The 144,179-nt window shown below is 43.2% G+C and overlaps 4 protein-coding genes and 1 long non-coding RNA gene across 6 annotated transcripts in view; all 5 read left to right on the plus strand.

The window, feature by feature from the left end:
- Nucleotides 1–919, plus strand: part of LOC131190036 (uncharacterized) — an 8,701-nt gene extending 7,782 nt beyond the window's left edge. Inside the window, exon 2 of the mRNA XM_058166878.1 lies at nt 1–919. This exon is cut by the window's left edge and continues 1,945 nt beyond it. The gene's annotated coding sequence lies outside the window, so the exon portion shown is untranslated.
- A 10,360-nt stretch (nt 920–11,279) lies between these two features.
- Nucleotides 11,280–20,380, plus strand: LOC131190034 (uncharacterized). 2 transcript variants are annotated; one of them, XM_058166869.1, is made up of 3 exons: nt 11,300–11,422; nt 11,996–12,049; nt 13,969–20,380. In XM_058166869.1, the coding sequence occupies exons 2-3, from the start codon at nt 12,041–12,043 to the stop codon at nt 16,045–16,047; spliced, it is 2,088 nt and encodes a 695-aa protein (XP_058022852.1). In that variant the 5' UTR covers nt 11,300–11,422; nt 11,996–12,040; the 3' UTR covers nt 16,048–20,380. The 2 variants fall into 2 exon arrangements, with proteins under 2 accessions (XP_058022854.1, XP_058022852.1); XM_058166871.1 differs by lacking the exon at nt 11,996–12,049 and having other exon boundaries at nt 11,280–11,422.
- Nucleotides 20,381–28,327: 7,947 nt separating this feature from the next.
- On the plus strand, nt 28,328–53,074 carry LOC131190395 (zinc finger protein RFP-like). The gene is made up of 7 exons (XM_058167714.1): nt 28,328–28,507; nt 37,247–37,552; nt 38,258–38,280; nt 39,187–39,296; nt 41,760–41,819; nt 44,258–44,816; nt 52,972–53,074. Exons 1-7 carry the CDS (start codon nt 28,328–28,330, stop codon nt 53,072–53,074), a joined length of 1,341 nt encoding a protein of 446 aa, XP_058023697.1.
- Nucleotides 53,075–61,394: 8,320 nt separating this feature from the next.
- LOC131190039 (uncharacterized) lies at nt 61,395–68,914 on the plus strand. The gene is made up of 3 exons (XR_009153203.1): nt 61,395–61,437; nt 63,704–63,792; nt 68,742–68,914. It is a non-coding gene; the product is annotated as an uncharacterized LOC131190039 (long non-coding RNA).
- Nucleotides 68,915–70,495: 1,581 nt separating this feature from the next.
- LOC131190038 (C-type lectin domain family 2 member E-like) lies at nt 70,496–84,138 on the plus strand. The gene is made up of 5 exons (XM_058166881.1): nt 70,496–70,615; nt 73,194–73,298; nt 79,937–80,118; nt 82,211–82,314; nt 83,896–84,138. Exons 3-5 carry the CDS (start codon nt 79,990–79,992, stop codon nt 84,029–84,031), a joined length of 369 nt encoding a protein of 122 aa, XP_058022864.1. The 5' UTR covers nt 70,496–70,615; nt 73,194–73,298; nt 79,937–79,989; the 3' UTR covers nt 84,032–84,138.
- The last annotated feature ends 60,041 nt before the right edge of the window (nt 84,139–144,179 follow it).

A 144,179-nucleotide genomic window follows, 5' to 3' on the forward strand; every position in this document is an offset into this window, starting at 1 on the left:
TTCTCAGTATACATAAATGAAAAGATACATTTGTCAAGAATCATAAGGGACAACACTTATTGGTAGTTATAGGGTACAAATAAGCAGTCAGGAAACAATCTCAATATAAATCGTAAGGATACAAGCAACAAAATTACAATCATACAGTCATAAGTGGGAGGAGATGGGTGATGGGAACGACGAGAAGATTAATAGTAATAGTAATGTAGACTTAGTGAATAATTTGACAGTGTTGAGGGAATTATTTGTTTAGCAAAGGAATGGCGTTCGGGAAAAAACTGTTCTTGTATCTAGTTGTTCTGGTGTGCAGTGCTCTGTAGCGTCGTTTTGAGGGTAGAAGTTGAAACAGTTTATGTCCAGGATGCGAGGGGTCTGTAACTATTTTCACAGCCCTCTTTTTGACTTGTGCAGTCTACAGGTCCTCAATGGAAGGCAGGTTGGTAGCCATTGTTTTTTCTGCAGTTCTAATTATCCTCTAAAGTCTGTGTCTATCTTGTTGGGGTTGCAGACTTAGCAAACTTAGATCAGGTAATATACAGATAGCCATCGTTGTTAAGTGAATCTGGTTTCCCCATTGACTTTGCTTGTCAGAAGGTCACAAAAGGTGATTACATGACCCCGGGACTCTGCAACCGTCATAAATATGAGTCAGTTAACAAACATATGAATGTAAATCACATGACCATGGGGATGCTGCAAGAGTCATAAGTGTGAAAAATAGTCATAAGCCACTTTTTCTGTACTGTAACAACTTTGAATGGTCACTAAGCGAACTGTTGTAAGTCAAGGACTACCTGTAATTGTGTGACTTATATTTCTTGCTTTAAACTTGTATTTTGATTTCAAATATTTTCAATTGCTTTCTCTTTATAAAAACACGACGGTGGGCTATTAATCCAGTAAAGGAAGAAAATCGTTGTTGTAATTAACCTATAAACTCCTAAACTCTCAGAGTTTGTCTGTTTGTAACCTTCAGTTGGGGGAAGTTAAACGTTGGAGGGCAACAGTTTTTGAATCGACATAACTCTCAAATGGGCTAACTTAAAGAATGCATCCAAAATCTGGGATTCATTATTCCCATGGGATTGAAATTTGGGGAAATCTGCTTCAGTATCACTATGCCTTTCCCAGAAAACCATTGTTAGCGTTCCAGAAAAAACCCCAACTCCAAGTAAAACCTCCGAAGATAGCATCTTTCAAAGTTCTATTTACTAGGATCGGTAAACTGGCACATCTGGGAAAACCCGAATCTGAGAGGTCTGGGTTTTCCCTCAGTAAATCAGAAAAACCTCAAACCATCCCCTGACTCCGCAGTCAATCACCTGCTCCAATTGCCAACCGTCCCATCTCGAGACAGCACTCCGACCACTCCTTCTCCAGATGCAGGATCGGCCTGACCTTGACTGACAGGAAGAATGCTTATTATGTCTAATGGCAACCCCTCTACTAAATCGTCCCCCCTCCTACTTTCCCACACATGAGAAAGTGGCAGCACGGAAGCTTCCGGGCTAATATGGCTTCCAAAGCTGACAGCCATAGCTTGTGTGGTGCAAGGCAGGGATGTCGTATCCCCGTCCTCTTTTCCATCATTCTCTGGTCTCTGCACCTAATTGGCTGGTGACAATGCCCAACGGACAAATGGCGATTGGCTATTTATGAACCAAGGCTAAAGTATGAAATCTCTTAATGGAGCTGAGGAGCAAGAGAGTGACTGGGAAGTCTGCTAACAAGGTATGGCTGGTTTGAGGGCGTTGCTGTCGGTGGGTGAACCCTTTTCCTTCCTAGAAGGAATGATCCCTTGGGTACATACCAGGATGGAGAATGGGGGTGCAGTTTTGGGGGTTCATAGCAGTGGTGAAATCCAATTTTTTTTCTACCGGTTCTGTGGGTGTGGCTTGGAGGGAGTGATGTGGCTTGGTGGGCATGGCTTGGTGGGCGTGACAGGAGAAGGATACTGTAAAATCTCCATTCCCACCACACTCCAGGGGAAGGATATTGCAAAATCTCCATTTCCACCCCACTCTGTAACCAGCCAGAGGGGGTGTTTGCTGATTTCGGAACTACAAAAATTTCTGCTACCGGTTCTCCAGAACCTGTCAGAACCTGCTGGATTTCACCCCTGGTTGATAACTCCCTTTAGTTCCCCTGCCTCCTCCCCCCTCCCCCCGCAGCAAAGTAGCAAGCAGTTCCGCAGGTGAACCAAGGAGAAATGATTGCTGGAACCCAGAAGAGAGAACACCATCCTTATCTCTAGATGATGCTGTTCCAAAGAGCAAAGACTGGGACAGAGAAGCACATTTCATTGGTCTCATAAGACAACAACACTCGAAACAGTGGATGGAATTCAAAACTGCCCTATACTGAATTAAGACCAGGCTGCCCTGAAAATCATGCCTCACGTAGTTAAAAATACCGTGTTTCCCCGAAAATATGACCCACCCCAAAGATGCCCTATCATGTTTTTGAGCACATGCATTAAAATTAAGCCCTGACACCTAAAATTAGCCCTAATTAAGACACCGCCCACCCCGGGGTGCAGGGGGTGAAGTAAGGCACACAGGTAGAAATTAAGCTAGGCTGGGGATGGGGGGGTGGAGCTGCCCTTCTTACCAGGCCTCACATACCCCGACACCTGCCTCACCTCGCAGGCCCACTTCTGTGGCCGCTTACTGCCACTCGTACACATCAATCCAGAACCTGTTTCTCAGCTACAGAGAGTTTTCCAGAAGGCTGTCTCTGGAGAGACTCAGACGGAGTCTCTGGAGGCTGGGAACAGCAAAAAACGTCACTTCCTGTCCAACCAGAAGTTGGTAAACAGGCTGTTTCTGGCCTCTGAAGGGCCTCTGGGGGGATGGGAAAGACTGTTTTTGCCCTCCCCAGACTCATAGAGAGGCTCCGAAGCCAAGTGAGAGAGAAAAATGGGCCTACCGGGCCATCGCATGCCAGGACTGGGGGTGGGGAGGTCATGCACACATGCGCAGGGGCGGGGCGCGGCGCAGAGAAGTATTGGTGTGGGCGTGCACATGCGTGACCGCCACCCCCGCCCCGCCTCCTGGCACACGATGGCAAAAAAGTTAGTCATCACTGGTATAGGGTCTCCTTCTTGGGCTGTTGTGTCTTGTCCGCTCTCACAGCAGCCGGGGCCTTCTTACCTGCTCCTGAACACGGAGGAATGTATGCCTCCCGGCCCCAGTCCTGGCTCCATGCCCAGACAAGCTGCAGAGGAGGGAGCATCTCCCGACCCCAGCCCTGGCTCCATGCCCAGGCAAACGGAGCAGCTAGACCCCTCCCCCTCCTCCACAGCATGTGAGCCTGAGGAGGGTTTATTTCCAACAGCTACTGATTGGAGTGACCCTCGCATCAGAAGATTGGATAGGCGGAGGCAACAGAAGGAAGGGAGGGGCAGGCCTTAATGAGTGCTGAGTCATGGAGCCACACCCCATGGCCTATATAAAGGATCTGCTTTCTGGCAGTCTCTGAGTCAGGCAAAGTCGAACTTATCTTGCTGAAGTCACTTTCTGGTCTCCTGCCTGCTCTGAGGACTTTGCTAGGACTTTGGGCAGAGCTGCAGAGGCAAGCCTGATTCGGATTTCCCTGACCCGGCCGTCAGCGGAGGAGTGGGACACGACATGGGCAGTGGGTTGGACTAGAAGACTTCCAAGGTCCCTTCCAACTCATTTATTTTGTATGTTGTTATTCTTTCATTCTCTCAGCAAAAAAGATAACTTGATAAGGCATGTAGTGGTGCCAGCCAGACATGAAGCCTGCTGCCCCCGATATGTTGGATCTCTTTAATGCAGCTGCCAACTGCCAACTAAGGTGGAAAAGCTAAGACAAACCTCAGAAGTTAAGCCCAAACTGATAAGATTCCTCCTTTCTTACACAGGTACAACCCACAAATCTCAAGAGTCTGCTAATTGAAATCATAATTATTAGTGTCCAACACCACAACCTTTACCCTTGAAGATTATCAGTTCCACCAGTTCAGTTTTTCGGGTGTGGCAAATCTGAATGTCTGCTTTTCCGAGAAACCACTTGAGTTCAGTTCTGCGGCTGAAAGAATTTTTTTCTCCATTTATGGAATTGTGATTACTTTAAACCAGAGGTCTCCAACCTTGGTCCCTTTAAGACTTGTGGACTTCAACTCCCAGCAAAGCTGGCTGAGGAACTCTGGGAGTTGAAGTCCACAAGTCTTAAAGGGACTAAGGTCTTAAAGGGACTAAGGTTGGAGACCCCTGCTTTAAACTGTAAATATGAAGAGGCCCAAGGTCACCAAACTGCCTTTGTGCCTAAGGCAGAATTCATGGTCTTGGTGCCTTAATCATTACACCAGACTGGCTCTCGTATACAAACAAACACCCACACAAACAGACACACAGAGAGAAAGAGAGAGAGAAAACGTTTGTTCTTTATTGTCCATGGAGCTTCTCGGTCATCCAGGTGATGGCTGTCCCAAACATGCTTTTTTCAAGAGGCAACTGGACTGCAAAACATCCCTGGCCTGCTCTTGAGTTGCCATAGAGGGGGTGGGGGAGGGAGGGAAAACTGGTAAAACTGCACAGCAACAAAAAACAGATGCACATTCCACGCTTATCTCCCTCAAGGCTGTATCCCAGGGATACCTGCAGCAGTCGAAGGGGAGTGACCTCTACAATCCTTGAAACTGCTCCATTGGCCGAATGAGATTGATGACACACCCTGGGGGGAGGGGAGCAAACAGGGTCATAATTAGAGCATAAATTATGTAGGGTCAGAGCTGGCTTCACTTGGGAACCTGCCGACATGAACCTTCTAATAAATACGTGGATTTCTTTTGAAGCTTGGCTCAAGACTCATGACTTAATTAGGGCATCCGTCAGAACCCTGACATGGACTTTCTGTTTTTTCTTTGAAGACACTTCGCTTCTCATCCAAGAAGCTTCTTCAGCTCTGACTGGATCTTGGGGAATGGAAGGATTTATACTCCTTGCAAACAGCTGGTCACTGGCATTCTTTTAGCCAGTCACTAAGGCCATCTAGAGGTTTATCTGTGTCCTCAGACTCACCTGAGTGGTGCAAATGGCAAAGCCTTCTTGGAACTGGACCGTGTAGCAGATTGGAGATGGATGATGTTGTATCCCTCCCCCTCTGTTGAGAGAGGGCTATGCAGTTTTGACATAGATGGCCTCTTTGACCCCCTTTTGAAACCGGCAGTCCTCTTTGTCCAAAATGTGGACTTTGCTGTCTTCAGAAGAGTGGCCTTTGTCTTTCAAATGCAGATGGATTGCTGAATCTTGTCCTCATAGGTTTGTTTCAGGGGTGAAATTCAGCAGGTTCTGACAGGTTCTGGAGAACTGGTAGCGGAAATTTTGAGCAGTTCGGAGAACCGGCAAATACCACCTCTGGCTGGCCCCAGAGTGGGGTGGGAATGGAGATTTTGTAATATCCTTCCTCTGGAGCGAGGTGGGAATGGAGATTTTGCAGTATCCTTCCCCTGCCACGCCCATCAAGCCACATCCACTGAGGCCACCAAGCCACGCCCACAGAACCGGTAGTAAAAAAAATTGGATTTCACCACTGGTTTGTTTGTTCTACTATTTGTGCCATGCATTTATGAAAAAAGCACCTTTGGTCTTTATTAGTAATTTCCATCAATGGCCTTTCATGGCACCCATACATTTCTTGTCCATGTGTTGAGTATTGCATCAGTTCACTTGTGGACTTTTAAGGAATATGTTCAGTGGCGTTCCAGGGCATGAAAAAGGAAACCCTAATATATAATATAATATAACAACAGAGTTGGAAGGGACCTTGGAGGCCTTCTAGTCCAACCCCCTGCCCAGGCAGGAAACCCTACACCATTTCAGACAAATGGTTATCCAACATCTTCTTAAAAATTTCCAGTGTTGGAGCATTCACAACTTCTGCAGGCAAGTCGTTCCACTTATTAATTGTTCTAACTGTCAGGAAATTTCTCCTTAATTCTAAGTTGCTTCTCTCCTTGATCAGTTTCCATCCATTGCGTCTTGTTCTACCCTCAGGTGCTTTGGAGAACAGCCCGACTCCCTCTTCTTTGTGGCAACCCCTGAGATATTGGAACACTGCTATCATGTCTCCCCTAGTCCTTCTTTTTATTAAACTAGACATACCCAGTTCCTGCAACCGTTCTTCATATGTTTTAGCCTCCAGTCCCCTAAACATCTTTGTTGCTCTTCTCTGCACTCTTTCTAGAGTCTCAGCATCTTTTTTACATCACGGCGGCCAAAACTGAATGCAGTATTCCAAGTGTGGCCTTACCAAGGCATTATAAAGTGGTATTAAAACTTCACGTGTTCTTTATTCTATCCCTCTGTTTATGCAGCCCAGAACTGTGTTGGCTTTTTTAGCAGCTGCTGCACACTGCTGGCTCATATCTAAATGGTTATCCACTAGGACTCCAAAATCCCTCTCACAGGTACTACTATTGAATAGTACCTTTGAGAGGGATCTTGGAATCCTAGTGGAAACTAGATTTTCCTAGAACTAGGAAAATTTTTCCTGACAGTGAGAACAATGAACCAGTGACTTGTAGCATCAGAATACATTAGTAGAAAAATGGAAAGAAGACACAATATATTTATATATTTCATTTCCATGGACACTCTGTCCATTTCTGCACAGTCATATTTTTTTTTATTATAATATAGTCTGGAGGAATATCTGATTCTTTCCAGTTCTGTGCTAGGACAATTCTACTTGCGGTTAATATGTGTATTGTTATATATTGTAGTTTTTTCTCCATATTCCCTTAAAAAATGTTCGCTGGCTCCTCAGGCAGGTCAGCTGGGATTGTCAGAGCCTTTTTTTTACCTTTTAAAAGCATTTTTAAAAAAGAAGCGGCAAGCAGGCAAGCAGGCGATCAGGAGATTGGGTGGACATGGGCGGTGGGGGGGGGCAGGGATTTTTGCTCCCGGTTCTCCGAACCACCCACCGCCATCACTATCGGATCAGCCGATCCGGTCGGAACTGGGAGCATTTCACCCCTGATAATAATACATTTGATTGATTTCTTGATCCTATTTAAGCAAGAGGAAGATTGGAATTCAGTGGGGAAATGTTCAGGGAAAATATAGAAATCAGCCACTTCATAAGCAAATAAACAGCTTCCTCTCATACACTCACATTTGCATTCAGAGGAAGCCCAGAAATCTCCATATCCAGTCAAAACAGGGTGGGCATGAGGTCCAGCCCATTGAACTTTTCACCCTGTGAGATTTCTAGCAATGCCGCAGCTTCCAGGAAAGGGTGTGATTTTAGTTCTGCAACTGCGACAGAGAAAGAGTCAAAAAGAGAGCTGTGAAAATATTTACAGACCCCTCACATCCTGGACATAAACTGTTTCAACTACTACCCTCAAAACGACACTATAGAGAACTGCACACCAGAACAACTAGACACAAGAACAGTTTTTCCCCGAACACCATTACTTTGCTAAACAAATAATCCCCTCAACACTGTCAAACTATTCACTAACACTGCACTACTATTAATCTTCTCATCATTCCTATCACCCATCTCCTCCCACTTATGACTGTAATTTTGTTGTTTGTATCCTTACGATTTATACTGATATTGTTTCCTGATTGCTTTTTTGTACCCTATGACTACCATTAAGTGTTGTACCTTATGATTCTTGATGAATGTATCTTTTCTTTTTATGTACACTGAGAGCATATGCACCAAGACAAACTCCTTGTGTGTCCAATCACACTTGGCCAATAAAAAATTCTATTCTATTCTATTCTATTCTATTCAATCACTGTGGTTGTTCAGCAAATCATGCAGTTGTTAAGCAAATCCTGACCTTGCTTTTCGAAAGCCAGCTCGGAAGGTCACAAATTGGGATCTCATAATCCCGGGATAGTACAACTGACAGTTCCCCCTTTGACCATGAGACTCTGCAACCATCATAAATATGAGTCCGTGGTCAAGCATCTGAATTTTGATCACAAGACCACGGAGATGCTGCAACCGTCATCAGTCACTTTTTTTCAGTGGCAGTTGTAACTTTGAACAACCGCTCAGCGAATGCTTCTAATTTGAGAAATACCTGTAAATTCAACTCCTGAGAAATTAAAGTGGACCCGTTCGTTAATTGTGGATTCTATTTATGTACGCTGATACATCATTGAACATTTCACGTGAAGTATTAGTACCACTTTATAAAACCTTAGTAAGACCACACCTGGAATCCTGCATCCAGTTTTGGTCACCACATTACAAAAAAGAGGCTGAGACTTTGGAAAAAGTACAAAGAAGAGCAACTAGAATAATAAGGGCCTCTGTGGCTCAGACTGGTAAGACAGTCTGTTATTAACAACAGCTGCCTGCAATTACTGCAGGTTCAAGCCCCACCAGGCCCAAGGCTGACTCAGCCTTCCATCCTTTATAAGGTAGGTAAAATGAGGACCCAGATTGTTGGGGGCAATAAGTTGACTTTGTATATATATAAATGGATGAAGACTATTGCTTAACACAGTGTAAGCCGCCCTGAGTCTTCGGAGAAGGGCGGGATATAAATGCAAAAAAAATAAATAAATTAAAGGCCTGGAGACAAAAACATATGAAGAATAGTTACAGGAACTGAGGAACTGGATATGGCTAATTAGAAAAAAGAAGGATTAGGAGTGACATGATTATTCCAGTATTTGAGAGGCTGCCACAAAAGTAGGGGTTCCGTTTATTTTCCAAAGTACCTGAGGGCAGGACAAGAAACAAGGGCCGGAATAACTCAGGCTGTTAGAGCCTGTTATTAGAACACAGTAGCCTGCAATTACTGCAGGTTCAAGCCCGGCCCAAGGTTGACTCAGCCTTCCATCCTTTATAAGGTAGGTAAAATGAGGACCCAGATTGTTGGGGGGGCAATAAGTTGACTTTGTAAAAATATACAAATAGAATGAGACTATTGCCTTATACACTGTAAGCCGCCCTGAGTCTTCGGAGAAGGGCGGGATATAAATGTAAACCAAAAAAAAAAAAAAAAACAACGGATGGAAACTAATCAAGGAGAGAAGCAACCTGGAATTGAGCAGAAACTTCCTAACAGAGCAGGGGGCTGGAGTAGAAGATCTCCAAGGTCCCTTCCAGCTTTTTTCTGATTCTGATTTCCCCTATGGGTCCACAAGCGAATGCAACTCACTTAATAAATTTCTCACTTAACAACATAAATTTTGGGGTCAGTTGTGGTTGCAAATACAGGGACTACCTGTATTATGTAAAAGTGAAGATCAAAGGAAGTCGGAAGTCAATGCCTTTTTTCTTCTTTTTCCCCCTTCCCTCACACTTTCCCTTTCCCTTTTCCCTCCCCTATCTTTCCTACTATTTTCTTTTGTATTTCTTTATCTTGGAGTATTAATACATAAATAAAAACTTTGGTGAAAAAAACAAGAAATGTGCAGTTGATCTCTGGAGGCCACTGAAGGGAACTGCAAACAAAGTTTAAGCAATATCTATATGCACACACACACACACAGAGGCCTTATCATCAATTACAGTTTAAAAAAGCAATTTCTTTGTATAAATATACTTAGGATATATCTAGCTGTGAGAGCAGCCAACTCTGAGCTAAGAATAAAGCTTTCTCTTTCCTTCCCTTTTCTGCAGGGGCAGAACTGAAGTCACACCGTTTCCAAGAAATGCAGACATTCAGAATTGTCAGAGCGTATCTCCCTCCCTTCCTCCCTCCCTCCCTCTGTCTCTCTCTCAATTAAAAACTTTAAAACATTTTAAAACAATAAAAATAGTTAAAAACCATTAAAACAACACAAAACATCAAAGCACTTTTGTGTTCTGCCTTTTCTCCTACTCTCTCAAATTGGTTTTGAAACTGGAATCTGCTTTAGAACTTTACCCATCCAATTGTATATCATCTGCAAACGTACACAGCATGCACCATTTTCCTCCAAGTCATCATTTAAAAAATAAAGTAGGAGACCCAGGACTAGTAGCATCCTTCCTAATCCCTCTTTCCAAGTTGGTGGGGGGGGGGGAATTGCCAATCACTTAGCTAAACTGGAGCAGAAAAATGTGCAGGAAACTGACTCGGTCCTTGCCAGAAATGGATGTGAAAGATTCAGAGGAGAGGGAGGGGGTAGGAGAATAGGAAGAAAAAAGAAAGAAAGAAAGAGCCACTATGCCACCATTGCTTCTATAAGTGTTAATACCACTTTATAATGCCTTCGTAAGGCCACACTTGGAATATTGCATCCAGTTTTGGTCGGCACGATGTAAAAAAGATGCTGAGACTCTAGAAAGAGTGCAGAGAAGAGCAACAAAGATGATTTGGGGACTGGAGGCTAAAACATATGAAGAACGGTTGCAGGAACTGGGTATGTCTAGTTTAATGAAAAGAAGGACTACGGGAGACATAATAGCAGTGTTCCAATATCTCAAGGGGTGCCAGAAAGAAGAGGGAGTCAAGCTATTCTCCAAAGCACCTGAGGGTAGAACAAGAAACAAGGGGTGGAAACTGATAAGGAGAGAAACAACTTAGAACTAAGAGAAATTTCCTGACAGTTAGAACAATCAATAAGTGGAACAACTTGCCTGCAGAAGTTGTGAATGCTCCAACACTGGAAATTTTTAAGAGAATATTGGATAGCCATTTAATAATAATAATAATAATAATAATAATAATAATAATAATAATAATAATAATAATAATAATATCAGAGTTGGAAGGGACCTTGGAGGTCTTCTAGTCCAACCCCCTGCCCAGGCAGGAAACCCTACACCATTTCAGACAAATGGCTAGCCAACATTTTCTTAAAAATTTCCAGTGTTGGAGCATTTGTCTGAAATGGTGTAGAGTTTCCTGCCTGGGCAGGGGGTTGGACTAGAAGACCTCCAAGGTCCCTTCCAACTCTGTTATGTTGTTGGAAAGAAAGAAAGAAAGAAAGAAAGAAAGAAAGAAAGAAAGAAAGAAAGAAAGAAACTGACTCCCCATTTTAGAGGTCCAGAGCTGTATTTATAAAACCAGAAACAGTTTTGATTTGAAAGGAAGAACTGTTTTGTTTTTAAACAGAGAGAGAGAGAGAGAGAGAAGAGAAGAGATCTTGAAATGACTTCCCATTTGGAGGTCCAGAGATGCATTTATAAAACCAGAAACTATTTCGATATGCAATGCCCCATTTTAAGGGAGGATGCAAATGGCCTCACGAGCTAACCGGGGTTCGGTTAGGGTTCTGGGTAAAAAAACAACAACAACAGCCTTTAACTACCCAGGCTGATCTCCGAAAACGCTTGATTTGCAGGAATCGCCGCAAATCAGAAAGTGAAACTAACAAGGCTGCATAAAAAGGAGTCGCGGCTGCTTGAACTTCACAAGCGTCGCAGAGACTCGCAAGAGCGAATAGCCAATTTTGACTCCCGTCCAGTGTGAGCTTCAAAAGCAAACGTTGCCCACGTGAGTCTCTCTTTCGTGGGGGTGGGGGTGGAAGTGTTTTTATGGTGGTGCTCACGGCTTCTTTTAAAAACAGAGGAGCGTCCAGAAGGTTGTGTCCTTAAGGGAGCATAAAATTGCCCTCTCAGGGGTGTGGAAAATGCAGAGTATCGCGGGGCAAAGCCAAGAGATGGGCTGATTTTCTGGTTAGGGACGGTGCACTCAATGAAAGCCCAGTGAGGGGTGGGGGTGGAGACAGATTGTGTAGTGGAGGAGCGGGTGTCCTCACATGAAATGGGGGAGACCCAGGAAACCAGGATTCAGCCGGGAGCTGAAAATTTCATGTCACTTGCTCCACAAGCTGATGTCAAAATTCATATTTTCAGCAGTAGTTCAAAACTAGCTGAAAAGGTCATTGCTGAGCTCCAAAAAAGGTTTGGAAGCAGACTGTGGAAAGAAGATAATCTAAACTTTTTTCTCTCTTCACCTTCCCTGAATTCACAGAATAAGGTGTCTCTAAAAAGGGTATTGCCCCCCCTTAAATCCCACCTGTGGATGTATTTTAACTCTAACTCAGTTGTATTTTAACTCTAACAGATTCCTGGGTGTCAGAGCGATCTCTTGAATCAATATCAGAAAGGAATGGAAGAGGTCAGAATAAACAACACAGCTCCTTTGCTTATCTCCTTTATGCATTCAGTTAATACTTAACTATTTATTTATTAAACGTATAATAAGCCAATAACGTATAATTATCTCGGGGAAGGGGGGGAACTTAGCATTGAAAGAAGTGAATGTGTTTCCAATTAATGTACTGGAAAGCTTTAATTTGTCTGTGAAAATATTTGGATACACAGGTAGCTCTCAACTTACAATCACAATTGAGCCCAAAATTTCCATTGCTGAGTAAGACGGTTATTAAGTGAGGTTTGCCCCATTTTACAATCTTTCTTGCCATGGTTGTTAAATGAATTGTTGCAATTGTTAACTGCAATGTTAGTAACACTGTTGTTAAGTGAATCTGGCTTCCCCGTTGATTTTGCTTGTCGGAAGGTCACAAAAAACGTATGAAATGATGAGATCATGTGCTGGAGAAGGGGGGAATGCTGAAATGTGTGAAAAACGGTCGTATCAGTGGTGGGTTTCAAAAATTTTGCTACCGGTTCTGTGAGTGTGGCTTGGTGGGTGTGGCATGGCATGGCTTGGTGGATGTGGCTTGGTGGGCATGGCAGGGGAAGGATACTGTAAAATCTCCATTCCCACCCCATTCCAGGGGAAGGTTACTGCAAAATCCCCATTTCCTCCCAATCAGCTGGGACTCAGGAGGCAGAGAATAGATGGGGGTGGAGCCAGTCAGAATTTCTACTACCAGTTCTCCAAATTACTCAAAATGTCTGCTACCGGTTCTCCAGAACTGGTCAGAATCTGCTGAAACCCACCTCTGGGTCATATGTCACTTTTTTCAGTGTTATTGTAAGTTTGAATGGTCCTTAAATGAATGGCTGGAACTTGAGGATTATCTGTATTTGTGGTTTTACTGTGGCATTAAAGATTATCATGTATTCTTTGAAGAATGAATATATCTGAGACTTCAAAATTTGGTTAAACAGAATTGGTCAACTCTTAATCTTTGAATAGATTTTGCATTGCCAAATCAGATAATAGGTCTCTGTACAATCTTGGTTTAATTTGTTGTTCAAACATTGACTCTAATGATTTGAATAACTACGGTTTCACTGGGCATACTAGGCAAGTAGAAAATATTACTTGTATATTGGTCTGCATTTATTTTATTTATAGTTTCTTTTTTTCTTCTTTTAGCTTTACTGTTTAATTTTTTTAATCATATAACTATTTTCAGTTATTTAGATTGAAGTATAACAATGTAGTTAGTATTCATTCAAATACTGGTAAAACAACATGTAATAAGCAACATTTAATTAATGTTTATTTAATTAATATTTGATTAAAATTTCCTCTCCAGATGTATTGGATGTTAATTCTGCAAATTTCTAGTGAATGTGGCCATTGGGTTGACTCTGGAGCTATAATCCAACATTTCTGAGAAAAGCAAGCTAGGAACATGTGAACAAAAGTTCAGAAGTGAATTTCTAAATCTAATTCATGAAAATGCAGCAAGTCAGGCCAATTTAGCAATGTAGGAGATAAGCAGGCTGAGCCTGAAGGAGGGGCCAAGCATGTCATCAGCCTCTAGTCCCTTAGTGCCCATAAGAGATCCAAGTCCAGCTATCCTTGAATTCCATTGATCTTTATCTACCACCAATTTGCCTTAAGCATTAGTAATTTAGATTCTTGTGGAGAGCGTTAGCATGCAGTAAAGTTGTAAAATTTCAACCACCTCAGCTCTTGATTTCCTGTGCTTGACATGGATATTTCTGAAAAGGAAATTGGTGTCAATAAAAAAGTTACGAGTGTATTATCCTGGATGTGGCAAAGTCTTCTAGAAACTCTTAAGGTCCCTGGGATCTTTTCCAACCCAGGAATTCCAAAGACTATAATTTTGACCGTTCAACCTTTCCTCTTTTTGTTTTTGTTTTTGATTTATCCAGGCCAAAATGGCTGTCCAGCCGAAAAGTGCACTTGCTACAAAAGCAGTAATGAACATCAGCAAAGCAGAGGAAGTCCGAAAAGAGACAGAATTGATGATGAAGCCCCATGCGAACTGGGAGGAGTATCTGATGCCTGGGCCCATCTCCATCGCCATCTTAGGGGAGCTGGCTTGCATTGCTGCAGCACAAGGAGACTTTGCCATCAATCTTGCCCCACCCCAGGGAGGCTACAAATATATGAGGTATCCGGACTCTTTCCAAGCTTCCCTGATGCAGGTCAGCAACAGTGGTTGGCATGCCTTCAGCATCGCCCACAAAAATATGGATGCCATCCGGCTCCTTTCTATGAGCGTCCCTGAGCAAATCAAGATGGTCATCAAGACCTTATTCCAGGATGACCTAACCTTGATAGATGCCTTGCTCCCTGGACAACTATCCAGCCTGAAATCGATTGCAAACGAATGTTCCTCTTTAGCTAAGGCAGTTGACAATAAGTTCAATGACGTCATCTGCCTGATTGGGGAACTCTTGGAAGTGTGTACGAGTTCCAAATCGCAGTACGAAAAAGGATTGGCAGAAACCAAACGCGCCTTGGAAGACCTGAAACAGAGGAAGGCAGCAGCTGAAGATGCCCAGGTGAAAGCAGAGGAATATTACAAAGAAATAAAGAACAGAGTGACCGAAACATTTGATGATTACAGAAAAGCGGTTGACAGCATTCCTACCGGCTGGAATGCTGTAATTCTGGAATTCACTTCGACTATACGAGAAACCTTGACGTTGCCAGTTGCCAGCCTGATATCCATTCTCAGCTTTAAGGAAAATATATTGCCTGTTCCAATCCACAGCAGAAATGAGGGAGACGATGAAAGTGAGGATGACTTTATAGCCATGAACAACATCTGTGGCCTGTCAGCTCAAATGCTGGCATTGGTGGACGCTCTTCAAACCATGGTGGACGATGAAGGTAACATTGACATGGATGTCCTCTACAATAAAAAACACAACGAAATCAAAACGGTATGGACCAAAAAGAAAGCTCAGCAACTGTTAGCAAAAATAAAAAAAGAAAGAAAGTGCAGCATGAAAAAATTGGCAGTGAAAATATGTAATTATATAATAGATATTTCCAGTATATTAACTGAAGTGGTAGCATCAGGGGACATAAACAAGAAAAAACTGATAAAGAAAATGGGCGTTCTCTCAAATGATATTGTTGTTTTCGATAGCAGAAGCAAATCCTGTAACCGCACATCCCCTTTTGGTCCCATGGCGCCAAATATGGCCAAATCCCAGAAAAACGTTCAAGAGGGGTCGACGTCAGCGGTGAAAAACAGTGTTTTGAAAATAGAGCAAACGAAAGAAATGCTGAAGATGAGCCAAGAAGAATACCAGAAAAGTTTTGACAACTTAAAGCAGCAAAATAAGGATTTGCTGGATGTGCTCAGTGAAATGAGGAAATGTGAAACAAAGGAGATTGATTTTGAAAAAGCCAAACAGATGCTGATCAAAGGCCTGGATGCCATGGGAAGGGTGAAGGAGCAGTGGGAGAAAATGGTGCGCTTCTTCCAGATGATCTCCAACCTCATTGACTCCTGTCTCAATAAACGCCTAACAGAATTTGTGAAATCAGCTGAAGATCTGCCCAAAATTCCAAATTACTCCCACCAAGACTTTGTCATAGATATGATCTACAAACAGGCCTTCAATGCATCCAACATAGCTAACTTGGTGCACATGATATCCGAGACCTACACCGAGGTGTCTTCAAAATACCTAATGGATAAAGTGGGCAGCCTGAGTAGGCTTATTTCCATGGACCCTTCCGATCCCCAATTCCGAATTAAGCTTATCGAACTAAGAGCTGGCTGTGACAGTGCCCAAGAAGCCATAGAGGACCTGGTCATTAAGCAAAAGAAAGAATTCGAAAATAATATCCTTGCCAGAGTGGCAAAAATCAATTCTGAGCTGAAGGCTGTCTTGCCAGAAGTGCCCGAAGCAGAGAGAAAAGCTATTGAATATAATGTGCAAAAAGGGATGAGGGAAATCACTCTGGATGAAGAGGATCAATTTATGTAGAGTTGTCTTTCAACCCGTGAGGGAAATGGAGGCTGCCTAGGCTCTTCGACATTGTATTTCCCTCAGAATAATAGAATGTAAATTGGGCCATTCGGTCATCTTGTACTTGGTAAAACCAGAAAACCAAGAAACAGAGATATTGCGGTCAGGAACCTTTCAAAAATTATCTTGGCCAACTATTTCTTTTCTTTTTTTTAAAGAAATTTTTTATTTTTTTTCACAATACACAAAAAAAACACAATATCACATCAAACAGTTACAATGTGCTGAAGGGGTGTTTACATATCTTTTTGTGCAATCTTAAAATAAACACCTCTTTCATACATATATCTTATATTATCTTTTCTAACATATCTTTCCTTCTAACCAATGATAAAATAAATCCCATATTTTGTAATATTGCTTATCTTCTTGTTCTCTAATTTCAAATGTCAATTTACTCACCTAATTATTTCATCTTGCAAAGGTAATTTCTCATTTTTCCAATTTTTGGCAAACATAATCCTAGCTGCTGTAAAATCAAGCAATCAGATATTTTACATCTCTAGTATATATCTCAGGTATAATTCCCAACAGAAAGACTTCTGGCTTGAAATCTATGTGTTTTTTAATCATTTTCTCCAACCATGTGTGTATTTTAGTCCACTATCTTTTCGCTTCAACACATGTCCACCACATATGGTAATATGATCCAGTTGTCTGATGACATTTCCAGCATTTTTCAGATTTATCCTTAAACATTCTGGCAATTCTTGTCGGGGGTAATTGGCCAACCATTTCTGAGGTGGGGGCTCATGTTAGCTTCTACTAAGTACTTCTATTTTCGTTTCTTCTTGATGCACCAGTTATCTCTTCTCTCATATTCTCTCAATTTTTATGGACCGATACCTCTGCCTGCTGATCTGCTAGCTGGTTTGTCTACCCTACCATTTCTCTCTTTTTTGGGCCATTTCTAATGGAGGAAAAGCTGAAGTGTGTCACGTGTGCTTCTCTTTTTACCATAATTTGTGTGTTTATGATAGAGAAAAGGGTTGGAATATGTACAGTAAGTAGCTTGAGATCTATATTAAAAGCATGATGTCCAATTTCATTCATTGCTATTAATTCTGTTGTCATTGCAGGTTTCCCTCATTTTTGAAGTGATGGTACAATCAAGTATGAATCTCTCTCTCTCTCTCTCTCTCTCACACACACACACACACACACATCCATGTGCATACATTAATGCGGGAATGAATAGAATGTCTACGTTTTTTTTCCGGGGTTGGCAATTTTAGGCCTTTATTTTTTGGGGAGATGCTTATCAATTAACAGAATAATAGAGGGACCTTGGAGGTCTTCTAGTCCAACCCAGGAGGGTCCAACAGCCTGATCTGTCATCTCTTACAGAGATGAGTGCTTGGATTACTATGCCCACTGAAATATAAGTGATAGGTCCTCAGTCTTCCCGGCTTCTTGAGTCCTCCTAACATCTTTTCATATTACTGTTGTCGATACAGCTCGTGAATGGTTAGATTCTAACAACCACTCCTAATTTACTTACTGCAAATGAACAGCAAATATTAAGAACAAGGGATTTTTAAATTTTATTTTATTTTTTAAAGAAGGAATCTCTTCATCAAAACCAAATGGTAAAAATGTACCGAACGAGGAAAAGAGTGCCAGCTTAGAGAGATATTCTTCAAGTACTTTTAGATGGTGAGTTTCCAGGAGATCAAGAGAATGAGGTTGACCGATCATCCAGGATGAACAGAGTAATTAAATACTTAACTTTTGGGCTAAACCAGGGGTGTCAAACTCAAGGCCCATGGCCCGCATCCAGCCTTCAGGGTGCTTAAATCGGGCCCACAGGGCTGGCCTGAAAATATCAAAGGACTGGCTTGCAGTGCCTCTGCCGGCCAAAACAAGCCACATGTGGCCTCCTTATGGCCTGTTTTCGGCCTCCCCAGCCTCCAGCAGCACTCTGCCAGCCAAAAACGGACCACGCAGAGGCCTCGCGGGGCCTCCGCATGGCCCGTTTTGGCTGGCAAAGTGCTGCTGGAGGCTGGGGAGGCCAAAAACAGACTGTTCAGGGGCCTCTGGAGGCCTCCATGCAGCCCGTTTCTGGCCAGCAGGGTGGTGCAAGAGGCTGTTCAGGGCAAAAATGGGGTGGGGGGGCACACACACACATACCCCATGCCCCATTCTGGCTGGCATGGTGCTGCAGAACGCATCTGTCCAACCTCCCCCACCCCATCCCGCCAGCCCCCAGAGGAACTCTACAATGCTGATCCGGCCCTCAAAGAAATCCAGCTTGACATCCCTGGGCTAAACAGTCCCAAATAAGAATTTCTTCTCTTCTCTTCTTTTATGTGGTTAATCATACAATTACTAACTACTAATACTCTGTTTTTTTATATATGTAATCTTAAATCAGCTAAATAAGATTTTTTTACTTTTTCCCTGTCAGTTGTTACTTTTACATTTTACTATTTGTCTCTTTTATTGATTCTTTAGAGTTTTTCTATCACGTAAAAGAACTATGTTAATCATCTGAAGTTATTAAACATTATACTAAACAGCTATCCTACATTACTTGCTTTTATGCTAAAAACAGTCAATAAATGTCTATTCTCTAAAATTGCCCTGGGTTTAATATCTTGTTAAGATGCCCGATCATCCTCAAAAGTTTTCGTAGTATGGATTGTACATCTAAATTACTGAAAAAGTTTCACGATGCTAAATTTTTATGCGCCAGGACAAAATGTGAGGCTATTATTAAATCAGTATTTAAAAATTATTGTGACAAAATACTTACAGAAAACTTGGAAACTGCAGCACTTATAACAGTTTTATCTGATGCATCCAATCATAATGAAACTAAATTGTATCCAACGCAGTGTAAGATATTTTAATGTTACCAAGGGCATTCAAGTAAAAATTTTAAATTTCGAATCCGTTGAGGACGAAACTGCTGAAATTTTGTCAAACCATCTATACAGAGTAATAAATGAAAACAATTTGAAATCCAGAGTTGTTGCACTAACAGCTGATAATACAAACACAAATTTTGGTGGGTCAAGACGCAAAGGAGTGAATAATGTGTATGTAAAATTACAAGATTTACTGCAAAAGAAAATACTAGGAATAGGTTGTAATGCACATATTTTGTCAAATACAGTCAGCATGGTATCATGTGCCATGCCAATTGATGTAGAAATAATAACTACAATTTATTTGTATTTTATTTGTTTTACCATTCGTATGGCTATTTTAAAACAATTTTGTGAAGAAGCGAATGTTCAATACAAAAAACTTTTAGGATATTCAAAAGTTATAAAAGTTATAACACCTGCTATAGAGCATGTTCTACAATTATTTGAACCTCTCCGTTCATATTTTTTTAAGTGTAGACAAATGTCCTAAAATCCTGGAATCGTTTTTCAATAATGAGATAGCTGAGATATTAATATATTTTGTACATAATCAAGCATCTATTTTTCACAAAACGATTCAAAAGATTGAAGGTGAACACATTTCAGCTACAGAATTAGTCTTAATTTGAATGACTTTTTCCTTCAATATAAAATTCGATTTGAAGAAAAATTTCTTGTTTTAGTTATAAAAAGAAAATTGTCATACTTAGAGGAATCAAATCCGGGCATAACGGAAAAGTTTATCAAAGAAGTGCAGAATTTTTACCGAACATGTTTTCAATATATCGAAGAATGGTCTGAAACAATCATCACAGTTTTTAATGGTGTTTTTTGATGTCATCACAAGTATATTGGACAGATATTGAATCTTGTGTTGAGTTTTTATCTAAAGAAATGCCAGACATTAAAATAGATGACAATTGTCTCTTTGAAGAAATTAGAAGACTGAATATATTTTTAAATTCTGAAAAATTAATACAATGGGAAAATAAACACATTGAAATTGATAAAAAAATGGGTGGAAATATTCAGCCATTTCAAAAATGAACATATTCCATGTGAAAATTCATTTATTCTTCAATTTACATTGTGCTGCCCTGAAACTAATGCAGCAGTTGAAAGGATTTTTTTCAATTGCTAATGATTTTTGGAAAAGTGAGAAATCGAGATTGAATGTTGATGCTCTAGCTGCAGCACTTGCCGTAAAATTCAATACGAAGGATATTTCTTGTTCAGCTATTTCCAATGTGTTGTCAGAAGATGATACATTGACAAAAAATATTCATTCAGTGGAAAAGTACTCATTTAAATAATAATTAATAGGCATGTATTGTTACATAATTGTAACAAATGTTCTTTTATTATGCAATTATCATACAGTGTATTCTGTATTGTTGCAATGAATAAAATGTTTCTTTTATTTACGATATTTTTTTCTTCAATTTATTTGTGTCCTCCTCATTGTAAAAAAGTTGGTCACCTTAATCTTGTTGACTTAACATGAGAGATCAGAATATAGCAGAGTTTCTAAATGTCTATGGAGATTCTCAGTCATCCAGGTCCCAAAGGTGCTTTTTCAAGAGGCAACTGGACTTTCTTGTTTTTCTTTGAAGATGTTTTGCTGAAAAAGTTTCTTGGATGAGAAGCAAAATGTCTTCAAAGTAAAACACAGAAAGTCTAGTTGCCCCTTGAAAAAGCACCTTTAGGACAGCAGAATTTCCAGTTGGGACAACGGTGTGAATATTAGGGGCAGCATACATTTCCACCATCCTGTTTACTAGATTTTGAAAACAAAAATATATGTGGGAAGGAAAAAGTGATAAGGATTTTTTCCTTGATGGGATGGAAACTATAGGATGTTTGGTAAGGAATATTTTTAGTGGTAAAAGTTACAAAAAATAACAATTAGCATGCAGAGTTCTGTAGTTCCAGGTAAGGCTCTCTCACCTGGCGCTTTGTAGGAGGCAGTGGTGATTGATGGAAAGACAAAGTACCTTCGTGTCTTCGGTTTGGAAACAAAGCTGTTGTTTTTAAATAATGGTTAATCCAACAGAAATCAATTTTCCAGCTTCCCAATACACAAGGGGAAATCCATCTCAGTCTTGCATGGCTTGTACTCTGTACACGTAGAAGACAAGGAAATCTTGGTGAAAAATTGGAGGATTGAAGTTGAGGAACAAACCTCAGGAAGTTATACGGTGTGCGAAACTATTGCAAAAGTTCTGAAAGCGCTCTATTTTTTGTGAAGCATTGTACTTTCCATCTGTCAATCATCACCCCCTCCCCACTCTTAAATTCAGAAGAGCGGGGTTGCTTGACCTACAGGAAGACATGGAGCCAGTTTGGTCCAGTGGTTAAGGCACTAGGCTAGAAAGCGGGAGACTACTGTGAATTCAAGTCCCACCTTCATCATGATCAATGATCAAACTAGGACATACAAAACCTTCGCTAGACCAATTCTCAGACAGCTCATCTGTCTGGAACCCACACTGCATATCAGACATTAATACAATTGAGCGAGTCCAGAGGTATTTCACACGAAGAGTCCTCCACTCCTCAACAGAATACCTTATGCCGCCAGGCTTGAAATTTTGGCCTTAAGACAACTTAGAACTACGCCACCTTCAGTCTGACTTAAATGTAATACACAAAATTATCTGCTACAACATCCTACCTGTCAGTGACTATTTCAGCTTCAACACAACAATACACGAGCACACAATAGGTACAAACTTAAAGTAAATCGCTCCAAACTTGATTGCAGAAAATACAACTTCAGCAATAGAGTGGTCAATGCTTGGAATGCACTACCTGACTCTGTGGTTTCATCCCCAAATCCCCAAAACTTTAACCTTAGACTGTATACTGTTGACCTCACCCCATTCCTAAGAGATCTGTAAGGGGCGTGCATAAGCGCACCAACGTGCCTACCGTCCCTATCCTAATGTCCCCATTTATTCGTATCCATTTCCTGTATCCATAATCGTGTTTATACTTATATCTGTTATCTTATACGTGCCTGACAAATAAATAAATAAATAAATAAAAATAAAATAAATTAAAATAAAATGAAGCCAGATGCCAGCAATAAATTCTCTTTCTGATCACTTGCAGCTGTTTTGGAGAGACAATAAGCAGCTGTAGTAGGATTGCGGAAGTCTATTATATATGCTGTGGAGTTCAGTGGCAAATTTTGATTTATCTTTCATGTTAGGAAAAGTCTAGAACTTTCTGGCCCATTCTGATCCTGTTTCTTTCTTTTGCTGAACAAAAGAAGAAGAGAGGAATCTTCACACAGCTGCAGAGATCGCGGCCTTATCAGACTTTTGGTCCCATTCCAGAGTTATCTCGCCAAGGGCAGGTCACGCTGTCTTCTGAGTTGGGAATACAAGGCCATGAAATCTTGAGGCCAAATTTTAATAAACCCCTGAAAATTGCTCACTAGGATTGAGCCTCCGCACAGGCTCAGCACTGTGCACCAAGGACCTTGGAGTATCTCCGCTGCTTGAAAACGGGGCTCCCAGCAGCTCAAGGGACAGAATCTTGCTTAATGGGATGCAATGTAGACTGGCTTCCTTCTGATGCACCCCAGGCAGTGTGACTTTGTCATAGTCTACAGCAGTGGAGAAATCAAATTTTTTTTACTACCAGTTCTGTGGGCGTGGCTTGGTGGGCGTGGTGTGGCTTGGTGGGCATGGCAGGGGAAGATTGCTGCAAAATCCCCATTCCCACCCCACTCTGGGGCCAGCCAGAGGTGGTATTTGCTGGTTCTCCGAACTACTCAAAATTTCCACTACCGGTTCTCCAGAATTTGTCAGAATTTGCTGGATTTCACCCCTGGTCTACAGATCCTGGCTGCTGGATCTCACAAGGGTCTTCCAGTAAGAAGAAACAGCATGAGTACTGAAAATAAAACCAGTGGTTAATACGGTATTCTGTTACACTACAGGAAATAAATAAAAACCTTGCTTTGTATGTTGCTTTTTCGTGTGTCTGTTTAATTTACTTGCTGTAGTGTAACACAAAAGCTTAAAATTCTCCTTACCTGCTGGTTTGTTCATGATCTCCAGATCGTAAAAAGAACCATTTCTCTGGCACTTGGCCGCTACCTGACACCTGGCAAAACAGCATTAGCCATTTATTCATGAACCACACATCTTACCAGAGCAGAGGATTTCCCCCACCCCCACCAATTGATTCACAAAATCGCCCAAACTTGCTTCGCTAAGGGGCACACCAACCTTTACCGTGACATTCCCTGGTTTCATTCAATTTTACAGCTACATGCTATACTCATGATCATTCCTTCATTTAAACTTATTGTAAACAAGTTAAGAAGAACAGATCTTGACAGACTTGAACATTGGACGCTGTCTAATGAAATGAAATTCAACGGTGAAAAAAGTAAGGTTCTACATTTAGGCATGAAAAGCAAAATGCACAGGTACCGTGTATGTGGTACCTTGCTCAATAGTAGTAACTGTGAGAGGGATCTTGGAGTCCTAGTGGGCAACCACTTAAATATGAGCCAGCAGTGTGCAGCAGCTGCCAAAAACGCCAACACAGTTCTAGGCTGCATAAACAGAGGGATAGAATCAAGATCACATGAAATGTTAATACCACTTTATAATGCCTTCATAAGGCCACACTTGGAATAATGCATCCAGTTTTGGTAACCACAATATAAAATAGATGTTGAGATTCTAAAAAGAGTGCAGAGAAGAACAACAAAGAAGATAAGGGGACTGGAGGCTAAAACACATAAAGAATGGTTGCAGGAACTGGGTATGTCTAGTCTGATGAACAGAAGGACTAAGGATGACATGATAGCAGTGTTCCAATATCTCAGAGGCTGCCAACAAAGAAGAGGGTGTCAAACTATTCTCCAAAGCACCTGAGGGTAGAACAAGAAGCAATGGGTGGAAACTAATCAAGGAGAGAAGCAACTTAGAACTAAGGAGAAATTTCCTGACAGTTAGAACAATTAGTCAGTAGAACAACTTGCCTCCAGAAGTTGTGAATTCTCTAACACTGGAAGTTTTTAAGAAGAGATTGGACAACCATTTGTCTGAAGTGGCATAGGGTTTCCTGCTTAAGCAGGGCGTCCAACCAAGGTCCCTTCCAATTCTGTTATTCTTATCTGTTCTGTTCTGTTCTGTTCTGTTCTGTTCTGTTCTATAGGAATCCTTGGAAATGAAGTCCACACATCTTAAAGTGGTCAGGTTTGAGAAACATGGATCTAGTAGATGGAATAAACAGAGTTCCAGTTGCATAGTTCTGCAGGAATTGCACAGCTATTGTTGCTTCACCAAGCATACTTTTTAGATGGTCCTCCTTGACTGTTGGCTGATAGTATTTCCTTCCCCAGCCCTGGGGGAAAACACTACTTTAACACTTGTATAGCTCAGGGTGTACTATTAGGGCTGCTCAGGGAAGTTTTGGGCTTTAGAGGAAAACAGAGTCGTGAGAATGCAGCAGCAGAAAAAGAATTCTGGCATTCCTGTGAATGAAATGCAAGGGAAAAAAGACTCAGAGAGTTAGAGGGCTAGAGAGGCCCCTAAGTCACTGGCCAGCGTGGCACAGGAGTATATATCTATATCTATATATATCAGTCTTCCCCAATAGATGGCAGTCCTGACCCACTTAGCACATACAGTGATAGGGAACCATGGCTGGGTACTTTAAACTGCCCTCAGAATATCCCAAAGGTGCTTTTTCAAGAGGCAACTGGACTGTCTGTTTTTTCTTTGAAGATGTTTTGCTTCGCTCCAAGAAGCTTTTTCAGCTCTGAAGATGAGAAGTTTCTTGGATGAGAAGTGAAATGCCTTCAAAGAAAAACCAGAAAGTCCAATTGCCTCTTGAAAAAAGCACCTTTGGGACAACCATGAACCTGGATGACTGAGAATCTCCATAGATATTGCATAGAATAGAATAGAATAGAATAGAATAGAATAGAATAGAATAGAATAGAATAGAATAGAATAGAATAGAATAGACCTTGGAGGTCTTCTAGACCAACCCCCTGCTCAAGCAGGAGAACCTCACAATATTGACCAAGAAGAGAAACAACATAAGGAGTCCTTTGAAGCAAATTGCTCATGTTGTTTTGATAGAGAGAACTATCTCCAGACTGCAATTCTCTTCAATGATGTGACTCTAGGTCTCCTGGTCTGCTCTGGGAAGCTAAGCAATGTTGGCTGGTTGTTATTGGGATAGGAGGCCACTAAGAGATCCGAGGGTGGACAGCTAAACTAGGAAGTTGGAAAAATACCCCCAAAGGAGGAGGTGACAAACCCAGTTAGCTATAGTTGCCAAGAAAGCCAGGCAGATACCTATCTAAGAAGTCACCAGGAGCTGAGTCCAGCTTAGACAAGGTTTGTACTTCAGACTGAAAGAAGAAACATCCCAACATAAATGTCATCTTTTTGGTAGCTTTGAGCAAGTCTTTGTGCTGTCCAGTTTTCTCCTTTTAATACAGGGAAGTTTGGATCCCACACATATAGGATTAAGGGTGTGAGATAAATACACGAGCACCCACACAGTTCATATACATTTCTCATACTAGTAAAATGGTTGGATGAAAAGAATATTACACTCCAACAGCTTAAAGCAGGGGTCTCCAACCTTGGTCCCTTTAAGACTTGTGGACTTCAACTCCCAGAGTTCCTCAGCCAGCTTTGCTGGCTGAGGGACTCTGGGAGTTGAAGTCCACAAGTCTTAAAGGGACCAAGGTTGGAGACCCCTGGCTTAAAGAATCTAATGGTTACTATGCTCTTGATAGATACTTTCCAAAAGTTCCATAAATGTCATGCTTTTCTCTATTTTAGTTTTAGCACCTAAAGCTTTCGGTTTCTTTGTACTTCAACACTCAAGCTATTTGCATCTAGGCCCAGTTTCCTGCAACCGCTTCTGTTAAAAACTTTCTTAGACTAGACTACCCCCTTGCCAAAAATGGAGTTACATTTACTGTTTATTTGTGGCAAAGTTTTTTTTTTGCATTAGCTCCTGCAGCTAATGGGGTGGGATTCTACCGGTTTGGACCGGTTCGGGTGAACCGGTAGCTCCAGCGATCGGCTGGGAGTGAACCAGTTCGCTCCAATGATCAGATGGGCCCGCCCATAGCAGAGTGGATTGCCGCACCTCAGCTGTTTTTACTCCCCAGCAGTAATGCGGAAGGTACGTTTTCCTAAAACTATGCACGCGTGCACAGCGTGTGTCAGGTGTGTGTAGGTGCAGAGTACACACGCAGAGTGCACGCGCACAAAACACGCAATCACTAAACCGGTTGTTAAACTGGCAGGATCCCACCGCTGGAAACTTCTTCTGCAATTCCATCAACAGGCAAAAATAGCTGCCAGTCTTGAGAATCTACAAAGCGAGGCAAGCAAGGACTTTGGAAGATGAAAGTGGTCTTGAAGCCCACCAACTCTTTGAGTCTTCTTTCTTTCTTTCTTTCTTTCTTTCTTTCTTTCTTTCTTTCTTTCTTTCTTTCTTTCTTTCTCTCTTTCTTTAATCGCATTTTTATACCGCCCTATCTCCCGGGGGACTCAGGGCGGTTTACAGCCTAATAAAAACATACATATAAATACAAAATAAAACACCAATTAAAAAACTTATTAAATAAGGCCGAATATTAAAAAATTGCGATAAAATAATAAAACCCCGTTAAAACCAAATTTAAAATTTAAAATTCTAGTCCAGTCCTGCGCAAATAAATAGATGTGTCTTAAGCTCGCGGCGAAAGGTTCGAAGGTCAGGAAGTTGGCGAAGTCCTGGGGGAAGTTCGTTCCAGAGGGTGGGAGCCCCCACAGAAAAGGTCCTTCCCCTGGGCGTCGCCAGTCGGCACTGCCTGGCTGACGGCACCCTGAGGAGTCCCTCCCTGTGAGAGCGCACGGGTCGGTGGGAGGCAATCGGTGGCAGCAGACGGTCCCGTAGGTAACCCGGCCCTATGCCATGGAGCGCTTTGAAGATAGTTACCAAAACCTTGAAGCGTACCCGAAAGGCCACAGGTAGCCAGTGCAGTCTGCACAGCAGTGGTGTCACATGGGAGCCACGAGGGGCTCCCTCTATACAATAAGCCAAACTTGGGAGTGCACGTAACACTACCACCTGGAGATATCTTCCAATATTTATTTAAAGTCTTTACAGTCTTCCAATATTTGAGGGGCTGTCAACTGGACTTTCTGGTTTTTCTTTGAAGACGTTTCGCTTCTCATCCAAGAAGCTTCTTCAGCTCTGACTGGATGGTGGGGAATGAAAGGATTTATATTCTATCCCAGTGGTAGTCAACCTGGTCCCTACCGCCCACTAATGGGTGTTCCAGCTTTCATGGTGGGCGGTAGGGTTTTTGTCCGATACTGAAGCACTTTCCTTTTTTAAAATTTAATTGACTTTTTAAAAAAAAATCATAGCATTATTTAAAAACATTTTCATTAGGTTTTCATAAAATTCCCTGTGACAATTTAAATTTCTGAAAATATACTATTTGTATCGCCCGCACATAAGTTTAGTTCACGTTACGCAAGTGAAACTAAATGGTGCTATAGTACGACCGCAAACAAAAGAGCCGCATCCCAGAATAGCTCGAGCATCTCCCCCCACACCACCTAGCTGTAAAAGACAACCAGAGCTGGTAGCCGGTGCCCCCCCAACCCAATCCACGATGCGCGGGAGGCATGTGCAGACGAGGATACACGGCACATTACTGTGGAACCGGTGGGTGGTTAGAAAATTTTACTACTAACAGAGATACAAAAGTGGGCAGTAGGTATAAAAAGGTTGACTACCCCTGTTCTATCCAGCCAGAGTTGAAGAAGTTTCTTGGATGAGAAGCGAAACATCTTCAAAGAAAAACCAGAAAGTTCAGTTGCCTCTTGAAAAAAGCACCTTTGAGCCAACCAAGATCTGGATGACGGAGTATCTCCATAGTCTTTCAGAGCCTGTTAACTTCTAACACTTCACTATATTCTGAGACAAGACAATGAAAGGGCTTTCAACAGCATGACTGTACACATAAGAATGATTTGAGTTCCCATGATGTGCTAACTTCACTTAATTTGGGAACCCTCCTAGCATGAACTGGCTTCTGAAGCACTCATTCCAGTTGCAGGCAGTGTGAGAAGTTAGGAAAATGGATTAAACTCCATACAGCCATCTTAAAGTCACATGGATAAAGCCCTTCACTAGAGGCGGGGTGTGTGTGTGGAAGCACCACCTTTGTGTGATACAGCTGGAGGCGTGTAACATGGCTTTGCCAGTGAAGAACACACTGAGGGCACAGTGGGAGGAAACCTTCTTGGCCAAAAGGAAGTTGCGTGGGGGAAGATTTTTCTTCTTCTTCTCCTTCTTTCCACAAGAGAGGAGCCATGGCTACTGCTGGAGCTGCTGCTAACTTACTGCCCTCAACTCTCTGTGAGGTCCACAACAAACCTCTGGAGTTCTTTTGCCAAAATGAGTTGGCTTTGATCTGCACCCAGTGCGCCAAAAGCAAGAGGCATCAAACTCACACCGTTCTCCCCATAGAAGAAGCAGCCCAAAAAAAGAAGGTGAGTGAGCGATTGGCTTTTCTAGACGATTTTGGGATCTCCTTGGCATCTCATTCCAGGTACATTCATAAAAGAGGCGAGATTCTTCAAGGATTGCAAGCTTGGAATTCTGGCTAGGAAGCTTGGAAGCCGAAGCTACCTGTCCAGCAGGCAGCGAATTGAGAAAAGTAACTCTTTGTAAAGCATCCGGAATAAACTTTTGAGCATCCTAACTTGATTGTAGATCTTAGCAATTGCTCTGGGGTTTATTTAGAAAAAGAGGCGGGAGGTACAGGATATATACAATATAAACTTCAAATGTGCCTCTAAACTTTGGCAAAAGGACCAGGGAAACAGAACAAATGAAATATTTTGCTTTGAATCCCTTCATCCCACCTGGTCTGGTAATAAATGTAAGAACTGGAAGAAAATATCTACTTGGTATCTCCAAGTAAAGCTATAAATTACTCTTCCAGAATTTCTTAACATGTTATCCATCTAGTTCCACTATGGGTTATAAAAGTCAGAAATTCTAACTACCGTTAGAAAATCACCAAGAATCACCGAAGAGCACATTTCTTTTTCTCTCTGTGTGAATTTTTTAAAATAAAATTTTATAAATAGGTAATTAAAAATTAGTAGAAACTAATACAGAATAAGAAAAAGAAAAAGAGGAAAAAAAGCTGGGAAGAAAGGGAGGGAGGGAGGAAAAGAGACAGATAAAGGAAGGAAGGAAGGAAGGAAGGAAGGAAGGAAGGAAGGAAAAGGAAGAGAGAGAGAGAGAGAGAGAGATAATAATTATAGCATTTATAAATAAAATTATAAATTTTGCTCTACGGTTATTGCATAATCTATGCCAACTATCAAAACTGTAAATTATAAGTTCATTTCCCCCCCTGTTTCATACAAAAATGTCTATCGGGGTTTTCAGTCAGCATGTCATCTATCATTTTCCAAAGAGCATTAATAGGTACTAATTTTCCTAATAAGAGGAAGAAGAGAACTGCAACTGCTATGGCTTTATCCAGCACCCGCTTGGGGACTTGGGTTAGAGTTCTGCCACGACCACCTCCTCCTCCTCCTTCTCCTCAGTTCCCCCCCCCCCATTCAGGCGAGTAAATCTCCCTTCCTTCAACCCGAGCAAGAGGCATCCAGAAGCTTCAGAGGAAAAGAAACTCTGAGATTTCCTCTTTCTTTGTTATTCTGTTGGGCTGCAAGGGTGGGAGAGAATTACAGGAGCAAAGCATTCCTTCCCATAAGGTCCCACTGATACAAAAACAGCTGCTCTGCAGAGGGCTGGAGATGGGTCGGGGAAAACCAGTTCTTAGATGAGTGGAATCAATTAAATCAAATTGATATATAGAAATATAAGGCCAAAGTTCGTTATCTTTTTGGAACAATCCCATAGATTTGCAATGCGGAATGTTTGTTTTTTTTCTTTTTCCCTGTCTGGCATTCCCAAACTGCCCCCCCTCTTGATTTATGGTAGATGTTTTCCTCCCTGTTTTAGAATAGAATAGAATAGAATAGAATAGAATAGAATAGAATAGAATAGAATAGAATAGAATAGAATAGAATAGAGCAGAGCAGAGCAAAGCAGAACAGAACAGAACAGAACAGAACAGAACAGAATAGAATTTTTTATTGGCCAAGCGTCATTGGACACACAAGAAATTTGTCTTGGTGCATATGCTCTCAACGTACATAAAAGAAAAGATACCTTCATCAAGAATCATAAGGCACAACACTTAATGATAGTCATAGGGTACAAATAAGCAATCAGGAAACAATCAATATCAATATAAATTGTAAGGATACAAGCAACAAAGTTATACAGTCATACAGTGATAAGTGGAAGGAGATGGGTGATGTTTTATTTATTCTTTTAATGCCTTTATCCCTTCTTTTTGGTTTCTGAAAAAAAAACCTGAGTTCCCTTACCTATAGCAATTTGAAATCCTTTGTTTATGAACATGTATGCTTCCATCATCTGTTGTTTGTGCGTTAGTCTCTCCCCCGCTTCTCCAAGACTTTTCTTTGTTGGTTTGTCTGTTTCCTGCCTTCATTATTTTTACAAATAACTCATATCCCACACACCTTCCTCATCCTATCATCCCCAGAACAACAACCCTGTGAGGTGGGCTGGATTGAGAGTGTGTGACTGGCCCAAAGTGTCAGCTGCCTCCTTATACTTATTTGTGCTTTGTTGCTAGATGGTGAAAGATTGCCACGAACTGTGGGGAGGGTGGAAGGCTTGGGGGAAAACGAAAGTAAGGGCAGTATCTCCTCCAGATGCTGCCTCAAGGTCACCGAAATGGAAAAAGGAGGGGGCCGCATACCAAACTATGCTTGGACTGGCCGTTAGGAAAACATCTTGCCTTGAAATTATTCGAAAAATAATGGAATGTGCAGAAATGAGCAGATTGACATTTGAAATCAGAGAAAAAGGAAGATAAACGAGACTATAAGATATGGGATTTGTTTTATCAATGGTTAGAAGGGAAGGTACAATAAAAAAGATTTAAGAAAGGTTATTATAAGGGAAAATTTTGAATTAAATTTGATTTAAGATGATGGGATGAATGATGTAATAAGATAAGGTTGGCATAAAGTAAGATTATTTAAATTTATGACATGCATATGTTGAAATTGCGCAATGGATTTGTAATCCCCCCCATCGACACACTGCATTTGGATTGAAGATGTTTTTATGTTTGTTTGTTGTAAAAAAATATAAAGAAAACTCCCCCCCCCAAAGGAAAACATCTTGCCTGAACCAGATTGGTTACACTGGGGTGGGCAATGAGAGACAGAAGGGAGGGAAAAGTAGAATTTAGGGATTTTGGAGTGTGATTTTCAGTTCTGGATTTAATACTGCAATGCATTTGATTTCTAATAAAACTACACCTTTCTCAATAAATGGAGGCAAGGATCATTTCTATTTAGGGGTTTAAGTCATGGCAGGTCTGACAAAGTCACTTCACTGGCTTTCATGGCTAAGATACGACCTGAACTCATGGTCTCTAGCTTTCTAACCTGGTGTCTTAACCACTAGACCAAACTGGCTCCTAATGTATCTTCTTGTTGTTTGAGGGGCCATCACTCAATATTTTAAGGAGGGACTGCTGTCTAATAAATATAGGTAGTTCTCGATTTACAACAGTTTATTTATGTCTATGGAGATTCCCAGTTATCCAGGTTGTCCCAAAGGTGCTTTTTCAAGAGGCAACTGGACTTTGTAACTCAGTTTTATGGCATGACTATTTTTTTTTTTTTTTACATTTATATCCCGCCCTTCTCCGAAGACTCAGGGCGGCTTACATTGTGTAAGGCAATAGTCTCATTCTATTTGTATATTTATATACAAAGTCAACTTATTGCCCCACCAACAATCTGGGTCCTCATTTTACCTACCTTATAAAGGATGGAAGGCTGAGTCAACCTTGGGCCTGGTGGGACTTGAACCTGCAGTAATTGCAGGCAGCTGTGTTTAATAACAGGCTTCTTACAGCCTGAGCCAAACCGCGGCCCTATAATATAACTATATTCATTAGGGTTTATTGATATGCTTTAACATGTACAATCTATTGCAAACTCAGATAGAGGTTGAAGAACAGTTTTTAATTAATGGGCTGTCAGACTCCTGAATGAGAAATAACATCGTAACTACCTAGTATGATGGACTGCAGGGCCGGCGCAATATGTAACATGTTCACACTGGTGCAATAGGACTGGGTGTTTTGTTAATATGATTTATTGGGTTAGGGGTTTTCTGTCTTCACTGTGAATTGTATTGTGTTGGGGGCGGTGCACTGAGGGAGCTCAACCAACCTCATTGTACATATGTTGCGCACTGACAATAAAGATTTGAAAAGTTTGATAGAGAGAAATGTATTGTCTCAAACAACTGCTCAGAACTGATGAAGATTATTGAAAAAGGAAGTAAGGCTGCAAATATACTTTATTCTTCAGTATTTTATTATTCTCCCCCACCACCACCCACCACAAACACACACACATAATTGGTAATCACAATAAATTAGGGAAATGGCTGCATGGAACCAGGGGTGAAAGGCTCCTGGTTAGGACCGGATTGCCTGATCCAGTAGTGATGGTGGCGGGTGATTTGGAGAACCTGTAGTAAAAATCCCTGTCCCCGTCCCCCCCCCACCCCAGCTGAGCTGCGCGATCATCAGATGTTTTTTTTTTACTTTTAAAAGCATTTTTCCTTTGGCCGAAAAAATGCTTTTAAAAGTAAAAAAAAAAAGCCTCTGATGATCGTGTGGCTCAGCAGGGATCATCAGAGCCTTTTAAAAGCATTTTTTCTACAACCTCTCCTCTTCGGCTGAAGAGGTTGTAGAAAAAATGCTTTTAAAAGTAAAAAAAAAAAAAGTTGGCCATGCCCACCCAGTAACATTACCCCCCTCCCCAAGCCATGCCCATAGAACCGGTAGTAACAAATTTTACATTTCAACACTACATGGAACCCTTTCACATCTCCTGCCCATTGCAAGAGATGTGATTTGGTTGTTGATGTTGCTTTGGCGCATATAGGCTGAAAGCCGGGTGAACCATAAAGACCTGCAAGAGGAAGATTGACAGACAGGCTTGTCAAATGCTGTGTAAATTTAGCTGCAGAAATGGGAGGATTAGGAAGTGGGAACTCTGGAGATCATCCTTTAACCTTTAACATTATCCTTTAAGTTTAGACTGTCTACTGTCGACCTCACACCACTCCTAAGAGGTCTGTAAGGGGGGGTGCATAAGCGCACCAGACTGCCTACTTCCGGTCCTACTGTCCCCATTTATTTGTACCCATTTCCTGTATTCATAATCTGTATTCATAATAACTGTTATCCTCTATGTAGTTGACAAATAAATAAAAAATAAATAAATCCTGTCTTTCCTATGCAGGACCCCAAAACCAGTGGAGGGATTCAAGTAATTTAACAACCAGTTCTCTGCCCTAATGATTTCTTCCAACAACCAGTTTGCCAAACTGCTCAGAAAGTTAACAACCGGTTTTCCCGAAGTGGTGCAAACTGGCTGAATCCCACTACTGCCCATAACCAATAATCAATTGTCTGGTCTACTGCTTCTGTGGTTCACAGGGAAGAGACACACATTCAAAGGAGCTGCAATGCTCTTTTGTATCCCTGGGTTTTTTTCTAGACCCGTGATGACGAACCTATGGCACGCGTACCACAGGTGGCACGTGGACCATTTCTGTGGGCACGCGAGCCATCGCCCTAGATTAGCTCCACTGCGCTTGTGCGCACACCTCCCGCCAGCCACCTGATTTTCAGGTCTGTGCCGTGCAGGTGGGAGACGTGTGTGCATGCCCATGCCACCCCGCCCCTCCCAGGAGTCTCCACGCAGCTCATTTTGGATGCCAGGTAAGTACAGGGCTTGTGCAGAGGCTCTGAGAGGGCAAAAAATGGGCCTACCAGAAGTCTTGAAACGAGTCATTTCCGGTCTCTGAAGGGCCTCCAGAGGGCCGGGGGAGGCCATTTTTGCCCACCTGGAGGCTCCAGGAAGCCTCCGGACCCTCCAAAGCCTCCAGACGGCAACAAATTGGCCTAGGAGAAGTCCAGAAACGGGCTGGTTCTAGCCTCTGGAGGCTTCAGGGAGGCCTGCTAAGGCCTAAAACGGGGCTCGGGTGGCATGCACAGGGGGCGTGGGCGCACGTGCAGGGGGTGTGGCAGCATGGGAACATCACATGCACATGCGTGGGGGGGGGTGAGGCACACAGGGGCATTGCATTATGGGTGTGGGCATGCACGCACGCAAACCACCATCACCCGCGCTCCCCCCGCTTTTGGCACGCGATGGCAAAAAGTTTTGCCATCACTGTTCTAGATATTGAAATCTAATTTTCTTCTCCTCTTCCTCCCGGCAACATTTTAATAGGCTGAAATCCAGAATCACGTGAAAAAGGGAAGACAAGTTGCTAGGATGTATGAGAAGCATGTTAAAATGAGCACTCAAACTCTATGGGTAGGTAACTTTGGTTTGATTTGCTTTCCTTGGTTATTTCTATGTTCCGTTTTGCAAGTGAAGAGACTTATAACAGAAAGCCCAGGGAAATGGCAGGCCACATTTCACTGAGTAAAGATAATCCTCGCCTTACGACCACTATTGAGTCCAAAATTTCCAAGGCACTTGTTAAGTGAGTTCTATCCCATTTTATTACCTTTTGCCCTAGTTGTTTTGTATTTATTTATAAAATTTATAGGCCGCCCAACTTACCTCAAGGTAACTCCTATTCTTCATAAGAGAATTTCAACGGTTGTTCAGTGAATCGTGAGGTTGTTAAGCGAATCCGGCTTCCCTCCATTGACATTGCTTGTCAGAAGCCACCTGGGAAGGTCACAAATGGTGATCTTGTGAACCCGGGACAGTGCACGTTATCATAAATACTTGACAGTTGTCAAGCGCCCAAATTTCGGTCATGTGACGATGGGGAATCTGCAAAGGTGGTGAGTGTGAAAACCAATCATAAGTCACTTTTTTCAGTGCCATTGTAACTTCGAATAACCACGAAATGACTGGTCATAAGTCGTGGACCACCTGTATCTGAAGAAACCGTTGGAGAACTATCAGTTGGAGCAGTAGTCTCCAACCTTGACAATTTTACGACTTGTGGACTTCAACTCATGTGCTGGCTGAGGAATTCTGGGAGTTGAAGTCCACAAGTCGTAATGTTGCCAAGGTTGGAGACTCCTGAATTGGAGGATATCTTGACACTACGGTTTTGCTCCACAGATGTTCTTACCATAGGAAGCAAAAGGCTTCCTTTGCTTAAGCATCCAGGCAGACAAGGGCTTCTCTTCCTAAAAGTTAAAGCAGGGGTGGGGGGTGTTTTCTAATTGTCTAAAATGTTTTGCAGGAGGCACCACCTGATTGAGACAATTCTACAGATGGGGACTTCAGAGGACTCCTTTGAAGTAGCATGGTTCCCACCCCTCCCAGGTTCTTGTGAGAATTCAGAAATGGAAGAAGACATGGAAGAGGGAGGAAGCTGCTGTGGAGACAGGGGTGGGGGAGTGATGTTGGGAAATTGCCAGCTAGGCTGGAAGGAGGGGTCAAGTCGGGATTTAGCTTAGAGTCATCCAATCAACCTTAGAGAACAATCAACCGAGGGAACAGCTTTGCCTTCAGAAGTTGTGGGAGCTTCATCCCTGGAGGCTTTCAAGAAGAGAGTGGGCTGCCATTTGTCAGAAATGGTCTCCTGCTTGGGTGGGGGGTCACACAGGCAGTCCTTGAGTTACAACCATTCATTCAGTGACTGTTTATAAAGTTATGATGGTGCCAAAAAAAGGGACTTAACAACCAGTTCCCGAAGTTATGGCCATTGCAACGTCCCCACGTTCACACGAACAGTTGATAAACACACCGCAATCACATGAGTGCCATTTGCATCCTTCCTACTGGCTTCCCGCAAAGCAAAATCAGTGGGGAAGGTCACAAGTCTCTCCAGTAGGTCTCCTCCACCCACTCTTGCCTTTCTTTACTCATCCGCACTACATCGTTTCATCCCCTTTTGCTCATACACACCCACAGCACCTTCCTTCATTCCCTTCGGTCTCACGCATATATCTAGGAGCACCTTCTTTTTTGCCTTCGTTCACATGTATTGCACTCACTAACACCTTCCTTTCCCCATTGCACACATGCGTGCATCTACAAGCACCCTGCCTCCCTTCCTTCCTTCATTTGCTTGCTCGCATGTGCCACACCTTCCTTCTCACTTCGGTTATTCACATACACCACAGCCACCCGATCCCCAACTTGTGTGCACCCTATACGAGACCTCCCAAGCGGAATGGGACAACTTGCCTTGGCCAATTCGCTGCTGCCAACTCGCCACGGGACAATTTGACCATATTATTTAATTATTTGAAAGAATTTTAAAAAAACATTTTAATTTTTGTCCTTCACATTTCATTTTGTCCCTCCTTTCTTTAATGATTCAGTTCCACAATTTCTTCGATGTTATGTAATTTTTAGTCCTGGAGCAAGCTGTTCTGCAGCGATTTGGCTGGCGAATTGTCCCATCATGAGTTGGCGGTGGCGAATTGTCCTAGACCGGGGGTATCAAACTCAATTTCATTGGGAGCTACACCAGGGTTATATTTTACCTTTGGGGGGAGGGGGCAGGGGGGCGTGGCCGGGGGGCGTGGCACCTGTGGTGGCCCGAGTGCTCTGCCAGCGAAAACAAGTTCCCGAGCTCCGTTTTCAGCTCAATGGCTTCCTGCAATCCTCTGCCAGTGAAAACGGAGCTCAGGCTGGTCCTTTGCTGTTTCCAGGGCAACCCCACAGGCCAGATCTAAGCACCCCATGGGCTAGATCCAGCCCCCAGCCTTGAGTTTGACACCCCTGTCCTAGACCCCTCCCAAGGCCTCCCTCACCTTCACATGGTACTTCCTTGGGACCCCTGCTTTCTCCTTAATGTCCGGTATGTACTTGGGGTTGCAATAACAACCAGGAACTGCCTGGATTGCCGTCCTTAGCAATGGGGTTATGTGAAACAATGCTGTATGATCACATTGCTTAGCGACCACAATCCTGTTCCCAATCGCCATTGTAATTCGAGGACTATCTACATTGTATTATGGGTTATTTTGCAGTGGTGAATAATTGTGACATATTACTACGATTGATACCTTTTGCGACATTTACCGTATTTTATGTTGCCTTGAGTGGTTGTGAAATCAAATGGCTCAGCAACGCACAATTCCAATAATGATATATCTGCAGAAAAGGCCAGGAGAAGAACGTCTCAAGTTGGTGCGTGAATTTGAAGAGTTCCACCAGGCTGCAAAGGATCAAATGCAGTTCCTACTTTCCCATCTGGAAGAACTGAAAATCAACATCTTAGACTACCAGAAAAAAAATTACACCAGGCACACCTCCAACACAATCCAACTGAACACCTTGATTGGAGACCTAGAGAGGAAGTGTGATCAGCCAGAGGCTGAATTCTTGAAGCAAATGACTCAGATCAACAGTTTGGTCAGTGACTTAGAGGAGCTGCGCAGGGAGCTTCCTCAAGAATGTCTGAAGGTGAGAACTTTCATAGAAATGTTCTTGGTTATTGGTTTTGTGTGCGTGCTGATGTGTCTCTGTGTATAATGTGTATAATAAGCATTGCTTATTCCTCTATGGCAGGGGTCGGCAACCTTAAACACTCAGAAAGCCATTTGGACTCGTTTCCCACAGAAAAGAAAACAGCGGGAGCCACAAAATTCTTCCCGTCCCTGACTATTTCCTGAGCGGCCACAAAACTTGCATATATAGTTGAATTAAAGATTCTGTTTTCTTCAGAAACTTTTCTTTTCTTGGATTTATCCACGGTTGGCCTATCAGAGGTCGAAAAGCTTAATAAATTGCATGTTGGTGGGTGTCCCACATTGGCAGTTGTGATGCATATTTTGAGCCACAGGGAGCCGCACCAGAGGGATGAAAGAGCCACATGCGGCTCTAGAGCCGCAGGTTGCCGACCCCTGCTCTCTGGCACGACTTGTTCAGACAGAGAGTTTAGTTAAAAGTTTGCTTAGAGGATTGAAACTGTTGTATATAAACAATGAAGTTGAAAGGGAATCTTAAAAGTGCTGTAAGTGAATTATAGCTAAGACTTGGCTAACTTCACAAATACTCCATGTTTTAAGGAATAAGGTAAACGTTTGCATTAATGCTGATAATTATATGAATGCTAATGCTAAACCCCTAACCCATTCCAAAATGAGAATTTTCTCTGCTTCCTTCTAGGAATTTAAAATTATTGCAAACCGGTATGTCCCTCTTCCTTACGCATTTTCCTTCTGCCTGGTGATGAAGTTTGGGATACACTTTCCCAGAGAGGCCCCTGCATTTGAGCTTCTGAAAATGTTCCTGCTGTTCCCTAAGCTCCTCTTTGGTCCTCTGTAACAACATTGCTAGAAACCTTTCTTTGAAAAAGAATACAGATACGTGGCTGTCGTAAATAATTGTAGTCAAAGCAATGCCTAAAAACTGTTTGGTCTTTGGAAATCTTACCAGTGTATTGTAACATGACCTCTTTAACCCATGCATTTCATTGGTTACAGCCTTACAGGGGTCTATCTGTCTATCATCTACCTGTCATCTGTCTGTCTGTCTGTCTGTCATCTTTCTATTTATCTATCTTTCATCTATCTATCTGTCTGTCTATCTATCTATCTATCTATCTTACTGTCTATTTATATCTATCTTACTGTATATCTCTATCATATCTCTCTCTCTCTCTCTCTATTTATCTATCTATATCTATGTATTCATCCACCTATCCATCAATCCATCCATCCATCTATCTACCATCTACCTCTATCTATTATCCATCTATCTATCAATCATCTATCTTACTATTTATATCTATCTTACTGTATCTCTTTCTCTCTCTATTTATCTCTCTATTTATTTATCTATTTCTATGTATTCATCCACCTATCCATCCATCCATCAATCCATTCATCCATATCTTTCTGTCTCTAGGTACCACTCATCTCACTCTCACCCTACCCTCTTCCAAAATGAACGGGTATAAGACCGTGCTCACATTATAGCTTTGGCTACTTTGTGTAACACACCAGTTTGTGTGTGTTTTCACAGATAACTATATATTTTTGTTTTCAAGTGCCTATGTAGCCTAATATTGTTGTTGTTTTGTTTTTTTCCTTTAGCCTGGGTGAAGAAAAGTATGTGGAAAACAATCTTGGTGACCTGGAACAGAGACTGGGAAACATCACTGAACAAAATATAGTTTTGAAGGAGACACTGAAGGCATTGAAAGGTATCAGGATGAAAAGAAGGAGGAAAATGAGAGGTGGTAGAAAGAGGCTTAGGGATTTTTTTTCTGTGATGGTTCCATGTTTTGTCCTTGTGCATTGTCCTCAATGGCTTTCTGTTCCAGAAAAATCTGTCTCTCCTTTACTTCTCTAACAATATTCCATGTACTTCCTCCCTCTTGTGAGTGATGGGTGAAAATCATATGCATAAAAAAAACCTGATTCTTTCAAATATACGGTTTATATGGGTTTCTACATTCATAGAAAAAGCAGTAAATCCAAAAACACAATTTGTTTCTTTGCTTACCACAAAAGACTCATTTAGATTTACTCAATCAAAAAGAGAGTTTCCGAATATGAGACAGTCCATTATATGAGAATGCCAAAAATGGTGCTTGAAAAAAAAATGGAAGTGAATGACACCAGAGTGGGAATAGAACATAATTCCGGGTGAAAACCGAAACCTGGCAGAAGGAAGTCAGAGATTTGTATTGGAATTAAGGAGCTACTTTGAAGAGTGGACTCAAAATGTAAAGTAGCACCCAAGGAAAATCTTGATGAAATGGATGCTATCAATGCTTCGAGAATGTTGACAACTGTTAAAGCCATAGATCGTTAGGAAACATCCAGTAAGTCACTTGGACTACTGCATCCAGTTTTGGTTGCCACGATGTAAAAAAGATGTTGAGACTCTAAAAAGAGTGCAGAGAAGAGCAACAAAGATGATTAGGGGACTGGAGGCTAAAACATATAAAGAATGGTTGCTTTGGGTATGTCTAGTTTGATGAAAAGAAGGACATGATAGCAGTGTTCCAATATCTCAGGACTTCCACAAAGAAGAGAGAGTCAAGCTATTCTGCAAAGTTCCTGAAGGCAGGACAAGGAGCAATGGGTGGAAACTAATCAAGGAGAGAAGCAAGCTAGAATTAAGGAGAAAGTTCCTGATAGTTAGAACAATTAATCAGTAGAACAACTTGTCTCCAGAAGTTGTGAATGCTCCAATACTGGAAGATTTTAAGACGAGATTGGACAACCATTTGTCTGAAGTGGCATAGGGTTTCCTGCCTAAGCAGGGGGTTGGACCAACCAAGGTCCCTTCCAACTCTGTTATTCTATTCTATTCTATTCTATTCTATTCTATTCTATTCTATTCTATTCTATTCTATTCTATTCCACAGGTTGTAAATTGTCCACCCCTGTGCTAAGACCTGGTTTTGAGCCCAGACCTGGGGCCCCAAGAGTGTACAAAATCCTCTTTCTTGGTTGCACGTAATGATTTTGCTTATGATGTTTCTCAGCAATTTTGTATTTTAACTTTTGTAATTCTGTTTTAATTGTTTTTAATGTTAGGATTAGGGTTAGGGTTAGGGTTAGGGTTAGGAGAACCGGTAATGGAAATTTTGAGTAGTTCGGAGAACCGGCAAATACCACCTCTGGCTGGCCCCAGAGTGGAGTGGGAATAGAGATTTTGCAATATCCTTCCCCCAGTAGTGGGGAGGAAATGGAGATTTTGCAGTATCCTTCCCCTGCCACACCCATCAAGCCAAGCCACGCCCACAGAACCAGTAGTAAAAAAAATTGAATTTCACCATCTGAGTTCAACCCCTTGTTAAAGGCAGAAGTTCTTATACCATTCCAGATAAATGGGTGTCCAATCTTTTTCTGAAAAGCAGCAGCAACTCCAGGAGACAAGCTATTCCATTGAGTAATCATTCTCACTGTCAGGAAATTCCTCCTTGATTCCTCTGTGTCGAGTAGACCATATTTTTATTTATTTGTTTGTTTGTTTTTTGAGAAATGTATAAGGGAAAAAAATGCTTAGGGTATATTAGAGACAGGGTACAATAATGTAAATAGACTTGAATCGTGGCATCTTTGCATGACTATGATTAGTTTTATTTATTTATTTTATTTATTTATTTTTGTCACACAGTATATATAAGCATAAGCATGTAATAAGTATACAATATATAAACATATATATAAGTATGAGTATGTAATAACTATATTAATTGGATATAATGAAAGGAAACAACAACTATATTATTAATTTGATATAATGAAAGGGAACAATAGGACAGGAACGGTAGGCATATTTGTGCTCTTATGCACGCCCCTTATAGTCCTCTTAGGAATGGGGTGAGGTCAGTAGTAGACAGTTTTGGTTGAAGTTTTTGGGATTTTAAGAAGGGACCAGAGAGTCAGGTAGTGAGTTCCAAGCGTTAACAACTCTGTTACATAAGTCATATTTTCTGCAATCAAGATTGAAGCGGTTAACAAATAAAAATAAATAACAAAATAATAAAATAAATAACAAATAAAAATAAATAACAAATAATATATAAATAAATAATAAACACAAATAAATAACAAAATAATAAAAAATAAAATAAAAAAAGTTGCTGAATGATGTACTTAAAACACACCAACTATTATTTATTTTTCTTTATTCTGCCTTTACCTTCTAGTTAAGATGCGAACTGAATTAATGAAAATCATGGACAATTGCCTGAAATCTTATGAGAAAGGTAAATTTACTAAGCCGAACTGGGAAATCATGAAAGTCCGGAAGAATTTATTGCTTTACAGTTTCCTTTCTCGTGTGAAGTTAGCCATTGAGATTTATGAACAATCCTTATGGCTTAGTGTGTCATAAAAAACCAGCCAATGGTGTACATGTTTTATAAATTGTGAATAAGCTGTGTGTATTTTTTGATATGTTATTTAATAGAGGTGCATTGCAAAAAGCTTTTCATTTCACCGATTCATTGCTAAGCTATTTAAACTCGATTTAGTGGAAAGGCAACACAAAAATGGAATAAATAGTCTGGGGCTGTTTTCATTTTGTCAGCAGACAGTCAATTTGGGTTTGTTTTTTTTAATTTGGGATACTTTTGTGTGCTTTATCTTAAATGATTCCCATAAATCAGGGCTTCCCAATTTTTTTCCCTTTATTATTTATTTATTTACCTACTTATTTGTTTAGAACAGGATAGGATAGGATAGGATAGGACAGGATAGGATAGAATTTTCATTGGCCAAGTGTGATTGGACACACAAGGAATTTGTCTTGGTGCATAGGCTCTCAGTGTACATAAAAGAAAAGATACTTTCATCAAGGTACAACATTTACAACACTTAATGATAGTCATAGGATACAAATTTAACACTTAATGATACTACACTTAATGATAGTCATCGGGACAAATAAGCAATCAGGAAACAATCAATATCAATATAAATCATAAGGATTACCAGCAACAAAGTTACAGTCATACAGTCATAAGTGGAAGGAGATGGGTGATGGGAATGATGAGAAGATTAATAGTGCAGATTTAGTAAATAGTTTGACAGTGTTGAGGGAATTATTTGTTTAGCAGAGTGATGGCGTTTGGGAAGAAATTGTTCTTGTGTCTAGTTGTTCTGGTGTGCAGTGCTCTATAGCGTCGTTTTGAGGATAGGAGTTGAAACAGTTTATTTAATTGTTTACTTACTTATGTATTTATTAAATTTATTGTTCGCTCATTTTTACTTTCACGACCCAAAGCCACTGATCAGAAAGTCTTATCAAACTTCAAAGACCGCATCACAAGTCCTTTCCTTCAGCACTGTTGTAACTTCATTGAATGGGGAGGTGTAATTTGAGAACTAACTATATTGTTAAAACAACATCATTCATGAACTTTATGCCATTTCAACACATTCCCATTGGCAATTTCATTGATTTTCCTCTTAATAGGAATATTTGGCAGATTTTTCAAATATATTTTAGTACACGTGGCAACCTTTAATTCAATTTCAATGCCCCTGTTGCGATTGGGTAACCGGCTTGTGTGTTGTTTCCCCAAAGGAAAATACATTTTTACCCAATTTGGGGTAATTTCTCCAGATTTGGAAAGCACTGCTGTAAATGCTAATGGAATCCTGAAATGGACTGTAGCAGGGGTGAAATCCAGAAGGTTCTGACAGGTTCTGGAGAACCGGTAGCGGAGATTTTGAGTAGTTTGCAGAACCAGCAAATACCACCTCTGGCTGGCCCCAGAGTGGGGTGGGAATGGAGTTTTTGCAATACCCTTCTCCTGCCCCGCCCACCAAGCCATGCCCACAGAACCGGTAAGGAAAAAATTTAGATTTCACCCCTGGACTGTAGGCTGATTTAGGGGTAGCCCTCAACCACCACTCTAGCCCAGGGATCTCCAATGTTGGCATCTTTAAAACTTGTGGACTACAGCTCCCTATGTTGATTGGGGAATTCTGAGAGTTGAAGTCTACAAGTCTTAAAGTTGCCAACATCGGAGATCCCTGCATTACCACATTCATATGCTTCAAAGCGGTTGATGGATAAGCAGAGGTTGCAGATGGCTCCCAATACATACATACACACACTTCCTAAATCCCAACTGTGCATTCTGCAGAGGTGCGCATCCTGCATGCTGATTGGTCAATCTGACTTCCTGTTCTAGGGAACTTCTCCCTAGCCAGAACATTAAAATTTGCTGAGGTATAAAAGGAACAGCTATGCGGGGGCCTAGAGGTGGAGCTCTCACAATCAGGAGGCTGTGAGTTCGATCCTAGGTAGAGGCAGATATTTCTCTCTCTGGGCTCAATGAGTATATATATCTGCTGAATAAAACTCTGCATTGGCGACAGGAAGGGCATCTGGCCAGTAAACACTCAGCTCCATTCAGTTGCCCAGACTGCACCCCGCAAGCAATTATGGGATCATTAAAAGAAGAAAAAAGGAACAGTTATGCAACTGTCTCTGAATAACAGGTGTATACGGTCCATACTGTGCAGAGATGCAGAAATGTGCTCCAGCCTTTAGCCTGGTTTCTTGTCATCCAAAATTGCCAGTAACGTGCCAGCTGGCAACTCTGAACGATGCTGCCATAACCTATCTGGAGGGTGGCATAGAATATGAAGGGAAGGTTACTTTGCAGCCTAATGCGATCCTTTTCTCTTCCAGCAAATGTGTTATTCGATCGGGACACCCTGAATAACATGCTGGATCTGTCTGATGACCAGATAACTGTCAAGTGGAACGCAGACGTGAAGAAAAAAATCCCTCACCACTGGATGAGATTTGAAAAAGATTCCTGCGTGCTCGGAAGCGAAGGGTTCACTGCAGGGAGAGTCTACTGGGAAATAAACGTGGAAGGAGGGAAGATCTGGGCTGTGGGGGTAGCCAAAGAATCGGTGGAGAGGAAGCACCTGGTACATTTTGCTCCTGAAAACGGCATTTGGGGACTAGGTTTAGATGAGCAAAACAAATATGTGGCGTATACCAATTCTGGAGTTGTTCCTTTGGATCTGTCTGAGCCTCTCCAAAAGATCCGGGTAAATCTAGATTACACTGCAGGGCAGGTGTCCTTTTTCAATGCTGGGACCAACCGTTGGATCTTTACCTTCCCCCCAGCAAACTTTTCTGGAGAAAATATCTACCCTTGGTTCTGGATTAAGGGAGGGATGCTCAAGCTGCCAGCCATAAACCTTGAAGACCTGGCTGCTGACCTGGTGTGGGGAAGGTATAGTGAGGTGCCTCTTTACAGAGATCCCTGGGAATTTTTTTATGAACCTTGGTGAAGTCCTAAGCAGACTGGCCATCTCCTGCCATGCATTCCCCTTGGTTCCCCTTAATCAGATGTTTTATTCCCTTGTTAGAGGCATGGAGGCCCAGCTTCAGTGTACAAGCTTTAGATCTGGATCAGCAGTGGGTTGCTACCGGTTTTACTACCAGTTGCTGGTTTTAAAACTGATTGCTACCAGTTTTACTACCGGTTCACTGATCGCGCGCTTCATGCATGCGTTGGTGTTTCGCACACATGCCAAACACACACTGTGCGTGCGTGCACAATTTCCAAACAACTTTCCACTTCCACATTTCTACTGGGGAGACCACAGCTGATTCGCAGAGCAATCCATTCTGCTGCGCTAATCAGCTAAGAAGATAAAGGTAAAAAAGTAAAAAAGGAGCCTGGGCGGGTGGGCAGGCCACTCTGAACGTCTGAAGGAACCAGTTCGCTACCAGACGATCGTCGGTGCTGCCGGTTCGCCCAAACCGCTGCGTACTGGTAGCAACCTACCACTGATTTGGATGACCATGACTGATTTCCCAGAGAGCTGACTAAACAACCAGAATGTGAGAATCCCTGTCTACATTTTAGGTTACATAACACTAGAAATGATATATACCAGGGGTGACATCCAGCAGGTTCTGGAGCGGAAATTTTGAGCAGTTCAGAGAACCAGCAAATATCACCTCTGAGTGGCCCCAGAGTGAGGTGGGAATGGAAATTTTGCAATATCCTTCCCTGCCACGCCCAAGCCACGCCCACCATGCCACACCACACCACGCCCACAGAACCGGTAGTAAAAAAAATTGGATTTCACCACTGATATATACTTCACTATTTTAGACCAATGTACTGTAGTATTAATTTTCATAGGATGGTTCTTTCATATTTTCTTATGCCTTAGGGCTCATTTAACCATTTTTAAAAATATATTGCTTTTTTTTTTTAGCCCAGTGGGAAGACAGAATGGTTATTCAGTTCTCTTCTCCCACATTCAGTATGTATGAGTGTTTTAGATGTTAGCCCTCCCCAATTTCTCTCCAGCTTTAGAAATTATACTTGAAATGTAAGAGTATAACTTGTTCAACCCATCACAAGGACATCTGCAGGGAAGGAGGTTAAAAAATTATTATGGTGACCACATATTAATATTAAAAGCTCTATTATGTGTTTTGCACACATTAAAAGAGGACTTCGATCATGTGTGTTTTTGCGGGTGATGCGTATAGAAAACCAGACATCCTTGACAATTTTTAATTAAAATATTTCTTTGGCCAAAAAAGATAAAACATCTCTCTAGGATTCTTCCTACTTATATACAGTTTATGAAAGTAATCTTCTTAAACTTGCTTACACCAGTTTGATTCCTGCTCATGGTATTCTTTGTTCTTATATCTGCATAGTACTTTTCATTTGTCCACTGCATTACTCCTTCATTGTTTGCAGACTTCCTGTGTTCTTGTTTAAATATACTTAATACTTTAAAGTTGGTTATTGTAATAAAAAATTTAAAAAAACCCTCATACTGCAAATCATATTTCTGAGGCTGTGTGTATGCTTTGTTGTTAGTTGCAAAGTGGTGTCCGACCCCTTGTGATCCCATGGACAACATTTCTCCAGGCCTTCCTGTCCTCTACCATCCTCTCGAGTCAATTTAAGCTCACACCAGGGGTGAAATCCAGCAGGTTCTAACAGGTTCTGGAGAACCAATAGCGGAAATTTTGAGTAGTTTGGAGAACCAGCAAATACACCTCAGAGTGGGGTGGGAATGGCGATTTTGCAATATCCTTCCCTGCCCACCAAGCCAGGCCCACAGAACCGGTAGGGAAAATTTTTGAATTTCACCCCTGGTTCACACCTACTGCTTCAGTGACTCCATCCAGCCACTTCGTTCTCTGTCACCCCCTTCTTCTTTTGCCCTCAATCTTTCCCAGCATTAGGCTCTTCTCCAGTGATTCTTTCCTTCTCATTAGGTGGCCAAAATAAATGAGTTTCATCTTCAGGGTCTGGCCTTCTAAAGAGCAGTCAGGGTTGATATTATATTCTGTGGGTTCCGTAATAATTGAGGCTCCACAGATGTTCACACATAACGTTTATTTTAACTCACAGAGACCAGCAACAACCAGCAGACCAGGCCTGCTTTTACAGCCCTCTTTCTATTCAGCTCCAAAAGCGGGAGCCAATCAGAACAGAACAAGAAACCATCTCCACCACTAGGGGCCGCCACTGCCGGTGCAGGACATAACACTTCTTTCCCCCTAGCTTGCACAATCGTAATCCTGGAGATACGCTGGGCGCCGCTTGATTCGGCTGGACCTTCGTGGCTCCGTTGTAGCCATGGTCACTGGCTGACCCAACTCCTCAGCCTCTTCTGTGGGGCGCCCGCCCAGGGACCCCTAGCCCCTCCACCGGCAGAGCAGACAAGGCTTCCTCTCGGTTATCAGGTACAGGGGCTGGGCGTCTTATTCCCTTGTAGCTTAGCTCCTCTGCCCGGGATGATTGGGTTGGGCTACCTCCTGGCTCTTCCTGAGTGCCCCACTCTGGCAGCTGCCCATCCCCAACCTGACGCCGGGCCCTGAGCTGGTCACAATGTCTGCGCCACACTCTACCCTCATCTAACTCGACCCTGTATGAGCACGGGCCGGTGATTCCCACGATCTTTCCTGGGAACCATAGGGGGTGGCCGCTGTAATTCCGGCATACACCGCCTCCCCAAACCTAATCTCCTGTTTGCCCCCATGGAGTCCAATGGCTGACTAGGTGAGTATTGGGGGTGCAATCTATCAAGTGTGGTCCTCAAACGCCTGCCCATGAGTAACTCTGCTGGGCTCTTATTCGTAAGTGGGCACGGTGTGGAATGCTGCCCCAGGAGGTACTCATCCAACCTCTCCTGCCAGCCCCCTGGGCCCGACCTGGCCAATGCCTCTTTCACTGACCGGACTGTTGTTCTGCCCGCCATTACTGGCCGGATGAAACGGGGAAATGAGAGCATGGCGTATTCCTAGGCCCGCTAAGAATGACTCAAAGTGGGCGGACGTTAGCTGTGGCCCGTTGTCCGAGACCACAAGGTCGGGTAACCCATGGGTTACAAACAACCGTCGCAAAGTTCTAATGACGGCTTCTGAAGTGGTGGAATGCATTAGTGCGATTTCCACCCACCTTGAAAAAGCATCGACGACCACTAAGAATACTTGCCCCTGGTACGGCCCCGCAAAATCTATATGGATGCGGGACCAAGGACCCCTAGGCTCCTCCCACTCTCTAGGGGGAGACTTAGGCGGCAGCGGTCTTGTCTCCTGACACCGGTGACAGGCCGACACACAGGCCTCTATGTCTTTATCTAGTCCTGGCCACCACAGGTAGCTCCTACCCAGGGCCTTCATCCTAACAATGCCCGGGTGACCCCTGTGAAGTGTCCCTAGAATGGACTGTCGGAGGGGGGGCGGAACTACAACCCTATGCCCCCAGAGGAGGCAACCCTGTTGGGTAGAGAGCTCGTGCTGCCTTCGCTTATAAGGCTGCAATTCAGGGCTGACAGGACCCTGGGGCCATCCACGGAGAACCCAATCAAGAACTTTTGAGATGACTCTGTCCAAGCCAGACATTCTAGCAATGTCACAAGCAGTAACGGAAAGGCGGAACCGTCAATCAGAAAAACATGGGACGCTGGAGCCGGGTCTTCCACCTTGGTCATCAATGGGCAACGGCTCAGCGCGTCAGCATGGCTCAAATGTTTCCCAGGCCTATAGACCAGGGAATAGGAATAAGCTGCCAGGAACACCGACCATCTGGTCATTCTTGGTGATAGTACTTATGAGTCTGTCTATCCCCAGCCAAAATCCCCAACAGCGGCTTGTGATCTGTAACAAGTTCAAACGGGCGACCGAGAGATACTCATGGAACCGCTTGACCCCGCAACCAACGCCAATGCTTCTTTATCCAACTGTGAGTAGTTGCGTTCCGCGGCAGCCAAGGTTCGAGAAAAGAATGCAATCGGGCTTCCGACCCGTTGGGCAGCCGATGACTCAACACAGCGCCAACCCCATACTGAGACGCATCGCAGGAGAGGACAAGCGGCAGGTTTTCGTTGAACTGTGTAAGAACTGCGTTAGACACCAAGAGTTGCTTGACAGCCTGGAAAGCAGCAGCAGCATTCGCATTCCAAACCCACGGGGACCTGCTATCCAACAGGCGGTGGAGAGGCTCTGCAACCGAAGCCTTGTGTGGCAGAAAGATTGCGTAAAAGTTTAAGAGCCCCAGGAATGCCTGTAACTCTGACTTGTTGCGGGGTGTCGGCGCATCAAGGATTGCCTTGGTCTTGGCCGTAGTGGGGTGTAAACCCGACCTATCCACTAGGAACCCTAGGAATTCTACCTGGGGCACAGCAACTACACACTTGCTTTTCTTAACTTTGAGCCCCACATCCCTGAACTTAACTAGCACCTGGCGTAGTCTGGACATCAGTTCCGGAGTGCTTGCTGCCGAAACCAACACGTCATCGAAATATGGCACCACCCCGGGTATTCCGTGGAGTAGGCGTTCCATGAGGCATTGGAACAACCCTGGGGCCACACTGACGCCAAATTGGAGGCGGCGACACTTGGACGCCTCGGTGGGTGACAATCGTCTGTGCTGCTGCTGTGGACTCATCCACAGGCAATTGTTGGTATGCCTGTGCTAAGTCAAGCCTCGCGAAGATGGATCCTTGCCCCAAGGAGTGCAGCAGATGCTGCACCACTGGCACTGGATATGCATGGGCTTGTAATGCTCGATTAATGGTTGCCCTATAGTCCGCGAGATGCGGATTGAACCATCCGCCTTAATGGGAGTCACAATGGGGGTCTCCCATTGGGCATAATCTACTGATTCTAAAACGCCCTGGGCAATGAGTTTGTCCAATTCTGCATCCACCCTAGGCTTCAGGGCAAATGGCACCCGCACGGTTTTAATCTGCGGCACCACCCTAGGGTCTAAGTTAAATGAAACAGGCATTCCGGTATATTTTCCCAACTGGCCATCGAACACAGTGGAAATTCCCTGACCAGTGTATCCAGCTGACTAGCTCCAATCGAGTTAACACCCTGAATAGTCAAACCCAGGGCTTCGAACCAATTAAGCCCCAGAAGACTAGGCAATGAGCCATCTACAACTACCAGTGATAGGCGGCCTACAAATTTCTTGAATTGTACCCTGAATTTCCCACTACCCACAATGGGAATTGGCCGTCCCTGATAGTCTTTTAATAACAGCGCACAAGGCTTCAGACGCTTCTTAGCAATAGTAGGCACCAGACGCTTTATCGTGCTCCAGGAGACTATGGAAGTTGCAGATCCGTATCAACTTCCATCAAGCATGGCCGCCATTCGATCAGGATGGAAATTCGGATTTTCTGCTGGATCGGTTCCTCAGATCGCCACCTGATCCTTGTTCCTCGCATCTCATCACGGAAAATGGCATAGCAGTCATCCTGCGGCCTCCTGGATCTCAGGTGAGGTCGTCTTCCAAGAGAAAGGCCGGCTGACGGACCCTTTTGTGGAACCCTCTCAGGCTGGACCGATCGGCAAACCCGGGCAATATGGTCGGCCGCAACAGCGGCAAATTGCGTCTTTGAAATTACAGGCGGCTCGCATATGATTTCCCCCACACCCAAAACAGCCAGTCAGAGGGAGGCTATCTCCCGCATGAGTATTTGGTTTCTTAACCTCTTTAAGGCGATGGACAGCGTCTTCCTCCTCCTCCTCCTCATATAGTGGATCAGCTTTGTTGAAATGAATTGTTGCTCCTTTCGCTATCTGTGGCTCTGCCCTCGAGGCATATCAGCTAATGAGAGGGTGGCCAGCTCTGAGGCACATGCCTCATCTAATGCCATCTGAAATGTGAGGTCCTGCTTAGCGATGAGACGCCGCTTGAGGCGTTCATCCCGGACACCGCTGACGAGCAGGTCCAAAAGGTAATCATCCAGAACAACAAATGGCGGGCCACTTTACGTAAGGCGCCTACATACTGGTTTACCGATTCCCCCTCAGCCTGATCCCTATGGTAAAACAGCTGCCGCCGGGCGATTCTGGAGGGTGTCGGGGCGTAATGTCTTTTTAATTTAGCCATGAAGTCATCCCAAGTCCCTGCATGAATTGACTGGGGGGCCATCAATGTCATGGCTGTCTCGAACATTTCTGCCCCACAGAAACCCAGGAAATAAGCACGCTTCCTTTCACTAGATAGGTTTGTATATTCATTGGCAATAAGAAAGCATTCAAACGGGCTACAAATGCCTCCCACGATTCGGTCACTGGGTTAAAAGGCACAAAGTTCTGAGGCGATGCCATGGTTTGCTCTGTAGGCCAGGGATCTGAATAGCTCTGAGGAGAAATTCACACTTTGGCTCGCTCAGCAGCTCAGCAACTCACGTACTTTCCTCAGTCCTCGTCGCCAGTATTATATTCTGTGGGTTCCGTAATAATTGAGGCTCCACAGATGTTCACACATAACGTTTATTTTAACTCACAGAGACCAGCAACAACCAGCAGAGCAGGCCTGCTTTGACAGCCCTTTTATATATTCAGCTCCAAAAGCGGGAGCCAATCAGAACAGAACAAGAAACCATCTCCACCACTAGGGGCCGCCACTGCCGGTGCAGGACATAACAGTTGATCTCCTCTAGAACTGACGTGTTTGTTCGCCTTGCAGTCCAAGGGACTCGCAGGATTCTTCTCCAGCACCAGAGTTCAAAGGCCTCAATTCTTTGGCGCTCAGCCTTTCTTATGGTCCAACCTTCACAGCCATACATTGCAACTGGGAAAACCAAAGTCTTGACTATACACACTTTTGTTGGCAGGGTGATGTCTCTGCTTTTTAGTATGCTTTCTAGATTTGCCATAGCTTTCCTCCCCAGGACCAAGCGTCTTTTAATTTATTGGCTGCAGTCCCCATCTGCGGTGATCTTGGAGCCCAGGAAAATAAAATCTGTCACTACCTCCATTTCTTCCCCATCTATTTGCTATGGAGAACCAATATCACACTCACAAGAAAAACCCCAATATTCTGCATTAAGATATATCCGAGCTAGCTTTTAAGAGTAGCTTTAGCTAAATTTAAAATTCAACCAAGGTTGACCCAGCCTGTTTTGACTCTCTATATAGACCCTCATAACTCTTCTTAGGGACAGAATAGCTCTGGCAAAAATAGCAGGGATGAAATAGTTCAGATGGCTGCCTTTTCCCTCCTTCTCTTGGACGGGGATCAGCTGGCATCAAAACCACCAGTAGATGTTTCGCTGGGAAGTTTGAGCCATTAAAAATCTGGGCCGAAGGAGAGAACAAAGTTTTGCTTGAGTTCCTAAGCCAGGACAGAGGCATGAATTTGTAATCTTGGAAAAGAAAGAACATACAAACCAAAGGTGAAGTGTAAAATTTGTTACCACCGGTTCTGTGGGCGTGGCTTGGCGGGGGGAATAATGTGACTGGGTGGGCATGGCCAACTTTCTTTCTTTTTTTTAACTTTTAAAAGCATTTTTTCTACAACCTCTGCGGTCGAAGAGGTTGTTAAAAAAATGCTTTTAAAAGCCTCTGATGATCAGGCAACTCAGCTGGGATCACCAGCACCTTTTAAAAGCATTTTTTACAACCTCTTCGGCCGAAGAGGTTGTAGAAAAAATGCTTTTAAAAGCCTCTGACGATCCCAGCTGAGCCACGCGATCATCAGAGGCTTTTTTTTTACTTTTAAAAGCATTTTTTCAGCCGAAGAAAAAATACTTTTAAAAGTAAAAAAAAAAACATCCTTTGATGATCGCGTGGCTCAGCTGGGCATGGGGGGGGGGAAGGGATTTTTGCTATCTGTTCTCCGAACCACCCGCAGCCATTGCTACCGGATCAGGCGATCCTGTCCAAACCCGGAGCATTTCACCTCTGATACAAACCCAGGATTTCAAAGTGATGCAGAAGGAATTCCTAGCTTGGCTATAGTTTCAGAAATATCACAGCTGGGCCAGAAATGAACTGGGTCAGGGTAAATGCTGCCAACTTGGGTAACCACAGAAGTCTGGAGCCATTACACAATCCTCTGGTCCCTTTGATCAGTAAGCCTAGATATTTGGTGTAATGGTTTGCAGGATCGACCTTGGGACGCAAGGAGAAGAGACACAGCTCAGGGAAACATCAGATAAAAAGCAACTCGGCCTGCAGCAGAATGTGTGCAGGGAAAGCAGCTCCTAAGTTTTTGAGCTGTAAAGGAGACGGGTGCAAAGTGACGAATGTATGTGGAGACTTGCAAGATTCTATTAAGAATAGATTGCATTCCATTCTGAATGTACTTTCAGACTTGCAAGATTTATTAATGTAACCTTACAAGACAGACAAAGACTTCAGAGGACAATTAGAATTGCAAAAAAAAAAAAACAGTGGCTACCAACCTGCCTTCCATTGAGGACCTGTACACTGCATGAGTCAAAAAGAGGGCTGTGAAAATATATACAGACCCCTCGCATCCTGGACATAAACTGTTTCAACTCCTACCCTCAAAACGACTCTATAGAGCCCTGCACACCAGAACAACTAGACACAAGAACAGTTGTTTCCGGAACGCCATCACTCTGCTAACCAAATAATTTCCTCAAAACTGTCAAACTATTTACTAAATCTGCACTACTATTACTCTTCTCATCATTCCCACCACCCATCTTTTCCCACTTATCACGGTATGACTGTAACCTTGTTGCTGGTACACTTACGATTTATATTGACTGATTCCTAATATGATTTGATTGCTTATTGGTACCATATGATTATCATTAAGTGTTGTACCTTATGATTCTTTTATGTACACTGAGAGCATATGCACCAAGACAAATTCCTTGTGTGTCGAATCACACTTGGCCAATAAAGAATTCTATTCTATTCTATTCTATTCTATTCTATTCTATTCTATTCTATTCTGTTCTGTTCTAGTCTATTCTTCTTACTCTGAGGAACTCCATGTTGCTTTACACCGATAACAGAGTTTATAATTTTAGAAGCACAGAAGTTAATTTATGAGGCCTTCAAAACCTGGAACTTGAATTTGTTCCCTTTAAAATAGCCCTCCTTTTCCATCCCCGGGTGGTTTTGATGTCACTTGTTCCTGTCACTCCAAATAGCCCTTTGCCCTCTTGGTGTTGACATCCCTCCAGCTATTTAATGTCTTCCTGTCTTGACCAAACGAAGCTGGACCCATTTAGATTTTATTGACTGTCATGAACCTTCTTGCTCCCTCCCCAGAATAGTTGAACGGCTCCGATTTCATTTAGTTGCTTAATTTCTTTGGGAGCATCAGAACGGACTACACCGCCTTGGTTTGAAGAACATGAAGGCCTGAGGTGAGGAGAGCAAAAACAGACAAATAGGAGATCTAAAGTGAGATTGATGTCAGGAACGTCAGGAAGAATTTACATCGGCTGGGAGGTTCTTGAGAGATATGACTTTTGATTTTTGTCAAAAATTTATAATTAGAGAAGGGTTTTAGGGGTGATGAGATGGTTTCAGGGCTAAGAAATAAAATAAGAAACCAGAAAGCCCTCAGTGCAAACGTCTTCTCTGTCATGAGAGGTTTATAAAAAGGACACAATTCTGTTGTCTACCTAATTCTGCGTTGGAGTGATGTTGCCACAATAACAGGTACATGAAATATTTGGAACATTCGAGAGATCTGTATAAATTTGTTACATTGCAAAAAGGAATATTTTGGATTATTGCTCCAACAGAAGTGGGCAGAGCCAAGAAATGATTCTTTTTTAAAAATTGCATTTGAGTCGTTATTTTGGGGGGAGGGTAGATCAGTGGTGAGTTGCTCCTGGTTTGGTCCGGTTCTTGCGAACCGGTAGTAATGGTGGCGGGAGGCTCCGCCCACCCGCCTAGACATCATCATGAATGATCTGCGCATGCGCACTCCTGTTGCAAACCGGTAGAACCCACCCCTGGGGTAGATCTATTAAATGTTTGTTCTATAAAATGAGCTAATTGTTTATGTTAGATTCCAGTTAATGAACTGCAGAGCCCCAAAGCCATGGTCATAAATTCTATTTTACAAGCACCCCTATATTACTTTATTGTATAGATATGGGTTTTCTAATAGGCTATGTGTCTAAGCAAAATAATGATGTCATACTTAATATGTTTGCCTTCATGATATTATATAACTTTCCTGTTTTAGTCTCTCTCTTTCCAATATAGGGTGAACTGCATCTGCTTGGTTGTTTTTCACTCTGGTATCTTAGTTGTAGGATTATTTAGGATCATTTAGGACAATTGTCTTTAGATCCAGCTGTTCACTGCACTTGAGAGAAGCCAAGAACAGCTACAGTTTAGTAGGTGGGATTATAGAGAGTTTAAAATCAAATTTTGATTTGTTTCTTTATTGTGTAGGGTATACTAGAAAAACAGCTATTGTGGTCTGTAAGCCATGGCTTCAATCGGTATGGATTTATGTTTAACAAATCATGATTAAACAAATCATGCAATACAGAACAGCTCTTGAAAGGAAACAAAAGACTGCTTAATCCTGTGTAAGACACACATTTCCAGTATTGTTATGACTGAGCACAAGGCAACACAAGCTGTAACATGAAAATCAGACGCTTGAGACAGGGAGGAAAAGACCCAAGATAAGCTGACAAAAGGGGAGTCTTAGGGCAGTACAGTTAGTCCTTGACTTACAACCACAATTGAGCCCAAATTTCTGTTGTTAAGCAAGACCTGATAGATGAGAGAGAGAGAGAGACAGGGGGTAGATAGAGATAGAGATAGATAGAGATAGATAGATAGATAGATAGATAGATAAATAGATAGATAGATAGATAGATAGATAGATAGATAGAGAGAGAGAGAGAGAGAGAGAGAGAGATAGATAGATAGATAGATAGATAGATAGATAGATAGATAGATAGATAGATATAGGTAGAGAGAGAGAGAGAGGTAGAGAGAGAGAGAGAGAGAGAGCGGTAGATAGAGATAGATAGATGGAGAGAGAGAGAGAGGGAGGGAGGGAGGGAGGGAGGGAGAGGTAGATAGATAGATAGATATAGATAGATAGATAGATAGATAGATAGATAGATAGATAGATAGATAGATAGATAGATAGATAGATAGATAGATATAGAGAGGGAGGGAGGGAGGGAGGGAGGGAGGGAGAGGTAGATAGATAGATAGATAGATAGATATAGAATGATAGATGAGGGAGACAGACAGAGATAGAGATAGGATAAAAGAGATAAGATGAGAGATGAGAAAGAGAGAGAGGTGATAAATAGAAAAGAATAACAGAGTTGGAAGGGACCTTGGAGGTCTTCTAGTCCAACCCCCTGCTTAGGCAGGAAACCCTTTATCATTTTGGTCAAATGGTTGTCCAATCTCTTCTTAAAAATTTCCAATGTTGTAGCATTCACAACTTAGGGAGGCCAGTTGTTCATTGCATTCAGTGCGTTACAATTGTTCAGTGATATTTTGTCCTGTTTTACCACCTCGCTTACCATAATTGTTAAATGAATCACAGCAGTTGTTACAATAGTAACCCGGTTGTTAAGTGAATCAGGCTTCCCCATTGACTTTGCTTTTCAAAAGATCGCAAAAGGGGATCAAAAGGGGAATCATAGGACCCATGAGACACTGCAATCATCATAAATACATGCTAGTTGCGAAGTGTCCACATTTTGATCATGTGACCATGGGGATGTTGTAACAGTCATAAATGTGAAAAAGGGTCATAAATCATTTTTTTCAGTGCCATTGTAATTTGGAAATCTGTCTGAGATGGTGTAGGGTTTCCTGCCTGGGCAGGGGGTTGGATTAGAAGGCCTCCAAGGTCCCTTCCAACTCTGTTGTTATTATTATTATTAATTTGAATGGTTTGTAAGTCAAGATCTACCTGTATCTCCCAACCTTGGCAATGTCTAGGTGGGTTGAGTTCAACTCCTAAAACTCCACAGCTAGCATGGCTTTTGCAGGGAATTCTGGGAGTTGAAGTCCACCTATCTGGAAATTGCCAAGGTTGGCAAATGGCACCTTAAAGCATTGTTTACAAAAAAAAAAATCAAATCAGTGAACTTTGGTTAATAGAATGATAGAAATGAGAATTATGGGGTTAGAGATGATCACAAAGAACCAACTAGTCCAACTGTCTGCAGTGGCCTTTTTCCTTCACTCAGGCAACACTGATGTCACAAAGAAAAATTCTCCTGGATCCTTCAAGGAAACTCCTCCTTGAAACTCTTAGAAATTTGCAGGAGCCAAAAGACAGGCTTGAGGAACCCCAAATGAGCCAGCAGTGTGCTACAGCTACCAAAAAAAGCCAATACAGTTCTAGGCTGCATTAACAAAGGGATAGAATCAATCACATGAAGTGTTAGTGCCACTTTATAATGCCTTGGTAAGGCCACACTTGGAATGTTGCATTAAGTGCGTTACAATTGTTCAGTGATATTTTGTCCTGTTTTACCACCTCGCTTACCATAATTGTTAAATGAATCACAGCAGTTGTTACAATAGTAACCCGGTTGTTAAGTGAATCAGGCTTCCCCATTGACTTTGCTTTTCAAAAGATCGCAAAAGGGGATCAAAAGGGGAATCATAGGACCCATGAGACACTGCAATCATCATAAATACATGCTAGTTGCGAAGTGTCCACATTTTGATCATGTGACCATGGGGATGTTGTAACAGTCATAAATGTGAAAAAGGGTCATAAATCATTTTTTTCAGTGCCATTGTAATTTGGAAATCTGTCTGAGATGGTGTAGGGTTTCCTGCCTGGGCAAGAGGTTGGATTAGAAGGCCTCCAAGGTCCCTTCCAACTCTGTTGTTATTATTATTATTAATTTGAATGGTTTGTAAGTCAAGATCTACCTGTATCTCCCAACCTTGGCAATGTCTAGGTGGGTTGAGTTCAACTCCTAGAACTCCACAGCTAGCATGGCTTTTGCAGGGAATTCTGGGAGTTGAAGTCCACCTATCTGGAAATTGCCAAGGTTGGCAAATGGCACCTTAAAGCATTGTTTACAAAAAAAAAATCAAATCAGTGAACTTTGGTTAATAGAATGATAGAAATGAGAATTATGGGGTTAGAGATGATCACAAAGAACCAACTAGTCCAACTGTCTGCAGTGGCCTTTTTCCTTCACTCAGGCAACACTGATGTCACAAAGAAAAATTCTCCTGGATCCTTCAAGGAAACTCCTCCTTGAAACTCTTAGAAATTTGCAGGAGCCAAAAGACAGGCTTGAGGAACCCCAAATGAGCCAGCCGTGTGCTGCAGCTGCCAAAAAAAAGCCAATACAGTTCTAGGCTGCATAAACAGAGGGATAAAATCAAGATCACGTGAAGTGTTAATACCACTTTATAATGCCTTGGTAAGGCCACACTTGGAATATTGCATCCAGTTTTGGTCGCCACGATGTAAACAAGATGCTAAGACTCTAGAAAGAGTGCAGAGAACAGCAACAAAGATGATTAGGGGACTGGAGGCTAAAATAAATGAAGAACGGTTGCAAGAACTCAGTATGTCTAGTTTAATGAAAAGAAGGACTAGGGGAGACATGATAGTAGTGTTCCAATATCTCAGGTGTTGCCACAAAGAAGAGCGAGTCAAACTATTCTCCAAAGCACCTGAGGGCAGGACAAGAAGCAGTGGGTGGAAACTAATCAAGGAGAGAAGCAACTTAGAACTAAGGAGAAATTTCCTGACAGCTAGAACAATTAATCAGTGGAACAACTTGCCTCCAGAAGTTGTGAATGCTCCAACACTGGAAGTTTTAAAGAAGATGTTGGATAACCATCTGTCTGAAGTGGTGAAGGGTTTCCTGCTTTGAGCAGGGGGTTAGACTAGAAGACCTCCAAGGTCCCTTCCAGCTCTGTTATTCTAAATCTTTTCTCTTTCTGAGCGGCAAGAAAGGGGCTTGAAGAGCTCAAAGGGGTCTGATGCTGGTGCCGTTTTTGTTTTCATTTGTTAAAGGTAGTTTGGGAGGAGGAACATAAACCATCTTTATAAAAAGCTTAGCTAGAGAAGATGGTGTGGACAGGATACTTTTCTTGCTGTTCTCTGAGCTCGGTTGTTTTCTAGGGAGCCATTGGGTTTCTTGTAGACTAAGATATCTAGGAAGGGAAGTTGGTTGTTAACTTCTGTTTCCATGGTGAACTGTATTTTGGGGTGTAGGCTATTGAGGTGTGTGAGGAAGTTGCCAAGTTTTTCTTTCCCGTGTGGCCAGATTATGAAGGTGTTGCCTACGTATCTGAGCCAGAGTTTGGGTTTGTGATCAGATTTTTCTAGTGCTTGGGTTTCAAAGTGTTCCATGTAGAGGTTGGCAATGACAGGTGAGAGGGGTGATCCCATGGGTGCTCCTTCTATTTGTTTGTATTTTTGTCCATTATAGATGAAGTATGTGTTGGATAGGCAGTGGTTGGTCAGATCTAGGATATGCTTGGGGGGGCTATATTTGTTTTGGATAGCTGTCAAGGCTTCTTTGATTGGCACTTGGGTGAAGAGGGATATGACATCAAAGCTCACGAGTAGGTCGCTGGGCTGTAAGTTTTGTTTCTTTATGATCTCTATGAACTGGAATGAGTTTTTTACGTGTGAGGCGATGGATTCTGCATAGGGCTGTAGTTGTTTGGCGAGAAATTTGGCTAGGTTTTGTAGAGGTGAGCCTATGGAGCTGACTATGGGTCTGAGTGGGGTTCCTTCTTTGTGTATCTTGGGGAGGCCATAGAGCTTAGAGCATCTGGATGATTTCTCTCTGGGAATGATTCTTTGTTGGATTTCTTCTATCTATAGATATAGATATAATACACACCTACGCGCGCGCACACATACGTATATAAATCACAGTCTATTTTGAATACATAGCTGAAAAAAGAGTCTTAACAAGGATGATACTATATGGTATATAAAGCTACTATAGAATCTAGTTGTTCTGCTTCAGATGCAGTAAAGCCTCCTCCCAGAAGGTAACAAAGAAATAATTGTTTAATTGTGTGATTGTGTGATTGTCACCCTAACCAGCAGAAATCACTCCAGATGGCTTCTGAGAAAATAAAAAAGGTCTGTTGGTTAGATCTATAATCTGACACTATAACAGGTACAGTATGGCAAATATGTGACCTGTGTGGACTTCAACTCCGAGAATTCTTGAGCACCCATGCTGGCTCAGGAATTCTGGGAGTGGAAGTCCACAGGTCATAAAGTTGCCATAGTTACCCACATCGCATTAGAAACAACACAAAAAGAGGCCTAAGCTACAAGCATTCCAATTTTACAAGATGTGAATGCGAATCCTCTTGGAGGAGTCCACATTTCTGCTGTTTTCTTCCTTAGGGAACCAGGAGATAGGATCACGTCTTCAAGCCATTTTAACAGGGGAAACAGTTCGTTTTGATCGCTTTGACCAACTGTCAGCATCCATCCACTCCCTCTTCTCAAACATCCACCAGCCAATCCTTGGAGGATGAAGTAAAAGATAAAGCGATTTTTTTCAAGTTGTAAAAGAAGATTCACTGATAAACAAACTGCGGCCCACAGAACTTTTGCGGAAAATGAAAGAAGCCATCAGACCGGCCACTGTAGATGAAGCAAATTGGTCAACTCAAAATGTGTGCATGATACATAAAGAAGACTTAAGTTTTCTGCACCAAAGAAATTTTGCCCCAAAGTTCTTCTCCCCCCAAAATATGGCTACAATTCAATAATGCAATGCAATGCGATGCAATGCAATACACAATACAAATACAAATAATACAAATACAAATACAAATACCATATCTAACATTAACATAATATATAATATGGTATGTGCACTTCCGAGCTGGTAAAGAAGGTAAGTAATTTTACCCATGATCTAATTTATTATATATTTTTTATTTCTATCCTACCTTTATTAATTTTATAAGTAACTCAAGGCGGAGAACATACTTAACATTCCTTCTATTTCCCCCACAACACCTCTGTGAAGGGGGCTGGGCTGAGAGAGTGAGTTAGTGGCCAAAAGACACCCAGCTGGTTTTTCATGCTTAAAGTAGGACTAACCCTGATGCCTTAGCCACTAGACCAAACTGGCTGACCTATCTATTAATATAAAATAGAATAGAATAGAATAGAATAGAATAGAATAGAATAGAATAGAATAGAATAGAATAGAATTTTTATTGGCCAAGTATGATTGGACACACAAGGAATTTGTCTTGGTGCATACGCTCTCAGTGTACATAAAAGAAAAGATACCTTCATCAAGGTACAACACTTAAACAATGATAGTCATGGGGTACAAATTTAACACTTAATGATACAACACTTAATGATAATCATAGGGTACAAATAAGCAATCAAGAACAATCAATATCAATATAAATCATAAAGATTGCCAGCAACAAAGTTACAGTCATACAGTCATAAGTGGAAAGAGATTTATTGATGGGAACGATGAGAAGATTAATAGTAGTGCAGATTTAGTAAATAGTTTCATATGGTGACAATTGCCTTTTATTGGCTTTTTGCAAACCATCTCATAATACTTCACCTCCTTCTTTTTTGTCTAGGCTACTGGAAATGTCTTGAACGGGTAAGTGTTTTCCTGCTGATGCGCCAATATGTTTGTTTGACTTGTAGGCCACCCATCTCCCAGTTCGCTCCACCCTTTGAGGCTGTCAAATCTAGGCCTGCAGCAAATGGATGTATCTTATTGGTTCCATCCAATGGCAGCTCGTAGAAGATCCTACCTCACTCCAGGTCCAATAAAACCAGCCTGCCTCTTTTATGGCATCACTTGCCATCTCTAGAGCTAAGAGTTCCCAGCCTCCTGACATTTCTTGACCCATTGCTTCTGACCTGGGAAGCCACAGAGAGTCAGATCTGCTTAGTAGCCGGATGAGAAGTCTGAGTTAATTTGGGAAGTTGATGGGGGAAAAAAAACTTCCTTAGGATGAAGGGTGGTAATCAATCCACTTCTGTGTTGTTACCAAGGAAGCTGTATGAATCTGAAGTCTGGAAGTCTATAGAGATTCTCAGTCATCCAGGTCATGGTTGCCCCCAAGGTGCTTTTTCAGGAGGCAACTGGACTTTCTTGTTTTTTTTCCTGTTGAAGATGTTTTGCTTCTCATCCAAGAAGCTTCTTCAGTTCTGACTGGATGGTGGGGAATGGAAGGATTTATATTCCTTGCAGACAGCTGGACATTTACATCCTGGAACCAGGAGTACTATTCAGGTGACCCAGCTGCTCTGCAAGGAGTATAAATCCTTCCATTCCCCACTAGCCTGTCAGAGCTGAAGAAGCTTCTTGGATGAGAAGTGAAATGTCTTCAAAAGAAAAAGCAAAGCCCAGTTGCCTCCTGAAAAAGCACCTTTGGGACACTGAAGACTGAAATAACTAGGACCTAAAAACAATCAAGAAAGCCATTTTGATACTTTTTAAAAAATGTGTTGATGCTGCTGTATTCATATGGAGATTATTCACTTATAGCGCCTGATTGCCAGGTTACCGACAGGCTATTTTAGATAGTACGGGTAGTCCTTGCCCTACGACCACAATCGAGCCCAACATTTCTGTTGCTAAGTGAGACGTTTGGTTTTTTTTAAAAAAAAATAATTTTTATTTAACATTTTTCATCTTTAAAATTGTAATTTCGCTTTTGCAGCTTTCCGAAATCGGAATTTTTTTGTAATTTCAACATTATTCTTCTGCAAAAATGTGTACAAATACATTCTTATCACTTAAATACTTATTTACATAATAAATAAGTATTTCTGTTAAGTGAAACATTTGTTAAGTGAGTTTTGCCCCATTTTACAACTTTTCTTGCCACCGTTGTAAAGTGAATCACTGCAGTTGATAAGTTAGTGACACGGCTGTTAAGCGAATCTGGCTTCCCCTTTGGTTTCTTTTGTCGGAAGTTCGCAAGAGGGGATCACGTGACCTTGGGGGACACAGCAACTGTCATAATATAAAATAAAATAAAATAAAATAAAATAAAATAAAATAGGGCCTCTGGTGGCTCAGACTGCTAAGACAGTCTGTTATTAACACAGCTGCTTGCAATTACTGCAGGTTCAAGTCCCACCAGGCCCAAGGTTGACTCAGCCTTCCATCCTTTATAAGGTAGGTAAAATGAGGACCCAGATTGTTGGGGGCAATAAGTTGACTTTGTATATAATATACAAATGGATGAAGACTATTGCTTAACACAGTGTAAGCCACCCTGAGTCTTCGGAGAAGGGCGGGATATAAATGCAAATAAATAAATAAATAAATAAAATAAAATAAGTATGAACCAGTTTACCAAGCATCCAAAATTGACAATTGGGGATGCTGCAAAAGTTGTAAGTGCGAAAAATGGTCAAATTTTTCAGCGCAGTTGTAAGTTTCAACGGTCGCTAAGTGAACTGTTGCAAGTTAAGGATTACCTCTATTTCTACTGCTACCTTTTTTTTGTTGTTGTTGTTTACATTTATACCCCGCCCTTCTCCGAAGACTCAGGGCGGCTTACAGTGTATAGGGCAATAGTCTCATTCTATTTGTATATATTTTTACAAAGTCAACTTATTGCCCCCCCCAACAATCTGGGTCCTCATTTTACCTACCTTATAAAGGATGGAAGGCTGAGTCAACCTTGGGCCGGGCTTGAACCTGCAGTAATTGCAGGCTTTGTGTTCTTAATAACAGGTCTTAATAACAGGCCTTACCAGCCTGAGCTATCCGGCCCTTTTGTGAATCCAGTTTAGTCAAAAGAATCACATTGTATTCTACTCTACTGTCTATCATGGGAAAAGGCAAATGTTTTGATCTTCTTCAATTGCATATCCTTTATATCGTGAATTTCCTTTCTTCCTAGGGGGAAAGAGGGTTTTCCAAAATCCCAGCCAACCAGGGCTTCCATTGTAGAATTTTCAAACATAAACGCAGCAGACTTCATAGAAAAAGGTAAGGGCGAAAAAGGTTTGTATGTCATTTTTTTCTGGGGCCATTGTAACTTTGAACGGTCACTAACCAAATAGTCGTACGTCGAGGACTACCCGCGTATGACAGTTGTTTGCTTGACTGGCCTGCCAAAGAAATAGAAGGAAGCCCGGATCAAATCTTGTAATAAGACAGGAAGCTGGATGACTTCACTTTCAAAAAATTTTTTACACACACAAGATTCTGATTCTCAGGGTTTCAAAGGACCCTAGTTTTTTGTTTTTTTAATGAGGGTAATAGCAATAGCACTTAGACTTATATACCGCTTTACAGTGCTTTACAGCCTCTCTAAGCGGTTTACAGAGTCAGCTTATTGCCCAAAACAATCTGGGTCCACAAGAGAAATTCCCAAATTGAGGTCCGTCTCATTGCAATGCTAATTCTGTCTAATGCTGGAACCATGTCTGCTGCCAATCAGCAAGAGGCTCTAATAATAATAATAATAATAATATTTTAATTTGTATACCGCCCTTCTCCCGAAGGACTCAGGGCGGTGAACAACCAAATAAAATACAAACACAGACAGATACAATATTAAAAACAGCCCTTAAAAAACTTATTCAATTTGTCGAAAAAATTTAAAATACAAATTACACCCATAAAATTACAGAAATTAAAACCCAATTAAATTAAATTAAAATTTTAAAATCAAGCCAGTCCAGCCATACGAAATAAGTAGGTTTTAAGTTCTCGAACTTGTCAACTTTAAGATTTGTGGACTTCAACTCCCAGAATTCTCCAGCCAGGAGACTTTTGGCTCTTCTCTGAAGTTGGTTCAGGCAGGATTAGTTTAGGGCAAATAGTTCAGAAGGTGTTGGCTGACGGCACCCTAAGGAGTCCTCTCTATGGGAACGCACTGGTCGCTGGGAGATAGAAGACGGCAGTAGACGGTCTAAACTCTAAAATAAGAGTTTCTCCTTCCTCCACCAGATCCCATTAGCAATAGCATTTATATACCACTTCACAGTGCTTAACAGCCTCTCTAAGCAGTTTACAGAGTCAGCCTATTGCCCCAAAACAATCTTGGTTCTTATAACAATACCTTGTGATTGACCCGGGAAGGGGGAGGAGGAAGGGTTTTGGGAGGAAAAGGGGAAAATGTTTTGTTTTTAAAACTCTTTCAATAAAAAAAAAATCTTGGTTCTCATTTTACCCACCACGGAAGGATGGAAGGCTGAGTCAATCTTGAGCCTGGTGAGATTCGAACTGCCAAATTGCAGGCAGTTGGCAGCAGGGGTGGGTTCTACTTACCTTTACTACCGGTTCGCATCGTGCCCGCGTTTCTGCTCATGCGCAGATCACTTTTGATGACATTCGGATCAGTGGGTGGAGCCTCCCCCCAGTTTTACTACCGGTTCTACCGGTTCTATAGAACCGGTGCGAACCGGGGGCAACCCACCACTGGCCAGCAGGCAGCAGAAGTAGCCTGCAGTACTGCGCCAAAATTAGACCAAAACAATCTACTTCTGAGCCAGCAACAGCTTTGCTCGGTGATGTGCATTTAGAAGCAAAATTAACCTCTGCTTGTTACCGTCATGGGACAATAACCCACCACATCTAAAAACTGTATTGTACAAGAACTTCACAGTTATTGTACCCAGTGGGTCAGGAATCTCCATGCGTGGAGCAGTGTTTTTCTCGAACTTGTCAACTTTAAGATTTGTGGACTTCAACTCCCAGAATTCTCCAGCCAGGAGACTTTTGGCTCTTCTCTGAAGTTGGTTCAGGCAGGATTAGTTTAGGGGCAAATAGTTCAGAAGGTGTAGAGTGCAAGTTTCACACCTCTGCGTCTTTTGCCTCTGTTTTCCTGGGATTGTGCAGTAGGAAAAGACGGCATTCCGTCGAAGTAGTTACGGACAGTTGCTACAATCCCGTCTCTACTTCCTTCAGAAAAGTGGCTTTGCCAGGCTTACTTAGTCCACTTCCTCAACATTTAGGTTCAATTGGACTTAGTTCCGGATACTTAGTTCCAGATCCCTATAGCTAGTCTTCACTTTCAAAAAATTTTTTACACACACAAGATTCTGATTCTCAGGGTTTCAAAGGACCCTAGTTTTTTGTTTTTTTAATGAGGGTAATAGCAATAGCACTTAGACTTATATACCGCTTTACAGTGCTTTACAGCCTCTCTAAGCGGTTTACAGAGTCAGCTTATTGCCCAAAACAATCTGGGTCCACAAGAGAAATTCCCAAATTGAGGTCCGTCTCATTGCAATGCTAATTCTGTCTAATGCTGGAACCATGTCTGCTGCCAATCAGCAAGAGGCTCTAATAATAATAATAATAATAATATTTTAATTTGTATACCGCCCTTCTCCCGAAGGACTCAGGGCGGTGAACAACCAAATAAAATACAAACACAGACAGATACAATATTAAAAACAGCCCTTAAAAAACTTATTCAATTTGTCGAAAAAATTTAAAATACAAATTACACCCATAAAATTACAGAAATTAAAACCCAATTAAATTAAATTAAAATTTTAAAATCAAGCCAGTCCAGCCATACGAAATAAGTAGGTTTTAAGTTCGCGGCGAAAGGTCCTAAGGTCAGGCAATTGTCGGAGTACAGGGGGAAGCTCGTTCCACAGGGTAGGAGCCCCCACAGAGAAGGCCCTCCCCCTGGGGGCCGCCAGTCGACATTGTTTGGCTGACGGCACCCTAAGGAGTCCCTCTCTATGGGAACGCACTGGTCGCTGGGAGATAGAAGACGGCAGTAGACGGTCTAAACTCTAAAATAAGAGTTTCTCTCCTTCCTCCACCAGATCCCATTAGCAATAGCATTTATATACCACTTCACAGTGCTTAACAGCCCTCTCTAAGCAGTTTACAGAGTCAGCCTATTGCCCCCAAACCATCTTGGTTCTTATAACAATACCTTGTGATTGACCCGGGAAGCCGGGGAGGAGGGAAGGGTTTTGGGAGGAGGGGGAAAGGGGGAAAATGTTTTTGTTTTTTAAAACTCTTTCAATAAAAAAAAAAAAATCTTGGTTCTCATTTTACCCACCACGGAAGGATGGAAGGCTGAGTCAACCTTGAGCCTGGTGAGATTCGAACTGCCAAATTGCAGACAGTTGGCAGCAGGGGTGGGTTCTATTTACCTTTACTACCGGTTCGCATCGTGCCCGCGCTTCTGCTCATGTACAGATCACTTTTGATGACATTCGGGTCAGTGGGTGAAGCCTCCCCCCAGTTTTACTACCGGTTCTACCGGTTCTATAGAACCGGTGCGAACCGGGGGCAACCCACCACTGGCCAGCAGGCAGCAGAAGTAGCCTGCAGTACTGCGCCAAAATTAGACCAAAGCAATCTACTTCTGAGCCAGCAACAGCTTTGCTCGGTGATGTGCATTTAGAAGCAAAATTAACCTCTGCTTGTTACCGTCATGGGACAATAACCCACCACATCTAAAAACTGTATTGTACAAGAACTTCACAGTTATTGTACCCAGTGGGTCAGGAATCTCCATGCGTGGAGCAGTGTTTCTCGAACTTGGCAACTTTAAGATGTGTGGACTTCAACTCCCAGAATTCTCCAGCCAGGAGACTTTTGGCTCTTCTCTGAAGTTGGTTCAGGCAGGATTAGTTTAGGGGCAAATAGTTCAGAAGGTGTAGAGTGCAAGTTTCACACCTCTGCGTCTTTTGCCTCTGTTTTCCTGGGATTGTGCAGTAGGAAAAGACGGCATTCCGTCGAAGTAGTTACGGACAGTTGCTACAATCCCGTCTCTACTTCCTTCAGAAAAGTGGCTTTGCCAGGCTTACTTAGTCCACTTCCTCAACATTTAGGTTCAATTGGACTTAGTTCCGGATACTTAGTTCCAGATCCCTATAGCTAGTCTTCAATTTATGACCACATATAGCTAGTCCTTGATTTATGACCACAATTGAGCCCAACATTTCTGTTGCAAAGTGAGACAGTTATTAAGTGAGTTTATTCTGTCCCCGCCCTCACCTAAGAGGTGTCGAAGTCACAACAGAGTTTTGCCCCATTTTTACGATCTTCCTTGCCACCGTTGTTAAGTGAATCACTGCGGTGGTTAAGTTAGCGCCAGGGTTGTTAAGTGAATCTGGCTTCCCCAAAGACTTTGCTTGTCAGAGGGTCGCCAAAGGGGATCACATTCCCCCCCCCCGAGATACTGCAACTGTCACAAATATGAGTCAGTTGTCGAGCATCCAAATTGTGATCACGTGACCATGGGGAAGCTACAATGGTCATAAGTGTGAAAAATGGTCAGAAGTCACTTTTTCCATGCCGTTGTAACTTCAAATGGTCACTAAATGAATTGTTGTGAGTTGAGGACTATCTGTAAGTAGGCTTTCCCTACCTCCCAATTAATCTCTCCCTGCTTACCTATGTCGCTGCGATAGAATTTGCAAGAGTCAAGAGCAGGGGTGTCAAACACAGGGCCTGCAGGCCACTTCCGGCCCACGATGTGGTCGGATCCCACCTGTGGGGGCATCCTGGAAAATGTAAGGGACCGGCCCATGTCACTTCAGCCCAGTCTACCCAATGTGAAGAGGAAACATTGGGCCAGTGTGGCTTCGGCCCGGTCTACCCAATGCCAAGAGGAAACATTGGGCCAGTGTGGCTTCGGCCCGCTCTACCCAATGCCAAGAGGAAACATTGGGCCAGTGTGGCTTCGGCCCGGTCTACCCAATGCCAAGAGGAAACATTGGGCCAGTGTGAATTCGGCCCGGTCTACCCAATGTCAAGAGGAAACATGCCAGCAGTATGGGGAGCGGCGTCAGGCTGCCCACGCCCACCCAGTTGGTGACACCCAGTTGGCCACGTCCATCTGGCCCACCAAGGTCAACCACAGCCCTGATGGGACCTTCAATGAAACTGAGTTTGACACCCCTGGTTTCTGTTGCCTCAGACAAAGTAGGTATCTAATTGTGGTTTATTTTTCCAAGGAGGAGTAACTGATGGGATTGAAAATGACAACAAAGGTAATAAGGATGCGGCTCTTGAGCAGTGCGTGGACTTCATCTTGGAAGAAAAGAAGGAAGCAGGTAAAAGGCCCTTGGCATTATGGGATGTTCCTCTGAATTGCAGGGAGACAATTTCCCTGTTTGGATCCTGGGAGGTTCTAGGCTGTTCCGGGAGTCAGCCAAGAGGAAAGATTAGAGTTTTTCTTCTGAATGCATGCTTAGACAATCTGTGCCCCCAGAACGATTGATGGCTGATGGAAGATTGAAAGATTGACTCCATTGAGCAATCAATTCCATGGAACAAGCTTTCTGAGTTGGAGCTCTCCAAGGTGCTGGAGCTCTACCTCAGTAAGTTGAAGATGTGTGGACTTCAACTCCCAGAATTCTCCAGCCAGGAGACTTTGGCTCTTCTCTGAAGTTGGTTCAGGCAGGATTAGTTTAGGGCAAATAGTTCAGAAGGTGTAGAGTGCAAGTTTCACACCTCTGCGTCTTTGCCTCTGTTTTCCTGGGATTGTGCAGTAGGAAAGACGGTCCGTCAAGTAGTTACGGACAGTTGCTACAATCCTGCCTCTACTTCCTTCAGAAAAGTGGCTTTGCCAGGCTTACTTAGTCCACTTCCTCAACATTTAGGTTCAATTGGACTTAGTTCCGGATACTTAGTTCCAGATCCTATAGCTAGTCTTCAATTTATGACCACATATAGCTAGTCCTTGATTTATGACCACAATTGAGCCCAACATTTCTGTTGCAAAGTGAGACAGTTATTAAGTGAGTTTATTCTGTCCCCGCCCTCACCTAAGAGGTGTCGAAGTCACAACAGAGTTTTGCCCCATTTTTACGATCTTCCTTGCCACCGTTGTTAAGTGAATCACTGCGGTGGTTAAGTTAGCGCCAGGGTTGTTAAGTGAATCTGGCTTCCCCAAAGACTTTGCTTGTCAGAGGGTCGCCAAAGGGGATCACATTCCCCCCCCCCGAGATACTGCAACTGTCACAAATATGAGTCAGTTGTCGAGCATCCAAATTGTGATCACGTGACCATGGGGAAGCTACAATGGTCATAAGTGTGAAAAATAGTCAGAAGTCACTTTTTTCATGCCGTTGTAACTTCAAATGGTCACTAAACGAATGGTTGCAATTTGAGGACTATCTGTAAGTAGGCTTTCCCTACCTCCCAATTAATCTCTCCCTGCTTACCTATGTCGCTGCGATAGAATTTGCAAGAGTCAAGAGCAGGGGTGTCAAACACAGGGCCTGCAGGCCACTTCCGGCCCACGATGTGGTCGGATCCCACCTGTGGGGGCATCCTGGAAAATGTAAGGGACCGGCCCATGTCACTTCAGCCCAGTCTACCCAATGTGAAGAGGAAACATTGGGCCAGTGTGGCTTCGGCCCGGTCTACCCAATGCCAAGAGGAAACATTGGGCCAGTGTGGCTTCGGCCCGCTCTACCCAATGCCAAGAGGAAACATTGGGCCAGTGTGGCTTCGGCCCGGTCTACCCAATGCCAAGAGGAAACATTGGGCCAGTGTGAATTCGGCCCGGTCTACCCAATGTCAAGAGGAAACATGCCAGCAGTATGGGGAGCGGCGTCAGGCTGCCCACGCCCACCCAGTTGGTGACACCCAGTTGGCCACGTCCATCTGGCCCACCAAGGTCAACCACAGCCCTGATGGGACCTTCAATGAAACTGAGTTTGACACCCCTGGTTTCTGTTGCCTCAGATAAAGTAGGTATCTAATTGTGGTTTATTTTTCCAAGGAGGAGTAACTGATGGGATTGAAAATGACAACAAAGGTAATAAGGATGCGGCTCTTGAGCAGTGCGTGGACTTCATCTTGGAAGAAAAGAAGGAAGCAGGTAAAAGGCCCTTGGGATTATGGGATGTTCCTCTGAATTGCAGGGAGACAATTTCCCTGTTTGGATCCTGGGAGGTTCTAGGCTGTTCCGGGAATCAGCCAAGAGGAAAGATTAGAGTTTTTCTTCTGAATGCATGCTTAGACAATCTGTGCCCCCAGAACGATTGATGGCTGATGGAAGATTGAAAGATTGACTCCATTGAGCAATCAATTCCATGGAACAAGCTTTCTGAGTTGGAGCTCTCCAAGGTGCTGGAGCTCTACCTCAGTAAGTTGAAGATGTGTGGACTTCAGCTCCTGGCTGGGTAATTCTGGGGGTTGAAGTCCAACTATCTTGAAGTTGCTGAGATTGAGAAATAATGTTTGGGCACCAGGGACCGGTTCTGTGGAGAGCGGTTTTTCCACGGACCGAAGGGAGTGTGATTTCGTGTGCTGCCTGTATCCCACAGATGGGACTTCACATATTTGCGCGGCCCGGTTTCTGGCATGCCATGGCCCAGTGCTGGTCCATGGACCGGGGAGGTTAGGGACCCATGTTCTACTCTATTTGCCATTATTGTATATGCTGTAGTTCCGTGTGGTCACACCTGATGCTAACAAATCAGAAGCTCTTCAAGAAGTTCTTTATATGTAATATATTCTTCCTTATTTGCTTGTCATTCAAGGAACTTGTGTAGTTTGAAAAGGTCTCTGGGAACTAATCTAGGCCGAATCAGAAGTGTAAACAGGTGTGGAACCATGTCCTTTCAGGGGTCCCAAGAAGGCTCCACACACATTTACACACTCTGATTCAGGTGACTCTGAGGAGACAGACAGATAAACCCCCAAGTTTCCTCAATGACTTTTAGAGAGCTAACAACCAGATGACTCCAAAGAATATAAATCTTTCCATTTCCCACCAGTCAGTTAGACCTGAAGAAGCTTCTTGGATAGGAAGTGAAATGTTTTCAAACTAAAAAAAACACGAAAGTGCACTAGCCTTTTAGCAAAAGCACCTTTGGGGCAACCATGACCTGGATGATTGAGAATCTCCATAGGCACATAATATTTTATGAGCACAGGATGTGTCACATCAAGTGGCGCAGTGGGCTAGGGGTGGAGCTCTCGCCTCACAATCAGGAGGCTGTGGGTTCGATCCTAGGTAGAGGCAGATATTTCTTTCTCTGGGCACAGTGAGAATACATCTGCTGAATATAACTCCTCATTGGCAACAGGAAAGGCATCTGGCCAGGAAACAGCTCCATTCAGTTGCCCAGACTCCACCTCGCAAGGGATTGTGGGGTCGTTAAAAGAAGATGATGATGATGACAGGGCGTGTCACATCACTGAGGCAACTGGGACACCTTTTACAAGCAGCTTCCAGATTGCCTTCTGTTGTAGTCCGTCAGCAGCCTACAGAACTGGCAATGGAGTCGGACAGCGATGAGGCTGAGGTGGGGCCAGGGCCATCGGGAAGTGACATGTGGACTCCAGAGCCTCCAGAGACTGATAGTAGTGAGGTAGAGGAACAGGAAGAGCCTGTTCCTAATGCACGCATGAAAAGAGCTGCCAGAAGGCAAGAGCAGCTCAAGCAGATAGAACAACTCGGGAGTAGGGCCAAGCGATGATTGGCCCCTCCCATAACGCTTATAACAGACCAGCACCGGCGTTTGCTGGAAAACAACGTTGTAGCTGCGTCTTCTGCTTTGTCTACGTCTTTGTTTTTATGGCTTCTGGACGTTTGCCAGGAAGGGCCTTTGGCAGTTTGCCTAATTGGACAAAGGTTTGTGAGATAACTGAGGAATGAAGTAATTCCCAGCTGTTCAAATAAAGTTTTTTTTTTCCCCACGAACTGGGTTTCTTACTACCTACTTGGGCCTGGGTCACAACACCTTCCAGATGATGCTCCCCATTATCTCTGGACAGCCACAGATAGCCAGGCCATGGCAAGACATCTGAGAGACTTACTTTAGTCACACCTGGAGCACAGCAACTTCCTCAGTGATTCAGAAGCTTCTGTTTACTTATCTGCCTCTTTGAAGTTATAGTTTGTGGTCTGTATCTCAAAGACCACTTACTGAAATAATTAGCAGAGATACAATTCCAAAGCTCACCTTGGAGAACCTATTTATTAAACCAACCCAGGCTGGATTAATCAAGCAGAACGCAAATGTTTGAGCTGTTAAGAACTTATTCAACAGGATGTTAAATACAGTGGAGAAAAGGGGAGGAAGGAAAAAAAAACATGACAGCCTTTCTGATCACACCTATGTTTAATTGCAATAATGGGTGCTTTGAGGGGGCATGAAATTTGGTGTTATCACTTGCCAAGATAGTACAGGATCCACTAAACCAGGGGTCTCCAACCTTGGCAACTTTAAGCCTGGAGGACTTCAACTCCCAGAATTCCCCAGGCAGCAAAGCTGCCTGGGGAATTCTGGGAGTTGAAGTCCTTCAGGCTTAAAGTTGCCAAGGTTGGAGACCCCTGCACTAAACCATTTCTAAGATTTCTGGGAAGAAAGGTCTTTTTAGAAATGCAATAAAAATAAATTATAATGACATATGATCTTATAAATAACACAGGATCTTTCCCTTTGTAGGCATCCAACCCAACGCAAGAGTCAAAAACTCAATTACCTGGATTATCCTCATACTATTTGTCATTCAGATTTTGGGCTTGGTAACCACCATCTTCGTTTTTACAAGTGAGTGACACACTCGTGTTCCACACCGACCTATCAAAGGGTCATCCTTTTTTTAGAATAACTTAATACAAGTAGCCCTCAACTGAACAACAATTCGTTTAGCGATCGTACGTCGAGGACCTTTGAAAGAAAATATCCCAGTCCTGTATCCCCCCCCCCTTAAGAAACCGATCCAGGATCAGTGTGAGAAGGAGATCCAGTGTTCAAGGCAGCCATGTCTTCGGTTCAGACCCTATGGACTCTGGAAAGTGGCACTGGGGAAAAGTGGCTTATGACCATTTTTCACACTTACGACCATTGTAGCATCCCCATGGTCATTCTGTGTTCAAAATTCAGATACTTGGCAATTGACTCACGTTTATGACGACTGGGGCATCTCTGGGGTCATGCGACCCCCTTTTGCGACCTTCTGACAAGCAAAGTCAATGGGGAAGCCAGATTCACTTACCCACCGTGTTACTAACTAAACAACTGCAGTGACTCACTTAACAACTGTGGCAAGAAAGGTCATACAATGGGGCAAAATCCGCCTAACAACTGCCTTGTTTAACAAAGGAAATTTGGGGTTCAATTGTGATCCTAAATCGAGGATTATCCGTAATTCAAATAGGTTGTAAAAAATGCTTTTAAAAGTAAAAAAAAAAGGCTCTGACGATCGTGCGGCTCAGCTGTGATCGTCAGAGCCTCTTTTTTTACCTTTTAAAAGCATTTTTAAAAAGAAGCGGCAAGGGGGCGACCGTGCGATTGGTTGGGCATGGGCAGGGTTGCTACCGGTTCTCCAAACCACCCCCCCACCATCGCTACCGGATCAACCGATCCGATCCGAACTGGGAGCATTTCACCCCTGTTTTATATCCTCTCTTGGGCCTTGCCCATGAGCTTCCTGTTCCTGTGCAAACTATTGGCTGCTGTAGGGGTCATAGTAACCTTATAGGCCCGTGATGGTGAACCTGTGGCACGCAGCGCCCTCTTTGTGGGCACACGAACCGTCGCCCCAGTTCAGCTTGCCACACATGCGTGCACGCCTCCCACCGGCCAGCTAGTTGTTGGGTCTCTGGGTGGGATGCATGCGGGGTGGGCGGGCGCATGCATGGGGGTGGGGCACATGCAGGGGGCCGTGCCCACATGCATGGGGGTCACACGTGCATGCAGGGGGGGCAGGGCGTGGGCTGGGGCAGGGATGTGTGAGGGGTGCCTGCATGCGCAGGGGACGCGGGGGTGCATGCGCGGGGGGTGGAGCACATGCAAGGGGTCCATGCCTGCAGTGCATTTTGGGAATTTGGGCGCAAGCGCTTTGGGCACTCAGTCCGGAAAATGTTAGCCATCACTGTTATAGGTTATCTGAGTCAAGCTTGGTTGAAGTTTGGGCTGAGGTAATGAAGGGGCTTGTTGTGCTTGTTGTTCCTATTGTGGCTGAATGGCTTTGCCCTGAAGGATAATCTCATCATCCTGGAGCTGAAGGTCTTTTGTTTTGTCGATAGGCTGGCCCAGTCTTTCTTTCTTAATGGGCACCAAATACCTGTATCTGCTGGGGGCCAGGGAGCTGAAGCTCTGAGTTTCTAGCTCCCTTAAAGATTTCCATTTTTCTTTTAGGGAGAATATTCTGCCTTTTTAAATATTTCTCAAAATATTTCATTCTCCTAGGAGGGGTGACTTCCCTCATGGTAACAGTGAATCCCTGAACTTTGCACACAGTTTGGAGAATATCAGTACAAGGCCTTTTTTTTTCTTTCTTTCTTTTTTTTTTTTGCAGCACATCCCCGTTGAAATAAATATTTTTGTAACTGGGAAAGAAAGCATGTGAGACGACTTTAATGATTCCTGGCCAGGAAGATTGCTCGGCTCCAGCAGCCGTTTATCTAGCCTGCCTCCTTATCCAACATCTGTGTCAAATTAAGGTCATGAAAGGGAGGCTTGTCTGTTCAAACTAAAACTGCTCAGAATTACACTGTTAAGGACGAGGTCTTAAAATCCACTTTAATCACGCTGCTGGTATGAAAATTTGCAGCAACTGATTTTAATTTTGCAAAATCAAGCCCCAAATACTTGTTTTTTAATTATTATTCCTAGCTTCCCAGGATCGTAATTTGAGACAATAATTTATTTAGGAGTTGTTTTTCTACAAGAAGTTATTTGTCTTTGGCTCTGAAAGTGTTTACTTTTTTTCCTGTAACGAGACCATTTTTGGGGAAGAATAGCTGCACGCTTCCAAAATATACTCGGATATTGATATTCAAATACAGGTAGTCCTTGACTTACAACACTTCATTTAGTGACCGCTCAAAGTTACAACGGCACTGAAAAAAGAGACTCATGACCGTTTTTCACAGTTACAACATTTGCAGCATCCCCATTTTGATCATGTGATCAAACTTCAGGCGCTTGGCAACTGGTTCATACTTACGACCATTGCTGTGTCTCAAGGTCAGGTGATCCCTTTTGGGAACTTCTGACAAGCAAAGTCAACGGGGGAAGCCAGATTCACTTAACAACCAGGTTACTCACTTATCAACTGCAGCGATTCACTTAACAACAGTGGCAAGAAAGCTCATAACATGGGGGGAAAATTCACTTGACAAATGTTTCATTTAATGACATAAATTTTGGGCTCAATTGTGGTCCTAAGTCGAGGACTACTTGCAAAAAAGTTTCCCTAATTCTGTAATAATAACAATAATGTGGCAAAACAAAGCAAATACAGTACCGACATTGAGTGGAAGCCCAAAACAACTGGAGCACCACTGAAATATCATCAGCACTGACAAAGTCTCAATTGCAGACTTGGAAATGAGACGCGGTGGCTCAGTGGCTAAGACATTGAGCTTGTCGATCGACCTTTACCTTACTTGGAATAGTGAGAATATCTGTAATATCGTCAAATGCCTTCAAACCACAACTGCCTATCTCAAGTCCTTGGGAAGGATTCAATAGGCACCAAATCTAGTCTAAACATTTGGCTGACCGTGCAATGCACTATGATAATAATCTGCTTATTTGTCCTTCTTCGTTCTTATTGCTCGGTGGTTGTCTTTGCTTCCAGCCAAATGTAAATCAAACCTTATGTTAGGTCTGTTCAACCAACTGTAGTTTTAAAAAAAAAACTTGGTTTAGTTTAATGGACGGTCAGCCTGATGATGACCGATGGAACTACCATTATGCAGATAAGGCCAGGCAAGGAAACTTGCAGTCTCTCTGTTTGCAAACTATCAAAAATTTGTTTTAAGGAAATAGTAAGTAGGGCAATAAAATGAAATAACATAACATAACATCAGAGTTGGAAGGGACCTTGGAGGCCTTCTAGTCCAACCCCCTGCCCAGGCAGGAAACCCTACACCATCTCAGTCAGATGGTTATCCAACATTTTCTTAAAAATTTCCAGTGTTGGAGCATTCACAACTTCTGAAGGCAAGTCGTTCCACTTATTAATTGTTCTAACTGTCAGGAAATTTCTCCTTAGTTCTAAGTTGCTTCTTTCTTTGATCAGTTTCCACCCATTGCTTCTTGTTCTACCCTCAGGTGCTTTGGAGAACAGCCCGACTCCCTCTTCTTTGTGGCAACCCCTGAGATATTGGAACACAGCTATCATGTCTCCCCAGTCCTTCTTTTTGTTAAACTAGACATACCCAGTTCCTGCAACCGTTCTTCATATGTTTTATCCTCCAGTCCCCTAATCATCTTTGTTGCTCTTCTCTGCACTCTTTCTAGAGTCTCAACATCTTTTTTTACATCGTGGCGACCAAAACTGGATGCAATATTCCAAGTGTGGCCTTACCAAGGCATTATAAAGTGGTACTAACACTTCACGTGATCTTGATTCTATCCCTCTGTTTATGCAGCCCAGAACTGTGTTGGCTTTTTTAACAGCTGCTGCACACTGCTGGCTCATATCTAGATGGTTGTCCACTAGGACTCCAAGATCCCTCTCACAGGTACTACTATTGAGCAAGGTACCATATATACGGTACTGGTGCATTTTGTTTTTTTGGCCTAAATGTAGAACCTTACTTTTGGCCTAAAGTAACTTACTTTTGTAAACTTACTTACTTACTTACTTATTTTTGTAAAGTAAAGTAACTTACTTTTGGCCTAAATAAAAATACATGCGGTCTTTGACGTACAACAGTTTGTTTAGTGACCATTCAAAGTCATAACAGCACAGGAAAAAAGTGACTTATGATCATTTTTCACACTTATGACTGTTGCAGTATCCCCAATGGTCACATGACCAAAATTCAGATGCTTGGCAAGTGGCTCCTATTTACGACGGTTGCAGTGTCCCGGGGTCACATGATCCCCTCTTGCGACCATCTGACAAACAAAGTCAATGGGGAAGCCAGATTCACTTAACAATTGTGTGACTAACTTAAACAACGGCAATAATTCACTTAACAACCGTGGCAAGAAAGGTCGTAAAGTGGGACATTATTCCCCAATTGTCTCGCTTAGCAACAGAAAGTTTGGGCTAAATTGTGGTCGTGAGTTGAGGATTACTTGTGTGTGGCTCTTAAACTTCAGAGCTTTGAGAATTATCCCTTTCTGACTATGTATGTAGGGCTGGGCAACTATGGCCCCTTTATGACCTATGGACTTCAACTCCCAGAATTCCTGAGCCAGCATGCTGGCTCAGGAATTCTGGGAGTTGAAGTCCATAGGTCATAAAGGGGCCATAGTTGCCCAGCCCTGATGTATAGGGATTGTCTTTAGTTGTTTTAATTTAAAAAAAAAAAACTTTACAAGCCACCTAGAGTCATTCAGAAAGTCAGACAGCTTCAACATTTGATTAAATAAATACATATTCCAACTAGACGTTTTACTGTGTTTTAATGCACATTAAATTAATATGGAATACATTTAAAAGTAATTACTAATTAAAGTATCAAACTCTTTCTACTTGCTACAGGCTTGATATAATTACTAGGTGGAATGCTCACTGGTGGAAACGATCCGAAGTGGGTGGGGAGAGAAGTTGAATGACAGTTGAGACAACAAATGGAGTAGATCTCTTCAGCCAATCACAATGCATCCTACGATGTCATAGGATAGGACATCTTTCCATCTTGTCGCATATTAATGGTTATCAGGGCAACATCAAAATCCATTAACACATACTTTATTTTCAATTGAATTATCTTTCTCCAGAAATTTGGGCTAAATTCCCAAATAATAATTTTTTATAATTCCCAGGAAGAGCCTATGTAGCACCAATTATGATTAGGAATTATGATCCAGCACATTTGGAGGATAACAAATCAGAAAAAAATGAACTCAGCATCCTAAGGCCTTGATGGCGAATCTATGGCATGCGTGCCAGAGGTGACACGCAGCGCCCTCTCTGATGGCACGCGAGCTGTCGCCCCAGTTCAGCTCTGCTGCGCATGCACATGTACCTCCTGCCCAGCCAGCTAGTCTTCGGGTCTCTGCCATGTATACGTGGGGGATGGGGTGCATGTGGGGGCGGCGTGTGCAAGCGTGTGTGGGGGGGCACACACATGCACAGGGGGTGCATTCACAGGGGAGGCGTGCATTGCATTTTGGAGGTTTGGGTGCATGTGCGCACTCACATGTGTGCTTTGGGCACTCGGTCCAGAAAAGGTTAGCCAAAGGTCAGCCTTAAGGGTAAGGTGAAGGAGAGGATCAAAAAACATAAGCTTTTTCTATCGTCTCTTTTACAGTATATCCTATGTCTCTAAATCAATGTTTCCCAAATTTAGCAACTTTTCTAAAGATTTAGGAAACAGATGTGTGGATCAATGCCCAGAATTCTCATCAGCGGCCACGTTGAATGTGGAATTCTGAGAACTGGAAATTCACCAAGCTGAGAAACATTCTTCTAAATCAGGAGTGGGGAACTATGGCCCTTTTATGTCTTGTGGACTTCAACTCCCAGAATTCCCGAGCCAGCCACGCTGAGGAATTCTGGGAGTTGAGTTCCATGCTGGCTCAGGAATTCTGGGAGTTGAAGTCCCACAAGTCATAAAGGGGCCCTAGTTCCCCATCTCTGTTCCTAAATAAGGGGCTGAGGCAGAGGTGGGTTTCAGCAGGTTCTGACCAGTTCTGGAGAACCGGTAGCGGAAATTTTGAGTAGTTCAGAGTAGTTCTTGTGGCTCAACAGGCTAATGCAGTCTGTTATTAACACAGCTGCCTGCAATTACAATTACTGCAGGTTCGAGTCCCACCAGGCCCAAGGTTGACTCAGCCTTCCATCCTTTATAAGGTAGGTAAAATGAGGACCCAGATTGTTGGGGGGCAATACAAGTTGACTTTGTATATAATATACAAATGGATGAGACTATTGCCTAACACAATGTAAGCCGCCCTGAGTCTTCGGAGAAGGGCGGGATATAAATTCAAATTAAAAAAACAGTAAATACTACCTCTGACTGGCCCCGCCCCCATCTATTTGCTGCCTCCCGAGTCCCAGTTGATCTGGAGGAAATGGGGATTTTGCAGTAACCTTCCCCTGGAATGGGGAGGGAATGGAGATTTTACAATATCCTTCCCTGCCATGCCCACCAAGCCACGCCCACCAAGCCATGCCCACCAAGCCACACCCACAGAACCGGTAGTAAAAAAATTTGAAACCCACCACTGGGCTAAAGGTTAAATCTCTGTTAAATCTCACAAATTTGTATTTACAGAAGCTAAACCTCAGTTGCCTGCTGCTGCTGCTGCTACCACTTCCTGTTGCCCAATGGGCTGGCACATGTCCCAAGGGAACTGCTACCATGTTTTGGAAACCCAAGAGAGCTGGAATGCTAGTCAGAATCGCTGTCTCTCCCTTGGGGCCACCTTGGCTGTTCTGGGGGATCTAGAGAAACTGGTAAGAGAAGAATATGTCAAAATTGATATCTGCAGTTGTGCTCAAGCAGGCCCTGCCTAGTGCCTACTCTTTCACTATTTTATGAAATAAGAACCTGCCATTATATCTCCAGGATGCATGTGGGATTTAAATCTCTTTCCAGTGTTGAGATGTAGCTTTATTCTCTGTACCCCAGAAGCAGATTGTGTCGTTCAAGCAATCCAGATATTGGATTTTCTGCAGAACGGGAACATGCGGGAAAACATGTTGGCAGGAATAGCCAACACCCTAGATCAGGGGTGTAAAACTCGTGTTGTCACGGTGGTGTCATGTGATGTATTGGAATTTTTTTCCCTTTTGCTAAACCGGGCATGGGCGTGGCCAGCGTGTGACGTATCCTGCCTACGGGCCGGGAGTTTGATAGGCACAAGATCCAGATGAATCTTGCCAGCAGGGGTGAAATGTAAAATTTGTAACTATCGGTTCTTTGTGGCCAACTTTTTTTTTAAACTGTTAAAAGCATTTTTTCTACAACCTCTTTGGCTGAAGAGGTTGTAAAAAATGTAAACCACTGGGCACTACAAAAGCATTTGTAAAAAAATGCTTTTAAAAGCCTCTGATGATCAGGCAATTCAGCTGGGATCGCCAAAGGAGCCTTTTAAAAGCATTTTTTACAGCCTCTTCGGCCAAAGAGGTTGTAGAAAAAATGCTTTTAAAGGGTTCTGATGATCCCAGCTGAGTTGCCTGATCGACAGAACCCTTTAAAAGCATTTTTTTACAGCCTCTTTGGCCAAAGAGGTTGTAGAAAAAATGCTTTTAAAAGTTTAAAAAAAACCCTCTGAATATCGTGGGGCTCAGCTGGGCATGTTTCTACCAGTTCTCCGAACCACCCGCAGCCATCGCTACCAGATCAGGCAATCTAGTCCGAACCAGGAGCATTTCACCCCTGCTTGACAGACTTGACCACTGGGCACTAACAAAATGAAATTCATGTAGAGAAAAGTAAAGTCTTACACTTAGGCAAGAAAAGCCAAAAGTACACATATAGATTGGGAGAAACCAGGCTTAATAGCAGTAATTGTGAGAGAGATCTTGGAGTCTTAGTGGACAACCAGTTAAATATGATCCAACAGTGTGCGGCGGCAGCCAAAAAAGCCAATGCCATTCTAAGTTGCATTAACAGAGGGATACAATCAAGATCAAATGAGGTACTAATACCACTCTTAGTAAGACCACACCTAGAATACTGCATCAGTTTTGGTCACCACACTATAAAAAAGATGTTGAGACTCTAGAAAAAGTTCAGAGAAGAACCACAAAGATGATTAGAGGACTGGAGGCTAAAACATACAATGAACAGTTGCAGGGACTGGGCATGGCTAGTCTAGTGACGAGAAGGACCAGGAGAGACATGATAGCCGCTGTAGCACAGTTAAGAGTGCAGGCTAGTTCTGTTGATCACCAGCTGCCAGTAGTTTGGCAGATCGAATCTCACCAGGCTCAAGGTTGACTCAGCCTTCCATCCTTCTGAGGTGGGTAAAAATGAGGACCCAGATTGTTGGGGGCAATAGGCTGACTCTGTAAACCGCTTACAGAGGGCTGTAAAAGCACTATGAAGCGGTATATAAGTCTAAGTGCTATTGCTATTGCTATAGCAGTGTTCCAATATTTGAGGGGCTGCCACAGAGAGGAGGGGGGGGGTCAAGCTATTTTCCAAAGCACCTAAAGACCAAACAAGGAATAATGGATGGAAACTGATCAAGGAGAGATTCAACCCAGAAATAAAGAGAAACTTTTTGACAGTGAGAACAATCAACCAATGGAACAGCTTTGCCTTCAGAAGTTGTGGGAGCTTCATCACTGGAGGCTTTCAAGAAGAGACTGGACTGCCGTTTGTCAGAAATGGTGTAGGGTCTCCCGCTTGGGTGGTGGGGTTGGACTAGATGACCTACAAGGTCCCGTCCAACTTTAGTCTGTTTTGTGTATGTACACATACATGTATGAAGAGTGATGATGACTCCTTCTGCGGAGTGCAGGACTCAATTTCCAAAATGTTCTGAAACCCATAGGATATTTTTCCCCCTTCTCCTTTGTAATTTGAAAACACGAACAGATTGGTGCCGTGAATGTCAGGGAGCCCTTTAACCACTGGATTGGCCTCCACCGAAGTTCTGAAGACAGATGGAAATGGCCGGATGGGACTCTATTCAAAAACCTGTAAGTTCTTCCTACCATCATTTGCAACATCCCCAACTGACTACCAACAAGGAAAATCAATGGGGTGGGGGGGGGGGAGGGTGAGCATTGATTTGTTTAACAACCACAGCAAAAACAGGTCATAAAATTGGGTGCAATGAGGTGATGACTCATTTAATCCCCGCATTGCTTGCCGACCACTCCAAGTGCGGTCATAACTCAAGGACTACCTGTATTGAGCAAACAAATCTGCGCCGTTTTAATTTCCCCCCGATCACTTTATACAGGGGGTCCTCGACTTACAATCAGTTCACTTAGTGACCGTTCAAAGTTGCGACGGCGCTTTAAAAAGTGACCTATCTTATAACTAAATTTAAAAAAAATGTTAAATCTAAAAAAAAGTGACTTAGGACCGCTTTTCACCCTTACAACCAGTGCAGCGTCCCCATGGTCACATGATCAAAATTCAGACGCTTGGAAACGGACTCATATTTATGACGGTTGCACTGTTGCAGCGTCCCGGGGGTGGTGGTCATGCGATAAACTTTTTGTGACTTTCTGACAAAGCAAAGTCAATGGGGAAACCAGATTCGCTTAATAGCTGTGGCAAGAATGGTCGTTAAATGGGGCAAATTTACTTAATGAGTGTTTCGCTTAACAACAGGAACGTTGGGCTCAATTACGGTCGTAAGTCCAGTCTGTTGTGGTCTGTTGTGTGGATGCTTGGGTGGTTTTAGAGCAGTGGTGAAATGTAAAATTTGTTACTACTGGCTCTGTGGGGGGGTAATGTGACTGGGTGGGCGTGGCCATTTTTTTTTTAACTTTTAAAAGCATTTTTTCTACAACCTCTTCGGCTGGAGAGGTTGTAAAAATTGCTTTTAAAAGGCTCTGACGATCCCAGATGAGTTGCCTGATCGTCAGAGGCTTTTGTTTTCTTTTAAAAGCATTTTTTTTTGTCTTTAAAAGAAAAAAAAAGCCCCTGACAATCAGGCAATTCAGCTGGGATCATCAGAGCCTTTTAAAAGCATTTTTTCTACAACCTCTTCGGCCAAAGAGGTTGTAGAAAAAATGCTTTTAAAAGCCTCTAATGATCCCAGCTGAGCCACGCAATCATCAGAGGCTTTTTTTTTTACTTTTAAAAGCATTTTTTCGGCCGAAGAAAAAATGCTTTTAAAAGTAAAAAAAAAAAAAACATCTGATGCTCACGCGGCTCAGCTGGGGCGGGGTGGGGTGGGGGCAGGGATTTTTGCTACCGGTTCTCTGAACCATCCCCCACCATCACTACCGAACCGAACCGGGAGCATTTCACCCCTTTTTGGGGGGTGGGGAATTTTGGGTGGGTGGGGGTGTGTCTGGGGATTGTCATGTGAGTTGGGTCTGGGTGTTACGTGAATTTCGTTGTATAGGTATACTGTGTATACACGTACAACGACAAGAAACTTAAACTTAAGTCGAGGGCTACCTGTGCTCTGAAAATACCAGCTCTTGTTAGTGCATTCTCATCCCAGTGTTTCTCGGTGCCTGTCTTAAGCACTTTGGATAAGAATTGCAAACCCTTCCGCAGAAAATTACAAATGCCAGCAACTTTCTATTGCTTTGCAGCTTCAAAGTGGAAGGAGACGGATGCTGTGCTTATTTGAGGAGCAGAGCTGCAAGCAGCGGCGATTGTGCTGTGGGGAAGAAAGGATTGTGCAGCCTGAAAGGATTAATGAACCACAAACTCTGCCGGTCGACATGACCTCCACTCTGAAGAATTCTTTCCGTACAAAAAGGGAGTCAGAGCCCTTCATTGCCACTGTGTGTGTGTGTGTGTGTGTGTGTGTGTGTGTGTGTGTGTGTGTGCACGCACCACATAAATTTCTGTGGGTGGCCTTCCGTTTTCATCCATGCAGGAGATAAACGTTTTTTAAGGGTATAACTACAAAAACTGACTAGACTGGGGTGTGGGGAAATCAAAGTGATGTAAGACAAAATCTTAACACATTTTAAGATTGGGTTTTTTTTTCACACACACACATACACATCAATATGGGTTGCCATCCTAAATAGGCTTTTCGGAGGAGAACACCCCTTGAATTTAGAGGGATTTTACTCCCAAGTAAATCAGAAGTCTATTTTAAGATTATATTCACGCTGTGTGTTTTGGTACATTATGCGCTCTAGCTGGATTCAGAGTCCTCTGCTACCTCACTTTTTTTTTCTTTAGTTAAAAGCAATTTGGAGAAGAAATATTTCAAAACACTAGTCAGTTTTGAGTAATTGTGCAGCCAGACTAGGCTAAAATGGGTCAAGGGTAGATTGGAATTCAGTCTGTTGTAGGACACCCAGCTGTTAGCTTTTGCATGTGGTGTGAACTGGATTACCAAGCCCTAGTACTGCATGTTTGTATGGAATTTAATATATTGGATGACCCCAGCCAGAGGCTCAAAATCTTTAAATCTACCAAAGCAATCTCAACTGTAAAATCTCATGATCCTGAAGTTTCAGACCCAATGTCAGAAGTAACCTCTTGTTTCAACAACAGAGAATCGTAAATCATCATGTAATCAAGTCAAGGTTCTCCTTCTGCCCTTTTCCAGAAAGGAGTATCAAACACAGAATAACAGAACTGGAAGGAACTTTGGAGGTCTTCTAGTCCACCCCCCTGCTCTGGCAGGAAACCTTATACCCATGATGGCGAACCTATGGCACGTGTGCCACAGGTGGCATGTGGAGCCATATCTGTGGGCACACAAGCCATCACCCTCGATCAGCTGCACCACACATACACGGACTGGCCAGCTGATTTTCGGGCCTTCCGGTCCCACTGGAAGTCGGGAAACGGGCCGTTTCTGGCCTCCAGGGGGTCTCCGGGTGGGGTGGGGAAGGCTGTTTTTGCCCTCCCCAGGCTCCAAGAAAGCCTCTGGAGGCTGGGGAGGGTGAAAAATGAGCCTACTGGGCCCACTGTGTCATTGTGTACCAAAAGCAGGAGCGCAGGGGGTCACGTGCGCACGCGCAGGGGGGTGCATTGAATTATGGGTGTGGGCACGCACGCGCACGACCCCCCCCGCTCCCCCTGCTTTTGGCACACAATGGCAAAAAGGTTAGCCATCACTGCCCTATACCATTTCAGACAAATTATTGTCCAGTCTGTTTTAAAAACCTCCAGTGATGAAGCACCCACAACCTCTGGAGGCAAGTCATTCCACTGATTCATTGTCTCTAAGTGCCAGAAAATTTCTGCTTAGTTCTAGGTTGTTTCTCTCGATTAGTTTCCATCCATCGCTTCTTGTCCTGCCTTCAGGTGGCTTTGGAGAATAGCTTGACTCCCTCTTCTTTGTGGCAACCCCTGAGATGTTGGAACACTGCTATCATGTCTCCCCTAGTCCTTCTTTTCATTAAACTGGACATACCGAGTTCCTGCAACCGTTCTTCATACCTTTTAGCCTCTGGTCCCCTAATCATCTTTGTCGCTCTTCTCTGCACTCTTTCTAGAGTCTCAACCTCCTCCATTGCTTCTTGTTCTGAACACAGGAGCTTGTTCTATGTTCAGAGCATAGAAACTGAAACTCTTTATCCTTTCCTGCCAACCCATTACTTAGACACCGATATCCCTTGGGCAGGGAAATCTATGTGATCTATGGCAAGAATGCAGCAGGCGAAGCAAACAACAGTTTCGCAATGTCGGACAAGTGGTAACGGAGCACCCGAAGGTGTTCTCGCTCTGTAACCGTTGAGTCTAGCAGAGGGAACATTTCCTGGAAGCTTAAGCCAGTCTGGCAGACGGTGTTCCTGTCTCATATTCAGACATTGGGCGCATAGTTGCAATAGGGAGGGTATCAGTTACTCTGGCAAACATGGATACCCAATAAGATGGTTCAACATGCAAACGCTGCCAAGGAGAAGAGAGCTGATAACAGCATCCCTGCCGAGAGTCCGCCTCGGTCTTTCTTTAGTGTGTAGGCGCACCTCTGCACCTGAATGGGTTGCCCATTAAGCAGGATGGAGTAACTCCAGATTTAAGATGGCCCGTGGGCCTTACTGAATAGGAAAATATGTGGCACGGACAGTGTGTGGATGTCAGGTGAGTATGCAATCTTTGTAGCTCACAAAAGGAAAAGAGAGTCAAACCAAGGCAGAAGGGAAGATGAATACCCTTCAAATATGTTGCTCTAACCCAGGGGTCTGCAAACTTGGCTCTTTTAAGACTTGTGGACTTCAACTCCCAGAGTTCCTCAGCCAGCTGGCTGAGGAACTCTGGGAGTTGAAGTCCACAAGTCTTTTTTTTTTTAAAGTTTTATTTTTACATTCATATAAAATAATTCATCCAATGTACAATTATATACAATTAGTCGGGCTTGCCCAGTCACCACCCCCCTTTTTAACTCTCTTCCCTCTTCTACCTTCTTCTACCTTCTTTCCAAACCTTCCTCTCCTTCTCTTATCTACATCCTCTCCTCCACCCTATACCTTCCTTCTCCTCTTCTACCCCTCTTCCTTCCTCTTCTCCTCTTTCCTACCTCCTACTCTCTCTTTTCTCCTCCTCACCGTTCTAAAATGGTAACTGGGCAGACCCGACCCTACATTAATTATATTTATACATCTTCAATAATCCCTGTACATTCACCATCACTCCATCTCTAGCCTCAACCCCCAATTCCCTCCCCATACCCCCGCCCCCACCCCGACTTCCCAGAACAAAATGCAGGGTATCAAAACTAACAATCATAATCTAAAATAATTCCTAAATTATAACCTCTAGTCTCTCCACACTTAATCACACTCTCAATTCCTCTCCTTCAAATATATCTAATACAAAATATTTCCTAAATTTACTCATATGCTATTCGATATTTTTTATCTGATACTTATTCTGAATATAATCAATCCACATTTTCCATTCTAAAATATATTTTTCTTGTGTATAGTCTTTCAAATAAGCAGAGATTTTTGCCATTTCTGCCAGATTTGATACTTTAAGTGTCCATTCTTCAATTGTAGGTAATTCTTCTTTCTTCCAATATTGAGCAATCAAAAGTCTTGCGGCTGTTATTAAGTTCAAAGTCAATTTAGTCTCTATAACTGTACAGTCCATAATTATTCCTAGTAAAAAGAACTGCGGAGTAAACTTAATCTTCTTTTTCAAAATATTCTGCATAATCCACCATACTTTAATCCAAAATGCTTTAACTTTTTTACAAGTCCACCATATATGGTAATAAGTGGCATCTTCACAATCGCATCTCAGCTGGCTGAGGAACTCTGGGAGTTGAAGTCCACAAGTCTTAAAAGAGCCAAGTTTGCAGACCCCTGGTCTAACCCAGGGTTTCTCAACCTTGGTGAGTTGAGGATGCATGGACTTCAACTCCCAGAATTCCCCAGTGTATCCTACTTATGTTTGGCTCTGACTTTTTTCTCTCCTTTGCTATAGGCCCACAGATCACGCACTGATGCGCGTGCACACACCCACGCCCAAAAGTGCTTTCTTCAAGCGGCAACTGGAGTTTCTGGTTTTTCTTTGAAAACATTTCGCTTCTCATCCAAGAAGCTTCTTCAGCTCTGGATGTTTCTTGGATTGCTCCTTGGATGAGAAGCAGGGGTGAAATGTAAAATTTGTTACTACCAGTTCTATGGGCGTGGCTTGGTGGTGGGGGTAATGTGACTGGGTGGGCGAGGCCAACATTTCTTTTTTACTTTTAAAAGCATTTTAAAAGCATTAAAAAATGCTTTTAAAAGGCTCCTCTGACGATCCCAGCCGAGTTGCCTGATTGCCAGAGCCTTTTAAAAGCATTTTTTAACAACCTCTTCGGCCGAAGAAGTTGTTGAAAAAATGCTTTTAAAAGGTTCTGATGATCCCAGCTGAGCTGTGCGATCATCAGAGGCTTTTTTTTTTACTTTTAAGAGCATTTTTTCGGCCAAAGAAAAAATGCTTTTAAAAGTAAAAAAAAAAAAACCTCTGATGATCGTGCAGCTCAGCTGTGCATGGGGGGGGGGCAGAGGTTTTTGCTATCAGTTCTCCGAACCACCCGCTGCCATCGCTACCGGATCGGGCGATCTGGTCCGAGCCGGGAGCATTTCACCCCTGATGAGAAGCGAAACATCTTCAAAGAAAAACCAGAAAGTTCATCCAGTTGCCGCTTGAAAAAGCACCTTTGGGGCAACCATCACCTGGATTACTTGAGAATCTACACACACACAAACACACACACACACAGATACCAGATTGCCTCTGATGAAAGAAAAAAAAACAATCCTTGGTAGAAAAAAAACACCATGACGCAACCTTGTTACAAAAGATTTGGAAAGAAGCTAGCTAAATGCATTAAAGAGTTTGGCTTTTTTTTTTAATTTTAAAAAGATAAAAGACATATTAGCAAATTTTTATAGGCAGTCCCTTAACTTACATCCGTTCATTTAGGGATCGTTCAAAATTACAACGGCAGTGAAAAAAGTGACTTATGGCCGTTTTGCACACTTAATGGCCATTGCAGCATCCCCACGGTCACGTGTCCAAAATTTGGGTGTTTGGCAACTGGCATGTATTTATGACGGTTGCAGTATCCCGGGATCATGTGATCTGTTGTGTCTTGTCCGCTCTCACCGCAGCCGGGGTCTGCTTATCTGCTCCCGAACACGGAGGAATGTATGCCTCCCGGCCCCAGTTCTGGCTCCATGCCCAGACAAGCTGCAGAGGAGGGGGCACCTCCCGGTCCCAGCCCTGGCTCCATGCCTAGGCAAACGGAGCAGCTAGACCCCTCCCCCTCCTCCACAGCATGTGAGCCTGAGGAAAGTTTACTTCCAACAACAGCTGATTGGAGTGACCCTCACATCAGAAGACTGGATAGGCGGAGGCAACAGAAGGAAGGGAGGGGCAGGCCTTAATGAGTGCTGAGTCATGGAGCCACACCCCATGGCCTATATAAAGGATCTGCTTTCTGGCAGTCTCTGAGTCAGGCAAAGTCGAACTTATCTTGCTGAAGTCACTTTCTGGTCTCCTGCCTGCCCTGAGGACTTTGCTAGGACTTTGGGCAGAGCTGCAGAGGCAAGCCTGATTCGGATTTCCCTGACCCGGCCGTCAGTGGAGGAGTGGGACACGACATGATCCCCTTTTGCGACCTGACAAGCAAAGTCAATGGGGGAAGCCGGATTCACTTAACAGCTGTGTTACCAACTTAACAACTGCAGTGATTCACTTAACAACTGTGGCAAGAAAGGTCGTAAAATGGGGCAAAACTCACTTAACAACTGTCTCATGTAGCAACAGGCTCAATTCCGGTCTTAACTTGAGGATTACTTCTATACAGAAAGAAATAAAAATGTATTGTATGGGATTTTTTTTTTTTTACTGTTAAAGGTACACCTTGTTCTATTTCTTATTGTTCATGCTAGGGCTAACTTTTAATTATTATTATTTTTTTGTAATATAGGAGACGGGACACCCTTTGGTCGCTCAAAAGAAACCCTTCCCCTGGTTAAAAACATTGCGACTTTTTAGAGGGTGTATCTTGAAATGACTGTCATCCAAACAGGGTGAAACTTTTAGAAAAGCTTGAGAAGAATACTTCAATTTATGCCACAGGCAGGAAAGCCTAGATGAATTGTTTGATGAATTAGATTGGCACCCTTAAGGCTAAGTGATATCTGGGCTGCAAAAACACAGAAGATTGCAGAATAGATTTTGCGGGCCGGATATGATTGCTCAACAGTTTGCTTGATTTTGACTTAGTAGGATCTCTGAATCCAGGCATTATTGGTTTATAAACCATGATCCGTGACTTATCCTGGAAAACCAACTAAGTGCGTTTTAATCAGTTTAGTAACATTCTGTTTATTAAGGCTACAAGTATCTGAGCTTACAAAAGGTTAAGCCGGGATTAATGTATGAACCCAGCCATTGACATGAGAGGTTGTTTTTTTTTACACATGCTAAGCTACAGATAATAGAATAGTGTAGTGTAGTGTAGTGTAGTGTAGAGTAGAGTAGAGTAGAGTAGAGTAGAGTAGAGTAGAGTAGAGTAGAGTAGAGTAGAGTAGAGTAGAATAGAATAGAATAGAATAGAATAGAATAGAATTCTTTATTGGCCAAGTGTGATTGGACACACAAGAAATTTGTCTTGGTGCAGAATGCTCTCAGTGTACATAAAAGAAAAGATACGTTCATCAAGAATCATAAGGTGCAACACTTAATAGGGTACAAATAACCAATCAAATCATATTTTTTTCTACCTAAGATGGCGCCGACGAAGGCTGCCTCGGTGAAATGCTCTCTAATTGTTTCTTTATTTCTAATTGTTCTCTGTGACTCACTACGGATTTCCTACTCACGAGACCATCTGCTAAAAATTAAGGAACATTTCTTTAAGGAGCAGCTTTCTTTAATCTCACCCCCGCCTGTCTTTACAAACACGGAGATTCTAACACAGGAGGAGGCAATTCCCACGGAGCCATGGATTACTAAAAAAACCAAACGACAGAAACGAAGGAAACGAGGTAAACGATCTGGGATCTTAATCAAGCTAAGAACTCGCACTAAAACTCCTCTGCCTTCAATTTTCCTAACAAATATACGCTCACTTGCAAATAAGATGGATGAAATACTCCTCTTAAACAAATACTATTCTGATTTTCGCAATTCAGCAGTCCTATGCTTCTCTGAAACCTGGTTAAATGAATCAATTGAAAATAGCAGCCTGAACATTCCAGGATTTCAAATTGAACGATCAGACAGGATTCCAGAAATATCTGGTAAAAAGAAAGGAGGAGGCTTATGCCTATATATTAATACAACCTGGTGTCAAGATTTTAACATAATTTACAAATTCTGTGACAACAATTTAGAGACTCTAATTATCAACTGCAAACCTTACTATTCGCCTCGTGAATTTTCCTCATTTCTTCTAATTGCTGTTTATGTCCCACCACAAGCCTGTGTAAACGAGGCATTACGAACTCTAGCTGACCAAATCATGGAGGCTGAAGCCAAACACCCTGATTCACTGGCCATTGTTTTGGGAGATCTAAACAAGGCAAACTTAAGGAAAGAACTACCAAAATACTTTCAGCATGTCAATTGTCCCACCAGAGGCAAGAATACTCTAGACCAGAGGTTCCCAATCTTTTTCGCCCGCGGCTCCCCCGGAAATCCGACCTGCAACTGCGCATGCGCACCAGACGCCCCAGAAATGGCGCATCAGCGCCAGACCCAGCGGGCGCAGATATTCCGCGGCGCCCCCATGACGATAGCGCGGCTCCCTGGGGAGCCGCGGCTCACACTTTGGGAATCACTGCTCTAGACCACTGCTACACAACACTAAAAGATGCCTATCGGTCTTTACCACGTGCAGCTGTAGGACACTCTGATCATTGCATGATTCACCTTGTACCTGCTTACAGGCAAAGACTTAAAGCCATAAAACCAATAATTAAATCAGTGAAAACCTGGACGGAGGAATCAGAATTAAAGCTACAGGCATGTTTTGCACTGATTGGAATATTTTTAAAGATACCTCTGCAGACCTGGATGAACTCACAGATACTGTAACATCATATGTCAGCTTCTGTGAAGACCTATGTGTACCTACAAGGAACTTGCGAATACACAGTAATAACAAACCTTGGTTTACACCTAAACTTAAGCAGCTACGACATTCCAAAGAGGAAGCCTACAGAAAAGGTGATAAAATGCTGTACAATCAGGCCAGAAATGCACTAATAAGGGAGATAAGAGCAGCAAAAAGAAGCTACTCTGAAAAGCTAAAGAATCAATTTTCAGCAAATGAACCAGCAAACATGTGGAAAACTCTTAAAAATATCACCGGCTATGGCAAACCTCCTTCCCAGGCTGAAGGTAATCAACAACTGGCAGATGACCTGAATGAGTTTTACTGCAGGTTTGAAAGGAAACTACAGCCACCTATCTCCACAACCCACATCTCAGACACACCAACAACAGCCAAGCCTCCTACAACTGACCCCATTTCATTGGGTTCACAACCCCTAGTGATCACAGAAAAGGAAGTGCAGGACCTATTTCACAGACAAAAGCCAGGAAAAGCTCCAGACCCAGACAAGATAACTCCTTCTTGCTTAAAAGTCTGTGCTGACCAATTGGCCCCCATCTTCACCCATATTTTCAATAAATCACTAGAGATGTGTTATGTTCCTTCTTGCTTCAAACGCTCTACCATCATCCCAGTGCTGAAGAAGCCCACCATCAAGGAACTGAATGACTACAGACCAGTTGCTCTAACATCTGTAGTCATGAAAACCTTTGAAAGGCTAGTGCTTTCCTACCTGAAAACCATCACGAATCCGCTCTTAGACCCCTTGCAATTTGCATACCGAGCAAATAGATCAACAGATGATGCTGTTAATATGGCTCTGCACTACATCCTACAACATCTTGAGTCTCCAAAGACCTATGCAAGGGTCCTTTTTGTAGACTTTAGTTCAGCATTCAATACCATCATTCCAGACATTCTTCTAACTAAGCTAAACCAGCTACAGGTACCGGAACAGACTTGTAAGTGGATCACAAGCTTCCTAACAAACAGGAAGCAGCAGGTGAAGCTAAGCAAGATCACATCAAATACCTGTACAATTAGCACAGGGCCCCCCCAAGGCTGTGTGCTCTCCCCACTTCTCTTCTCTCTGTATACCAATGACTGCATCTCCAATGATCCATTTGTTAAGCTACTGAAGTTCGCAGATGACACAACAGTGATTGGTCTCATTCGAGACAATGACGAATCCGCATATAGACGAGAGGTCGAACGACTAGCCTTGTGGTGCAACCAAAACAATCTGGAACTGAACACACTCAAAACTGTAGAAATGGTGGTAGACTTTAGGAAAAACCCTTCCATACTTCCACCTCTCACAATACTTGACAACACAGTATCAACAGTAGAAACCTTCAAATTTCTGGGTTCTATCATATCGCAAGATCTCAAATGGACAGCTAACATCAAAAACATCATTAAAAAAGGACAACAAAGAATGTTCTTTCTGCGCCAACTCAGTAAGCTCAAACTGCCCAAGGAGCTGCTGATCCAATTCTACAGAGGAATTATTGAGTCTGTCATTTGCACCTCTATAACTGTCTGGTTCGGTTCTGCAACAGACTTCAGAGGATAATTAGAACTGCAGAAAAAATAATTGCTACCAACTTGCCTTCCATTGAGGACCTGTATACTGCACGAATCAAGAAGAGGGCCGTGAAAATATTTGCAGATCCCTCGCATCCTGGACATAAACTGTTTCAACTCCTACCCTCAAAACGACGCTATAGAGCACTGCACACCAGAACAACTAGACACAAGAACAGTTTTTTCCCGAAGGCCATCACTCTGCTAAACAAATAATTCCCTCAACACTGTCAGACTATTTACTGAATCTGCACTACTATTAATCGTTTCATAGTTCCCATCACCAATCTCTTTCCACTTATGACTGTATGACTATAACTTGTTGCTGGCAATCCTTATGATTTATATTGATATATTGATCATCAATTGTGTTGTAAATGTTGTACCTTGATGAACGTATCTTTTCTTTTATGTACACTGAGAGCATATGCACCAAGACAAATTCCTTGTGTGTCCAATCACACTTGGCCAATAAAATTCTATTCTATTCTATTCTATTCTATTCTATTCTATTCTATTCTATTCTATATTAGGAAACAGTCAATATAAATCGAAAGGATACAAGCAACAAAGTTACAGTCATACAGTCATAAGTGGAAGGAGATGGGTGATGGGAACGATGAGAAGATTAATAGTAGTGCAGATTTAGTAAATATTTTGACAGTGTTGAGGGAATTATTTGTTTAGCAGAGCGATGGCCTTCGGGGGAAAAACTGTTCTTGTGTCTAGTTGTTCTGGTGTGCAGTGCTCTATAGAGTCATTTTGAGGGTAGGAGTTGAAACAGTTTATGTCCAGGATGTGAGGGGTCTGTAAATATTTTCACAGCCCCCTTTTTGACTCGTGCAGTATGCAGGTCCTCAAAAGAAGGCAGGTTGGTAGGCATTGTTTTTTCTGCAGTTCTAATTATCCTCTGAAGTCTGTGTCTGTCTTGCTGGGTTGCAGAACCCGATTGTGGAACTGCAATCTATTGAGGGCTTCACATATATTAATACAAAAAACATAGCTTATACTTTGCAGCGGCTAGATTTGTATGGCCAGTTAAGCTACAGAACAAGCAAATAGAGATTTCACAATAGAATAACAGAGTTGGAAGGGACCTTGGAGATTTTCTAGTCTAGCCCTCTGCTTAAGCAGGAGACTTTAAATCATTCCAGACAAGTGGCTGTCCAGTCTTTTCTTAAAAGCCTCCAGTGATGGGGCACCCACAACTTCTGGAGGCAAGCTGTTCCCCTGGTGTATTGTTCTCACTGTTAGGAAATTTCTCCTTAATTCCAGATTTCTTCTCTCCTTGATTAGTTTCTATTCATTGTTCCTTGTCTTGGCTGCTGATGCTTTGGAGAATAACTTGACCCACCTCTTCTTCGTGGTAGTCCCAGAAATACTGAAGCACTGATATCATGTCACCCCTGGTTCTTCTTTTCACTAGACTAGCCATACCCAATTCCTGAAACCGTTCTTCGTATATTTTAGCCTCCAGCCCCCCTTAATTGTCTTTTTGTTCTTCTCTGCATTCTTTCCAAAGTTTCTATATCATTTTTATAATGTAGTGACCAAAAATTGGATGCAGTATTCCAGGTGCAGTCTTACTAAGGCTTTATAAAGCAGTACTGTTACTTCTCGTGATCTTGATTTTTATCCCTTTCTTAATGCAACCTAGGATTGCATTGGGTTTTTTGGGGGGAGGGGTTGTTGCCTTTGGTGAAATAATCCATGGTAGAATAATCAGGCCATGTTTTGGCTGAATGTGGTTTATTCTAAGCTACAAATCTCCTTTTTGTACTGTCCATGGCACCTGGCCCTCTCAATTCCTGGCAGATAGATGGGGAAAAAATGGAGGTAGTGACAGATTTTATTTTCCTGGGCTCCAAGATCACTGCAGATGGGGACTCCAGCCAAGAAATTAAAAGACGCTTGCTCCTGGGGAGGAAAGCTATGGCAAATCTAGACAGCGTACTAAAAAGCAGAGACATCACCCTGCCAACAAAAGTGCGCATAGTCAAAGGTATGGTTTTCCCAGTTGCAATGTACGGCTGTGAAAGTTGGACCATAAGAAAGGCTGAGCACCAAAGAATTGAGGCCTTTGAACTCTGGTGCTGGAGAAGACTCCTGCGAGTCCCTTGGACTGCAAGGCGATCCAACTGGTCAGTCCTAGAGGAGATCAACCCTGACTGCTCTTTAGAAGGTCAGATCCTGAAGATGAAACTCAAATACTTTGGCCACCTAATGAGAAGGAAGGACTCACTGGAGAAGAGCCCAATGCTGGGAAAGATGGAGGACAAAAGAAGAAGTGGGTGACAGAGAATGAGGTGGCTGGATGGAGTCACTGAAGCAGTAGGCGTGAGCTTAAATGGACTCCAGGGGATGGTAGAGGACAGGAAGACCTGGAGGAACATTGTCCATGGGGTCACGATGGATCGGACACGACTTGGCAACTAACAACAACAACAAATCTCCTGCATCTGAAGGCTGCCTCTAAAGCAGTCATTGTAATGAAGATAGCATAGCCTTGAGACTTCTGCATCTCTGTGAAGGATTTATGGGAAATGAAGCACTATCTTGAAGGACACTGGTGCATATCAGGGCATGTTTGGCTGAACTGGTGTGAAGCTTGAAGACAGCACAGCCTTGAGATTTCTCTGTATCTGTTGTTGAGGCTTTCCAAATCACAGCCACTCGTTATGCCTCAACCAAGGTCATGAGAATGATTTGGACTTGCCATATTTGGGCATCTCTTGGGCCTGTTTGTTCATCCTGTGCATAATCTGTATTGAAAGAGAAATACCTTGACATTTAGAATGGTGGCGACGTTTTAGACAGGATCCTAAAGTAAGTCCTCTTTCTACTCTGCCCAGACCAAAAATGGGTGAGTGAGATGAAGGTCTCCAAACTCATTTGAGATCCAGGAAATTCAGCAAGGCAGCTACTGAGTTTTGCAGGAGCTAAAATATCAAATCGGTCAAATTGAGAATTTATTGCAGTGTGAAAAGAGCAAAGTGGAGCGGTCATACCTACATTTGGCCACCAGGTGACAGCATGTGATAATCTTGAGATATTGCTGGTTGGGAAAGGGCCAGAGAATTACATAATTCAGTATAATATAATATACTATAGACAGTGTTTTTTCCATTCCTTTTAAAGAAAATCAGACAGAACCCTAAATTAGAGAAACAAAGTCTTAGCATACTGGAAAGTTAAACTGATAGCAGCTGGAATTCTTTTCTTTTTTTTAAACCTAAGGTATATACCGGCTATCAAATCAAATCATATATAATATAATGTTCCGATGATAAAGGTACCCTTTCATCACTTATCAAGCAACTCTGGATGGCTATCAATACGATAAAAATGGCAATATAAGACTTTAAAACAATAAATATTAACATCCGAAGGGTTAGGACTCAGTTACAGAGATTAGCACTGGTGATGTTGCCTTGTTTGGTAATGAAACATCTGCAAGAAAACAACCAAATTTAAAGAGCACCAAGGGCCTTAGCGAGACAATGAATGAGGCACTTGGAAACATGAAAGAAAATGGGAATAGAATGGGGTGAAATGATTTTAAAATCCCTTCTTTTTTTCCTATCCAAATAACCAGCCACATGTTTTAAAAATTGGAAATTTCTCAGTCATCCACTGGCCATTGGCTCTTGCTTTCTGCCTTCCTGAGAACTTATTACACATGGTTCCACCCCTTCCCACCTCCAGAGGTTGGTAAATAAGAGTCTACTTTCTAGAGAGGAGTCATGGTGACAAGAAGAACGTCTTACCTTTGCCATACTGGTGGTAGTAACCCCCTAAAATTGACCTTCCTGTTGAATCTCGAAGAATGAGAAATTCTCCTTTCCATCTTTTTTCCAGACTTCCTTGGCACCGACAATAGCGAAAAGCTCGATTTTAAAAAGAAATTGTTAGATTCTACTCAGGCAAGATATAGGTCCATGATGGAGAACCTCTCTGTGGGCATGCGCATCATTGCTAGCTGATCTTCTGGTTTCCAGCGTGCATATTTTTTAGGTCGTTTTCAGGCTGTTTTTCAAGCCATTTTTAGGGTCAAAAACAACCTGAAAATAGCCCCCAAAACAGGCAAAAACGACCAAAAAACAGGCATGCAATTGCTGGCCAGCTAGTCTTTGAGTTTCCGGCACTCCGGCACACCCACATGTATGCGCGTTCTGGTTTGGGCACTGAGTGCCGAAAAGATCCGCCATCACTGATATAGGCAGTCCTTGACTTATAACCATTTGTCTAGTGACCATCAAAGTTACAACTGGCACTGAAAAAAAGTGACTCACGACTGCTTTTCACACTTACGACCACTGCAGCATTCCCATGGTCACGTGATCAAAATAAATGTGGACACCTGGCAACTGGCTCGTGTTTATGACGGTCGCAGTGTCCTCGGGGGTCATGTGATCAGCTTTTGCGACCTTCTGACAAGCAAAGCCAATGGGGAAACCAGATTCATTTTACAATTAATTTTAATTTTACAATTAATTAATTTTAATTTTACAATTTAATTTTAATTTTACAATTAAGGGGCGTGCATAAGCGCACAAACGTGCCTACCGTTCCTGTCCTATTGTTTTTCTTTTCTTCTTCCTATATATATATATATATATGCTTATACCTCCTTATATTTACTCATATATGTGTTTATATACTATATAATCTTTTTGTATGATACCTACATATATTGTTGTGACAAAAATAAATAAATAAATAAATAAATTGTGCTGCTAACTTAACAACTGCAGTGATTCACTTAATGACGGTGGCAAGGAAGATTGTAAACTGGGGCAAAACTCACCTAACAAGTGACTTGCTTAACAATGGAAAATTTGGGTTCAAGTGTGGTCCTAAATCGATGTACTCAACTAGGGGGCACTGATGTACAAATATGAAGTTAAATTGCAATTCATCTTTAGAAATGAATTACAAGACTACTAGGAAAAGCTGGGGATAATGGGCTTTGCAGCCCAATGGCTCTGGAGGAACCAAATTAGAGAAGGTTGACAAAAGAAATCACATTTCTCTTTTACACCTGGTTAAAAGACATAGAAAGGTCTTCGTTTTGGTTTGTCACACAATATAATCTATACATTACTCTCTACGTAAGCTTATGAAACTTCTAAACTATGACTTGTTCAAACCTGCTTGCCTGAAGAAGCAACAACTAGATGGCTTTGCACAAGAGACTAAGCCACAAACCACAGTGAAGTGCAGTTCAACAGAATGTTCAGCCAAAAAAAAATGAGCAACTGTGTTATACCAAAGGTGCTTTTTCAAGAGGCAACTGAACTTTCTGGTTTTTCTTTGAAGACGTTTCGCTTCTCATCCAAGAAGCTTCTTCAGTTCTGACTGGATGGTGCTGGATAGAAGGATTTATACTCCTTGCAGACAGCTGTCATTTGCATTCTTTTAGCCGGTTGGTTGTTAAAGTCACCTGGAGGTTTATCTGTGTCCTCAGGGTCACCTGAGTGGTGCAAATGGATGTGGAGCCTTCTTGGAAGTGTTGAAAGGACTGTGTTGTAGGCTGGAGACAGATAATGTTGTATCCCTCCCCCTGTGTTGAGAGAGGGCTGTTCAATTTTGATATAGATGTCCTCTTTGACTCCTCTTTCAAACCAGCGGTCCTCTCTGTCCAAAATGTGGAGTTGAGCTGTCTTCAAAAGTGTGGCCTTTGTCTTTTAAATGCAGATGGACTGCTGAATCTAATCCTGTTGTGTTTGTTCTCCTGTGTTGTGCCATGCGTTTATGAAGTGGCTGTTTTGTTTCCCCAATGTACAGATCTGCCTTCCATTGAGGACCTGTATACTGCACGAATCAAGAAGAGGGCTGTGAAAATATTTGCAGATCCCTCGCATCCTGGACATAAACTGTTTCAACTCCTACCCTCAAAACGACGCTATCGAGCACTGCACACCAGAACAACTAGACACAAGAACAGTTTTTTCCCGAAGGCCATCACTCTGCTAAACAAATAATTCCCTCAACACTGTCAGACTATTTACTGAATCTGCACTACTATTAATCGTTTCATAGTTCCCATCACCAATCTCTTTCCACTTATGACTGTATGACTATAACTTGTTGCTGGCAATCCTTATGATTTATATTGATATATTGACCATCAATTGTGTTGTAAATGTTGTACCTTGATGAAGGTATCTTTTCTTTTATGTACACTGAGAGCATATGCACCAAGACAAATTCCTTGTGTGTCCAATCACACTTGGCCAATAAAAATTCTATTCTATTCTATTCTATTCTATCTGTATATGGTTCACTGCATTAAAGAGGTCATCTATGTCAAAACTGAAACAGTTTGTCAGAAGGTGACAAAAGGGGATACACGACCCTGGGACACTGCAACCATCATAAATATGAACCAATTGCCAAGCATCTGAATTTTGATCATGTGACCAAGGGGATGCTTCATATTTATGACGGTCATAAATGTGATTGTCATAAATACATGCCAATTGTCAAGCATCCAAATTTTCTGACGCAACCGTGGAAATGCTGCAACAGTTGTGTTACAAATGGTCATAAATCACTCTTTTTCAATGCCGTTGTAACTTTGAATGGTCACCAAACGAACGGTTGGCCAACAAGGATCACCTGTACAAAGTTGGTTGGAGAAAGAAGTAGCTGGAAAATTCTTTGTATTTGATGTTTATGACTGAGTTGCTCTTTCAGTACAAAGCGATGGAAATTAACAATAATAACAGTATTTGCCCCAGAGCCTCCGTCAAGAAAAAGGTGTTTCTAGTTATAATGGCAGATGGAAATGAACCCTAAGATATTTTGAGCTTTCCCTTGGATTTTGTTTCCAGCACTTATCCCACCCTCCGGTCGAAAAGGATATTGGAGCCCAGAAATAGTTAATAAGTAACTTAGTTCAAAACTTTCCTTGAGGATTAATGAGGTGTGACCGACTCATAATGGGATATGACAGAGACAAATGGCTAAGAGGGAAGAATTGGTGAATAATGGGGAAATGTCTTTAGTCCTCTTATGTAGCCCCTTAATATTGGGATTCATTTATATATTCACAAAACTTTATGAAGATGGAGGGTTTAAGAACTGGCTGCAAGCTTTCTGTGAAACCTTCTCAGCCGTTGGCTGAGCTGCTATGATGTCACAGAAGCACCCACAAATCAGGTTTTCTCATTCTTTAGCACCTGGCTAAGGAATTCTGGGAGTTGAAGTCCACATATCTCAAAAGTGACAAGGTTGAGAAACACAGCCACAGATTCCAACTGTCGAGAATTAAAATTATAGAAGACGCAGTCATTGCAAAAAAAAAATAAAAGAAAGAAAGAAAGGAAAATTTACTTAATAAGGTACAGTAACCAATTCTTTTACGTTCAGTTAATCTTGCCAATGTATGGTGGGGGGAGTCTTTGATTTATCACCCAGCATGTGGTATGAAAAACAGATAAGCTGACCAAGCTTTTACACTGTGGAAACTTGCTTGTTTTTAACAATCAAGATGCTAGAGCTGGACTTGCTCATGGTGACTGGCTTAAAACTCTGGAAATCCTAAATCCAGAGTCAATATCTATTTACTTCCATGCTGGTATTAACGGGAAAGATTTACATGCTGTGCTAGGAGTGAGGTTTCTTTTACCATGATTTGCTTAGGTAAGCCAAAGTGATATTCTTCCTACCAAAAATTGCCAGCCATTACCTACACATAGCAGTGCAGGGTTTTTCCATTTGTTTATTATCTGCTTTTCTACTACAGGGCACTAAAAAATAAATAAATAAAAAAAATAGAAGCAATGAGAAGCAAAGGAAAACAAAATACTAGGCCATCGTGGCCTATTAAAAGGCTTGAAATGTATCATAGTGTATTATTGATTGTCATTCAAATAAGAACCCAGAATGACCAAACATGAAATTTGGTGGGGCTAATAGATAAATTAGAAAAAAGGGGTAGTGTAGAAACTGTAATGTTGATCTGAAATGTAGTATAGATCAGGGGTCACCAACCTTTCAGATTTCAGACTTCAGGGACCACTAAATTCATAATTTTAAATCCTGCAGACCACTAATATGATCTGCCTAATGACTGGCTGGGTGGGCATGGCTAGGTGGTCATGTGACTGGCTGGGCGTGGCCAACTCAATGTCACTCACATCGAGAGGCGCCTTGCCAGCCTCTACTCGCCCCTCCTTTCCCAGCCACTCCTCGCCTCCCCACCCGGGCTCCTTAGCACCCCAACAGGAAGCAGTTGTTGGAGCTAAGCAACAACCACCACGAGAAAGAGTTGGCAAAACAGTTCAAATTGGATCTGACTGAGAAGGAAGCTCAGTAGAAGCACCTCACTGAGGACTACAAGCATAGGTTTTCCAAGCAGAGGGAAAACCTGTGGGAGTGCAAGGCCAAGTACCGGCGCCTACAGGCTCAGCGGGCTGAGATGGTCAGCCAGTTCCAGGCCATGATGCAGTCCCACTGGAACAAGGACATCTGGCTCTTCGCCACCAGAGGCACTTCCCTTCTCCAAAGCCCCACACCAGGAGGTTGAAGCAGACACCAAGTCGGAATTTCTGCCCCCCTCTGACCCACACAAACAGATCCCAAAGGGGGAGACTCTCTGCAGCAACACAAACGTTCATTGCACATATCCATCCCAGGGCCTGTAGTTTGCGGACCCCTGATTTAGTGCCATATAAAAAAATGCAAATAATTTTTCTGAGGACCACCAAAATTTTCTTGTGGACCACCAGTGGCCCACGGACCACCAGTTAGTGACCACTGATGTAGATTGAAATGGGGAGAGGAGAGGGGTGGGGTGGGAGGGAGGGAGGGGAGGGGAGAGGAGAGGAGAGAAAGGGAGACCAAGGGTGGTAAGGGAGAATGGAGGAAAGGAAGAAGGAAAGGAAAAAGGAGAGGAGAGACAAAGAAAACAGAAGGAAGTCACTTCAAAAAGGATGTTGGAGCTAAGTAGGTTATGAGGTTAAAAATAGTTTCTTATGCAACTTTGCATTTTTGCAAATGATTCATACCCACTAAACGATATAGCCTGAACTGAATCTGGTGACCAGAGATCATTACTAACTACGAGGAGGAAATTGCAGGTTTTCCAATCATATTTCTGAAGCCCTCTTCCCTCCAAGCCCTCCGTCTTGAGTGCAGGGAGGATGGGCTCATCCCAGCAGACTCCGGTCATCTGGAATTTGAGGCTGGTTTTATTGGAGCTCCGTTTGAAGATTAAAAGAGCTGACGCATAAAGAAAGTAACTGAGGTTTTTACTGTAACAGCACTTTTTAAAAAAAAATATAATTCTATTGTAAAAAAAAATTAGAAAGAAAACCGAATACTAATAGAAACTCATGTAAAGTTTTAAAAAAAGAGAAAGATGAAAGAAAGAACAAATTGAAGGGGGGGGGAAATAGAAGAAAGTAGTAGCTTTCCAGTTTTCTTTACAGCAGTTATAAGTACCATTCTAACTTTATTTCTTGTTACAACGTGCCTCTGCTTTTTGTTCTAGAATTTATTCTTTCTAATTGTCAAAATCATAAATCACAAGTTCCTTTTTTTTTTCTGTTTGCCACAAAAAGTCTAAAAGTTTTCAGTCAGCAATAAACGTTGGTGTTTTCTCTGATTGATTTCTCTGAATCAATCAATTGACTAGGTTGATTCTCTGGTCAATTTGGCCATTTCAGCAACTTCTATTGGGGGCAATTTTTATTTATTTTTTATTCATTTATTTGTATCCTACGGTTATTATTTTACAAAAAACTCAAAGTGGTAGACATATCCATTTCTCCCGTTTTCTCCACAACAATTCTGGGAGGTCAGTTGGGCCAAGAGAGAGTGACTGGCCCAAAGTCACCGAGCTGGTTTTCATGGCTAAGGCGGGACTTGAACTCACAAACTCCCACTTTCTAGCCTGGGTATTAACCACTAGACCAGTGATGGGGAACCTTTTTTCCTGTGGGTGCTGAAAGCGGGTGCGCGCACAACAGCGTGCACACGCCCCTGCTGATACCCATAATGCAATGCCCCTCTACAGGCCCTGTGCCCCACGCATGTGAACGTGAAGCCCCCATGTTCCCCCAGCCCCCACGCATGCACATGCAACCCCCATTTTGGTGCTAGCAGACCTTCCTAAAGCCTCCTGGGACCAAAAACAGGCTGCGTGTGGGCATGGTTATATACTATATAATCTTTTTGTATGATATTGTGACAAAATAAATAAATAAATAAATAAATGTCCTGGCAGAGACCCGAAAATCATCTGGCCGGTGGGAGGAGCACGGGCATGCACAGTGGAGCTGGGTGTCCGCTTACGTGCCCGCAAAGATGGCATAGGTCCACCATCACAGCACTAGGCCAGCCTTGCTCCTTAATACGGAAGCTGTCCATCTTTGCACAAGTAATAATCTCACTGCAGTAATCAGTTTACAGGCGGCTGTTACGTATAAACTGGGTTGACAAAATCAGAAATGAGGAGGTGATAAGCCACCTGGGAAAATCAAGGGAAATCATTAAAACCATGAAAAAGCGGAAGTTAGAATAATTTGGATATGTGATGCGACACCCCCCACCCCGGAAAAATACGGCTTCACTTAATCCTCCAGGGAAAAATTGGTGGCAAATGAGGTCCAGGCAGAAGAAGAATGTAAAAAGGATGTTGAGACTCTAGAAAGAGTGCAGAGAAGAGCAACAAAGATGATTAGGGGACTGGAGGCCAAAACATATGAAGAACGGTTGCAGGAACTGGGTATGTCTAGTTTAATAAAAAGAAGGACTAGGGGAGACATGATAGCTGTGTTCCAATATCTCAGGGGTTGCCACAAAGAAGAGGGAGTCGGGCTGTTCTCCAAAGCACCTGAGGGTAGAACAAGAAGCAATGGGTGGAAACTGATCAAAGAAAGAAGCAACTTAGAACTAAGGAGAAATTTCCTGACAGTTAGAACAATTAATCAGTGGAACAATTTGCCTGCAGAAGTTGTAAATGCTCCAACACTGGAAATTTTTAAGAAAATGTTGGATAACCATTTGTCTGAAATGGTGTAGGGTTTCCTGCCTGGGCAGGGGGTTGGACTAGAAGACCTCCAAGGTCCCTTCCAACTCTGATATTATTATTATAAGAACATCATGGCTTCAAAATCTAAGGGGCTGGTTTGGACGAAGCACAACAGCACTTTGTTGTGCGGCTGTTAATAAAAATAGGATCGCCAATATGATCGCCAACCAGTGGTGGAATTCAGCCGGTTCTATCCGGTTCAGGCAAACCAGTAGCGGCAGCTGTGGGAGGCTCCGCCCACCCTCCCAGACATCATCACATCCCGTTTTTGACGCTTTTGACGTTTCTGAAGGACCTGCGCATGTGTGGAGGTGGTGCAGGCGCTCACATTTGTGAACCAGTAGCGAAGGTAAGTGAATACTGCCCCTGTTGCCAACATACGATGAAAGATATGGCACAAGAAGAAGTTATCAGCTATAGAAACAAAGCTCCAGTTTTTTTCTTCAAATCATTTATTAGTCCCCACCAGTGGTGGGTTTCGAATTTTTTTTACTACTGGTTCTGTGGGTGTGGCTTGGTGGGTGTGGCATGGCTCGGTGGGCGTGGCTTGATGAGCATGGCAGGGGAAGGATACTGTAAAATCTGCATTCCCTCCCCAATCCAGGAGAAGGTTACCGCAAAATCCCCATTTTACTCCCGATCATCTGGGACTCAGGAGGCAGAAAATAGATGGGGGTGGGGCCAGTCAGAATTTTTACTACCAGTTCTCCGAACTATTCAAAATTTCCGCTATCCCGAACTGGTCAGAACCTGCTGAAACCCACCCCTGGTCCCCACAGAAAAGCCTCCAATTTCAATCGTATGTTCACCTTAAAAATCCTCTGCATTCTCATACGTATTTGAATCCAGAACTTTCTAACTTTTTTTACATATTCACCAAACCCGATACAGTAAAACGGCCCTTCTCTGTGGGTCACGTAGGTTTTATTACAGCATCGTTTTAGAGAAAGCGCAAAACATTTCCTTCCCCCTGCTTGGAAGGACACTCCGTGTGTTCTCTTGAGTCACTTCCCTAGACCTCTGTGGGTTCTCCTGAGTCATCGCCATCTTAGGTGGTTAGTCTAGCGGCCAGAGAAAGATGGAAGGGAACTGGCTCTATCCATAGTTTTGCATTCCTTTGATATCCACCCTATATGGCTACTTCTTCATCCTATACACCGTGATTCATTCTTCCATCATTGGATGACCATCCAGAAACCTTGTATCGAAAGGGCAGAATAAGAAAGAATTGCTATTTTTAGGCATATTCTTCCACAGGATAGACATTCTAATGAGTATTGTGGGTCGGTGGGCACAGACTGATGCAGGCAGGATTCAATCCAACACAACTTTATTAACAGCGCAACAGCAGCAACAGTAACGGAATGAAAACTCTCTGAGGTGGAGCCCTCTGACAGCTCTTAAATACCCAGGCTGTCAGATGTCAGCGCCTCGGGTTTCCCGCTTTTCTTCGGCTCGCGTCTCAGCCAATCAGCAGCGATCTGCTGTTGGCGAGGCAGGAGCCTCGGTCGTAACTCCGAGGACTTAACACATTCCTTTCGTGTATGCTTCAGAAGAATGAAGAGCTGGCTGACTGGGGGATTCTGGGAGTTGAAGTCCACTCAACATCAGGTTGCCAAGGTTAAGACCAGTGGTGAAATTCAAAATTTTTTTTACTACCGGTTATGTGGGTGTGGCTTGGTGGGCGTGGCTTGGTGGGCATGGCAGGGGAAGGATACTGCAAAATCTCCATTCCCACCCCACTCTGGGGCCAGCCAGAGGTGGTATTTGCCGGTTCTCTGAACTACTCAAAATTTCCACTACTGGTTCTCCAGAACCTGTCAGAACCTGATGAATTTCACCCCTGGTTAAGACAACCTGTCTTAGACATACTTTCACTACATGACAGCAGCTGGCTAAGTCTTAGCTGGGCTTGAAATCCTAAGCAGCCTCAGGGTTCGATTGGATATATTTGGAAAGGAGACCACTAGGAGACCACAAGGTTGCTGACCGTCAGTTAGGAAATCAAGAGCATCTCCTGAAAAAAAAAAAGGTGACAGCAAACAATGTCTGTATTACAGGTAGTCCTCGACTTACAACTACAATGGCGCCCCAAATATGTCGCTAAGTGAGACGGTTGTTAAGTGAGTTTTGCCCCATTTTATGACCTTTCTTGCCACAGTTGTTAAGTGAATTGTTGCAATTGTTAAGTCAGTGACACAGCTGTTAAGCGAATCAAGCTTTCCCATTGACTTGGCTTGTCAGTAGATCACAAAACGGGATCACATGATCCCTGGACACTGCAAGCATCATAAATAAGTTGCCAAGCACCGAATTTTTGATCATGTGACCATGGGGATGCTGCAATGGTCATAAGTAAAAACAGCCCTAACTCACTTTTTCCAGTATTGTTGTAACTTTGAAGGGTGACTAAACATACTGTTGTAAGTTGAGGACTACCTGTTTTATTTCCATATAGATACATTCATATAATTACTGGGAATTAGACCTTAAGGCAACTTTACCTATTTTTTTACCCTAGCAAAAATACAATATTAACCAAGACACCAAAGGTGCAGGGAGAAAGGAGGTTTAAAAGGAGGCCGGCCCTGGCCTTCTCATATCTCAAGAACTGAGGAAAATATTCAGATAACAGATTAACAGAGTTGGAAGGGACCTTATAGGTCATCTTGACCAACCCCCCGCTCAAGCAGGAGACCCTACATCATTTCTGACAAATGGCAGTCCAATCTTTTCTTGAAAGTCTCAAGTGATGAAGCTCCCACAACTTCCGAAGGCAACTTCTGTTCCATTGGTTGATTGTGCTCACAGTCAGAAAATTTCTCCTTATTTCCAGGTTGAATTGCTCCTTGTTCAGTTTCTATCCATTATTCTATCTGGCCTTCAGGTGCTTTGAAAAATAGCTTGAGCCCTTCCTCTCTGCGCCAGCCTCCCAAATATTGGAAGACTGCTCTCATATCTCCCCTGGTCCTTCTCGTCACTAGACTAGCCATGCCCAGTTCCTGCAACCGTTCATCGTATGTTTTAGTCTCCAGTCCCCTAATCATCTTGGTTGCTCTTCTCTGAACATTTTTCAAGAGTCTCAACATCTTTTTTGTAGAGTGGTGACCAAAACTGGATGCAGTTCTCTAGGTGTGGTTTTACTAGGGCTTTATAGAGTGGTATTAGTACCTCACTTGATCTTGATTGTATACCTCTGTTAATGCAATTTAGGATTGTGTTGGCTTTTTTGGCTGCCGCTGCATACTGCTGGCTCATATTTAGCTGGTTGTCCACTAAGACTCCAAGATCCCTCTCACAGTTACTACTATTAAGCCTGGTTTCACCCAGTTTATATGTGTACTTCGGTTTTACTTACCAAAAGAAATGCAACTAATTTATTTGTGTCTCCCTTTGAGCAATTATAACCCACTGGTGGGTTATAAATACTTCAAGGAATAAAAGGAAACAAAAGAAATTTCCCCAGATTTCACAGTCATAAAAACAATAATTAAGGAATTAAGACACCACAGGTATTGGGCAATCATCTATCTAACAATAGGACATCAAGGTAACCGTCTAGTGACGGAGTAACTATGGATAAATTTTACTGCCAAACAAAGATGACACATTTCAGCTGTTGATGTGGCAACAGATAAGCAGGTAGGGAGGGAAGTGAACATTTGCATACCTGAATGCCTTCCTAACAGGTGAGTCAGTTGATGGAATAACCCAGCTCCTGACCCATCCAGGTTATACCTGGACACCAGGAAGAGAGAAGGGAAATACTCCCAGAAGAGAGAAGGGTGCTCAGCCAGGGTTATCTGTTCAACAAAGAAGCTGAAAGAACCGCCTTCCAATGAAGTCATCCCAAAGGTATTTTTCCAAAAGGCAACCAGACTTTCTTGGTTTTTTCCAGGGGTGAAATCCAGCAGGTTCTGACAGGTTCTAGAGAACCGGCAGTGGAAATTTTGAGTAGTTCAGAGAACTGGCAAATACCACCTCTGGCTGGCCCCAGAGTGGGGAGGGAATGGAGATTTTGCAGTATCCTTCCCGTGGAGTGGAGTGGGGGATTTTGCAGTATGCTGTCCCAGCCACGCCTACCAAGCCACGCCCACAGAACCAGTAGTAAAAAAAAATTGCATTTCACCACTGTTTTTTTTCCTTGAAAATGTTTCACTTCTCATCTAAGAAACTTCTTCAGTTCAGTTCAGAAATGAAGAGGTTTTTACCACCGGGGAACAAAGATGTTTAAAAACATGTCCGCCAAGTGTTGGAAATGTAATCAGGTACCAGGCACAAAAAGTTGTTGGCACAGAAAGTTGGACCATAAGAAAGGCTGAGCGCCAAAGAATTGAGGCCTTTGAACTCTGGTGCTGGAGAAGACTCCTGCGAGTCCCTTGGACTGCAAGGCGAACAAACAAGTCAGTCCTAGAGGAGATCAACCCTGACTGCTCTTTAGAAGGGCCAGATCCTGAAGAGGAAACTCAAATACTTTCACCACCTAACGAGAAAGAAGGACTCACTGGAGAAGAGCCTAATGCTGGGAATGATTGAAGGCAAAAGAAGAAAGGGATGACAGAGAACGAGGTGGCTGGATGGAGTCACTGAAGCAGTAGGCGTGAGCTTAAATGGACTCCAGATGATGGTAGAGGACAGGAAGCCCTGGAGGAACGTTGTCCATGGGGTTGCGATGGGTCAGACATGACTTCGCAACTAACAACAACAACAACACCAGGCAAATATTACCATATGTGGTGGGCATGTGAAAAGCAAAAAAAAAAATTAAAAAATGGACAAAAATACATAAATGGCTAGAAAAAATGTTAAAGCAGCATATAGATTATAAGCCAATAATATTTTTGTTACATATAGTAACAAAAAAGTATGATAAAGGGAATATATATTTAATATTACATGTTTCGACAGCAGTAAGAAGTGTATTTACACAGCACTGGAAAAACAAAGAAACACCTAAAGAAGGTGTAATTTTAAAAAAATACTCAATTATTTTTACATATATATTTAGATATACACATGTACCCAATTTCCTTTCCACAATTTTTTTCTTCCTATTTATATTTATATATATTTCTATTTATATAGAATAATATAATATATTATAGTGATATATATATAGGATATATTAGAAATGTATGTATAAAAGATACATTAGAATAAGAAAGAGAAAATGTATAAGTATTGATCACCAACGCGAAACTGTTGAAAAGAAGAAAGTGTTAATATTTCTTTTTTGTTTTTGTTTTCTAAAATCTGTTTAATAAAAATTATTTTAAAAAAATACTTGATTGTGCAGAAATGGACAGATTGACATTAAAAAGAAATGAAAAAGAAGATACAGAATATTTTCAAACACGGGGCTTATTTTACCAATGGTTGGATAATAGAGGTAGAAATTAGGAACTGGAAAAGTATTATTATATAGGAAAAATGATCCAGACAATACGCTGTTCACAAGGCATTTATGTATGCAAAGAGAAAATGTATAAAAAACTGTTTAAAAAAAAGAAAAGAAATGAAGAGGTTTTATTTATTTATTTAAATTTCTAGACCGCCCTTCTCCCGAAGGACTCAGGGCGGTTTACAGCCATATAAAAAATAATATACAAACATTAAAATAATTTAAAATGAAATATTTAAATTTAGGCTACTCCTTAAAACCCGTTTAAAATTCCCAGTTAAAACTATCAGGCCAGTCCTGCGCGATGAAACAACCGTGTTTTCAGCTCGTGTTGGAAAGTCCGGAGATTGGGGAGTTGGCGAATACCAGGTGGTAATTCGTTCCAGAGGGTTGGAGCCCCCACAGAGAAGGCCTTCCCCCTGGGGGTCGCCAGCCGACATTGTCTAGCCGATGGTACCCCAAGGAGGCCCACTCTGTGGGAGCGCACTGGTCGCTGGGAGGCCGTCGGTCGCAGTAGGCGGTCCCATAAATAACCAGGTCCCATGCCATGAAGCGCTTTAATCTTTCTTGAATGAGAAGTAAAATGTTTTCAAGGGGGGAAAAAACCCAAGAAAATCCACTTGCCTTTTGGAAAAGTAGCTTTGGGACAACCATGACATGGATGACTGAGAAACTCCATAGACATTTCTCCAAATAAAATTTCCCCAAATTCCAGTTCAAAACTTCATTAGCAACAGCTATAGCACTTAGGCTTATATAACGCTTCATAGTGCTTTTTACAGCCCCCTCTAAGCGGTTTACAGAATCAGCATATATTACCCTCTAATAATCTGGGTCCTCATTTTACCCACCTCGGAAGGATGGAAGGCTGAGTCAACCAGTCTGAATCGAACTGCTGGCAGTCAGCAGAATTACCCTGCAATTCTTCATTCTAAGCACTACGCCACCACGGCCCATTACCTTTTGGGGACCCACCGTAAGTTTGAAAGTATGACTAACTTGCTAAACAACTGGTCGTTAAAGTTCTGTACTCCTCAGAAAACTAGGGAGGGTTCTTTCTGAAACACTCCCTGCACCATCCCCTCTCCCCACTTCTGTGGACTTAAGACACCTTTTACACGCCCTTCTGTGACTTTCCCTCCTGTCTCCCAAGGCTATTCCCACATACCATTATAAGGCGGGACGCTGGAATTGCTGCAGGGGTTCCATTGGGTGGAAAGCATTTGACGGGCATCTCACTCATCAGATCACTTGAATTGGTGACTGTTCATTTTATGGCTTAACTGGAGGTAGTGAAACCACATTAAGCTTTTCTTTCAGGGAGTTTTTTTTCCCCATTCATGTCGTGACCCAGATGTCCCTACTTGTTTTGGGCCTTGCAGTTGCTAGGTAACCCCCTTCCCCAAAACAGCCAAGAGGAACGGGGTTGATTATCGGCCACGATGCAACATCTGCACAATTGCCACTGAAATACATACACATCCAGAGTTCATGTGGTCAGGGCTGTGTCACCAGAGGTTAAAAAAGACCCCATTCCCCTCCGCATCAGAAAAATCCAGAATGAAACAGATTTGGGGCAGAGGCCAGGAGGAAGGAAAAGCTGCGTCATCAGGGCCTGACCTTAAACTGCGTCAAGTTAGGATTTAACAGATTAACAAGAGTTGGAAGGGACCTTGTAGGTCATCTAGTCCAACCCCGCCACCCAAGCAGGAGACCCTACACCATTTCTGACAAACGGCAGTCCAGACTCTTCTTGAAAGCCTCCAATGGATGAGGCTCCCACAACTTCCGAAGGCAAAGCTGTTCCATTGATTGATTGGGCTCACTGTCAGAAAATTTCTCCTTATTTCCAGGTTGAATCTCTCTTTGATCAGCTTCCATCCATTATTCCTCGTCTGGCCTTCGGATGCTTTGGAAAATAGCTTGACCCCCCTCCTCTCTGTGGCAGCCTCTCAACTAGGACGACGTGGGAATGAATAGCCAGGCAGAGGAAAAACACGGACCCGTATTAATAAAAACAGGTGCATTTTATTGGGTGCAATGCCTTTCCCCTTCCCTCCCCAGCTTCCCAGGTCCCTTTGCACGCTCAGCAGTGCTCCAAGGCCTTCTTTGAAGGACCTGCTAAATCTGCTCCGAGGGTGACAGAAAGCAGCTTGCTCTTTTGTGACAGCTCCCTGTGGGAAGAGAGAAGAGTGAGGCAGGCTGTTTCCATCACGTTCCACAAAACAAGAAGCCCAGAAAACCACAAAGAGATTCCCCAAACGAAATTAACACGATTTGGAACCAGAAGCAAATACTGCCCTGATTTGACTGGCAAAAAAGGCCTGAGGAGGAAAACTGGAACTTCCTGCAGGGAGCTTTTCTAAGAGCAAAAGGAGCTAGAATCAGGAGACGCCGTCAGGGAAACCTGGCTCCTCCTGGCACGTTCGCTTCTGTTCCAACCACTTCACCGCAGTCGGTTTTTACTTCTTCTTCCTCCTCAAATGTTATTTATAGCTCAGCAGGGGATGACACTGCACATATTGTGATTGGGGCAATTGAAAATGGCAGAAGGGAGGAAGAGGGGTTTCCCTGCATTTTATCCCTACCAGTGGTGGGTTTCAAAATTTTTTACTACTGGTTCTGTGAGTGTGGCTTGGTGGGTGTGGCAGGGGAAGGATACTGTAAAATCTCCATTCCCTCCCCACTCAGTGGAAGGATACTGTAAAATCTCCATTCCCTCCCGATCAGCTGGGACTTGGGAGGCAGAGAATAGATGGGGGCGGGGCCAGTCAGAATTTTTACTACCGATTCTCCGAACTACTCGAAATTTCCGCTACCGGTTCTCCAGAACTGGTCAAAATCTGCTGAAACCCACCTTTGATACCTACGTTATGAACCTGGCTGAAACCATTTTGGGGGCTTCAGGGTTGCCACACAACGGTGGGAGGGGGGGAAATAGTTAGATGAGGTTTTGTAGCCAAAACAATAAAGTTTCTCCTGTGGGAACCAAGGACATTCTCAAAGGTGGCTGTCTAGAGGAGGAGTAAGTAACCAAGCGACTGGCCACCACCTGGATTGGACAGCGTGTCTAGTGACTTGTTGGGGGGGGACTTTTAATTAGGTAAAAGCCACAGGAAATCCCAGTCGGCTTTCACCAGTTTGTGCCAATATGATGTATCCAATAAATTGTTCTTTGAGGAACTCGAGTGCTTCAGAGTTTGTTTGCTATGAGTGTATTACTTGGAACAGTGACAAACGCTGTAAAATAGATTAAACTAAGCATGGCTAACTCAAAAAGGACACCTAGAGAGCTTTTTGGTTGAGTGGGAATTTGAACCTGGTTCTTCTTCTCAGCCCAACTACAGGTAGTCCCCAACCTACGACCGCAATTGAGCCCAAAAATTCTGTTGTTAAGCGAGACATTTGTTAAGGGAGATTTTTGCCCCATTTTACAACTTTTCTTGCCACAGCTGTGAGGTGCAGTTGATTAAGTTAGTAATTAACCCGGTTGTTAAGTGAACCTGGCTTCTCCATTGGCTTTGCTTGTGAGAAAGTGGCAAAAAGAGGGATCACGTGACCTTGGGACACAGCAACAGTCATAAATACGAACCAGTTGCCAAGCCTGAGCCAACCCTGGAACACCATTCCAGTTGTTTCCACACATCGGTTTATAGCAGGTGTGTCCAAACTTTATGGTCCGCCAGCAGCCTGCGGAGCTGGCAACAGAGTCGGACAGCAATGAGGCTGAGGTGAGGCCAGGGCCATCGGGGAGTGAGGTGCGGACTCCAGAGCCTCCAGAGACTGATAGTAGTGAGGCAGAGGAACAGGAGGAGCCTGTTCCTAATGCACGCATGAGAAGAGCTGCCAGAAGGCATGAGCAGCTCAAGCACAAAGGACGACTCAGGAGTAGGGCCAAGAGATGATTGGCCCCTCCCATAAGGCTTAAAACAGACCAGCAATGGCGTTTGGGCTTTGCCGGAAAACAGTGTTCGTAGCTTCGTCTTCTGCTTCGTCTACGTCTTGCATTTATTTTTGTGACTTCTGAACGTTTGCCAAGAAAGGCCTTTGGCAGTTTTCCTAATTGGACCAAGGTTTGCAATAGGACTGAGGAATTTGTGTTGGGAGGCATTAGTTTTAATTTGAGTTGAACGATGCTGGGAATGAAGTTAATTCTCAGCTGTTCGAATAAAGTTTGTTTTTTGACGGACAGAGTTTCCTACTACTTATTTGGGCCTTGGTCACAACACAAACTTGGCAACTTTAAGACTTGTGGACTTCAACTCCCAGAATTCCTCAGTCAGCTTTGCTCTGCTGGCTGAGGAATTCTAGGAGTTGAAGTCCACAAGTCTTAAAAGTTGCCAAGTTTGGAAACCCCTGGTTTATAGAGACTTTTTTTTGGTGTGCTGATTCGAGGCTTTTGCAATTTAATTTACTGTATTTTTGCCTCTCAAAACAATGCTATGACTAAGGATGCCATCATCCACCACAAACATACACACACCTTTCTGATTCTGGTTGTACTCCTGAACCTTCTAACAATAGTCCGAAGAAAAAAAACCTGGCAGAACATTTTTCCGCATCGTTTGCATTCCGCATGCCAGAAATAGCTTTCATTGCGTGCTACACTTCTGCAACCCCAAATGCCTTTTAAAGGTCAGGCAGGAGGAGGAGGAGGGAGAGTGTAGCAACCTGCCTTTTAAGGTAGGACAGAAATTTTTCCCCCCCTAAAAGTGAATTCACAGCATCACTGAATCAGTGACGACTTACGTTTAGGCATGCGGTGGATTTCCGAGAGATGTAACCGAGGTTAGGGAATTATTTGGAACAGTCTTTCTTCTTCAAAAACACAAGAAGCTAAAAGGACTCAAGCAGGCAAGGTGAAAATAAACTCATCTCGCGTTTATAGGGGCCGACTGTGTACAGAACACAAGATTCCTCACTACACCTGAAATCCACACAGTGCCGGGATTTTACGACTGTCAAGTAAAACAATCCCAAGCTTTTGAGTGCTTCATAATTCTTTGGAGGGAAAAGTATGTGAAAAGTACCGAAAAAATCCAAAGCTTGCATGGTTCTTAGTGTCACCTTTTTTTGGTCGCATCTAATAAAGACATAATAATAAAGATATAATAAAGATATAATAAAGATATAAGGTGGCTCAGTGGCTAAGACTCTGAGCTTGTCATCGAAAGGTCGGCAGTTCAGCGGTTCGAATTTCGAGTGCCGTGTAACAGGGTGAGCTCCCTTTACTTGTCCCAGCTTCTGCCAACCTAGCAGTTCGAAAGCACATTAAAAAATGCAAGTAGAAAAATAGGGACCATCTTTGGTGGGAAAATAACAGCGTTACGTGCGCCTTTGGCATTTAGTCATGCCGGCCACATGACCACGGAGATGTCTTCGGACGGCGCTGGCTCTTCCGCTCTGAAACGGAGATGAGCACCGCCCCTTAGAGTCGGGAACAACTAGCACATATGTGTGAGGGGAACCTTTGCCTTTACCTAATAAAGCTATAGTACCGGTAGTTCTTCACTTATGACTGGCTTTTTAGTAAATGTTTGAAGTTACAATTAATAGTTAACTGCGGTTATCAAACTAGTAACATGGTTCTTAAGTGAATCTGCCTTCCCCATTGATTTTGTTTGTCAGGTCATAAAAGGTGGTCACATAACTTAGGACACTGCAAGTGTCATAAATATGAGTCACTTGTCAAGCGTCCAAATTTTGATCATGTGACCATTGGGATGCTACAATGGTCATAAGTGTGAAAAACAGTCACAAGTCGCTTTTTCAGTGCCTTTTTGGCCACTAAATGAATAGTTGTAATTTGAGGACTGTTTGTATTGCTTTATTTTGGGGTTGCGAACTGCCTGGAATTTGGTTCGAGATGGACTACTGTATGTTATGAATGAATGAATGAATGGCCCTACTTTCTGCCTGCCTAAAATTGTGGAGCAAAGTAAGCAAAATCAGCCCTACCCATTGTAACCTGCCCCAATATTTCTCTGCCCACCGCTTCCATGGGCCGTGCTCTGCTTGCTGCCTGGGCATCTGCTTGGCCCTATGTTTCTCAGCCTTGGCAACTTTAAGAATGGGTGGACTTCAACTCCCAGAATTCCGGGAGAGAGCTGGGGAGTCCAAGTCCACCCATCTTAAAGCTGGAGAATGCTGAAATTCTGAGGAAAGCTGGCTGGGGAATTCTGGGAATTGAAGTCCACCCATCTTAAAGCTGCAGAGTTTGGGAAACACAGTTTGGCCAGTTAGGATCTGCTAGACGTCTCCTCATTTTGCAAAATACCTTCTTCTCCCGCCGGCAGCGCCCCCCCTTATTCTGACACCCCCCTAATACGTCGCCGGGGTTAGTCCGGACGAGGGACGGGCGGGATCCTGCCTACCGCGGCTGATGAAAGTAACCAAACTACTTAGTAGTAGTAGTAGGTGTAGGAATGTACACCCGCTGACTTGGCCGGAGCCTGAATAGCCGCATCACCCGGGCCTGGTTGCGCAACCCTCCGCTGCTGTCCCGCCGGATTTCTCGGGGATTGGAGGGTCAGACGCCGCGGCGATCAGCCAAGACGCCGGCAGCTTCTGACATCAGCGGGAAGCCTCGCCCAGGCGATCCCGTTTCCCACGTAGCGAGCAGGACCCCGCTGGCCGAGTCAGGTCCTCCTTTCCCTGCTAAAAGGCGGGAAGCGCGCTGGGGCTTGGAGGAACCCTTCCCGAAGGGGACGGGGTGGGTGGGAGGGAGAGGGGCGAGGAAAAGGGAGCGGGGAATGACGCTCCTTTGCGCCTAAGGAGCCGCATCGCCCCGGCCACCTCGCTTTGCACACTGGAGGAGGAGTTCCGTGTTAGTCCAGGGTGGCCAAAACAAAAAACAAAACAAAAAACCCACGTGTCTGCAAGGGTCCTTTTGTCCGACTCCTCCTATTGACTCGGGTTAGCGGATAGAGCCTCACTTGAGGGACCGCAAAGAGACACTTTCCGGGAGATGCGCGACTCTATAAATTAGACAGATTGGAGGGACGAAGGGAGAGAGAAGCGGGGAGGGAGGGAAGGAGAGAGAGAGAGAGAGAGAGAGAGAGAGAGAGAGAGAGAGAGAGAGAGAGAGAGAAAAAACGATAAAACGATAAAAGCTACATGACAAAGACAGGATAAAAGGGAGGGAGGGGGAGAGAGAGAGAGAGGATGATGATAGTGATAGATGATGGATGGATGGATGGATGGATGGATGGATGGATGGATAGATAGATAGATAGATAGATAGATAGATAGATAGATAGATAAGATGGTGATGGTGATGGTGATAGATGATAGATAGGTAGGTAGGTAGGTAGATTAGATGATGGTGGTGATAGATAGATAGATAGATAGATAGATAGATAGATAGATAGATAGATAGATAGATAGATAGATAGATAGATAGATAGATAGATAGATAAGATGGTGATGGTGATAGATGATAGATAGGTAGGTAGGTAGATTAGATGATGGTGGTGATAGATTGATTATATGATGGTACTGATAGATAGATAGATAGATAGATAGATAGATAGATAGATAGATAGATAGATAGATAGATAGATAGATAGATAGATGGTGATGGTGATGGTGATGGTGATGGTGATGGTGATGGTGATGGTGATGGTGATGGTGATGGTGATGGTGATGGTGATGGTGATGGTGATGGTGATGGTGATGGTGATGGTGATGGTGATGGTGATAGATGATAGATGATAGATAGGTAGGTAGGTAGGTAGATTAGATGATGGTGGTGATAGATTGATTATATGATGGTACTGATAGATAGATAGATAGATAGATAGATAGATAGATAGATAGATAGATAGATAGATAGATAGAATGATGATGATGGTCATAGATAGATGATAGATTAGATGATGATGGTGATATATATATATATATATATATAGAGAGAGAGACAGACAGACAGACAAAAAGACATAGAATGATAGATGAGAGAGGGAGGCAGAGATAGGATGAAAGAGAGAAGATGTGTGTGTGTATGTGTGAGTGAGAGAGAGATGATAAATAGGTAACAGACTAACAGAATTGGAAGAGATATTGGAGGTCTTATAGTCCAATCCCCTGCTCAGGCAAAAAACCTTACCTCTTCCTATTGGTATCTTATGATTATATTTATTTATTTGTATGTACACTGAGAGCTTATGCACCAGAGACAAATCTCTTGTGTGTCCAATCATTCTTGGCCAATAAAGAATATTCTATTCTATATTCTATTCTAAAAATCTATAACTCCGTCAACATCCCAACCTCCTGCGGGGACAACCATATCTTCACTCACCCCCGTTAAAGGCTGACGGGCCTGGGATTAGTCAATTTTAGGGGGAAATCCTGACATTTCAAGGAGCAGAGAAGGCAACTGTTAAAAGATCCAGCTGACTGCAAGGAAGGAAGGAGGTGGGTGGGGGGAAGCAATCTAACAAAATGTTTATATGTTATGTTCATACTTATACTTGTTTTCTCATACATGCGTGACAAAGATTTGATTTTTATCTCTGGTCAGTGGGTAAATGATCTGGATTTAGGAGATATAGTGAAAGAACCGTTGTCATGGTCAGATCATTTTCTCCTTCGCCTAGACTTTCGAACCGCTGCTCACCACCGCAGGGAGACGGAGCCGATGCGTTGGTTCCGTCCCAGGCGCCTGATGGACCCGGAGAGGTTCCTGACGGAGCTTGGGCCGTTTCCTGAGGATCTTACCCACGGCACGACTGAAGAACTAGTTGCGGCTTGGGAACGGGCCGCGGCTGGGGCTTTGGACCGTGTCGCGCCTTTGCGGCCTCTGACCCGGCGCAGATCTCAATTGGCTCCCTGGTTCTCCGGGGAGCTGAGAGAGATGAAACGCCGGAGAAGACGCCTAGAGAGTGTTTGAGGTCCAGCTGCCCGAGGCTGATCGACACTAGTGAGGTCCTTTACTAGGACCTACCTAGTGGCAATGAGGGAGGCGAAACGTTCCTCGTTTCCACCCTCATTGCATCGGCAGATAACCGCCCGGCCGCCCTGTTTGGTGACCCGTTCCTCCTTCAACAGGAGGGACGGATGACCCCTGCAGGGACGAGCTGAGGAGTTTAACGGTTATCTATACGATAAAATCGCTCAGCTTCGTGATGGTTTGGATCATGATTGCGATGATTCAGCCGAGGCGGCAGAGACTCGTCTTGTTGAGGTTATTTGGGATGAGTTTGAGTCTGTGGCTCTCGAGGACGTGGACAGGTTGCTGGGGAGGTTGAATGCAACTACGTGTTTACTGGACCCGTGCCCTTCCTGGTTAGTACTGGCTGCTCAGGAAGTGACACGAGGCTGGCTCCAGGGGATTATAAATGCTTCTTTGGTTGAAGGGGTTTTCCCCACCGCCTTGAAGGAGGCGGTGGTGAGACCTCTCCTGAAGAAGCCTTCCCTGGACCCAGCTATTTTGGGTAATTATCGTCCAGTCTCCAACCTTCGCTTTTTAGCGAAGGTTGTAGAGAGTGTGGTTGCATGGCAGCTTCCCCGGCACCTGGAGGAAGCTGTCTATCTAGACCTGCTCCAGTCCGCTTCCGACCCGGTTACAGCACGGAGACGGCTTTGGTCGCGTTGGTAGATGACCTCTGAGGGCCAGGGACAGGGTTGTTCCTCTGCCTTGGTCCTATTAGACCTCTCAGCGGCTTTTGATACCATCGACCATGGTATCTTGCTGCGCCGGTTGGAGGGTTGGGAGTGGGAGGCACCGCTTATCGGTGGTTCTCCTCCTATCTCTCCGACCGTCGCAGACGGTGTTGACAGGGGGCAGAGGTCGCCCCGAGGTGCCTCACTTGTGGGGTACCGCAGGGGTCGATTCTCTCGCCTACCCTGTTCAACATCTATATGAAGCCGCTGGGTGAGGTCATCAGTGGTTTCGGGGTGAGTTATCATCTGTACGCTGATGATACTCAGCTGTACTTTTCCACCCCGGACCACCCCAATGAAGCGGTCGAAGTGCTGTCCCGGTGCCTGGGAGCCGGACGGGTGTGGGTGGGGGGAACCAGACTCAAGCTCAATCCTCCAAGACGGAGTGGCTGTGGATGCGGCACCCGGTACAGTCAGCTGCACCGCAGCTGACTGTTGGGGGCGAGTTAGTGGCCCCAAAGGAGGTGGTTCGCAACTTGGGTGTCCTCCTGGATGGTCGGCTGTCCTTTGATGAACATCTGGCGGCCGTCACCAGGAGGGCCTTTTACCAAGTTTGCTTGGTTCGCCAGTTGCGTCCCTTCCTTGACCGGGGTGCCTTATGCGCGGTCACCACGCCTGGTTACGCCTCGGCTGGATTATTGCAATGCTCTCTACATGGGGCTGCCCTTGAGGTGCACCCGGAGGCTACAGTTAGTCCAGAATGCAGCTGCGCGAGTGGTAACGGGAGCCGTTCGTGGCTCCCATGTAACACCACTGCTCCGTAGTCTGCACTGGCTTCCTGTGGTCTTCGGTGCGCTTCAAGATTCTGGTTACCACCTTTAAAGCGCCCATGGCTTAGGACCCGGTACTTACGAGACCGCCTGCTGCTACCTTATGCCTCCCATCGACCAGACGCTCACAGAGAGGGCCTTCTCAGGTGCCGTCCGCCAAACAATGTCGGCTGGCGGCCCCAGGAGTAGGGCCTTCTCTGTGGGAGCACCAACACTCTGGAACGAACTCCCCCCTGGCTTACGTCAAGTGCCTGATCTTCGGACCTTTCGTCGTGAGCTTAAAACATATTTATTCATTCAAGCAGGACTGGCATAAATAGCTGTTTTAAATTGGGGTTTTAATAATATTTTAAATTTTTAAATGTTTTAATAATCGGCCACATAGTAATAGTTCTTTTTAAATTCTTTTAATTGTATATATTCCGTGTTTTATTTTGGCTGTACACCGCCCTGAGTCCTTCGGGAGAAGGGCGGTATAGAAATTTAATAAAATAAATAAATAAAAATAAACTAAAATAAATAAATAAAAATAAATAAATCCTTGTCCCAGCCTTTTCCTTAATTATAGGAGCCATTCTTCTTTTCCTGGGATCATGTCTCCCTGATCTCCGGACCTGTCGACGCGAGCTGAAAACATTTCTGTTCCATCGCGCAGGACTGGCCTAATGGTTTTAAATGGGTTTTTTATTGGATTTTATAGTTCTAGCCAAATTTGAATTTTTGTCTTTTAAATTTGTTTCTAATTTTTGTATCTGTTGTTTTACTTTGGCTGTAAACCGCCCTGAGTCCTTTGGGAGAAGGGCGGTATAGAAATTAAAATAATAAATAAAATAAAATAAATTCCCATCATCTTACCTACTTGACATGAGTTGGAAGTTGGGTTCTGACACATATAAAAATATAGGATCCCTCTGGGGATGTGCGAGGATTTTTTCTTTGCAAAACTTAAAAAAACAAAACTCTCTCTTCCCACATAGTCCTCGACTTATAACAGTTCATTTAGTGACCGTTCAAAGTTACAACGTCACCGAAAAAAGTGACTTATGACCATTTTCTCACACATACGACCTTTGCAGCATCCCTATGGTCATGTGATGGTCATGTGATTTACATTTGGATGCTTGGCAACTGACTCACATTTATGAAGGTTGCAGTGTCCCGGGGTCATGTGATCCCCTTTTGCAACCTTCTAACAAGCAAAGTCAACGGGGGAAGCCAAATTCACTTAACAACCCTGTTATGAACTTAACAACTGTAGCAAGAAAGGTCGTAAAATGGGACAAAAATTCTCTTAACGACTGTCTCACTTAGCAACAGAAATTTGGGGCTCAACTGTGGTCGTAAGTCAAGGACTAACTCAACTAAACCTAAGTGAAAGTAGGAAGAGGATAAGTCCAGAAATATCAGTTCTAAGGTAAGTGTTGACCTGACCCATTTTTTCTGCTAGAGTCTCGCATGCTAAACCTCAGCTTTCTCCCCTAATGCACTGCAATCAAAAGTAAGTTATACATTTAGGCAAGAAAAACAAAATGCACAGGTACAGTATATGTGGTACCTTGCTCAATAGTAGTAACTGTGAGAGGGATCTTGGAGTCATAGAGAACAACCATTTAGATATGAGCCAGAAGTGTGCAGCAGCTGCTAAAAAAGCCAACACAGTTCTGGGCTGCATAAACAGAGGGATAGAATCAAGATCACGTGAAATGTTAATACCACTTTATAATGCCTTGGTAAGGCCACACTTGGAATATTGCATTCAGTTTTGGTCGCCATGATGTAAAAAAGATGCTGAGACTCTAGAAAGAGTGCAGAGAAGAGCAACAAAGATGATTAGGGGACTGGAGGCTAAACCATATGAAGAACGGTTGCAGGAACTCGGTATGTCTAGTTTAATGAAAAGAAGGACTAGGGGAGACATGATAGCAGTGTTCCAATATTTCAGAGGCTGCCACAAAGAAGAGGGAGTCAAGCTTTTTTTCCAAAGCACCTGAGGGCAGGACAAGAAGCAACAGATGGAAACTAATCAAGGGGAGAAGCAACTTAGAACTACAGAGAAATTTCCTGACAGTTAGAACAATTAATAAGTGGAACAACTTGCCTCTAGAAGTTGTGAATGCTCCAAGACTGGAAGTTTTTAAGAAGATGTTGGATAACTATTTGTCTGAAGTGGTGTCGGGTTTCCTGCCTAAGCAGGGGATTGGACTAGAAGACCTCCAAGGTCCCTTCCAACTCTGTTATTCTATTCTATAAACCCCAGTGTGGCTGGGAAACTTGGAAATGTAGTCCTAATGTAATCATGGGCTGTTACGATTAGGGAAGTTCCCATCTGCAAATAGTTCCAGGCAATAGTTAAATCCCGGATTCCCGTTTCGCTTAAACTAGAAAATAACTTGAATCTTAGACCTCAGGATAATTAACCATACTTTGATTCATGGTTTGGCTTCCTGTTTTGTAATCAAAACATAAACCACACTCTAGTGATTCAGGTACAGCAAGGAACTATTAGTTAAATGTTACATGGGGGATTTGTTGAAGGAAAGGGCAGGTACGCACGTAGACACACAAATACACTGTGTGTTCTTGGTTCAGTGCAGCATAAACAATGGTTGATTGAAATCAGAAGTTACACCTAAGTTGAGCAGGTTTAATTCTTATTTGCTACATGTATTTACAGTCCTTGACTTACAACACTTCATTTAATGACTGCTCAAAGTTACAACAATTCATATTTATGATCGTTGCTGTGTCCCACCGTCATGTGATCTCCTTTTGCGACCTTCTGACAAGCAAAGTCAATGGGGAAGCCAGATTCACTTAACGACCGTGTTACTAACATCAACCGCAGTGATTCACTTGGAATGTTGGATAACCATCTGTCTGAGATGGTGTAGGGTTTCCTGCCTGGGCAGGGGGTTGGACTAGAAGGCCTCCAAGGTCCCTTTTAACTCTGTTGTTGTTGTTGTTGTTATTATTATTATTATTATTATTATTATTATTACTTAACAACTGTGGCAAGAAAGGTTGTGAAATGGGACAAAATTCACTTGACATAGAATAGAATAGAATAGAATAGAATAGAATTTTTATTGGCCAAGTGTGATTGGACACACAAGGAATTTGTCTTGGTGCATATGCTCTCAGTGTACATAAAAGAAAAGATACGTTCATCAAGGTACAACATTTACAACACAATTGATGGTCAATATATCAATATAAATCATAAGGATTGCCAGCAACAAGTTATAGTCATACAGTCATAAGTGGAAAGAGATTGGTGATGGGAACTATGAAATGATTAATAGTAGTGCAGATTCAGTGAATAGTCTGACGGTGTTGAGGGAATTATTTGTTTAGCAGAGTGATGGCCTTCGGGGAAAAAACTGTTCTTGTGTCTAGTTGTTCTGGTGTGCAGGGCTCTATAGCGTCGTTTTGAGGGTAGGAGTTGAAACAGTTTATGTCCAGGATGCGAGGGATCTGCAAATATTTTCACGGCCCTCTTCTTGATTCGTGCAGTATACAGGTCCTCAATGGAAGGCAGGTTGGTAGCAATTATGTGTTGCTAAGTGACATATGTGTCACTTAGCAACAGAAAATTTTGGCTCAATTGGGGTCGTAAGTCGAGGACCATTTGTAGTCATCAGGAATCCAAGTGATTTTGTGACACTTGACTACTGTAATTATTTTGGTGGATAATGGTTGATTGACTGATTATGTGCTCTTAAGGCTTTGTTGACTCATAGGGATCTCACAGATTGATTTTCTCCATGAAGATTACCAAGATATTGGCAGGACATTTTGAAACCCCAGAAATAGCTAAATGTCTATGGAGATTCTCAGACATCCAAGTCATGGTTATCCCAAAGGTTTTTTTTTTTAAGAGGCAACTGGACTTTCTTGTTTTTTTTCTTCGAAGACTTCTTTGCTTCTCATCCAAGAAGCTTCTTCAGCTCTGACTGGATGGTGGGGAATCTGATTAAATGTAGAAGATGAATTCATCTTCAAATCTGAAAGTTCTTCAGATTTGAAGAAGCTTCTTTTTTTTAAAAAAAAATTGAATTTATATCTCGCCCTTCTCCAAAGACTCAGGGCGGCTTACACAGTGTTAAGCAACAGTCTTCATCCATTTGTATATTATATACAAAGTCAATTTTTATTGCCCCCAACAATCTGGGTCCTCATTTTACCTACCTTATAAAGGATGGAAGGCTGAGTCGACCTTGGGCCTGGCGGGACTTGAACTTGCAGTAATTGCAAGCAGCTGTGTTAATAACAGACTGCATTAGTCTGCTGAGCCACCCGAGGCTCTTGGATGAGAAGCAAAACGTCTTCAAAGGAAAACCAGACAGCTCAAAAGCAACTAGTTGTAATTTTATATTACAAGGTTTTCCAGCCATTACTCATACTTTCTTTTATTCCTTTCTGAACATCACAGTCGTGAAATAGTTTTTAAGTATAATAAGGAACCACTTGAATTTCTATGATCCTAGTAATATACTTAATTAATATCTATAGTTTGTAAGAAAGACCTGTCAGGAATACCTTTGCATTCTTCCCAAATAAGTAATTTCCTTGGCAAATTACTCTTAAGTGTACAAGTTATCCTCAGCTTGGAACTAGAATTTCCATTGCTTAACAAGCCGGTTGTTAAGTAAGCTGTGCCTGATTTTATAACCTTTTTTGTCATGGAAGTTAAACCAATCACTTCAGTTCCTAAGTGTTGTGACCCAGGCCCAAGTAGGTAGCATTAAACGCAATCAGTTCGAAAACAAACAGACTTTATTAGAACAGCGGAGAATTAACTCATTCTCAGAGTAGTCTAAGCTAAATCAAAACAAATTCTTCGTAACTTAATTCTTCAGTCTTATCACCAACCTTGGTCTAATTAGGCAAACTGCCAAAGGCTTTTCTTGGCAAAAATTCAGAAGACACCGATACAAATGCAACAAGAGAAAGCTATAAACATTGTTTTCCAGCAAAGAGTCCAAATGCCGTTGCTGGCCTGTTTTAAGCCTTATGGGAGGGGCCAATCATCTCTTGGCCCTACTTCTGAGTCGTCCTCTTTGCTTGAGCTGCTCTTGCCTTCTGGCAGCTCTTCTCATGTGTGCATTAGGAACAGGCTCCTCCTGTTTTTCTGCCTCACTACTGTTAGCCTCTGGAGTCTGCACATCACTCCCCGATGGCCCTGGTCCCACCTCAGCCTCTGACGCAGAGTCCTCATCCGGGCCTTCCCCAGCCTCCAGGACTGCCCATGCTCTTCCTCAGCCTCATCACTGTACAACTCCACTGCCAGCTCCGCCGGCAGCTGGCAGACCACAACACTAAGTGAACTTGGATTCCCTCATTGACTTTGCTTGTTGAAAACGGTCTGGGAAGATCACAAATAATGGTCACATAACCCCAGGATGCCTCAACCAGTGTAAATACATGCCAGTTGTTAGGTGCCCAAATTTTGTTCACGTGGCCACGAGGGTGCTGCGATGGTTATACTCCTTTCTTTTAACCTCCCTGTATAGGTACTCCTCAATGGTGAAATTCAATTTTTTAAACTACCGGTTCTGTGGGTGTGGCTTGGTGGGTGTGGCGTGGTGTGGTGTGGCTTCGCTTGGTGGACGTGGCGTGGTGGGCGTGGCAGGGGAAGGATACTGCCAAAGCCCCATTCCCACCCCACTCTGGGACCAGCCAGAGGTGGTATTTGCCAGTTCTCCGAACTACTCAAATTTCCACTACTAGTTCTTCAGAACCTGTCAGAACCTGCTGGATTTCACCCGTGGTACTCCTTGACTTACAGCCATTCATTTAGTGACCGTTTGAAGTTATAATGCCATAAAAAAGTGGCTTACCACTGGTCCTCACCTTTACGACCATTGCAGCGTTCTCCTGGTCATGGGATGAGAATTATAGGTACTTGGCAACTTGCACGTATTTACAACAGTTGCGGCATCCTGAGGTCATGTGATCACCAGTTGTGTCTTTCTTCCCAGCTGGCTTCCAAGAAGCAAAATCAATGGGGGAAGCTTGATTCGTTTAACAACTGTATGAGTCACTTAACAACCGCAAGGATTTGCTTAACAACCGGGCCCAAAAAGTCATAAAATCAAGCATGACTCACTTAATGCTTGCCTTGCTTAGCAATGGGAATTCTGGTCTCACTTATGATTGTAGGTTGAAGACTGCCTGTATTGCCACTGTCTTATGTTTTTCTGAAAAACTAGAAACCCATATGGTCAACATTATAGGAAGAAAGAAATAAGAGCTGCTAAGGTACTCTGTTTTAGTAAACATGCCAGAGGGCTTTTCTTTCTTTGCCAATGAATTGCAAAGTATTTGTGCAAAGTTTGCTCAGGCAGGAATTATTAGAATGGACAGAGGCGCACTTGAAACTACAGAGAGCCGGTTCTCACTAGTATTATATCAATTAATACTACGCAGAATACTTTATTCATCAAAGTTAAAAACAACAGCAGACATCCTAGAGGTCCATAACATCGTAGTACTACCGTGCTTCCCAAAAAATATGACCTTCTCAGAAAGTAAGTCAGAGTGTTGTCCCCAAAACTGGGCTCTTGCTTGGTGTCGAAGCCGATAGGTCACCGGACACAAGGTGTGATACAAAATTATACTTTTATTTTGGTACCAAGATATAAGGACTCTAGTGCGAAAAACTAACCAGGGGCCTTGAGCAAGGTTATACAATAATTCTTATAGTCGAAGGGTGGTCCCATACGTCCCCTTTGCCCTTCCCATAATAATGCATGCATAATATATAAGATTGTTAATTGGTTTACAATCCCCTAAAAGTCCTATGCTTCTTATGCTAAAATCGCATCACCTGTTGTTCACCCAGGTCACAGGCTTCCTTGCCAGCTACGTGGTTTTGGGGTTTTTCTTATAAGCGAGCTATTCTTGTGTCTAATATCCTGGCTAGTGGTTTTCTAACAGGTAAAAGAACAAACAGTCCTCCACTCCCTGTGACCCCCACGTCCTTCTGCAGTGAGAGGAGACAGGAAAGAGCAAAGCTCATATCTGTTTGTTGTAAGGCAAAGAAATGAAGACTGTTGTGACCCAGGCCCAAGTAGGTAGTAGGAAACTCTGTGAAAAAACAAACAAACTCTATTAAAACAGCTGAGAATTACTTCATTCTCAGCGTAGTCCAACTAAATTAAAGCAAATTCCTCTCAAAACAATTCCACATAATTCCAGAATGCTGCAACTGTTGTATATTCATAATTACAATTTTGATCATGTGTCCATGGAGATGCTGCAACTGGTTGTAATTGGGAGATCTGGTTATAAGTAACTTTTTGCAGTATCATTGTAACTTTTAAGTTTCAAAACTAGAAACCCATATGGTCAACATTATAGGAAGAAAGAAATAAGAGCTGCTAAGGTGCTCTGTTTTAGTAAACATGCCAGAGGGCTTTTCTTTCTTTGCCAATGAATTGCAAAGTATTTGTGTAAAGTTTGCTCAGGCAGGAATTATTAGAATGGACAGAGGCGCACTTGAAACTACAGAGAGCCGGTTCTCACTAGTATTATATCAGTTAATACTACGCAGCCTTTTATTCATCAAAGTTAAAAACAACAGCAGACATCCTAGAGGTCCATAACATCGTAGTACTACCGTGCTTCCCAAAAAATACGACCTTCTCAGAAAGTAAGTCAGAGTGTTGTCCCCAAAACTGGGCTCTTGCTTGGTGTCAAAGCCGATAGGTCACCGGACACAAGGTGTGATACAAAATTATACTTTTATTTTGGTACCAAGATATAAGGACCCTAGTGGGAAAAACTAACCAGGGGCCTTGAGCAAGGTTATACAATAATTCTTATAGTCGAAGGGTGGTCCCATACGTCCCCTTTGCCCTTCCCATAATAATGCATGCATAATATATAAGATTGTTAATTGGTTTACAATCCCCTAAAAGTCCTATGCTTCTTATGCTAAAACCGCATCACCTGTTTTTCACCCAGGTCACAGGCTTCCTTGCCAGCTACGTGGTTTTGGGGTTTTTCTTATAAGCGAGCTATTCTTGTGTCTAATATCCTGGCTAGTGGTTTTCTAACAGGTAAAAGAACAAACAGTCCTCCACTCCCTGTGACCCCCACGTCCTTCTGCAGTGAGAGGAGACAGGAAAGAGCAAAGCTCATATCTGTTTGCTGTAAGGCAAAAAAATGAAGACTGTTGTGACCCAGGCCCAAGTAGGTAGTAGGAAACTCTGTGAAAAAACAAACAAACTCTATTAAAACAGCTGAGAATTACTTCATTCTCAGCATAGTCCAACTAAATTAAAAGCAAATTCCTCTCAAAACAATTCCACATAATTCCAGAATGCTGCAGCTGCTGTATATTCATAATTACAATTTTGATCATGTGTCCATGGAGATGCTGCAACTGGTTGTAATTGGGAGAACTGGTTATAAGTAACTTTTTGCAGTATCATTGTAACTTTTAAGTTTCAAAACTTCAAACTTTAAACAATTTGCTGAACCATTATGATTAAAAAAAAATAGCGTTAAGGTTTGATAGGGATTTGGGTTTTAATTTTTGTATTTGCAAAGGAATACAAAGGGGGAAAGCCAGATTTTATTTATACATTGCCTCCTCACACATGGCGGCTTACAAAGACATAAAAACACAATATAAAAGAAAGAGAAACAAAAATAATAAAAAGAAAAACAATACAATAATAACTCACCACCCCACCACACATTCATACCAGCCATTTCTTTTGTAAGTTTTCTGTAGCAAGAAAAGAAATGAGCAAAGCCATAGGAAAATGCAAAATAAAATGAGCCCCATAGCATTTTGTGCATGAGACAGGGCAGTTAACTGTTGTGGTCCACCAGTAGCCTGCAGAGTTGGCAGCAGAGTCGGACATGAGGAGGCTGGGGAGGACAATGGGCCAGTCTTGGAGTCAGGGGAAGGCCCGGATGAGGGCTCTGCATTGGTGGCAGAGATGGGGCTAGGGCCATCTGGGAGCGATGTGCGGACTCCGGAGCCTCCAGAGACGGACAGCAGAGAGTCCGAGGAACAGGAGGAGCCTGTTCCTAGTGCACGCATGCGAAGAGCTCCCAGAAGGCAAGAGCAGCTGAAGCAAAAAGGACGACTCGGGAGTAAGGCCAGGAGATGATTGGCCCCTCCCATAAGGCTTAAAAGAGCAGCAAAGGCTCTTGGGTTCTTTGTAGGAAAGCAATGTTGCTACAATTGTTTCTTGTCTCCTGTTTCTGAACTTTGTGGGGTTCTTGCCAAGAAAAGCCTTTGGCAGGGTGCCAAAGAAGACAAAGGTTTGTGATAAGGCTGAAGGACTTTTTCTGAAGGATTTGTTTTGGAATTAATTTGGACTAAGCTGAGAATGAAGTAATTCTCAGCTGTTCCAATAAAATGTTTGTTTAGGACTGATTGTGTCTGGTAATAACTAGCTGGGCCTAGGTCACAACAGGTACACATTCAAAGCCTTTCTTGGAAAACACTCTAGAATAAATTACCAGTTAGGAATCCAGTGTTCAGCTGGAAGCTACGGGGAAGAGAAGAGCTAATTTTAATCATCCTTTTTAACTCCCCTGTTCCTCTACCAGCAGCAGAGTTTGCCAGGCCTGAACTGGTAATTATAATATACTAAATCTTCAAAAGATGCAACAGGATTTCTCTTTGTGTTTTGGCGCAGGCCAAAAAGTTGTTAAAAGGCACAATCAGAGATCAGCTGTGAGTTTTTTCCAGGGTAGGAGAAAGTAGTAGAAGATAATGGTGCAAATAAGTCATCACAACAGCAAATAGCAATAGAGTTATATACCACTTCATAGTGCTTTATAATCCTCTCTAAGGTATTTACAATGTCAGCATATTCTCCCCAACATCCTGGGTCCTCATTTTACTGACCTCGGAAGGATGGAAGGTTGAGTCAAACTTGAGCTGGTCAGGACCGAACTCCTGGCAGTCGGCAGAGTCAGTTTGCAATACTGCACTCTAACCACCGTGCCACTAGGGCTCTGTCATAGGTTGGGCCTGTCAGCTTGACAAGAGAAACAGACTTTCAAATATGTATAGGATCAAACTCCAAACTGTGGTCAGAGTTAGCTTGCAATACTGCATTCAAACCACTGCGCCATGAAAAAAGTTACATTAAGGAAATAATTACTAGTACTGATAGATTTCAAGACCTTTGCAACTATGCCTCCATTTTCAGCCGGTTGGGAATTGTGCAGCTTCCATCTTGACACACAAAAAGGATAGCCACTGTTGTACTTTTAACAAGTTTAGGAAGCTGCCAATTTGCATAGGGATTGAGTTATTTTTTGTTTGGATTTTTGTTGCAAAAGATTTTACACATTATGTTACTTAGGTTTTAAAGCAGGCGGTCAGCTAAGCCACTTGTTTGTCTCAAGGATTAGCGATATGTTATTATTGCTAATCCTTGTGTTATTATGGCAGAGGTTTTGTGATATGTTACAACAATGTGTTGCGTTGGTTATATTATAGCAGTGATTTTTTTGGGTAAATCAGAGACAATTAAGTATAAAATATAAGGTTTTCTCTTCCTTTTTAATTTGTATCTCTGATTTTAAGTAGCGGATATCCTGCATGGTGTTTTCTGCATTTTTCTATTTTCTAATGCAGTGTAATTCCATTATCACTGTGTTAATGGCAGGATTAATACAATGTTTTTGGCAGGAGCCAAAAAAAACCCAAGGCAATCCAAGATTCCATTACCAGAGGGAAAGAGTCAAGACCACATGTGAAGTATTAGTACTGCTTTATAAGACCTTAGTAAGACCACACCTGGAATACTGCATTTAGTTTTGGTCACCTCATTATAAAAAAAGATGTTGAGACTTTGCAAAGAGTGCAGAGTGCAGAGAAGAGCAACAAAGATGAATAGGGGGCTGGAGACTAAAACATATGAAGAATGTTTCCAAGAATTGACTTGTCTACAGAAAAGAAGGGCTACGGGTGACACGATAGCAGTATTCCAGTATTTGAGGGGCTGCCACAAAGAAGAGGTGGGGTCAGCCTATTTTCCAAAGCACCAGAAGGCAAGACAAGAAGCAGTGGATGGAAACTAATGAAGGAGAGAAGCAACCTGGAATTAAGGAGGAACTTCCTAACAGGGAGGACAATTAAGCAGTGGAACAGCTTTGCCTTCAGAAGTTGAGAGTGCTCCAACATTGGAGGCTCACCGCGTCGATGTGGGCAGACACTCCATGCGGGGCTACGGCTCCTTTGCCCGTCGCTGCCTCTCTGCCCCGGCTGCCCGCAAAGGGGCCCCACGATGTTCAAGGTCAACAGGCTGGAAGACTCGGCAGTAGGCGGCTGGCTCGACCGGCCTCTTCTCCGCTTCCAGTAGCTTCCAGCCAGGGTTTGGAAGCCACAGAGGTGGTGTTTGGGGAAGAGAAAGAATGACTTCTGTTGCTTTCCTTGCACGCAACCAGTAGGAGAAGCAGCAGAAGTCTTTCTTTCTCTCCCCCAAACTTTGCCTCTGTGGCTTCCAGACCCCAGCCAGAGCAGCAGCCACTCTGGGAGTGTGCTTCCCGCTCTATGGTGATAGTCTCTGGAGGCCTCCCCTTGTCCTCCTGCTCCTCTCTGCTCCGATCATCCCATGGTCCCTCCACCCAAGCGCTGACTGACCGGAGCACCCACCAGCAAGCTGAGGAAGCCCCTCCACCTCAGGAGTCACTGGATGGGATGGTGACCAGACCGGACTCTTCCTGGGAAGGGGATCCTCATGGGACCCTTGCCTGCCCTCCCTTCCTCCTGCAGGCCCCACTTACTCTTCCCAGGTGCCCATCAGCGAGATGCCAGGCAGCGAGATGCCAAGGGCAGCCCTGAGAGATGCAGCTTGGGCAGCCTGCCCATTGCCAGTGCTGCCCACCCACGGCTGAGCTTGGCCCGCAGGGGACCGGCCATAAGAGAAGGGAGAAGAGAGAGCAAGGGGAGCCTTGTCTTGCTCCATGCGTCATTCCACCCCTCCCCACCTGCCACTCCTCCTTGGCAGCCAAGATTGGCAAGCCAGATTCAGGAAGCTGAATGCGCTGCTGCCTCCCGGGAGGAGAAGAACATCAGAAATGGGTTAAAACATCAGAAGCTGTGGATGTGTCTAAGTATTGGGGGGGCTTACTTTTGGGGGGGGAGCGTTATTTTAGTGCATACGCTTGAAAGCCCAATTGGGCTTATTATCTGAACATGTCCTAGTTTCAGGAAAACACGGTGTACATATATATACATATATATACATACATACATGCAAACATACCTCGGGGTGAAATGCTCCTGGTTTGGACCGGTTCGGTGGTTTGGAGAACCGGTAGCGATGGTGGTGTGAGGCTCCGCCCACCCACCCAGTTGTCATTACTGCCAAGTTTTAACCAGGAAGTAACCTGTTTTTTACCCTCTGTGCATGCACAGAAGGTCCACGTGCGCACGTGACACGCATGCGCACTTCCAAACCGGTTGGGAAGGTAAGTAGATTTTACCCCTGACATACATATCTATCTATCTATCTATCTATCTATCTATCTATCTATCTATCTATCTATCTATCTATCTATCTATCTATCTATCTATCTACAGTCATCTCATATGCTTCCTGTATATGGATGAAATATATAAAAAGAAGGACTAGGGGAGACATGATAGCAGTGTTCCAATAACTCAGAGGCTGCCACAAAGAAGAGAGAGTCAAGCTGTTCTCAAAAGCATCTGAGGGTAGAATGGGTGGTGTTGTGTCTCGTCCGATCTTACCACCACAGCCGGGGACTGCTTATCTGCTTCCGAACGCTGAAGAATGTCCTAGCATGCCTCCCGGCCCCAGCCCTGGCTCCATGCCCAGACAGGCTGAAGAAGAGCAAGTATCTCCAGCCCCCAGCTCTGGCTCCATGCCCAGGCAAACGGAGCAACTAGACCCCTCCCCCTCCTCCACAGCATGTGAGCCTGAGGAAGGTCTATTACCAACAGCTGCCGATTGGAGAGACCCTCGCTTCAGAAGAATTGATAGGCGGCGGTGTCAGAAGGAAGGGAGGGGCAGGCCTGGATAAGTGCTGAGTCATGGAGCCACACCCCACGGCCTATATAAAGGATCTGCTTTCTGGCAGTCTCTGAGTCAGGCAAAGTCTAAACATATCTTGCTGAAGTCACTTTCTGGTCTCCTGCCTGCCCTGAGGACTTTGCTAGGACTTTGGCAGAGCTGCAGAGGCACACCTGATTCGGATTTCCCTGACCTGGCCGTCAGTGGAGGAGTGGGACACGACAGGTGGAAACTAATCAAGGAGAGATGCAACTTAGAACTAAGGAGAAATTTCCTGACAGTTAGAACAATTAATAAGTGGAACGACTTGCCTGCAGAAGTTGTGAATGCTCCAACACTGGAAATTTTTAAGAAAATGTTGGATAACCATCTGACTGAGATGGTGTAGGGTTTCCTGCCTGGGCAGGGGGTTGGACTAGAAGGCCTCCAAGGTCCCTTCCAACTCTGTTGTTATATTATATATTATATTATGTATATCTCATTCAGGAAACATCTATATATTCCTTCCTGCAACCACTCAGCAGCAGGATCTGGATAGCTGTTAAAGTTAATGCCATATATGTGTGTGTGTGTGTGTGTAAAATGCACTAAAGTGCAGTGATCCATGACCAATTCCTGGTAAAGGCCCGGAGCCCCATAGAAAACAAGAACTGCTATCTCCTTCCTGAAATACAGTCCTGGTAGGCATTAACTAAGGTTGCAGCCGAGGCCTGTGGGCATGGCAGGGGTCATTGATTCTTTCCTGTTCATCTCGCTCTTTTGCGCCAGAGAAAAACTGCTTATGCAACACAACTGATCTGCCCGGGGCAAAGCCACTGCACAAAGCCCTAACTTTCTAAACTGGCAAACTGCCCAGCATTATAGGTCCTGCCCTTCAGCAACTCCTGGGTTATTAACCTTCGTGTTCCTCTGAAGTCCATGGGAAGAAAGCCCTCTGCGTCTTTTCCAGTATTGCAGAGAAAATGACTTTAGCCGTTTGGATGTTGCTGCCCTGCAGAAATCTCCCCCCCCCTCCCCCGAATCCCACGCCTCCATTGTCCCTATGGATTACGAACGATGGGGCTTGTATGGGTAGTCCTCGACTTACAACTGCAATCGAGCCCTAAATTTTTGTTGCTAAGCGAGACAGTTGTTTATTTATTTATTTATTTAATCAAATTTTTATACCGCCCTCTCTCCCAAAGGACTCAGGGCGGTTTGCAGCCCGATAAAAATACAAATATAATACAAGATAAAACACTAAATTAAAAAACTTATTTAAATAGGCCAAAATTTAAAATTACAATTAAAATGATAAAAACCCCATTAAAATTAAATTTAAAACTAAAATTCTAGTCCAGTCCTGCACAGATAAATAGATGTGTTTTAAGCTCGCGGCGGAAGGTTCGAAGGTCAGGAAGTTGGCGGAGTCCTGGGGGAAGTTCATTCCAGAGGGTGGGAGCCCCCACAGAGAAGGCCCTTTCCCTGGGTGTCACCAGTTGGCACTGCCTGGCGGACGGCACCCTAAGGAGTCCCTCCCTGTGAGAGTGCACGGGTCAGTGGGAGGCAATCAGTCTTAAGCGAGTTGGTTCAAAGGACTGCAAGGTTATTGCATATTAACATTCTCTACAAGAATCTGAACTATCAATGGTTAAATTGGCGGTCGATTGTGAAAAGGCTTTTTGATAAGTTCGTTATCTGCCTTCAGATAATGCTGCCTTCATGAATTTTCTCCACCATTTTCTTTTCCCCTTCCTTTCTTAGTTTATCTGCCAACCATATGCCAGATGCCTGGATTTTGATCACAGGACTAATTGTCTTAAGTGTGAACAACAGTCATAAGCACTTTTTTCAATGCTGGTGTGATTTTGAACGGTCACTGAATGAACCTTGGTAAGTCAAGGATTACCTGTATTTGTTTTTAAGGCTGACTTTGGGGTAACTGATGCTGTCTAACTGGCTTGGACGACTTCGTCTATCTCTATGGAGGAACTCTGAGAATTCTACCTGCCTTGGAAATGGGCAGTGAGATGGGAAAGCTGACATGTCTCATTTTTACACTGTTGTCCGTATCGGGATAGGTCAGCGATGGCTAACCTTTTTTGGACCGAGTGCCCAAAGCGCGCACGAGTGGCCAAAGTATGTGGGAATGTGTGACACGCACCTGAACCCCCAAAATGCAATGTGTGTGTGACCCCTCCACACGCATGCACGCACGGCCCCACCCCATGCATGTGCACACCCCCACATGTATCCCGCACTCTCCCCGCCCCAAACCCCCAAAATGCAATGTGCATATGGCCCCTGTGCATGCGCCCCGCCCCATGAATGCGCACACTTCCCTGCATGTGCCCCATGTATGCGCATGCACCCCGCATGCGCCCCACCCCTGCGCATACATGCCCTCCGCCCACCCATGCATGCATGTGCAGCCCCGTGCATGTGCCCCACCCCCTGCACATGCACAGCATGGGTACGACGACCAGCTGGGTGGCGGGAGGCACACATGCATGCACGGCAGAGCTGAACTGGGATGACGGCTTGCGTGCCCATAGAAGGGGACACTCATGCCATAGGTTCACAATCATGGGGATAGATGAATGGTAGTATTTTCCCCTTCAGCTCTGACAACCATCATCCTCCCTCTATGTGATCATGCAACTATCACTCCATATCTCAGCATGATTCAGCAGATGATGACATAGGAGCACAAACCAGCTCCTACGAAAACAAGCAGGGACAGCTACAGAAAGGGGAAGAGGAGGTCTGCATAAGGTCTCCATAATATGTGGGACGTTCCTTGAACGGGGAGACGGGACTAGGACAGAACGGGGTACAGGAGCTCAGTGAACCAAGATGGGGGAATCCCCATTTAGGCTCTTAATTTAATCCTTCGATTCATTCAAACTAATTGAGTGGATCATCAGCCAACCGGTTTTTCTCCCTGCCTTCAGCCCTTTGATGCAATCAATGCTTTGCTTGAGGCTTTTCATGAGCTGGTCCAGCACCAGGGATGAGTCAGGCGGAGGATTAGCTTTGTTGATGCTAAGCCGCTAATCCGCCCACAGAGCTGCATTCCAACCCGGGATTCCCAAACGCAGAGATTTGAGGTCAAAATATAAACAAGTTCATTTCCTGAAGGTCAAGAGTCTGCCTACGCTGGAAACCCTTCTTAAAAGCAATATACCATGAGGAGTCTCCTGGAGGTATGGCGAGAGGGATAAGAAGGATTGTGCCTCAAAGGTAGAACCTACAGAAGCGACCAAAGCACACCAAGATGGTGGCCTCCAGGAGCTCGGAGGGACAGACGGATAGACAGACGGACAGCAACAGAAGCAGGAAGAAGCTGATGGAAAGGATCGTGTGCAAGCCTGCTGCTTTCCGATGTGGTAGATGAAAAGTGCCTGTCACAATGTCCCAAAGGTGCTTTTTTCCAAGAGGCAACTGGACTTCCTTGTTTTTCTTTGAAGACATTTTGCTTCTCATCCAAGAAGCTTCTTCAGCTCTGACTGGATTCCCCTCCACCCAGTCAGAGCTGAAGAAGCTTCTTGGATGAGAAGCAAAACGTCTTCAAAGAAAAACCAGAAAGTCCAGTCTTGAAAAATCACCTTTGGGACAACTACGATTGAGAATCTCCGTAATTCAACTTCTACCCTCAAAACGACGCTATAGGGCACTGCACACCAAAACAACTAGTCACAAAGACAGTTTTCCCCCAAATGCTAAACAACTAATTCTCACAACACTGTCAAATTATGTACTAAGATTGTATTACTATTATTCTTCTCATCCTTCCTAATACCCATCTCTTCCTACTTATGACTATAACCATGTTGCTTGTATCTTTACAATTTATTTTGTTTTGTTTCCTAGTATGATTATCACTAAGTGTTGTATCTTATGATTCTTGATGAATGTATTTTATTTTTCTTTATGTACACTGAGAGCATGTGCACCAAAGACAAATTCCTTGTGTTCAATCACACTTGGCCAATAAAGAACTCTATTCTATTCTATTCTATTCTATTCTATTCTATTCTATTCTATTCTATTCTATTCTATTCTTATTCTTATTCTTATTCTTATTCTTATTCTATTCTACCCTACCCTGCTCTGCTCTACTCTACTCTATTCTACTGATGCATGTTCTAAATATCCCTTCAGTGGGAAGAAAACAATTTGAACATTTTAGTCTTTATTGTGATCACTCTTCCCTCTCTTCCTGCCCCCCCCACCTCTCTCTTTGCTAAAAAAAAGCACTGTTTAAATAATACTGAGTCATTGAGTCAATAGCCTAGCTAAGTCAAGGGCAACTTTCTCTATATCTAAGCAGGAACCAAAGAAAGTATACAATAAAAGCTATTCTGATTTTTGACAGGGAAATCTCTCATAAATAGGAGTTTGATTAACCTTAATTACTGAGTTCGAACTTCAGGCATGTGCTATTCATTCCATTCATTTATAAATTGGATGGACCTGCAGCCCTCCTCTCCAAGATCAAATGATGATAAAGTTTCCTTTAGCAACATACATTTTGGGCTCGGTTGTGGTTGTAACTCAAGGACTACCTGCATTATTGCCCATTTGGGCACCCTGCTTGTAGATGAAAGGGAGAGCAGGGAAGTGTCCACAAATCCTGTCCTTCCATCACATCCCAGCATTTTCCATGGCCAGCTGAACAGAAATTTAACAGATTAACAGCGTTTGGAAGGGACTTTGTAGGTCATCTAGTCCAACCCCCCCACCCAAGCAGGAGACCCTACACCATTTCTGACAGATGGCTGTCCAGTCTCTTCTTGAAAGTTTGTTGAAAGTCTCAAATGGAGAATTTGCTCTGTGCATCCAGTCTGATCACGTGCTTCAGAATCCTATAATATACAACATTCCAGAGAAGAATGCATTGGATAGCATTCCTCTCTGCAGCTATGGATGGAAAACAGGATCATAATAAAGGTGATGGAGCCAGGTAGCTCAGCTCACGACCCCATTCTGTACAGGTAATCCTCAACTTACGACCACAATTGAGCCCAAAATTTCTGTTGCTAAGTAAGGCCTTTTTAAAGTGAGTTTGACTCCATTTTACGGCCTTTCTTGCCACAGTGGCTAAGTGGATGACTGCAGTTGTTAAGTTAGCAACACGGTTCTTAAAAGTGAATCTGGCTCCCCCGTTGACTTTGCTTGTGAGAAGGTTGCAAATGAGGATCACATGACATTGTAATCACCATAAATAAGAGTCAGTTGCCAAGGATCCGAATTTTGATCCTGTGACCATGGGGATGCTACAATGGTCATAAGTGTGAATATGAGTGATAAGTCACTTTTTTCAGTGCCATTGTAGCTTTAGGGACTACCTGTATTTGATTCACTATCCCAGTGTAATGCTGTTCCAAAAACAGCTACCAGTATATGGGTACGGGGTATTTAGAAAAGAATAACAGAGTTGGAAGGGACCTTGGAAGTCTTCTAATCCAACCCCCTGCTTAGGCAGGAAACCCTATAGCAGGGATCTGCAAACTTGGCTCTTTTAAGACTTGTGGACTTCAACTCCCAGAGTTCCTCAGCCAGGAGTTGAAGTCCACAAGTCTTAAAAGAGCCAAGTTTGCAGACCGCTGCCCTATAGCATTTCAGACAAATGGTTATTTGGATCTTCTTCCCAGCCTTGAGTCCTCCTGATATCTCAGAAGAATATCTCTTGCGATCTCCCAAATTCCCACATTCTCTGGGAATCTGGAGCGATGTGCCTTCTGGAGAACCACAAAAATGACTTCCTTGAAGAAGGAATGTGGCTGTTAACCAAAAAAAAAAAATTAAGCCTGGAAAAGAGGAGGATGTGTTAGCACGACATTTAATAGTGCTTTAATTTTCTCAGGCATATGAGAGAAGAAAGGGAAAACATTGTCAGGCTATAAAAGTGCTGTGGATTATAGCTTACCTCAGTAACATAATATAGAATAGAATAACAGAGTTGGAAGGGACCTTGGAGGTCTTCTAGTCCAACCCCCTGCTTAGGCAGAAAATCAGACAAATGGTTATCCAATCTTGAGTCTGTCTCCTGATCTAGCTAGTGTCAGACCTGGAAGCCATCTTTTACAGCTGGGCCTTCAGGCCTGCCACATTTTCTACTGGGAAAATGGGAGGGGCGATTTCATTGAGTGTGGGTGATATGTAGTCAAAATAACATTCCTTTCTCAGAGAGTCAAGGATAGCTTGCCCTGGCAACTGGAGTCAGATGACTGGGAGGTGTTTCTAGCTTGGATGGTGGATGATTGGACCATGAGATGGACATGTGAGTGCTGGGCAGGGACTTGAACTTTCACTTGGGTGGGGGAAACCTGGAAACTTTCAGATTCAGGTTTTCCCAGATGTGCCAAAATGACATCTTCAATAAAAAGGAACTTTGGGGAAACTCAAACCTCGGGAGTCTTCTTTCATTGGGGGTGTTATTTGGAACCCTGACAGCTAGGCTTCCTCAAAAGAACTGACACGAACCTGGAAGATATTAGAAGATGATCAACCTAGCACTCTCCCTATTTCATTTAATCTGCTCAAAGTTGTCCATTTAGGCTTTATATGTCTTGTTCCAAAGGTGCTTTTCGAAATGGCAACTGAACTTTCTTGGTTTTTTTTTCTTTGAAAATGTTTCCCTTCTCATCCAAGAAGCTTCTTCAGTTCGGTTGAGAAACAAAATATTTTCAAAGAAAAAAACCTAAGAAAAGTCCAGTTGCCTTTTTGAAAAGCACCTTTGAGAGAACCATGATGTGGACGGTTGAAGATCTCCATAGATATTTTCATGCCTTCCGTATCATGAATATTAGCAAATCCTGGCCAGTTATGGATATATGGCTATAGGGTTTCCTGCCTGAGCAGGGGGTTGGACTAAAAGACCCCCAAGGTCCCTTCCAACTCTTGTTATTCTATTCTGTTCTGAATTGCAGCTTGAAAGGAGAAACTTTCCTCCATCTACACTTCCTCTGATGATGGGCCTTATAAATAAATTACCTTGGATACTGAGCAAAGATTGGGTGATACTCTGGCCAAAATTTTGAGATCTTATTTATTTATTTATTTATTTATTTATTAAATTTTTATACCGCCCTTCTCCCGAAGGACTCAGGGCGGTGTACAGCCAGAATAAAAACAAAATATATACAATTTAAAACAACATTTAAAAAGAGCAAATTTTAAAGGCTGATTATTAAAATTTAGATTTAAAATTTAAAAATATTAAGAATACCCAATTAAAATTCAACACTAATTATGCCAGTCCCGCTTTAATAAATAAATATGTTTTGAGCTCACGACGGAAGGTCCGAAGATCAGGCACTTGACGAGGCCAGGGGAAGTTCGCTCCAGAGCGTCACTGCCCCACAGAGAAGGCCCTACTCCTGGGGCCGCCAGCCGACACTGTTTGGCGGACGGCACCCTGAGGAGACCCTCTGTGAGAGCGCACGGGTCGGTGGGAGGCAAAGGGTAACAGCAGGCGGTCTCGTAAGTACCGGGTCCTAAGCCATGGAGCGCTTTAAAGATAGTTACCAAAATCTTGAAGCGCACCCGAAAGACCACAGGAAGCCAGTGCAAGCTACGGAGCAGCGATGTCACGTGGGAGCCACGAGCGGCTCCCGTTACTACTCGCGCAGCCGCATTCTGGACTAACTGCAGCCTCCGGGTGCACCTCAAGGGCAGCCCCATGTAGAGAGCATTGCAATAATCCAGCCTAGACGTAACCAGAGCGTGAGTGACCGTGCATAAGGCATCCCGGTCAAGGAAGGGACGCAATTGGCGAACCAAGCAAACTTGGTAAAAGGCCCTCCTGGCGACGGCCGCCAGGTGTTCATCAAAAGACAGCCGTCCGTCCAGGAGGACGCCCAAGTTGCGAACCACCTCCTTTGGGGCCACTAACTCGCCCCCAACAGTCAGCTGTGAGATCCAGGCTTAAGCCTTCAGAGTTCTCCTGGGTGACTTTGGTAGAGCCGATTACTATTTCTCAACCCAACCTATCTCAGGCCATTATTATGAAGATGAAATTGGAGATGCTCCATATGGGGTCTTCTTGAGTATGTAGAGGAAGGAAGGAAGGAAGGAGGGAGGGAGGGAGGGAGGGAGGAAATGGATGAACTTTTTGCTATCCAGTTAACTAAGGTATGTAGGAAGCATTTCACCATAGTAACAGGGGGCTTTAACTACCCCGACATCAACTGGGAGATAAACTCTGCACCAAGTGGAAGATCAAACAGGTTCCTTACAAATCTAGCAGACAACTTTGTCTCCCGAACAGTAGAGAAGAGAACTAGGGGTTCAGCCATATTGGACTTAATTCACACTACCAGAGATGAAATTATAGAAGCTGTTGAAGCTACAGAAACCTGGGAGGTGGGGGAGGAGTGGTCATGCAATATTGGAATTCAGCATTATGCAAGCACAAGCAATAAAACAGAGTCTTGAATCTTAGAGACTTGGACTTTAAGAGAGCTAATTTCAGTTAGGGAGAGCTTGGGAAGGATTCCATGGATAAAAATCCTCAAGGGGAAAACAACCCAAGAGGCTCGGGAAATTTTGAAAAGTGCAATTATAAAAAAGGAAGGAGAAAAAGGGAGGGAGGGAGGGAGGGAGGAAAAGAAAGAAAGAGAGAGAGAGAGAAAGAGAGAGAGAGAGAGAGAGGATGGATGGATGGATGGAGAGAGAGAGAGAGAAAGAAAAAAGAAAAAAAAAGAAAAAAAGAAAGAAAAGAAAGAAAGATATAGATAGATAGATGATAGATAGATAGATAGATAGATAGATAGATAGATAGATAGATAGATAGAGACACAGAAAGAAAAAAGTTAGATAGATAGACAGACAGACAGACACAGAAAGAAAAAAGAAAAAGAGAGAGAGAGAGAGAAAGAAAGAAAGAAAGAAAGAAAGAAAGAAAGAAAGAAAGAAAGAGAGAGAAAGAAAGAAAGATGGATAGATGGATGGATGGATAGATAGACAGAGAGAGAGAGAGAAAGAAAGAAAGAAAGAAAGAAAGAAAGAAGGAGGGAAGGAAGGAAGGGTGGATAGATGGATGGATGGATGGATAGATAGAGAGAGAGAGAGAGAGAGAGAGAGAGAGAGAGAGAGAGAGAGAGAAGGAAGGAAGGAAGGAAGGGAGAAAGAGAGAGAGAGAGGTATTATTCTTTTTTGAAGCATTTGAGAATCACCACTTGGCTGTATAATGGATTATATGGACCAATGATTGATAGTTGCTTATCTTTCTATTTTCCCTCCGTTTGTAAATTTCCCTCAGAGCAAAGCTAAAAGCTTGGGAAGATATAATCAGATAATTCCCTATGACGTCTGGGATTTTTAAATTGATGAGCAAGACATGCCTAATTATTTGAACTTTGGGAAGAGACAGTGAGTAGTTGGCCCGTAGAGCAGGGAAGGAGGTGGCACAGATCCAACTGCCTGTAATGAAGGGCGGAGATGATTCAGCCAAGGAGACATGTGAGAAGTTGATGTAAATCTGGCATGTAGGATTCTCTTTCGTTAAAAGGGAGTTTTATGTATACATCTCTATCTGCTCTCACACAGATACTTACACCCTTCATTGTCATGAGTTGTGATGATGACCCTTAACTCTGAGACACGTCACAGAAAATAAAACTGCAAAATAAATTTTGGATAAGGTATTTTTATTGTTGCTGTTTATGGAGCTAAAATAGAACATAGAGCTCTGTAAAGCTCTGATATGCCGGACAGGAAAAAAATAAATATTCCTGTCAGATTTCAGGGAGTCGACTGTACGACCGCAACTGAACCCAAAATTTCTGTCGCTTAAGTGAGACATTTGTTAAGTGAATTTCTCCCTATTTTATGACCTTCCCTGCCACAGTTGTTAAGTGAAATACTGCTGTTCGTTTACCGTTACACATGTTTACCAGACTCCTACATCTAAGCTTAAGCAGATCGGTTTTCACTGTGAACGGAATCTGACGTTTCTTTTACAGTTACTGTTTTCCCTCTTCCTGGCTTGGCCTCAGTCTTCAAATTCCCTACGCATGAAGTCAAAGCCAATATTATCTAAAGGTTGGGAGCCAAGAAGGATATGTCTCACAGCTGAACGAGAAAAAGGGAAGCTGAATACATTTTAAGGAAATGCCCAGGCTGTTTGCAGGCTTTGAGGTAAAAAAACAACAACACAACATTTCTTCGCCATGTGTAAAATTTGCATTTCAGCCAGACCAGTTGCCAACTTGTACATCATCACAGGCCTCCCCCTGCTCAGATTATAACTAGAAACAGGGCATCCGGGCGGATTTGACTGGGAAAGCAACCTCATCATTTTACAAGTAGTCCTTGATTTATGACCACAATCAAGACCAACGTTTCTGTTGCTAAGCGAGACGGTTGTTAAATGAGTTTTCGCCCCACTTTGCAATCTTTCTTGCTACGGTTGTTCAGCGAATCACTGCTGTTGTTACGTTAGTGACACGGTTATAAAGTGAATCTTTCTTCCCTCTTGACTCTGCTTGTGAGAAGGTCGCAAAAGGGTATCAGATTGTTGGAAGAAAAATCCAGCCTGGTTCCAAGCCGGGAGGAAAAAAAAACCCACTGGAAATAAAATGGAGGCTGGCTAGAAGGAAATAAGATCTCTGTTTATTTGGTTTTCCAGAAACTTCAGTGACAGAAGCAAAGTTTCCAGGGTGGCTGACCAATTGGCTGGGTGAATAGGTGGATTTTTACAGGGCTCTGGGGTTTAGAGATTGAGATGCTCCAGGGGGTTGTACAGTCTAGTGAGCCTTGTGTATTTTATTATTATAATGGTGGTGGGTTAATCCTATTATTTCCTAAAGGTCACGTCCTGTCCTTAGAATTTAGGTAAAGGTAAAGGTAAAGGTTCCCCTTGCACATACGTGCTAGTCG

This window comes from Ahaetulla prasina, chromosome 2 (genome assembly GCF_028640845.1).
Source record: "Ahaetulla prasina isolate Xishuangbanna chromosome 2, ASM2864084v1, whole genome shotgun sequence".
Classification (NCBI taxonomy): domain Eukaryota; kingdom Metazoa; phylum Chordata; class Lepidosauria; order Squamata; family Colubridae; genus Ahaetulla; species Ahaetulla prasina.

Bases quoted from the DNA above. Each gene is read 5' to 3' on its own strand.
- LOC131190395 (XM_058167714.1), top strand. From the start codon at position 28,328: ATGGCTACTGCTGGAGCTGCTGCTAACTTACTGCCCTCAACTCTCTGT. The intron at 37,553-38,257 runs GTGAGAACTTTC...GCTTCCTTCTAG, and splicing joins TTCCTCAAGAATGTCTGAAG to GAATTTAAAATTATTGCAAA. The intron at 39,297-41,759 runs GTATCAGGATGA...TTTACCTTCTAG, and splicing joins GACACTGAAGGCATTGAAAG to TTAAGATGCGAACTGAATTA.
- LOC131190038 (XM_058166881.1), top strand. From the start codon at position 79,990: ATGGGCTGGCACATGTCCCAAGGGAACTGCTACCATGTTTTGGAAACC. The intron at 80,119-82,210 runs GTAAGAGAAGAA...AAACACGAACAG, and splicing joins TGGGGGATCTAGAGAAACTG to ATTGGTGCCGTGAATGTCAG. The intron at 82,315-83,895 runs GTAAGTTCTTCC...ATTGCTTTGCAG, and splicing joins GGGACTCTATTCAAAAACCT to CTTCAAAGTGGAAGGAGACG.